This window comes from Populus trichocarpa, chromosome 8 (assembly GCF_000002775.5).
Source record: "Populus trichocarpa isolate Nisqually-1 chromosome 8, P.trichocarpa_v4.1, whole genome shotgun sequence".
NCBI lineage: Eukaryota > Viridiplantae > Streptophyta > Magnoliopsida > Malpighiales > Salicaceae > Populus > Populus trichocarpa.
This window is the reverse complement of record NC_037292.2, coordinates 7,876,776-8,000,717: the sequence shown is the minus strand read 5'-3', so window position 1 is coordinate 8,000,717 and position 123,942 is coordinate 7,876,776. Positions and strand designations below refer to the sequence as shown.

Sequence of the window (123,942 nt, the reverse complement as noted above, 5' to 3'; positions counted from 1 at the left end):
GAAAGAATAAAGGTATGAACATATCCATGAAAAGGGATTTCCAACTTGAAAACCAAGTCACATTGGGTCTATCTTTTTATCCTTTATGGATGCTTCCAAAGTAATGGTTGCGAAAGGGAACAAGGATGATTAGAAAGTTAATGGAGTTCTAACATGATAGGATCATGTCTGAAATAATCCTTCGCTAATAATGTATTTTATATGGACTCATTGGTTATTTTTCTTTGATAAGCACTACTTTGGCGGGCCATCTACATGATTCGGGTGATCTTATATGATAATATCGGCATCCCTTCAATCAACCAACAAAGTAAGCATGATTAAGACCCCTAAAAGTGTTTTTTATATTGGAAGGTGTAAAACCATCAACGAAGACAGATGTTGATGAAGGAAGAGGTCTGGTTGGACACTTCTTTCACCACCCTAGCTACCTAAGGCCCAGGCCCTACTGCTGCTGCTTAAGACTCTCTCCTGTGGGCCCATTGGCACCCATGTGGTCCCCATCCTAGGCGTGTCCCACCAAAAGTTTGTTCAAAGAGGGCGAGAGAGACCAATTAGATTTACCCTCACATGCGTCACCCTCCATCAGTGGAGAAATCCTTGTGCCTATGCTAACCCACCCATCTTGACAATTCATATATATAATCCCTTCCTCAACCAAGGCGGCCTCCCTACTCCCTTCCACGCATCTTCTCTCTATTATTCATGCTTTTGGTACGCCTAAATAATATTTTTTTTAGGGTTTGTCCTTTATTCGTAGTTATTAACTTGATTAGAATGTTTTTTTAAAACTTTTTTTTCTATATTAATATCATTTCAGTTTTCTTAGTGTCCAAGACGGTATCATCTGATTTTTTTTTAATAAATTAAAATATCATTATTTTGAATAAACTAGATTCACCTGTTAGCTTGTGAGTTGGAACCCAAACCTAATTAGCTATGGTGCTATCAAGACCTTGAGGTTTCTGCTGCTCATGGTTTTGCTAGCCCTCAAATCACAACATGGAAATTGAAAATCCTTAAAAGTGTCATTTTTATCATTGTTTTTTGGAATCATTAACCTTTCAATGATGAAAGACTGTTCATTTATATATCAACAAGTAAAGTATAACCTAGCTAGTCCTGTTTATTAATGAAATTAATTAGATATGATTTTAAAGACTTATATATCTGATTTATGTATTTTTAAATTTATTTATAACTTGTCCCTTCATCAATTCCATGTTTTGGGTTTAAAAAGAAGGCATTTTTTGAGAAAAAAAAACTATTAGATTAATTTGGATAAACTCCATGAACGAATTCTAAGAAGTTAAATCATAGCATTACCAGCGGTTGAAATATTCACCGAGCACAGGTGCTGGTCCCAGCAATCATCCATACATAGGGAACTCTTTAACCTTAATTATGAGTATGACTACTCATATTTTAGTTGAGAAGCATGCTTTTGTACATTTTATTTTCAAAGTGACAAGAACTTACCGGGGGGGGGGGGGGTGGTTAATTAGGGTCCAACCTCTGGTTTTTTTCTAACCTTCCCGGGATTCAGAAAGACCCTGAAAGGATATTATTGGATCTCTTATCATGCTTATTGTATAGTTAGATGTTTTTAAAAAATATATTTTATTTATAAAATATAAAATGAATTATTAAGTGTTTTTTTAATGATTTTTATGTGATGATATTAAAAATAAAAAAAAATCATATTACTAAACACAAGCAAAGATGATCAGGTCTAGGGAACCATTATTATTCTAAGCTAATAGAGATTCCAATCTATCTATATTATAATTATATTTAAATCTTCTTACTGTCAAACGAACATTTAAGCCCCGTTTTAGGGATTTCATTAAGCATAGCGGGCCCCACGTAGAACTATTCACCAACGGGTCATCACAACTATCCCATCAGATCCTAAACCTTGTATATATCTCAGTAGTTAATTATAAACTAGATAAGATGAAAACGAATCCTTTTAGTTTCTCTTACAAGTAAAACACATGTACAGATTTATATAACTTATATTTTGTAGTGAAAAATAAGTTTTTCATGCCCACACGTAACTAAAGATCATTACAACAATATCTATTTTAAAGTCCGTAAAAAAAAAATTATTTATGCTCTCATTCAAGTGGGTTATTAGACAAATTAGATAAATCTCTCTCTCTCTCTCTTTTGTAGTTTTAATTATTATAGGGTAGATTTTTATATATAAAATAAAATAAAATAAAAACAGATGATTTTAGTTTCTATCAAATTAAATTAAGTTTAAAACACAAAATTATACATGAAATTCAATGTAAAAAATAAAAATTATTTAATTAACAAAACGATTTTTTTTCTAAATAGCTAGTTAGAAAAAAAAGTTAACCTCCATACAAACAGTGGGAGAGATCTCTCTGGAATAAATAAAACAATATAGCAATGAAGATTTCAACGTCAATCACGCAAACATCCTTAACATTATTCACCATCATCAGCAGCACGTAATGACAGGGCCACATGATATATAGTTGTAATTAAGCACCTGAACATTCATTTTCGTTCAATTCATATTTGATTTTTCACCCACCTAGCCAGTCCCGTGAAGTTAATTTCTTGTTTATTTGTTTTATATATATATATACGTATACAGTATGCTTGCCCTCTCAAATAAGTTAAAGCAACTAGCTAAACCTAAAGCTAAATCTCCAGCTTCTCATGTTGACTTCAATTCACTAAAAAAACTTCCACCGCCATCATAAGTGAGGGTAGAGAGATAGAGACAGATAGGGCTGAGGGCTGAGGGCTGAGAGCGGAGACACCACAGTGAGAGAAAAAGCTATATGTATATATCATGTGAAACATGCGTATGTAATACTATATATGCAGGACAAGTGAGATGGTGACACGTGGGCCATGGAGAAGTGATTAGTGTGGGACTTTGATATATGGTGTTACTTAGATCTTGAATGTATCTAGTTGTTTTACGACATGGATCCTATGATGCATGTATTTAATATGTTGCATGCAAGGGTCAGTGTTTTGACTTTTGAAAGTGAGGATGGTGGGCGGCGGGTGGTGGTGGTGGCTGGTTGGGTGTGCGTCTCGGCTCCTGAGATCGAGCCAAGGCATGCAGTAGCTTTGGACTTGAGAGAAAGAAAGATGGGCCAAAGGGCTAAAAATGGAAACAAAAGACATGTCAACGGTCGAAAGAGGGAGTTATGTTTTGCAAAATTTGGGAATTATTTTTAAATTCATATAGATGTCTAAATTAAGTTACGTGCATCTTAATTAATTCTTTTAAAATTAATAATTAAATAAATCCCCACTGAGTATCAATATTACTCGAATATTAACCATCAAGATAGCAAACTCCTTGGTCAAAATTTGGGCATTTTGATATTTAGCAGTTGTGATATGATCAGTACTCGGGAAGCAGAGACATGGTCTTCGCGATGTCTCGTTGGGGTTCGTTCCACTGAATTCATTTGATGGCAATAAATTAAGATTACAAAAGTGCCAGATCCTTAAAAGATGATTAACGATCTGGTTATAATTAAGTGCAAATTTGCTTTAAAGAATGTTTAATCAAAGTAATGGAGAAGACGGACGGCATCAACATTATATATATATATATATATATATATATATAGTAGAAATTATGGTACATGTGCCACGTACGAAGTGGTTACTTAGGACTTGTCCACTATGGGAGTTGAGTGTTAAGTATAGCCAATAAATTAAAAGTCTATGCATAGTTGATCAAACCAATTTGTTAACTTGTAATTGGTCTCCTTAACTATACTTTTCATCATCACTGAATTGAAAGCTAGTGGTCCAGATCATCTGTGCACAGTTTTCTAACCTAATAATCTTAAATACAGCAAAAATCACAGTTTTTCATCATCAATAATAAGTTTCCTCGTTGCAGAACTTCAATAGAGCAAAAAATACTCCGAGGAATCTCTATGTGCATGATAATCTTGGCTCGAGGGGGGTGCTACGGAGTCTTATTGTCTTGGAAGATAACTAGATAGCTTGTCTGCGAATCTATCTGAATTTTTTTAAGCATGAAAAACAAATAATTAAGTGCTGTAAATGTATTTTTTTTTTAAATAACAGCTCCACATCATGAAAAAAGAATGGAAAAAAATACCAAAGATAAAATCAGAAAAAAAATCAATAAAAAAAGTAAAAAAATATCAACAAACCCGAGTAATGAAATTAAAAATAAAGCAAATAATTAAAATTTAAAAACAAAACATTAAGGACCAAAACCTAAAATACCATCAAATATTGAATTGAATAATCAAATTGAAAATTTCTAAGTCCACAAATTTACAAAAGAATTCAAAATAAAAATAAAAATCAAGTAAGTGGAGACCAAATTAAAAAAATAAAATTATAATACAACATTTGATGCTCAAAATACTTGCCTGACAAGTTGACTCATGACTAAGGGAACTTGAGGCTTAAGCCGACCTAAATCTCAATAGTAATTGTAACAAATCATGAAAAACACTTGATGGTAACATGTTTTTTTTTAAAATGAAAAATCCCATAGGATTTGAAAAAAAAAAAGTAAGAAAACATCCAAGGATGAAACAAAAAAATAATAAGCTAAAAAAAGGCGATAAAAACCAGGTAAATCTGGACGAACCTTTTAAACCCAGGTTAATTTCTTAAAGTCACAAACTGTTAAATTTCAAATATAGGCTCAATTAAAAAGCTCAATATAAAAACAAATTCAATGTTAAGGGGTCAGAAAAATTAATTTAATTAAAAAATTTATTGTTAAAAGAGCAAGATATGACAAATAGCACCAAAAACCTGAGGCAATACCAGACCAATTTAATATTGAATGATAAATAAATTAATTTAATATAATTGAAAAAAATTATTTTAAAAGAGGTAGATACAACAAAGATGAAAAAAAAATACCCGAGGTAACCCATGTTACTCTTAAAAAGTAAAAAAAATCCCCTTAAAAGTGGAAAAAATATTGGAAGATCAAACAAAAAAAACCCGAGCCAACCCAACTTAACTTTAATAACCCACAACCTAGATATATCAAGAGCTGTAAATTCAAGTTTTGTCAGATTCAATATTATCTTTTAAAAAAAAAACTTATTAAATCAAATCATGAATATACAAGAAAAAAACCAGTCTTTTAAGACTACTATTCAGTTCTTTATAAATACTAATTCTTTAAAAACTGTATTTAGTTTATTTAATTCTTCATAAATTTATAATACTAGTTTTTCAGGAATTTTAAATTTTGACAAATAAAAAGAAAAAAAAATTGTCAAAATAAATTACAGAGCCAAATATATTTCATAAAGCATGAATAATAATGAAAAGATAAAAAAAAAATACTAAAATTGATACAAACCACATTATATGAGAGTTCATGTGTGCCAAGATTTCAGTATAAATTAAATAGAGTGATCATGCTGATAACATATTAGAAAAATAAAAAACAAGTAAGAATATACATATTCAGTTTTAAAAAAAAAATCATAATTTTTTTATATTTTTCTGAATGTTTAGAATACAAGACAAATAATTTATTTACAAGAGAAAAAAATAAAAACATTAAATAAGACTGAAAATTTCAAGAGTCATGAGAAACTAAAAGAGAATTCATGAAATCTAAGAGATTTCAATGTGTATTTAATATATATAATTATAGATTTTATAAAATATGCTATTTAATTAGCATTATCATGTTTAATTAATCATGAAGTAATAGGGCTAATATTGTTTTGCATTGCCGCCACAAAGGGCATTCTTGCAATTTAGCCCTAAAAGTTAACAAAACCTTGGTGTTACGTAATAGAAAGAGAAAATTTTGGTCGAGACAAGTGCATTCCTTTTGGGTCCCGGGTGCTCTTGGTTCGTGTTCCCAAAATACCATCACACAATTTCTTCTCCTTGGGATGTCCGCAACCATCTCTCTATATTTCTCTACTGTATACTACAGTACTTTTTTTCTCAAGGTTTTTTTTTTTTTTTTTTTTTTAAATCTTGTATATATATACCCCACTCATGCAACAGCTTGCCTTATGCTTCACACCCTCATTCCCCACACCTCTCTCTGATCCGTCTCTCTACAAAGTAAAGAAATCTCTCTGACTTTGTTTGCCTAGCTAAAAATGGCAGAGCTGGACTACGAAACAAAACACAACTCAACCACTACGTCTACACGATTAAAACTATTCGGCTTCAACGTCTCAGAAGATGAAGAACTAATAGCTACAACATACTCGAGTTCTCTCAAGTCATCTTCTTGTAATACTCCGGACTCGTCCTCTTTCGGTACAGCGACAGCTACAGGAGACAGTAGGAAATACGAGTGTCAGTACTGCTCTAGGGAATTTGCAAACTCACAAGCCCTTGGTGGCCACCAAAACGCACACAAAAAAGAAAGACAGCAACTCAAACGAGCTCAAATGCAAGCCACAAGAAACGCAGCTGCAGCTGCCGTTTCCTTTGGTAGAAACCCTATGATCTCTGCCTTCGCTCCTCCTCCGCACCTCCTGGCCCAGGCAGCAGGCCAGGTTGTGGTCCCGGAGGCTTCTCAGTCGTGGGTTTACTTGCCTCGGGCGGCGCCACCGTTTCATGTTTCACATGGGAGTGTGTTTCCTAGGGGGGTGGGTGGGAGGGGTGTAGGGAGCTTAACGTATGGTGGTAGTGTAGGAGATTTTGGATTGGCCTCTAGTGCTAGTGGGCCATACCAGCAAGTGCAAAGTAGGGCCCATATTAGCAGGGTCATTGGTGATCTGAATGGGCCTACATCATTGAGCAGGTTCTCTAAAAGTGATGGTGGACCTAGCTTTGATGATAAATTGAGCCTGGACTTGCATCTTAGTCTTTCTCCAGCTGGGCCATGATTTGTTTTCTAGGAGTGACCTGGGATATATTTTTCAGGACGGATATTTGTACATTTTCAAGTTTTATTTATTTATTTTTCTGATGATTTATCTCACTAGATCAGACATTTCTTCCTCACCATTCTTCTCGTTGCTAACTGGTTTAATTTATAATTGATTCGCTAGCTTTTGCAAAAACAATTCAAGAAGTATTTTATTTTTATCCCTCCAAGTATGTCCGATAGATAAATGGGGTATTGGATAATCTGTATTTAATTGGTAAATATATTTTATTTTTTCTTAAACTTTTATTAAATATTTATTATTGGAGTGAAAGTTTTGAGCCATTCCAAGTAATTTTAGGTTAAGCGGGCTCTGATTGACATTGATAAATCTAGCATGCTTGCTCAATTATTACTTATTAGGGTACAAAATACTTGGAATCAAGAGGCATGAGCGAAGTTTTTCAAACTTGTTAAAGTCAAACTTTTTCCCAACACCGGCGCATTCATTCCATCGAGCCCTTCCCTATTTTCCTTTCCATGTATGTAAGCTTTGCTGAATTATATATGTGCGAGAGAGAGAGAGAGGGAGAGAGAGAGAGAGGGTCATTATTAATGAATAAATTAGGCATCCATTTCAATTAGCAAATAAATGGAATTGACTGCACCACTCCCCAATTGTCTCTTTTTGGAGCAATAGAAACCCTTATTTTATTTTTTCCCTTATGATTTATTGATATTTAATGATATGAGAGAAGCAGATTCTCGCATCTCCTTGCTTACTTTATCCACTGGCACTTAAAAACAAGTTCAATAAATGGCCCTTTGGCATACAATGTGAAAGGAGAAGCATCAAAATTCTTAGTAGAAAGAATCAAAGAAACATTATTGCATGGAGACAGTCTAGTCTCCGAAGAGCTAGTTTTGATCATGCACAGGTTTTTAGTTAGGGCCTCATGTCAAGTAACCTCTGTTCTTAGACTTGTGAGTGATGCAATGTGGGACCAATCACTCTCGTAGCCCCAAGATTTTCTACACAGCTGGTAGTCATATTCACCTTTGATTTGGAGTGTGGGGAGATCTGAACCTCTAACCAAGATTAAATAATAAAAAAAAGGAAATAATATTCCTTGGTGCCGAATGCCGACAATATTAGCTTCGAATTATTGCCTTGAGATCTTGTTTTATCCCCCATTTCTTTTAACAACAAGCATGGCCTCTTATTAATGACATATCAACAGTTTGAAGCGAAGCTTGTGGACAAAACAAAGCTTACATGGAACCACTGAGACAGACAGGATAATGCAAACCCCTCCCTAAAGCATCATTCTAGCTAGGGTTTCCACCAATTTTTCAAACAGTTTATGCAAACGGTCGGTAAAGGACGTCATGCAGGTGCTCATCTTCACAATGCACCCATTCTATTTCGGTGCAAAAGTGATTAATGCAGAATTTTGAAGTTTGAAGTATATAGATGTTGGGTTTTTTTAAAAAATATATTTTATTTAAAAATATATCAAAATAATTTTTATTTATATTTTTTTTAATATTAGCTCATCAAAATTATTAAAAAAACACTAAAATTATTAATTTAGTATTTTTTTAAATTGGAATGTACTTTCAATAGGCATATAAAAACAGAAATCAAACACTCACGGATGCATGAATGAGGCTAACTTTGGCTAGTAATTAAAATTTATAGTAGCAGCAGCAGCACCCATTAATTTGGCCGCGAATATAACTAATAAAAATCGTGATAGGTCACGTAGGACATGGGGGATGGTGAATTGGACCGGAATATTCCAAGGAGGAGACTGAATTTGGTTGCTTGAAACGTCAGTGCTTTGGGGTATTATATTGAAAAGAAGAGCAAGCAGACGTAATAATGCATTTGAAAACTTGTGCACTAACAAAAAGTTTATTCTTTAGACCCTTTTGACATACATGACTACATTTCCAAAAGGAACAACTCCTAGTGGCTATTGAGTGCAAGAGCAAAGAAAATTAAACCCATTCCCACAAGATCATGACTTTGCATTTAAAACATAATACGAGCTGGGGATTGGACCCCGATCGAGCTCCTGCTTCATTAATTGATGCCCTTAAAGACTGATGTCGACTTGCATTTCCTCGGTAACCAATCAAGATCCCTTCCTCCAAGACTTGTCACAAGAGGGAAAACTATTTGAATATATGAACTTGGACATATTAAAACCCAAAATAAGCTTAAAACTATCATTTCATTCCTCTATCACCATGCTCTAATCAAGCTGCTGCAATATATATATGTAGCTTCTCAATACATATCCCAGTCACCAGGATCGGATTTTTGGAGATATTTAGCTTAAGTGGTTTGAATATTGAAACGTGATTGACCGCTCTAAAACGATCCGATGCATAAATAGTTCACCAATAAAAAAAGACTGTAGGACCATGGAACAATATTGTATTTAATCATACAAGCCATTTCATAAAAAAAAATGAAATAAATAAAACGAGAGGAAAGTGGGATATTTAAACTTTCAACATTTTATCATTTGATTCGTTTTAATGCCTTAATTATTCCTTCAAGATTTCAATTAATGTTATTGGATAGATTTAAGTGAACTCATCATCTTGTATTGATACTTATCGTTCTAAGAGGTTCAATAATTAGGACTCAAATCTCATTTTTGTCAATATTGTTAATTATACTCGATAGTTCTTAAGGAAAATAACTCCTTTGAAATCACAATATCATAACGTGATCCTGGTTAATATGACAGGTTAAGCATCTATATATTTTTGCTTTTTCTAGAAAATGACTTCAAATACTATGGTGGATTAATACCGCACGTAATCAAATTTTTTTAATTTTTTTTTTTATTAAATTAACAACCATATAGCTTTGTCTAGCCTTTAAAACTGTGCTTGCTGGGGTGGCAATAATTCAAACCTAATTACCCGATTTCATGTCACTTCTCATTGTCAGTATGTTTGCTACCTTAAACATACAATGTAAAACATCATTGATGGATGATTGGGAAGCGACCTCAGTCCACATCTCAAAGAGAATTTTAATTTCATGAGAATATTTTAATGGATTTTATTTACATGGGATTCAGGTGTGTTCGATCAAACTCAAGTTGTGTGAATGAGTGCTTTTATTCTAGGGTTAATCGATTAATTGATCCTTCTATGTTGGAGGATTTATTGGACAGGTCCCCGAAGTCCTACTATCAAGCCCATATATACAAATCATAATCCTTTTACTCTAGTAAATTTTTTTCAATACCCCCGTTGTAACCTTTTTATGATGAAAACGCCATTCAATATATAAAATCAAGTTAAATTCGAGAAAAAAAAACTGTTTCTATTAAATAAAAGCCTGAATGAATGTCATTTGTAAAACAAAACAAAAACAATTACTTGGTGCCAAGATCTATTTTAAAGATTATTTGTTCAGAAAAGCCAAATGTATGTAAAATAAAAGGATAAAAATATTCAAAAGAAAAAACTCTGAAAATAACAAAAAATGAATTTTGCAAAGGGATATTCAATGATTTTGTTAAAAGAATAAAAATTAAAACAAGTGCTGACTTGGCAGCTAATTGATTTTTCGATTGAGCATGGATATTCATGTGATCACCGTGCATTTTCTTCACTTGTGAGGACCATCAAATACTAATTAAGAAGCTAGTTTTGTTGCTACAAAAAAACTACACATGTTCAGGTTACCGGGGCAGAACCACGTTATCCCAAAACGACACAGTTTTTATGTTGGTTCCGAAACTTCCAAAACTCTTAAATCTACCCTTGAATTTAAGTCTTGTTTCAGAGAATATCTACATTTTACACCCCCAAAATTAGAATTCATTACTATTATATTGCCATTATTGGTTTAATTTATTTTTAAATGTATATATTCATGATAAATTTCATCATGGCACCCTCTGTTCTAAAATTAATAGTCCTATTCAAAACAGGCTAATCAGTCTGGACCAGAAATGTTGATAAAAAGATTAATTATCGAAGACTAAGTCCTTAATTTAGGTCTAAGCTGGTACAATTAAAAGGAAAGAGATTAGCTGGTGAAAAGAAATCCGAATACATATAAATGGACAGATGGAGCCACCATCCTTGATTGTTAATAACATAGGAGATGAAACACTATGATTCCCCATTGCTACTCTCCCAAGCCACAGCATACTGTAATATTTAAGGTATTATTAAACATTATTACATGTCATGAATGAGAGACAGCTTTTGGTGTTGCTATGAAGTTTGAACTATGCCACTAGCTAGCTCCTCAAATTTCCAAGGACCTCCGAAAATTTCCTGGGATCCCGACCAATTAATTGACAGGCGCATGGACCCTACGATAGGTTTGGTAAGTAGCTTGACTATTAGTTTTTTCCTAGGAATTGATTTATCAGGAGCAGCACTGTACGCATTCAAGGAGAAAAATCATACCACCAAGCATACAACTTTTAATTTAAAGGTCCAATCTCACCACCTTTTCAAACAAAGTCTTCCAACACACATGACCTACCTTACTCTTTCAACTACCATTCATTTCTAATTATCATTCACGTCTGTTCATGCTTCTTTCTCTCGGAAATCTTGCGAACCAGCTAGGAGCCGGCCCTGTAGTTCGAACTAATCCTTTTTACCTTTTGTGCTTCCGTCTGAATGAGATAGATGCTGTCAGGATTACATATGGATGGAGGTGAAACCACAAAAGTCCAAGCTAACGTATATATAGATGTGTCAAGAAGATGCAACTCATAAGCGAGGGGCTTCAGTTTCTACTTTCTACAAGGGAAAGTGGGGGCCTGAGGATTGTGATGGATCTTAACTCTTTCTATGATAATTCCGGCACCTTACTTCTATCTAAATTCAAAAGGACATGATGCAAGGTGGGCCTTACAGCTACAACTTAGGGGTTCCATTCCAAGATTTCCCGTCTCTCAATAGTAGGTAGCTATGATTAATTTAAATCAAGCCAGAACCGAATTCATTGGAAAACCAAATTGAACTGATGTGGTATGGTTCGGTGCTAGCTGGATTTATTTGATTTACTCCTCACTCTCTCTCTCTCTTATTGAGCCCTTTTCACCTGTTTTTTCTTTGTAATATTTTTCATTAGAGGGTGGTTATAATTGTTATTTAAATATTTTTTATTTTTAAAAATATTAATTTTTATTTTATTTTTAAAAATTATTTTTGATGTTAACACATTAAAATGATATAAAAATATTAATTTAAACCAAAAAAATTTTAATTTTTTAGAAGCGCTTCTAAAACGCAAAAATAAATTAAAAGAAATTAATCATTACTTATGTTTCTTTTTATTAGGTAGACATAGGTTTAACAGATAAAACAAACGTAACTTATACACAAAACTAGACAACTACTTCAATGACAATAATAGAAAAAACCCTAACCTATTGATTTATGAATCCATTCCTATACATAAGCATCTTCTTCTTCTTCTTCTTCTTCGTTTCTAATTCACAAATAGATCTGTTAGGGGAGTTCGTCCTCCTTATTGACACAAATCCCTTCACTACAAGATCGCATTGATGGCTTTTTTTCTTTGTACAGCAACTAAATAATCGTAGTTTACGTGGAAACATTGTAAGATGTTTGTTAGAAGTTCAGTCGTAATAAAATAAACCATAATTATTTTTCATTATGCAGCTCAAGGTCCACTGGAACTTTCAATAATAATAATAAAAGAATATATTAGGAAAAATTATGTAGCATGGCTCTTCCATCAGTTCCGTGTATGAGAAGATGCGAGGCCCTCATTAAGTAACACTCAGGGCGATGGTCCAGCTGAAGAAAAGTCGAGATATTACAGCTTTGGGCAATTTGCTCAGCCTCGTAATTAATCACAGAATTTTCTAATACAAAAACTTTCAAGAATTTTAAATTCCATATGATAACATAAGCAAGCATAATGCCCAAAAGGAGAACAATCAATATCAAAACTCCTTTGAGTTGCATGTGTTGCAAACAGATATTCCTGTATTGCCTCATCACATCATTTTCCTATAGTTCACTTGCAGGCTCATTTCATTTTTGTGCTACATAATAGGAGGGTTTTTTCTTCTTGTTTTTGGTACAGGGATACATAACAGGAGGCAAACATAGGGTTCTCAACCTTCCTACATTGTATCTTCATCTAGCAAGCTGGAAAGTACAATTTCTGGGCGCCCTGCAGCACGCTGTCTACTCCCCAGGGCGATAATGTGTGAAAGCCCCTCGATGCTACAACATAAACCAGTGCATAAATTGAAACTATAAATATTTCTTGATTCCAAATTGAAGTGATCTAAAACTGTAGCAGTCATCGCAGCCAGAAAAAGGCTGCCCACTGTCAACTTGATGCAGATTGTGGCAGCAGCATTAGCTCTTCCACCACTGTCGTTGCCTGCTCTTCTTCCTCAACCGGAATACAAGGTCTCCAAACCGTTTCCTTCCCCACATCCATTAGTGCAATGCCCTTTGCAGACAAATCAGTCCTGATCCGATCACTTTTCTTGAAATCACGACTTTTCCTTGCCACTGCTCTGTTCTCAATCTGACATATCACATCATCTTCTGTTAAATGTAGAAGACAGCGTCTGATGCACCTTCCAGCTGCAAAACAAAGTAATTGAGGGGAGAGCGGTAGTGTGCACTTATCAAGAAGTGTCTCAAAGCCAGAGGATAGTACCGTTCAGTAATCTACAAAAACATTGTAATCGGAATCTTAAGCAAATAAAATCAATAAGGCTGAAACTCATTATTTGAAAGAAAATGCAAAAGAAAAGGAGCATCAATGATAAAAACTGATTGTCGATTACCTGGTGGATTGTGAAAAAATTACCCAATGATTTTGACATTTTCTCATTGTTATTTGTGACATGACCATTATGCAACCAGTAACTCACGCTGCTCTCTTCACATGCAGCACAACTCTGGGCAATCTCATTCTCATGATGCGGAAAAATCAAATCAATCCCACCACCATGAATGTCAAATTTGAAAGTCAGATAATGAGCACTCATTGCACTGCATTCTATGTGCCATCCTGGCCTTCCAGGACCCCATGGACTCTCCCAACTTGGATCACCTGGCTTTGCGGCCTGCAAAAACAAGTAGACATCGGATATGGTGCAGTGCAAACGAATTATAAATTTCAGGTACTTGTGAGATTTATACCTTCCACAATGCAAAGTCAGCAGGATTATGTTTTCTCGAGTCAACAGCAACACGTTCCCCCACTCTATTATTTTCCAGCCTCTGCCCAGATAACTAACCATAATTTGGGGATTTATCAACCGCAAAGAAGACATCTCCCTCCACCACATATGCAGAGTCATTTTTTATAATCTGCATAAATTATTGGTGTCCACTTAAATACAAATGGAAATAGAACTTCGTTACAACAACTGAACCACAGCTATAATAACTGAAGAAAAACTTGAGGTCTATCATCCAATAACCTCAAAACAATCAATTTAAGAAAAACTATATCAATGCATGGCACACTCAAAGGGGCTAAAAAAGTGCATCAGATGTGAGCGGTAAATAAAAGGCATGAGTAAAGTGAGTCACGCACCTTTGAAAAAAAATAAAATTTCCAACACATACACAAGGGAAGAAAACAAAAGGTCACAAGTTATCACAATTAATTATTTTATTAAAAAGGATTGTTCTATATGGTTTTATGCAAGTCAAAGTTCTACATAAGCTATTTAACTAATTTCATTTGGGCATAACAAGTTACCAAACTTCAAAAGTATCAAACTGTTTAACTATTCAAAGGCTAAACAAGTTAGAGAAATTCCCATTTATCACAAATTGATTATGAGGACCATAATAGATGACTCACAATGCAGCATCATGCACAATTTAATCGCTGCACCTTGACACTCTGATTCCCTGTTCGTAGATATGCTATTACCATTAGTCAGTAGAAAGAATATAAAGATCAGTGGCTTACACAAAAGTCAACCACTCAGAATTGCAGTTTAAAGTTTAAACCTGATTAATTCTCTCTTTAATTATTGAATGTATGCTGGGTTCACTGGACATTTGGCAGTTAAATCTTTCTTGTTCTCTCCAATGTGGAGAGAACAGACCAATTTAGAAATTTGGAAAAGAAAATAGATTGAACTTTCTTACCAACCACTCGGTAACAAGATCAAAACACCGAGCTGTCTAATTTCTACAAATATCAAAATATGCCCTGCATGGAGCACACACAAGCTCACTACCACACACAGAGAGCGCAATAATCTAAGCTTGATAAACAATTAAGTAAAAATGGTAGGGGAAACAACCTGAGTGATCATGTCCTTAATCTGTTCCACAAAACCGGCTACTTAAAGTTAAAGGATCTTCACCAAGCTTATTTGCCCGACGAATTATCTGCAAAGACATAGATACTGGTGAATTTTATACAGGAAACTAGCCAAAAGGAGATAACATTGATGGATGTATGTATGTTTATATACAACTATATGGCTGCGTCGTACAACAAATACACACATACATAATAGTACAAGGAGTGACCTGAACATCATCATTATTGTAACAAAGCCTGTAGTAAAATAAATCATTGGGAAAAATTATAAGAAAACGGGAGAACAAGGCAAATCTTGATGTTGAGGCAGTAAACTTCATGCCAATTTAATCATGTGGAACATTAACATAGAACCATGGACTAGGGGCAAAAACTTATCTTGAATTCTTGTGGCAGAGATCATACATTTGTACAATGAAAAAATGTACACATCATTGACTAATTTAACCAAAAAAAAAAAGTGGTTCACTCTTTGAATGTGTTGCAAGCCTATTTGAGGTTTTGGCGATTAGGAGAGATTTATCTAATACTCCACAAGAAGACTTCATTCACAAAAACCATAAAAAGTTATATATACAAAGAAAGGCTTCTTTTGGGGAGGATAAAAAAAAAATGGCTCAAATTTAAACAAATGCCGAAAATAAAATGATCTGGAGTTCTTAATATATTTCACACACCTTTTGTTCTTTCAAATCACAGAATCATGGAAGCTTTTTACTATATTAGCATATTTAACTTGCCATAGAATGCATTTTCCTTCTATTTCAGCAAGAATCAAGAAATATTCCAAGACCAAAAGAATGTGAAATTCCACAAATCTTTACCAAATTGATGCCCAGCAATGTACAATGAACAAATGCAATAACGTGATGGCTGCGACTGTAAATTTTCCAGTCATAGCAGCAGTCAAGTTGATATTGCTGGGTTGAAATTCTCACTTTGTCATCAATATCAGTGAAATTTCGAACATTCAAATAAAACAATAGCATCACAAGATTCAATGATCAATGATTTATGCATACATAATAGTCAAATACAGAATATAGAAGTGAATGCATAAAAAGCAAACGGAATGCCCAAGCTCCACGCACATAATGCAGTTTTGAACTTGTAAAACAAAAAATAAAAATAAAATAGAAGGAGTGCATGACCAACCCAGAAAGGCTAATGCCACATATTAGTTAGAGGCATCGAGCAACAATTTTAACATGGTATGAGGTAGCCTAAGTCAAAGCTTTGAAGTGCAAATTTGACATGGAGTTGAAGTACTGAACTGAAACATCTTTTCTGCTCAAATCTAGAAAGTATCAAGAATTTGTCCAATAGCAGCCGGAGTGGAAAGGCTACTAGAACAAAGAGATCACTTAGAAAAAAAGCTGCTTCCAAGGACCATCAACCACTGCTGCATTGCCAAATAGCAAAGTCTCTTTCTAACGCACCTTTAGGTTCTGACTATAACAACTAAATTTCTACACAGGAGTTAAAAACTGTCCATATACTTTCTATCCAATGATTCTTTAGAATTATATGGAAAGCCAACATTGACTAATACAGGTCAATACTTCAAACGGCAAGTTTGGCATTGAATTTGGGTTTAGTTCACGATGGAAACCAAAGACCCAAGACCATGGTTCTGGAAAAGCAAGGCCAAACACGCCTATAGTGGCATAATACCACTCAACTTACTCAGATTAACACATCATGATTCTCTTGGACAAAATCATATTTTCTTTCACGAATTATCCATCACTAAACTAACTAAATACCATAAATGCTCAAAACATCAAATCAATAAATGAATAAACATCAGGTTAATTTCCCTATATCAGCGATTCTGAGTTTTTCCCCAGTTAGCCATCAGACATCATCATAATCAAATCAATCAATGTCCCAAATAACAAAAATTAACGTCATATTCATAAAATGCAGGTACAAAAGCAGGTACTGGTGTGTGTTTATAGTTTACAGATGTAAGACCTGAATAAAACATCAAATGAAATAGCAGCGCAAGCATGACCAAGGTGGCTGAAATAATAGGTGGTAACACCAAAAACATACATAGAAATCTTTCCAGGGAATTTGGGCTTGAGTACCTCCTTTTGTTGGGCTATTGAATCATACAGTTTGAGACCATCATTTTCCATTTTGATCTACGGGCACCTCTCTCGACAAGGACGGTGAGGTTCTGTGGTCAATGTCTGCTCCTAACTTTGACACCTCAATGGCAGACAATGAGAAGATGTGGCAAGAACTGGAAAGGAATGGCTATCTGCTTGACTATTGAGGGTAGCAATGTTTGGTCTAAATGGAAAGAAACGACTCAAATAGAAAGCCCGCCAGGACGGGCCTTAAATTATTCTCGAGTGAGAATTGAACTCGGAACAGGCAAAGCATAGCTAGGAAAAGAAACAAATAGAAATGGAATGTGAATTTTATTTATTTATTTTAATTCCTTATTTAATAGGCTCACTTCATGCGACTTGATGATCAAGTATTGGGAGACAAATTTGTATGACCTGGTAATGAAGTATTATATCCTGCTCGTTGACCAAAATTTTATGTGAGTTGTTGGGCAAGGATTTCGGTTCAGAGTATTTTCCTTTTTCTGTAGTAGACTTGTCTACTATAAATTGCATAGAATAGTTTAATGGAGGAATTGTGTGAGAGAAACAGAGTGACGATATATACATTTATAGACGCATGTATGTATAACCAATTTTATCATTTTCGGTGGACACGAAATAGACATTATTTATGGCACAAGTTGCAATCATGTTGGTCATTTAATTTTGAAGCCTGTTCGTGCGTTCGTTAATTACATATCATTTCTCATAGAAACGAAACACACACGCTGAGTATCCTAATTTGAAAGAAGGAAACGGAATTGGATGCAAGAATACAGAATTTATAAATCCAAGGAACGCCCAAACTCCCTACAGTTGTTTTAGACTTTGTACATTAAGGAAAAAAAAACAAAAATCCTCTGTTAGCTGCCCTAAATCAAATAATCAAATAATCAAAAATAAATCAATCAATCAATCTCCAAAATTCAAAATTGCATATATAACGAGTGCTAATGCGTTTATATAGATAGACAGGTAGAAATGGACGGACCTCAATAAAATGTCAAAGGCAACAGTGGCGCGAGCGTGACCGAGGTGACTGAAATCATAGGAGGTGACACCGCAAACGTACATGGAAACCTTGCCAGGGATTTGGGGCTTGAATACCTCTTTTTGTTGGGTCATTGAATAGTACAGTTTGTGCTCTTCGTTGTTTGCCATCTCGGTCTGCGCACGCCTGAACAAGGACGGATGAGGTTGCGTCGTCTTGTCGATGCTCTCTCCGTGACTTTTCTAAAACCCTCCACGCCTGACGAGGATATCATATGTGACTGATTCTTTATGATATGATCCGGTGAGAAGGAAGTGAAAAGTGAGGTTAAGGAGTTTCTTCTGCTTTTTCGGTGTTAACGGAATGGGACTGGCCCAGATAAAAAGCCCATCAAATTGGACCTTATGGAAATGGAATGTGAGGTTTCTTTTCATTCTCTGCGTCTTTTACTTTCTGTTTTGTTCCTTATTTTAACATAAAGTTTGTTTAGCTGAAAGGGGGTTAATTTTTGTATTTAAAAAATGTTTTTAAAAGTATTTTTTTTTTTTTTTAAATTAATTTTTTTATAATTTTGAATTATGTTTGATATGATGATGTTAAAAATAAATTTTAAAAAATAAACAATATTATTTTAATATATTTTTAAATAAAATTTAAAAAAAAAATAACCAATATTACATTCTCAAATCTTCTGTATGGATTTTTAATTGGAATGAAATCTCCTTGGTTCTCGCTAGTTTGGCCAATGAGCTCATTCCATGTTCATATAAATAGCTTGAAATCCAAATATTTAACCCACCTCGTGAAAAAAGCTTTTTCTTTTTCTTTTTAACAAGAAAGAGACGCAGGCCAGGATTGTTTTTGGAAGAAAAGCTACAAGCTCGCCTGCAACAACAAAAGATTGTTTCCTCCTGCATTCCATTTATAAATGCATGGTTAAAAGCTATTGAGAAAGCTGCATACCAAGTTCCTAATTGGAATTATTGCATCTCTGTAGTTATTGATCATGGGTTCTAGTATTTTACTTTTGTTTAATGGATTAAACAAAAAACAGAATTATAATTTTATATCAGTGAAGTTTCCTTGACGCCAACCAGTTAGGCAAAATCTTTCTATGCCCAGGACCACTGGGATCCTCTATACCCACTGAATCTGAAGTCTCCACTGCTAGCAAAATCCTTCTCCAGACACTCCTTCATAAGGCTAGGCGGTTCTGAAAAGAATTCTATATCGTGGTAAAGACTATTTCTCCTACTGGATAACTTGTCTGCACAACGGGTATTTCTGTCAAAGAACCATCTCGATCCAATAGCTTAAATTATTAGATAAGGTTTCAAGATATGATTTATATTATTTTTTAACACACCCCTTCAAGTAAAAGTCCTTTAAACTTAAAACTTGCATAGATTCATATTACTTTGTGCTTAAATTTTTATCAAATAAATGAGGATGGTGAGATTTGAACTTGTAACTACTTGATCATCAAGGCTCTGATACCAAGTTAAATAACCATTTCTTTTCAATAATTTAAACTATTAAATAAAATTTTAAGATATAATTTATATTATTTTCTTATCCTTTTTTCTTTCCAATACATAACGTGGTGTTAACAAACAGTGCACTCCCTTTCCACCAGACATCTGATTCTCTTGAGAATATCTGCGTGCTGTCTCTGCCACTCTCCTTGCTGCTGATCAGATTCCGAGCTGCTTTGGACATGTCTAATCCCCTCGGACCACGCCATTTCTAGCCCAAACAAAAAGCCCATAACTCTGCACGCACCGCTGCAGTAGATTCGTTTGATACGGGTGTAAATGGCTTAAAATCTTATTTCGCCTATCTAATTATAAAACAAACGTTGCTTTTTAGCTATTATCTGTCATTTGATTGGATAGGTTGGAAATGAGAATGCAGAAATGGAAATGGAAAAGGAAAAATCAAAATCATATTTTAATTGCAATATCTTGTTTTAAATAATAACAAAAAATCAGAATAATTTTTTTAATTTTTAATGTCTTGTTTTTTTTTAAAAAAGAAGTAATATTTAAAAATAATAGTATTAGCGGTAAAGATAATAAAAGTAATTATAACGGTACTTCTATAAAATTTTTAAGCAAAACTTTTACTTTATTTCTTCCATGTTCATGTAGTATTGGAAGATTGATCAGAAAATAGAAACTTGAAAAGGAAAGGAAAAATAAATAAAAAAATAACGAATTAAGATGTAAATCGTGCTTTGAGTAAAATTTCCAATCCTTCTTCTGTTTTAGAGTTAGTAATAACACGTAAATGAATAAAAATTCATAAAAAAAATTGATATTACACGTTCTCTATCAAATAACTATCTCAACTCAATAATTTAAGCTGATAGATAAAATTCCAGGATATAATTTATATTATTCTCTAACACTCTTTTATTTTTTTTCATTATTTTTTATACTGGAATTTTATGTTTTCTAAATAAGCCTCAAGTACAAAGCATTTTTATAAGCATAAGTAAAAACGAGAAGGTTTATCTTCTTTCTTGTTTTATTTTCAAACTTTGATTTTTACTTTTTCCATTTTTATAGACAGTGGAACCCCCAGTAAAAATGGCACGTGTTCATTCATGGAATATGTCATCCAATACTTAATAAATCTCAACAGAAACACTTAACTGAAGGTTGAAAGTACATAAATGCAAGTAAATAAAAATAAAGACGCTATGATAAATAAAAAAAATTACATGAACACAAACACTAAAATTCTCCCACTCTCGTAGTTTGCTGAATTTTTTATTCAATATCCAATAAAAAATTATGCATGGTTATAAGATTTATGTTAAGGTAGAGTTGTGAGTTACACCAAGTTAATTCATGGGTTGACAAATTGATTCGAGTATATTAATTTTTTAATTAAATAAAATTATTAATCATGAATAATTTTCTCAAAACAATTAAAATTATATTATTTAAAAAAATATATCAACAGAGAATCCCACTCTTATTTTGATCGGATCACCTAAACTTAAGCGCATCAATTCTCTAGATAATTTAAAAGTGAATTCAGGCCATATACTGATTTACTAAGTTAACTAGTCGAGCTAAACTGAGGAACTAATTTTATGATAACAATGAGAAATATATTCAGACTCCTAACAATTAATTTTATGATATTATTGAATAACTACTTACATTATATCTTATCAGTTACTCTTTATAGTTTATTTTTAAAAAAATAAAGATAATTGTATTTATTGTTCAGTTTTACATTATGAAATATAAACAATGATATGATATTTTATTTGATACAATTAAAAAAATTAAATTCAGATATTCTTATAATTTTTAATAAGATATAAATTTTATATTATCTTCTTTTTGTGTAGGTTTTTTTTTAAATAAATTCTAAAAAATAATTAATACGAATTACTCTTTCAAGTACCATAAAGTTTTACACCCACGAAGGCATTGTCTGGTAAGCGCCCCTCACCTCGTTGGGACTTTACAAACATTGAACTGTGCACCAAATAATTTGTCATTCCGAAAACACAATTTGCGAAGTCAAGAAATATTATCTCTTTTCCTTGAGCAAGGAAATTCCGTTTTATATTTTTAACATATCAATGTACCTGCATCATATATATATATATATATATATATATATATATATATATATATATGAAATAGGAAAATTTAAGGATGGAGGTTGATGATGGTAAATAAATAAATAAATAAAAGATGAAATGATAATATTATTTGAACCAAATCCCTTAAGAAACACTCACAGATGCAAAAAATAAAAACCTTAGCTAGACACGGTAATCATCTAGGTGGTGGCTTAGTAGTAAGAGCTTGGGACTAAGAGATTTGCTCTCTCTGTGGTTTCAGGTTCGAGCCATGTGATTGCTCATATGATAGCCACTAGAGGTTTACATGGTCGTTAACTTCAGGATCCGTGGGATTAGTCAAGATACGCGCAAACTGGCCCGAACACCAACGTTAAACTAAAAAAAATAAATAAGAACAAAAGAATGCACATCTCCAGTCTCAAAAATTCACGTGGAGAACAATAACATTAAACGATACCATCAAATCAAATTAAGAGATTAAGATAAAAATCTCTACACAAATTCACGTGATTGCTAAATTAATTCCTGCCTCTGCAATCTGATTTCTTGATAGAACCTTTCAATGAACCTCTCGGCCCTCTGATCAACCGAATCTTCCTCGTCTACCAAATCCGACGGCTCCAGACATTCCCCATTAGCAACTGTAGCAGGTAGAGTATCCATTGACAATCTATACTCTAGTACTTCTCCTACTCCAGCTTTCAGGCTACCCAAACATCTACAGTGGAAGAACATGGAATATAAGTTATCCCTGTAGCTTCTACTTTTGTACTGTTTCCCGTGGTAATGAATGAGAGGAGTGCTTGAAGGAGAGAACTCATATTCCTCAAGAAATCCGTAGTTGTGATGCTTGAGCGGCTTGAACCTTTTAAGCTTTCTTGATTTCTTGAGGAAAATGAGCTTTGAAATGATGGGTTTCCTCATTTTGGCAACAACAACGGAGGTTCTAAAAAGATTTGAAACCTTGTGGAAAATGGACAGTCGCTTTCTGGGCATTTTTGGGATTGAAGTAAGAGAGAAACTTCAGTCTTTTTGAGCTGCAGAAAGGGTTCTGGTAAGGGTTCAAGGTTTCGATTCATGAGCCAGGGAGGGAGCCTTTAAGGATACCAAAAAGGTAATGAAGTGCAGAAAGATGATGTAGGTGGTGGAGAGCCAAGCTGTCTAAAGATGGCATGGTCGGTTGCATTTTGGATTTATTATCGAGGAATTAGCAAGTAGCCGTTAGACCCACCCTAACTCGGACTTATGTTTTCTAAATTTAAATTAGAGTTCAACCCTTGACCAAATATTCAATTTCTTATGTCTACAAACCAAACTTTCGAAGACATTAGCAAGCTTGTTTTAAACATCGTGGCAATAGCAAATCTGGGAATGCAAGAGGAGGTAAAGTTTTCCGTCCGTCCATTTAGATTTGAATCATTCTATACAAATATATTTAGCTTTAATGTTGTATATATATTTGATATATTTTTAATCGAATAACATTTGAAATATAGCTAGCAACTGTAGTTTTCTCAGATATTCTAACATAATACAAGAGGGTTATTAACATAAAAAAAATAAAAACCCGTTGGAAAAGGGGGGAAAATGAGCAGTTCCAATTGCCCATGTTGTATTCCAAGTGTGCTAGATCATGTGGTTTAAAGGGTGTGAAGTACTAGTGCAATATTCATAACTTACCCGAGGGATCCACCAATATTCTATATATTATTCTCTGCTCAGTTTTTTCCCTCCCTTCAATTGATTTTATTTCCCGTTTTTTCATTATTACAAAGTGGACCGCAGTGATTTGTGGAGTGGAAGTGCGCTGCCATGAAAATAGGAGGGTGTTTTAAAGTGTAGTAATAGTTAAAAAAATATTAAAAATTTTATTTTTTTAAAAAAGTTATTAAAATTTCAATACTATCTCCGCAAACAAGGTAAATGAGAGTTGGGAATATATGCACGTGCTAGAGACATCAGACATCAGACATCGTTTCTGATTAAATAAATAATAATAATAATAATAAAAAGATATCGCAAGGGTTTTACTTGTAAGATACCCTTTCTTTTCTCGGTGATGGATTTTCTTTTCTCAATTGTATGCATGTATATGTTGTTTTAATGTTATTAGTAATTGAGTCCCTATAATTTAACAAAATTGATTAATTAACCACCACAGCTCAAAAACTATCAAATATATTTCAAATTCCTTGTGTTGATTTTAATCTTAATCTGGTTTGTAATTAGTTCTTTCATACGTTTCATGTTTTTCTTTCAGTCTATTTTGTTTTTATTTTATGATAAATTGAATGAAGTAAATATAAGTTGATGAAATGGAAGATTTTTAATCAGCAAGGAAATCATCGTCAAAACAAAAAACCGAATTGATTGAAGATCATGGTTAATGCTCGCAAAAGATTATTTAATTATTTCTAATAGCAAATAGAATGTTTGGTCAAGATGCTCGCAAAAGTTATAATTACCTCTTTGTTTTTATTTTAGCTTTCACCTTCCATGAAAGGGCCAAATCAAGAGCTCATATCCACACAAATAGTCATGGTTTCTTCGTTATTTTTTTACAGGAACATAAATCTACAAGTCACTTCCGATTTGCCCATGCCATTGCAATGCATGGCTTAAAAGAAATGCAATTAATTTGTTATAGAAAAACAATCCATTGTTACTTCTTGTGCGAATGCCATCTTGATTTCACCTAATTAACTGGTAAAAGGGTCGTTCTTTCCTTCCCTTTCCCACAATCTTGCAGCCCATTTCTCATGCCACTGTAACATTAGAAATTAAGGTATTTCTAACGCTGTTTGTTATAACCTGTCTTCAGTCTAAGCACACGTTCGTGCCACCTGTATTTCGGCAGAAGGGGGATTTCTTTCTCTTTACACGTTGTCACTTTCAGTTCAGAGACATCTCAATTCTTAAGATGCTTTAACGGTTAGGTCAAGAAATCGCTTAATAATTCATGTGAAAATATACCGATCCAGGTTATTCTTGATCAGCTCCTGCCAACCGGAATTGCATTAGCCATGTACTTCCGGTCGCTTTGTCCGCATAAGTTCGATATCCGTGCCTAACATGCGTGTCCATGAGAATCTCCCTTCAATATTTCACGATCAATACCGTTTCATCTTGCAAAGTAAATTGGTTAGACCTCCAGTTTGAAATCCATCTTAATCGACCCATGCCATCTTTTATCTCAAAAAAAGAAAAAAACTTATAAAAATGCGTTAATTCTGGTTGCAAATTGAGGTGAAATCTTATCAGCTTAATATTAGAAATGGAATAATTAAGCTATTTATATAATACATAATATTAGGTAGAGTCGGTATAAGTTAAGGGTGATTTGGATAACGATCCAAGACTCATATTTATCAAAGACTTTATTCACTTTAAGTCGACTATAAATATAAGTTTAGCATGTTGAAAAAAAATTATAAATACATTGAGATATGTATTTATCTGTTTATAAGCTAGCTAGCTAGTTAAAAATAAATTTAATTGTGATATAGAATAAACTAATTTGATGATATTCTTACGATCGATTAAGATGGGATACGAGAACTCTCGCTTACATAATGATTGAAATTCCAAGTTATAGCATTCTAGCTAGGACCTCATTTTGTTTTCCGGAGGTATTGAAATGAAATGAAAATATTTCCGAAGAGGCGGTGATCAATGTAATATGGTCTGATTTGATCCGATGAGGCGATGATGACAGTAATTAACTTTACCTCTTCTCTGGTGATTTTGATTATTAATTCTCTCTTAAAGACTTTAATGAGGGTTTACATCTCAAAACTGACAGAGAAACCCTACGTAACGCCTAATGAAAACAGGCTGAATTAGAGTAAAAAAGGATCGCATGCAAAACTGATCGAACACATTTTACGTACGCTGTTGTCCCAAAACATGAGTGATAAGCGAGGGCGAGAAACACCGAGAGAATCCTTGCTGCCTGAAAACCCTAGAGTACTAAAAATGCCGAGACCACCGGATAAATCCCCAGATCATACTCGGTTTTTTAAACGTCCTATTGGGAACCTGCCGCACCAGTGGGAAAGAATGCTGTCCATGCATGTTCCTTCACACCAATGATTGAGAAGATGAGAAATAAGCAAAAACCTGACCCAGTTGATTTATTAGCATCCAAGGTTATGCACGTCGTATCGTGACAATGATACTCCGCGTCCAGAATCTACGATAGGTCCGGGTTTTAGAGACTATCTTATGGCCCCATGGAAGAATGCTCTAATTGTGAAAGTCTTGGGACTTACGGTGGGGTACTCGAGTCCATCAGCTATGGAAGAAGACAAAAGGAGATTTGGATATATATTCTTGACTAGAGATGGATTTCTTCCTGATTAATTTTGATAATTATGAAGATCGATCGTGAAACTGCTTTGAGTGGAGGCAGCCTTTAGTTAATTAATTCAACGGGCTTATTTAACTGCTAGAGAATGGTCCCCAGAACTTCGTCCCTCTGAAGCATCTATTGATAACGCTAGCTCGGGTCTGCTCTTCTGAAATATCCGCGATGCATGATGATGATGATGATATTCTTCGCACTTTATATAGCCTTGGGAATTGGCAAGCCTGTTAGGGTTGATCTGAATATACCTCTCTAGCCACTCGTGGTCAGTTTGTTAGAGTTTGTATGGATATTGATCTTTCTAAGAAGCTTGCTGGGAGACTTTGATTTTACTTTCAACAAAAAAAATGACATCTTTAGGTTTTCAGTTCATTGCAAAATGTCCCAAAAAGAGTTCCAATAATTCAGCAGAAGAGCCAACCGATTTAGGAGGTAAATTAGTAAACCACGTACGTCAATGCTCATCCCCGAAGAGTAGACGGAAAGGACTTACATAGAATTGAATTAGGCATTCTATATAAGCTCATCGCTGATCTATAGTTATTCAAGTGATATAATAGGTCAGATAAACCATTGTTTGTCTCTAAATGAGGAAGCCAGTCGGATGGAGGCTATACTTCAAGAAATTTATTTTGTTAAAAGTGTTTATAATAAAATTTAAATTTTTTTTATTTTTTTTATTTTAAATTAATATTTTTTATGTTCTAGATTATTTTGATATGTGATATTAAAAATAATTTTTAAAATATAAAAAAATATTATTTTAATATATTTTTAAATAAAAAATATTTTTAAAAAAACCATAATTATAATCCCAAACAGAATATCTGGAGACTCGATCTACCATATCCCACCTTTCCTCTAACATTAATTCTAGCTCGTTCATCAACCATCCGCTGTCGAGCTAACTTAATTTGCAGCTCTCATCTCTCAGTTGTCTTCCTCAATAGTTATAGGCTGCTCCTTTCTTAACTCGTTTTGCTCACCCGCACACGTGAGCACCTCCGATCTGCGATCTCTCCTCTGTTGGCGACTGAGCAAACTTCCATTTATCCTTGATAGCTTCTGGAATAACTTACATTATGAAATTATACACATCATCCTTTTTTACAAATATCTAGCATTATTCTGGTCATGCACAATTCCCTGACCATTAGTTACTTGGTCAGGAACAACCTCTGGCCCATCAACTAATAGATGATCATGGACTATTGGATCACCTTGTTCCGTACCAAACTACGGTAGCATTCCTAGCTTCATCGTCATTTGCCACTAGATCCCCGTCACCTGGGACCACATTAATGCTAACTAATGCCATTGCTGTCGCTGCTGCTGCTTTGCTCGTATTAGCACTTAGCAGTATGCATAACTGGTGTTTTTCTCAAAACCCACAGACGATGCCAAATATTGTGTTATTTCCTTTATTATTTTTGTCTCGTCCTTTCATTTCCATCTTTTTATTTATATTTGAAAATATTCTATGATATGTCCTTGGATCAATAGTCACAGGTGTCCTCCATATTTTGTCCTTTTTTGATATTTAATTATTATTTAATATTTTTTACCCTATTAATTGGATTCTCCTATAATAAAGGCTATGTTTGTTTCTTGAAAAATGGTTTCTGGAAAATCACTTTCAAATTTTCCTGTGTTTGTTTGCCATTAGAAAAGTTGGTCAACGGAAAACACTTTCTAGTCAAAGAAAAATTTGACTTGGTTTACAGGAAAGTGTTTTCCTGGAAAATTTGGGCTGAAAACACTTTCTGAAAGTTGTGAAAAATTTAGAAATATCATATTATTTGCTGATTATATCAAATTTGGTCCTCAAACTTTTGATTGCTATATATATTTTGTTTTGAATATTTATTTTTAAATTTTATCTCTTAAAATTTAATTTTTATGTTAATTTTGGTTTTTATCATAAGTTATCCTCGTCTTATCTTTTATCCGTCGATTTAGATTCTATGTTATCGATTGAGTTTATTACATGATTGCATTAGGGGTTCGGTTTTTATTAAAAAAAAATAACTAAACCGAATTTTTTAAAAAAAAAACAAAACTGGTTCAAACCGACTGATTTCGATTCGGTTTTTTTAGAACAAAAACCGGTTCAACCCAGTTTGGCTCGGTTTTTCGGTTTGACTTGGTTTTTCGGTTTTAGCTCGGTTTTTTTCGATTTGGCTTGGTTTTTTTCGGTTTGGGTTCGGTTCGGTTTTTTCAGGCTTATAAAACCCAAACTAAACCGAACCGGTTGACTTTTTTAAAATTCTAATCGGTTTAATCGGGTTTTTTCATGGTTCGGTTTTTTTGGTTAATTTTTTTTCCAGTTTTTTTAGTTTAATTGATTTTTCGGTTTTGCAATTGAGCCATTGAATTATATTTTAAAGGTTGGATGCTGACATGTTGAAGAGCATATTGATCGGGGACTATTTATTGGATTATTAACTTGAACAAGAAATTAATCTGAAAAGAAAATCTCTTTTTGTTAATTGACAAATTAATAAGTAACTTTATCATGCCCACATTCATTACAACTTCTTTCATATTTAGTAACTTTTTTTTTTCATGTGCGAGCATGAACATGCGTGCTATATATAAATTTATCTTCGAATAAAATAAATATATGTGGAGATAAATTGATAGTAAAAACAACGTACAACCTTATTGGAAGAATAATATCGAAGCTAGTTTCGATGGAAATGGAAATTTTTATTTTTGTTGGATATTGTTTAACATTGTTTGACTTGCAAAGTCAACATCGTAGCTTAAAATTACCCTTTTACATGTTTTATTTTATCCAGGTATGAATATGCATGTATATGCACGTTGATTTAGTCATATGTCAAAGTTATATTCAGCATGTCAATAAACATGGTTAAATAAATAAAATGAAAGATGATCAAGTAGATAATTACCAATCCAATTGTTCATTAACCAATCTTTTTTTAATCTTAAAAAAAAAATTATTAACCAGACTGTAGGCTAATTATTTTTGTGTTTTAAAATTATTTTTTAAAAATTATTTTTGTTATATTTTTATATTGTTTTAATATGTTGGTATAAAAAATATTTTTTTAAAAATACTTTTTAATATATTTTTTTTAAAAATATATTTAAAAACTAATCATAGTCACGAGTAGGCTCTTGAGATTTATTTGTTTTTTTAAGTTTTAACCTACTTGAAAAGCGTGAGCATGTTTGGGGGTGTGGTAACAGTTATTTTTCAAAGTAATTTTCATTTTAAAACACATTAAAATAATATTTTTTTTATTTTAAAAAATTATTTTTGACATCAACACATCAAAATGATCTGAAAACACTAAAAAAATATTAATTTGAAGCAAATAAAATAATAAAAAATTTTAATTTTTTTAAAAAATACTTTTAAAATATAAAAATAAATAGGACTGCATCTGTATAATATAGTGCTATAATTAATCATAGGCTAAGTAGGCGTTTTGAGGATAACATGGAAATTTAACTTTAGGTCTAATAATGTTTATGATCTCATAACTCACTCATATGGAATAAAAGAAAACAAGCTACGAAACCTGACACAAACAAACCTACCTACAATTTGCACAATCCCTCTATCCTTCATGTCTTTTTTTTATCATTGGATCATAGTCCACTTCTATTTAAATCGAAGGCGATTTTCAATTCACCCACACCCGCTATTATTAGAGGCTAATTTCCATTTAAGGTCTGCATATTTTGTCCACATATAACATTTTTTATTAAATAAAGTATGTAGTTCATGAAATAAATAAATCCGTTACATTTATCCAAAACTACACAAATTACTTTAGGTATAAATTAAAAATATTTGTTATATATATATATATATATATATATATTTGGGTATATAAATCAGTCGGATTAGAGTATACCACCTGTCTCCATACCTAAATAAATCATGTACATAGATATAAGAATCTCTTCAAGTTTTTTTTTTATTATTAATATGGGTGTTCGAGCCAGTTTGTGTGTACCTCGACTAATCTCATGGGTCCTGAAGTTAACGACCATGTAAGCTTTTAGTGATCTTGTGATTTATAAAGCTGGAACTGGTGATTTCTAGAGAATAAATATAGAATCTAATGTCCAAGTATATTTTTATTCAAATAAATGGAAGTATGCCTCCATGGAAGGGGATACAATTATCTTCGAGAAAAAAGAAAAAGCAGATGTACCTTTTTATTTTTTAAACTTTCCGTTCTCGTAATTTTTTTTAATATAGATACATATAAAAATACATTAATTTCTTCCTGTATTTTTTTTCTTGACAAAGAAAAAAATTGTCCTCGATAAATAGTTCTCGCTAATCACAGCTAGCTGTTGTTATTGACATAATCGTAGAAATGATGTAATACTAATAAAAAATAACTAAATTTTAGATATTATATTTTCATCACAGCTGAATAATACAAAATAACACATTTCCCTTGAAAAATCTTAAAATATATAAATTATGTGATAAATAATATTTACAACAAATTAAACTAACTAGCATCCGAGGATAAGAGAGAGAAAAAAAAAAAAAAAAACAGCATTTGTTTAGAGAAGCATTTAATGATCCACCATGCGCTCATCGCTGACCAAACGGTGTAATAACTGATTAATAACTTGTCAAATTTTAACAAATCACACCGCAACATGTTCTCCAAAGCTTCGAACCAAATTGTATAATTAAATAGAAAAAAACATGGAAAAAAAAATCAACATGAATTTCATTCATAAGATTCACAATGCTAAGACTTTACACCGAACTGTTTATGGTCGTTCTCCGTCCAATTCCATGATTTAATTTTTTATTAGTTCTTTAATCCTTGTGGTGGGCTTAAATGTTTCCAAATCATAAGCAGAATCACGTTGGGTTTTGATATAGTTTATTGTTCTGCTGATGGAGAATATTTTATTAGATTTTTTTTTATCAACATCATTTTTTAGTCTTTATAATATTGTTGACACAATTTTTATTTAATCACGACATTTCATTTGTAAGCATTGTTTAAGACCTCAAAGTTGATTAATGAAATCGCGATGGATGAAAAAAATAAATAAATAAAGTGTTCGCTCTACATGCCACATTTTTATTGATGAATCATGCTAATAAACAGAAAGTTTTCATTAAACAACTTTATAATTATTAACATGTTTTCAAGAAAAAAAAATTAAAAAATATAGGGTTTGACTTGATATAACTCAATCTAGTTGGCTTAAGGCGTGCTTAGGAGTACGGTTGTGGTTGCTTTTCAAAGTGCTTTTCGTGCCGAAATGCATCAAAATGATGTTTTTTTATTTTTTAAAAATTATTTTTAAGATCAGCACATCAAAATGATTCAAAACATACAAAAAAAATTAAATTTTTTGGGAACGCGGTTTGCACTGCGTTCCCAAACGAGCACTTAATAAGTCCCAAAAAAAATTATACAATAGAAAAAAAAACATACGACTAAAAAAATTTCAAAACAACATATTTTTTTTTAAAAAAATATCGAGATGATGATATATTGAGTTGATTCAAGACAACCAAGATTAATATATAAAAATCATGTTATCCAGACCATGAAATTGTGATGACCTTGTAAAAAACAAATAAAAAAAATTGAGTCAATTTATCAAGTCTGAATCTTATGATCGAGATAACTCAATAAAAGGTAAATCTAAACAAATTGTGATGTTTAATTTTTAATAAATTCAATATTGGATGATGAAATTAAAAATAAAACAATTAAAAATTGAGACAACGAAAAACCTGAGTCAACCATCAAACCCGTGATTCGGGCCATAAGATTGAAATAACTGTTAGTTGTAGAAACTTCACTTAACAACTTAAACTTTTAGATTAAGATTATTCTTTGACAAGGTATTGAAGTTTTGATAGCTAAATAATCACGAGTTTGAGTTTCATTACCTTCATTTTAATTAATAAAAACAAGTTCATGATATTATGAGTGTATACTAATTTTAAATCCACAAAGTTTTTATTTGAAAGCGTATTAAAGAACAATACAAAATTATTTTTAAAATATCATCTGACAACTTAAGTTTTTATGTCTGAGATGATTATTTGATAATAATTTAATAAAAAAATTCGATTATCAATAAATTTAGTATTAAAAAATACTAAATTAAAATAAATTTAAATTTAAATTTAAAATTATATAAAAAATATTATTCCAACTATTGTACTACGTACGTGAGGCGAGGAAAATAGTGATTTATCTTCCTTAATTAGTTTGCAAGAATAACAATAATAATACACTATATTGAGATTAAAAAAAACCAAAAAAACATTTTATAACGATAGAGGAATTACTAACAGTATCTAAATCCCGTTTTACATTTCCTGGCTTCAGAGGGTGGCCAAAATGAAAAATATTTATTGATCAACGGCATAAATAAGATTCCTAATCATCCAACGGTGTTTACCCCAGCCATCAGCACTCAAAAACGACGTATTACCCGGGAAAACCCACATCGTCACCCTCTCTCACCCGTAGCGCATTTTAGCACTTACCAATTCCTATTGGAAATCCCCATAGTACTTTAAAAAACCACAAAAATCCCCGCACCCCGAACGTTAAAACCGCCCTCTCCACTCCCTCTCTCTCCCTCTCTCTCCCTCTCCCGTCTCTAATTCTCCATACCCTCCACTTCTTATATAAACTCCCTCTTCCCGGCGATTTCCAAACTTTTGTTTTCCGAGAAAATTCAAGATTCCTGAGAAGCAAACAGAAAGTTAGGAAGAGAGAGCTTGTAATCGGAGCTCGTGAGAGAGAGTTTTTTCGATCAATGGTGTATTCTGTTGAAAGAGAAGAAGTGTTATGGCAATGGGACAAGAGAGATCAAAACCGCCGCTTCATAATTTTGATCTTCCTTTCTTGAAGTGGGGGAATCAAAGACACCTCCGCTGCATGAAACTTCCCGACTCCAACACCGCCGCCGACGCCGCCGTTCGGGACAACAAGAACGAGAACAACGGAGGAAGAATCTCAGTTGAGCGAAACCGTAGCAGTAGCCGATCTCCACCAAGGAAATTCGGCAATTATGATATCCGGCGGTTCAAGCCGCCGAGGGAGAGATTCGGCGGAGTGGAGGAAGGGATTGATGAGGTGAGGGAGAAGATCATGCTTGATCTGAAAACAGCGGCGAATGAGATGAAAGACAAGATTTTGAGGAAAGAAGTGTCGGATGATGATAGTGAAATCGAAGAGGAACGATCTCTTCAATCTCAGTCCCAGTCGCCGCTCAGGGCTGTGGTTGCGGCGGTTGAGGAAGCACCGGCGGAGCCGGAGGTGAGGCCGTGGAATCTGAGGACGAGGAGAGCGGCAATTGGTGGAGGTGGGAATTCAGTTCTAGGGAAAGTGAGTAGTAATAATTGTTCACCTTTGAGAAGCGACAGTGCTAAATCGCCGAGATTAAGAGGAGATAAGAGAGATAGAAAGGAGAAGGAGAAGGAGAAGGAGAGAGCGAAGTTTTCAGTGCCGTTATCAAAGAAGGAGATTGAAGAGGATTTCATGGTGATGTTGTGCCAGAGACCTGCTCGGAGGCCCAAGAAACGGCCCAGGATTGTGCAGAAGCAGATGGATGTAAGTAAATTCAGAGATTTTATTGTGTAAAGTTTTTTTATTTTTGTTTTGGGGATTAAAAATTTGGTTTTTTTTTTTTTTTGGCTTGCAGGCTTTGTTTCCTGGTTTGTGGCTAGCGGAGGTTACCGTTGATACTTATAAGGTGCCGGAGTTGCCGGAAAACGGAAAGGTATAGTTGTCGTGTTTAATTAGCAGTTCTAGCGGTCGATTGGTTGATGAGAGAATGTAGGATGATGAAGAAAGACAATTAAGATTTTGAATTTTGCGTAATTTTTGTGTTAATTTGATTGTTGAAGACGAGGTTGCCGTTAAATCAGTCAATTTGTTGTATAAGTCTAGTGAAATTCACAAGTTTTGTTCTCTTGTCTTCCTTTTCCTGTTCGTTCTTGAATACCAAATAGGGCATTTTGAAACTTTTAAATTTATTTAGTTCCTGTGTTAATTAGTTGTTTAAAGCTCAGTTGGGTGGTGGGATTAGTCTTGTCTTCATTGTTATAGGTGAAGTTCCAGAGCTTCTATTCCTTTTCTCTTCCTTTCCCCATTCTTTCTCAACTACCAAGCAGGGAAATTAGGTTTTGCTACATTTAATGAGTGATTATTTGATTTTTGCTTCCGTGATTTCATTTTTTCTTGAAGTTCGTGAGCTTAAGTATCCTGGGCCTTTTATATTGCAGAGGTAGCAATGCTAGTGGCGGTCTTGGTGCGAGGTTCAAATCTCAAGCCTTCACTTTGCTGACTGCTCTGGTAACTTTATGAACCTAACAAGTGGTGTGCAAGAGCAGCCTTCATCCCTGTGACATTGGGGATTTCGTAGAAGAGTTTATATTCCTGGTGACTCATTGAAATGTTAGTTCAGTTGTTTTGAAATGCTAATTTTGTTTTCATTAATTATAATCTTTTCTATCAGAATAATCTCCTGTAAAGAAAGGGCAATAAGATGTTCCAAAACGAAAGGAATTCCTTGTTCTGTGAGCTCCTTTTTGTTGAGTGCGCTTACAGGTTGATGTTAATGAATGTGAATTTCAATTTTTAATACGGTGCTGCCGGTTTGTACTAAAGCTTACATTAAGCATCAATTCCTTGGACATGCTCAACTTTTCTGATATACTCCAAACAAAGTTGCCCTCGATGAAGCAAATTATGTGTGAAGAATGAGGGCATTGCTGCTTGAGAAGAATGAGCTTGTTGTAGAAATGATTTTAGGGTTGGGTAAAGCTCTCCTCACATGAACTGCAAGCCTTAGCAGTTGCTAGATATGAGAAACTGTATCTTGCCTTGCAAGCATGTTCATTCAGCTGATGCATGTTTGAAGGTAGTTTCACTGTGCCCTTTTTTGTTGCCTCGATCCTAAACTAACAGCTGCTTGTTACTTTCATCTACTAGTATGGCTGCAGCTCTCTTGTGTTCATTGATTTATTCATGTTCGAATAAGTCTGGATTACATCTTACTAGCAGTTGTCGACCAATTCAAGGTTTGACTTGCTCTCTCATTAGATGCCAATGGTTCTCCTCTCAACCTTGGATACTAAATTGTGGATCGTTCTCTAATTGGAAAGGAGGATTGCAGAAAATGTGATGTTGTACGATTGTATCTTAGATTATTGTTGCTTCATGTTTTCTGTTTCACTAGGCATGTGATGAAATTCATCGTTGTGTGACGTTGGGTGCTGGTTCTGGGACATTACCCGATTTTTCTACTCTTCCTCTCCGAGGATGGTTTGCAACTAAAGTGAAACTGTCCTCATTTCTTCGTTTTCCAGGACGTGTGATCTTGAGGGATTGGGATGGTGATGGTTTGCCCAGGTTCCTTCATCATCCTCTGGATCTAATGATTCAGAATAAGTGATTTGGGAATTTGGATCCTCTGTTTTATGGTAGGTGATGCTTCCAAGAATGTATTGTTCATGAAACAATTTTCTCTGAACGAAAAGAAATGCATCTACTATTGTCCAGGTTTATGGAGGGAGTAATTATGATTTAAAGTGTTTTTTTTTAAAAAAATAATATTAAAATAATATATTTTTGACATCAATACATAGAAAATATAAAAAAAATATTTTAAATAAAAAAATTAAATTTTTAAAAAATATTCCAAACATTATATTATCTTAATGTACTGAGTCTGACATTGGAACAAGGAGCACGGGTTCGTCTCTTGGCTAGGGTTACTTGTGTAGCCCTTCTTGACCGTTAGTAAAACGTGTGGAAATTGGACACGTTTGTCTTCTTTGTGTATTTTGCTCTCTGCTGTCAACTCTTGGCGAAGGGCCTAAAAGAAATGGCATAACTGGTAAAGGACGCATGGGTGGACCGAGTGCAAGGGCAGTTCATTGACTCTCCAATTGACCATGAACACGCGTCTGTTTTATACGGTTCGATTGAGGGCCCTGGTGGGTTAACCTTTGGTCCTTCAATTTCACCTTGCATCCAGGTATGGCCCACTATTCGGAGTAATTTAGAATCCAACTCGAGGCCTTAAATTCAGCCGTATCTCTCTTCAGGTATTTTATCCTCCTTTTGCTATATATCAATGCGGAGAGCATGCCTGTAACTTTCCTATCTACATTCTCCTTTTAAATCCCCCTGTCAGTTAGGTACCGTGGATTTTGAATATTTAAATCCATTGCTATCTTTGCCTTCAATGTCGGATTCATTCAAGTGGGAGGACTTTTTGAACCAGTAGATACCCACGAAGCACCCGTCCAGGCCTGTTTTTTTATTTCTCTTAAATTGACCTCTTTAAATATAATATAAACTTAAAAGTGAACTATATTTCCATACGTAATTCATAAAATAGACCCTGAACTTTAAATTTATAGATGATTTTATAAAAATCTTTCATGAATTATAAGATGAAAATCTTTACATTATGCTGAAAAATAAATTATAACTCGACAGAATAAAAGGAAGTCACGATTTAAAAAACGCATAGGATAGGGCTGTGTGCCGTGATGCGTTGGGTGAATCTCACCTGCTTCCGCGTCTGACTCCGGTCAAACAAGATCGGATTTTATCTGCTTTTAGATTAATCCCAGTTAAATAAATAAAAAATCCACTTCAGGGTTAAACCAGATAAAATTCAATCTAGTTGGATCGGGTTATATTGAATAACTAACGGATCAGGAAGAATTGACAACCTTGCAATTAGCATTCGACTGTGCTTCGCTCTCCTGTTTATTGTTTCATCTTGATCCCATAGATCGAATTATTATTAACAAGAAGTAAAGTAAGGATGTGGAGGTAAAATATTGTATTTTTTCTTCTAAAATATTTGGGATTGCTCCATTGTTTCTTTGCATTTAGTTCTACAGTTAACATTGACAAATGTTGCTTGAATACGTGATTTTCTTTTTTATATATAATTTTTTAAAAAATTATTTTTGTTCATACTATTTTTTAATATTAGAATGATGGATAATTTAGCTTTATAATTTATTTCTTTTTTTTTTGTCTTTCTATGAGGTTAACGTGTTTTGCGAGTTTGTCAATATAACCCAAGTTATCTCGGTTTATGAGTTTGGTGGAGTGTTTTTTTTTTTTCATATAGTTAAAAGAAATAGTTTTAGAGAAAAAACATGTAATTTAACTTTATAAAATAAAATAAAAAAACTAAAGGGAGTGGGGAAGCCATTGCTCACCCACATCTATTGTTAGTAATTCACAATGTTTTACTTGTTTTTTTTTTCAAATTTTGTTTGGATTTTTTTTCAAACTTATTTTTATCGATTTTATTTTTAAAATTGGGATGGTTGATATTTTGGCTTCGTAATTTGTTTCTTTTTATTTTGTTTTTGTATGGCGTTAGCGTGGTTTGCGAGATTGCCAAGATAATCCAGGTTGCCTTAGTTTACGGGTTTGGTGGGTTGTTTATTTTTTTTTTAATTGGATTTGATTTTTTTATAGTCTATTTTCTCTCTCATATAGTTAAGAAAAAAATAGTTTTAGAGAATAGTCTTGTTATTAAACTTTATAAAATAACAAAAATTAAAGGGTGTGGAAAACTATGGATTATAATAGTAACCTACAATGTCTTGTTTTTTTTATGATTTCTTTTTTAAAATTATTTTTGTCGATTTAATCTTTAAAATTAAGATGATTAAAAATTTGGATTTATAATTTATTTCTTTTTATTTTGCCTTTATATGAGGTTGGCGTGGTTTGTGGGTTTGCCAAGTTAATCTAGGTTGCTTTAGTTTACAAGTTTGGTGGGTTCTTTTTTTAGTTGAACGTAACTTCTTTATAGTCTATTTTTTCTCATATAGTTAAGAAAAAAATACTTTTAGAAAAAAATCATGTTATTAAACTTTATTAAATAACAAAAATTAAAGGGTGTGGTGGAACTATTGTTTACCCACACCCATTGTACCATGGATTACAATAGTAATCCACAATATTTTGTTTTTTTTTGTTATGATTTTTTAAAATTTTTTATTTTTGTTGATTTTATCTTTTGGTATTGAGATGGTTACGGAATTGGTTTCTTGATTTGTTTCTTTTTATTTTATCCTTTTATAAAGTTAGCGTGGTTTGTAGGTTTATCATGGTAACCTAAGTTGTCATGGTTTACGAGTTTAATGAAGTGTTTTTTTTTAATTGAACTTGAATTTTTAAGCTTTATAAAGTTCATGGATCTGTTCACAGATTTAGCTGGTTGACCTAGTTCGTGGGTCTGACAAGTTTAACTTTCTTTTAGTTAGCTTTTTTTTTTTCTTTCTATTTTATCCTTAAATATTGAGTTAGCTAGAAAATCAATTTCACATTTGGTTTCGTTTTGTCTTTTACGTGGTTATCGTGATTTAAAAAAATATCTCATTATTGAGTTGGTATTTGATTTTGCAATTATCTATTTTTGTTATCATATATTTAAATAAAAAATAGTTTTTTTTTCAAAAACAACAAATTATAATCCTAGCGGAGTTCGTGACTCGTTTCACAGGTTTGACATGCTATCCCGGTTACCTGATTCACCAGTTTGACAACCTATTGACCAGATATGCTTTTTTTTTTTTTGTCTTTTAACTATTTGTTTTTAATTTCATCATTTAATATTAGATTGATTAAAAAATAAATTGCATGATTGATTTTTGTTTGCTTTCTATATGGATAATTGTCTCAAATTAAGTGTCTATTTTTAGGTTGATGTTTATTTTTGTTAACTTCTATTTTACCATATAATTAAATAAAAAATTTTATAAAAAGAAGTTATTAAACCCAATAAAGTCCATAAACCGAGTTGCGAAGGGACTGAAGTCGATCCAGTCTGTCATTATCTCAATATTTTTAAAAAAGTTGTCATCTTAAAGTTGTTTCAAAAGATAAGTAATGTTTTAAATGATCATCAATGTTGCATTAGAACCCATAAAATTGATCGATTTAAGTTAAGTTATCTCTCACGCGGTTTAGGTCGTGTTTGGGAACGCGGTTGAAACCGCGTTCTCTCAAAATTCAAATTTTTTTTTGCTAATTTTTTTTTATATTTTCAGATCGTTTTGATATGTTGATCTCAAAAATAATTTTTTAAAAATAAAAAAAAATCATTTTGATGCATTTCTAAGCGAAAAACATTTTGAATCAAAACTACTGCCACAATCCCAAACATGCTCTTAATTAAAAACTCGACCGAGACAAAAAGTTAAGTTTGAAGGTTTTAAAATTAACACAATAAGGCTATAAAAAAATTCCATGTTCTTTTAATATTTTATATATATTTTTGAAAAATTAATTCGACCCTTAACAATATACTAGTCCTAGCTAGTTGTCGTTGGAAGCTAATTATTGTCTTCAACACATGAAATTTTATTTACAAAGAATAGTCCCAGATTTAAGGATCGTCGGAGATGACCTTGGAGGACTTATATCATTTTTATTTTTTATTTTTGAGATAACACTACTAATTTTAAATTAGTTACTAAACCTGGTCTGGGGTTTGACCCGGCCAAGGAACCGGGTCCCGGGTTTTATGAGTTAACTCGGGTCGACCCGGATCAACCCGGAAAAATAAAATAAAAATTAAATTTTAATATTTCATATGAAAAAATCCATGTAAATATAGGTTATACATATTGTAAACAATGAAGTTTAAAAAAATATTTTAAAAAGTTTTTTATCCCACATTAAAAAGATATTATGTTAAGCTTTTAAGTTGAAGTATTTAAACCAATTTTTTTTTTTATCCTACATTAAAAAACCATAACTTTTTTCTTGGAAACATAGAGTATATATACTAATAGATTTCAAATCCCACATTGAAAAACATAACTTCTTTCATTGGAGTATAGAGTATAAATACGAAAGGGCTTCAAATCTCACATTGAGAAGATACTATGTTATTCTTTTAAGTTGAAGTATTTAAACCAAATGGTTTTTTATCCCACATTGAAAAATCATGATTTTTTTCTTGGGAATATAGAATATATATACGAAAGGGTTTCAAATCCCACATTGAAAAGATATTATGTTATCTTTTTAAGTTAAAATATTTAAACCAAAATGTTTTTTTATCCCACATTGAAAAAATATGACTTTTTTCTTGGGAACATATAGTATATATAATAATGGGTTTCAAATTCCACATTTGAAAGAAAAAAAAACCGGGTCTCATCCGGGTTTGTCTGGGTCACCCGGGTCATGGGTCGACCTACCGGGTCGCCCGAGTTTGGCCGGGCTATTGCTACAGCCTGTCTTTTATTAAACCCGGACCGGTCCAGCTATCGGATCCTGAGTCGACTCGCCAGGCCAGGTTTAATAACACTGCTTATTTACTCTTCCGTAATGAATTATGATTTTAATATATTCATGGGCGTTATGTGAGCTGGACTTTCCCTATCCAAGTTGATCCAAATATCATGATGAAGTCTACGCTCTTACACACGCATCAAATTAATTAGTCCAAATGCTCTATCACAAGATTAACTACAAAGCTAAACCAGGAACCCTTACTCCGAGGAAGACGAGGATAATTTTTTTAATTAATTTTAATATTAACAAATCAAAACAATATAAAAATATCAAAAAATAAAAAAAATAAAAAAACTTAATTTTTTTTAAAAATATTTTTAAAATACAAAAATAAATAGGCTCAAATTAGAGAGGTTATTGCTTTACTTCTTTGATATTTTTTATTTTTTAAAAATTATTTTTGATATTATCACATTAAAATAATTTAAAAACATTAAAAAATAATTTAAAATAAAAAAAATTAAATTTTTTCAAAAATATTTAGATACTGGTCGACATTTACATCATTCTCCTGCTTTTATTTTAAAAATGCATAAATACATGAACTTGGATGCTTAACCTTTTGCGATAATTGTAAAAAAGCACACATGGATATTCTTTCAATTTCAAAATTCTAATAAGATTTGTGATTTTTTTTGTAACTACAGATTTGAGAACATAACAGAGAGAAAAAAATCACGACATGTATAGGAATAACAAAACCATTATTATTTGCGCTTGTTATTCTGGATCTGTGTTGTTAAACGGGACAAGTTAAACGAGTCATGGATGAAAGTTGCGTGTTTATACTGTAAACAACTAGTTAGTTGATGGCTTTCAAATGGTTAATTAAGAGTTTTTTCATGAAGAAAAAGAAAGGGGAAACAAAAAGGAAGGCAATAGAGATGGTGGCTGCATCCCTCGTCCGAGGAAATCACAGATACTAAATTCTCTGATGCTAGCTTGGATGTCACTGTGGGCCTAAATTCCCTGTGCATGCGAGAGATAAAGAGAGATTGGAAATGGTCAGCGATTGGAAACGGTCCTGGTTTCTTGGTAAGACTTGTGACTTGAGACCAGACCTGCTTGCATAACCGGGCCTAATCCTCGAAGAAGTCACCACATCCATTTCGCACACCCATGATTAACCTTGGTTTGGCTGTTTTTAGGCGGCAATTTTTTATGCGTGCATTCTGTTTCAGGAAGGAAGAGTGTGCATCTCTAGCAAAGAGTTATGGAGCAGATAGGTCGGACCAAAAATGGAAAAATGAAATACTGAAACGAATTCTTCTTTTGAAAAGTCCATTTAAAATATGGCTAGCTTCCATTGGCGTTGGGCTTTTCCAACTAGGTAGGGCTATAATGGGCCCTCGGCCCAAACTTCTGTAACATTGCTCTTGATTGCGAGGCCCATGGATTGTCCTCTCCTGTCTCCTCTCATAATCCCATCTGTTTTTAGCAGAATTTGGTCCTAAATTCTATTCACCATACCAAAAAAATATGTGTAAAGCTGTTTTTTTTTTTAATTATTATTATTATTATTATCGTTATCATTGATTGTTATGTTACAAGGACATGTGTTAGTTTTTCTTGTACGGGACTACTAGATTTCTTTCAAGTCGAATCTTAGCCAAAGCCACACACTGACATTATATGGCGATGCCCTCAAAAATACTAATGTTAAGCAATAAAAGAGTAGTTAAAAAAGAAAAACTATAACGACGTTCCTGTATAGCTTTGGATCTCCAAGTATTTTGGAGAGCACAATTGACGTTCGAGGCCAGGTGTGCTAGAGCTGGATAACATTTGCGGGAATGAGCAATATCCTACTACTATGACAGCTAGATTTTCATTTTCGAACTCTGGAAACGATAATGGAAGCCGAGTCCATGGGTGGAAGGACCAAAAGCTTGCAGAATTTCTGTATTAAAAGCGGAGAAAGTACACAAGTATAAGAGGAGAATGATTTAAAAACGAAAGCTGAAATGTTCACTAATGAAATATCATTTGTGTGGAAATACTCAGCAAATTAGGCGATTAGCATAGAAAATAAAAATAATAGGCGAAACAATACAACAATTTTTTTTTTAATCTAAATAGCACATTCTTAAAACGTTCAGAAAAATAATATTTTTAAACCGCAATAATTAATTGGTTTCGCGGTTTATAAAGTTTTGTTGTTGAGAAAAATGACCAATAATCTGCGATGGAAGCGCACTTGTTGAGGAAAATGATCAATAATCATCCTTTTCTTAGTCTCCTTTTACCTTTCCCATCCTCCCTTCTCTGGACTAGGGTACAATGATTGCAATTAATGGGATGATAATTTCAAAGGAGAGCTAGCTAACTAGCATCTACTAAGGACTTGTAGCAAATGAAACCAAAAATGGATAAAGAATCGTGAAGACAGGCCATGGCCAGCCTCGGCCAACTTAACCTTGTCAAATGTATCAGGATCACAACTGTAAACACCCACGGCGCCATCATTTTCACGTCCACCACGATGGTTTGATATATGCAGCTGGAAACTTGAACGAATCAATACTAAAAGTGCAGCGAGGTTGTTGGGTAACCAATCATATCATGCAACTCTGAGGCTCTCCCTTCAACTCACAAATCAACGAGGTTAATTAGGCGTGTCTTCATTCATAGAGATGGGAAAATTTAGATAAGAAAAAGACGTTTAATTTTGGGAATTTCCCTGTGCGAGAAACCAACAATAGAGGTTGAAAAATATGTGCAAAGATGCTGTGCTAGGCCACTAGCTTGCTTTAATCTATCTATCTATGTAATATTATTGTTGTTTTTGTTGAAAAAAACCCCACCTTCTGCTTAACAATAACCCAGATATGAACCAGGGTTTCTTGCAATTCACAGAGCTTGAATCTTCAAGTTCGCATTGAAAATAGAAGTAATGAGTGAAACGGGGAAGAATGTGCTGGTGTTGTGTCACTTCAGTTCCCACAATTACTTCACCAGCGAGTGAGCTTCTTTTGTTTCATCTGTTTTTTGCTTGTTGTCTTGAAAATTTTAGCTAAATTTCTTTGTTTTCGCAGAGATTGTTGGTGGGTTTTTCTCAAATGTCGTGTCTGCTCTCATGAAGTGGCTGTGGTCTCTGAAAGCCACTACCAAAACAGGTTTGAATCTCTGAATCTACTACCACATTTGCTCCTTTTGTTCTGTTCTGTTCTGTTTGTTTGCTGGTTTTGGGCTTATGAAATTTTCGAAGGTAGTGATCTCTGGTCGTCCAATGAAGAAGTTTGAGAGTGGGTCTCCTGTGGAGACGGTGTTTGATGGAAGCAAGCTTGGGATTGAGCCCTTATACTCTGTGCAGGTGTTGCCCAGCGGAGAGCTTTCTAATTTTAAAACGTTTAATTGTTGCTTTTATTATCCTTTCCTGCTTAGAAATAGAAACGTTTATTTAATCGCGCTTTAAAAGCTTGGTATCTTTTCAAAACTTTTGAGAATTGAGTTATTTTTGTCAAAACTTTTAGATTATTGTACTAATGTTTTCTTAAAAAATCAGAAATACTAACCAAATCCTTGGACATATCTAGATAATGGTACTTCTAAGTGGCTTTGAATAACGTTCCAGGGTGGTTGACAGAAAGGTATTATAAAAAAAATAAAAATATAAGATGCCCCATACTGATGAGGTAATGCAGATCGGACAATGTTAAAGGTGGTTAAGAAAGCTAAGGCAGAACCAACAGGAGAAACTATTAGTATTATTTGGGTCAGAAAAGCTCAAGGGGGCCCCTCTTAATCATTCATTTTTGATTCCTGAATGGAACCACTTCATACTGTTTTGTCTTGAATCAGCAAACACAGAACAAAAGGACCAGAAGAACTCATGGACCCTGTAATAGTATGGTCAAATTGAACCATCTTCTTTATTAAATTATGTACGAAAGAAAAGGACAAACGAGGCCTCAAATCAAGTTCAAAAGAACAAAAGAACAAAAGAGAGCCACAATTAATCGATTAAGCTACTAAAAACCAGAAAAAGAAAAGAAATCAAAAGATAAAAAGAAAGAAAAGCATGGATAGGGATAGCAATGAAAGAGAGGAATACCTTGTTCATCTGTCTCCCAAAGCGATTGCCATGTTGATAGGTAGGCATCGACAACAGTCACCATCATCCAAAAAATCACGACCCCTCCTCCCTGGTACTGTAGTTTTCACTTCCCAGAAGTGATCAACACTTGTAGTGGTCGAGTTTCTTCTTTGAGATCTAATCATTTCTTCGCTAGAATTTTCTTTCAATTTACAGACTATAATTAATCACATGCTCATCCACGAACCAAAATGATAGCAGCTGAATACACCTGTACTTGAGCCACCAACTACTAAAAATAACAAATAGTCATCTCTTCTTCTTTTTTACCTTACCGTTACAAAACAGCGAACCTAAACCAAAAAGATTGACTGTTCCTCTGGAAATGTAGGGTGGTGGTATATTCAAGACAGGACTAATTCTGACCCCGTTTCCATAAGAACCACATTTCCTTAACAGAGGGGGCTTCTGCTGTGAATTGTAAGAATAAAATGCAGCAGAACTGGGTACCGATGATTTTCTACTTGGAACAGAAGCTTGTTTCTGCAATTGAGGCTTTTGAGTCTCCTTGGATAACATTGCTTGTTTTGGAGGATTTGGAGCTGACCCAGTAGAGTTGCTTCTTGAAAGAAAGTGTAGCGATCGAATGAGGCCTTTGCTTCTAGTGCTATCACAATTCAGACTATTGCTTCTCTTGAACTGCCAAAAAGATTTCGATGCGGGCTTTTCATCTGCATCAAGACTCATTGACAAGAATTCTTTCAGTTGCTTCTTCTCTGTGGTCTCGGAGCTGTTTCGCTGAGGCTGAGAGATCAAAGACTTCAGCTGATCAGTATCTTTAGAGGAAATGATATGTTTCTTGATTTCGACAGGCAGGATCTTGCCATTAGAGAAGAGCTCATCAGCAGAAGACAATTCTTGAACAAAGCTGTTGCCAAAGCAGAAATCGAAATCAGAATCCAACAGAGATGAATCTAATCTACGATGGTAATGATCTTCAATGGAAACAGCATCTGTTGTTTGGTTGAGATCATGCGAAAAGGAGATTCTTGGACTGATTCCCGCGCTTGAAATCTCCGAGCAGACATCTATAGCCATATTAGGGATAATTCACCTCTTCTGAGGTAGAGCAAGAGCTTTTGTGAGTCTAGTTTCCCATTTCTTGAAAGCGGGCAAAAATTTCAAAAAAAAAAAAAGAGAGCAATAAATGCGATAGATTTGGAGTCAAGAAAGAGCAAAAGAGAGGAAGAGAGAGAAGAAATTAAGGGAATTAAAAGTCAGAAATAGCAGCTTTAGCTCTTGCTTTTTGTCTAGACTAAGAGCATCTTGTTCCAACAGCGGAGGATCGATCGATTATATATATAGTGGAGCAATCTTGAAGCAGTGTAAAACAATTGATGCCGAGGAAGAATAATGAGGACGAAAGTAGAATTTAAGCACCGAAAGGCTACAAAAGAACACCTCTCTAGGATGGTTTCCAAAGAGGCAACGACACTTTCACTTTTAAGAATTGCCTATAGCCCAAATGAGATTGAGTGAGACCTTCTCACTTTCATCTTCTATACAGTAGAAGCTTCTCTATGGGGTACAATACATGTATAAAAGCACGCTCACATGAACTTTTAGGCTACACCAAATCATGATCAAGGAAAAAAACAAAAAAACTTAGTGGCAGCCATCTCACTACCATAGATTTTTCGTTATTGTTTATTGGGAAACGGGATTGATCTACTTATTGCTGGATTGGTTAACAGTGAAACTGAAGTAGTTTAAGTAAAATAAACGTGTAATAGCATTGAACCTTGTAATCTATTAGTATCAGCTTTTCTTCTTATAAGAAGAGTTTACCACTTTTTTCCTACAATGAAAATGCCTCATCATATATATTTATTTCCTAATTATATCATTTCAATTTCCTTTTCTAAGCAAATAGTAAAATGCTGTTGTGAAGTAACTGTCTAATTGTCGGAGACATGAGGAGATGATAATTGAGAGGCTAACCAATTATGTGGCTATCGAGGTAGGGTTCGTCGGCAAATAATTGACTTAGGCAAGCATTATATCCTCCAATTTTTGGAATTGCTTGGTGTGATAGCAACCCAAGCTTCATTCTTGAAGGCACTGTCATGTTTTGCATTATATGTATGCTGGGCTTTGGCTCAACAACGTAATGACACGGATATGACTGCCTAATCTAATGCCAATAGATCCAAAGTAAGGTTCTTTTTTATTTTTTCGCAAAGGCAAAAACGTGACGTGTCACTAAAAACACCAAAAACCCACCCAGTCCTTCCAGGAAAACAGTGTGCAACACCGACAAGTTATTTCCCTTTGAAACTCATCCTCAGCAAAATAGCATGAGGTTAGCCATACATTGAGAGGAGGGGAAAACTGAGGACTGAATTATTCTTTGGTTACTGGGCTTCGAATGTAGCTATAACTTGGCTGTTCATGTTTGAAAACCTATGATATAGTTCTTGTTGACTGCTAACTTATTGAAACAACTTGTTTTTTCTCTATCATGTTTGGTTTTTCTTTGAGAATTTAAGTTTTCAAAGGAAACGTTTGAAATTTAGAGGGGAAAAAGAAAAGATCAACAAGAGAGAAGGGAATGAACTATAAGTTTTTGACATTTAAGGGGACTAATCTATAAGTTATAAATACATTCAAAACCTAGGGACTGAAGGTTAATTACTCAAAGTTAAGAGCTCAATTCTTGTCCTTGTATATAGGCATATAAGCCATTTGTTGAGTGGTATAAGATTTGGTTCGATGATTGATACTTTGATAGTGGAGAAAGTTGGAGTGTTTGGGTTTGAATCCCACCTTGCACTGTCAAAATGTTAATATTATTGGTTAGATGCATTTGCCAGGTGGCAATCTGGGTATACCAGAAACTAAGATCTAGAGGCAATGGACTGCCCTTGTCAGCTTTCTGAGTAATATTCATTCCTCTGCCACATGTTGCATGTCCGATCAGATCACGTTTTGTTTCTTGCACCCATTTTGGCATCTCCTAGGAAGTTTTGCACACTGCATGTGCAATTATGAGAGCTAGAACTGTCTGTCCATTACACGTATACATAGCATGAGCAACATGTACACCATCTGACTTCCACCACCAAGGCTACAAGCTAGTGAGTGCCCTTCTGCTCAGCAGAAATTAAGGCACGAGTCATTATCCAGAGAAACCTGGGAAATTTTATGCATTTCCCAGTTGTGAGAAGAAGGGAGTACAGGATAAATTGAGAATTAAAGTCCAAGATACATTGGCACGAATTTGAATGATGTGCAAGAAATTGGGACTAGAGCTATCATCTGAGTTGGTGAAAATGAATCTATAACTTAACTACGCATTCATTAAAGCCGCTCGCTTAGGTATCTCGCGCTCGAATAGTTTCGACTGTCTATAATAGCCGGAGATAGTATGAAATTATTGGCTTGCTGGTTTGGATTCGTTCCACTTTGATTTGCATGTCTATTAATTAAAGAGATATCGTCCATAAAGTAAGAGAGGAAAGAAATGACAACAATATAAATCTAGTCACATCCTTGCATAAACTCTTGTAGAAGGGAAAATTGCCTGGATTAAAAACCCTTCTAAAGATGTCAAGTGAGGAATCTTGGGCTGGATTTCCCTCCTCGACAATAATGGAGCAAAGGCTCACAAAAGAGAAGCGCCCTCGTAGGATACAACCCAACACAAAATGCTATTCATTGTCCCGTCTTCTGAACTTCATTCCAAGCCAATTCAATTAATTATCAGGCTTCAACTAGACTTTACAGGATTATGTCTTGGATGCCCCGCCCCATTTGTGGGCCCTAATGCTTCAGTCTCTATCTACACCCTCGTTTTCTTTCCAAAAAAAAATCTCAATCAAAATGAAGAAAGGTACCCTTTTCAAACAAGTATATAATTTTACTTTCGTGTATAGTTTTGAAAGGTCGATTTATACTCGAAGTTTGTTTTTAGAGTGCAGTTACCGTAAATGGGTCTTTGTCACTGTGATTCTATGTTGAATCGATCAACTCTGACTTAAAATCTTAAGCATTTGACAGTCACACTAGTCATGCACTATGAAAGATTTTGAAAGAATAATAAAAAAAACAAAAAAAAAAACTTCATCACCACAAAGATGTACTGAAAATGTTCTATTCATATGCTTGAAGTCGTTAACAGGCATTTTAGCTAGCACCCAAGTAGTGTATATACCTCCCTTTCTTCTTACTTTAAAAGATTTACAGTTAGAATCTGTCCTTTACAGCACATAAATAAATAAAGAGTAAATTCCAATAAAATGAAAACGTATCTCTTTATTTTCTACCGGATTCGAAATAAAACATTAGGTTCTTGCCAGCAGTTTGCTTCCAGTACTATTTGAGATATACTTGTTGTCTGTTCGATCTCTAATGCCATTTTTGTTTCTTCATCATTTAAGGTGTTGTATCCTGTGGCCATATCAATCTCTATGACTGGATTTTTACTCGTATTTTCATGGATTTCATTGAAGTTTGCTTGATCACAGTCAGAGTTATTCAAGCAGTAACCAGCAAAAACGGTTCTCTAGTATACTCAAGTGTGCTGATATATTCGAAACTCTTTTGAATGTATACAGGTAGTTTAGGCTAAATATAATTTAAATTCATATACAATACTGGATAGGCAATGCGCATGCTATCCATATAGAAGCGTACTATAAAATTCTACTCAAGATATACAGAAATTATCTCCTGCAGTTATCTTTTCTCTCATAGTTCTTGGATAATTGTAGCATGGTATCAGAGCTGTTTCTTCGATTATACTTGTTCCATCGATTTCACAACCTCAACTTTCTTCTCGGCCAAGCTTCTCTATCACTATCAAATTAAACCCAAAAACTTATGTTGACTGCAAGACTCAATTTGAGCCACTGCTCTGTCATAAATTATAAGAATTCATTAATGGAACCATCCCTTGCCCCCCTCCTCTTATTCCAAACTTCAGGATCTCAACACCCGAGTCCAATCCTGCTTATGACTACTGGTTCAGGAAGGATCTAACTCTGCTCTCTTGGATTCGTTCTTCTATTTCTGAGGAAGTATTTACTTATGTGGTTGGATTAAAGACTTCCTCTGAAGTATTTACTACCCCTGATGATCCTTCACGGTCTCATCCTGTTTCCTCTAGTGCACAAGATACATAAACAAAGTTGTCCTCCTCTTCGCATGCAATATCAGCTTCTAATCCTGAAGGTTTATAGTTGTGTGCTGATCTTCATCCAACTAGTACTGCTACTAGCCGAACCAGTATTGAGTCTTCACCATCTCAGGTTGTGAAATGGACCCACCCAACGATTCTAAGGCCTTCAACCCTCTAAAAGCATTCTTATGCTGTGGTGTCCAAGAAAGACCACTACTGTTTCAGAACCTCAGTCCTTCAATCAAGCTAACAAAAGTGTAGAATGGCGTGCTGCCATACAGGATGAATTCGACGCTCTTATCTCCAACCGCACCTTGTCTCTCGTTTCAAAACCACCAGAAGCAAATGTGGTGGGAAATAAATGGTCATACAGAATAAAGAGGTCAGCAGATGGCAGAGTTAAACGATTCAAAGGCTCGATTGGTTGCAAGGGGTTTCACACAACATTATTGTATATATTTCACTGGAAATTTTAGTCCAATCGAGAAATCTACCACAATTCGAATTGTACTAGCATCAGCAGTATCCAAATGGATTGATTTTAAGGCGTTGGACGTGTCCAATGCTTTTCTACATGGCACCATTACTGAGGAGGTCTGTATGACTTGACCCAAGGGTTTTTGAAGATTCTACAAACCTAAATTCGTCTGCAAATCTCAAGGTGCTATCATATTAGCAATCACAGAACTCGAACTTAAAATCACAGAAGGAGTAAACATCTTAATCCTAAACTCTTACCACTGAACTACCTACTAGATAATTAATAATATTGATATTATCGAGTTTGTTTTGGTGATTGAAGATTATCAGAATTTATTGAGTGTTGTTGAAAATTATCACGTATTAAAAGAATTGCAAATGTTATTGTTAGTTGCTTAGCTATAAATTTTAATTTTTTTTATAAATTTAAAAAGTTATAATTGTGATATGAGTTGGAGTTTTGTTCCGAATTTCTTTTCAAGGAAATGTTGATTAATAGTTAATGTATCTTACTTTTCCTTAAAAAAAAAAATAGCGCCTCACATTTTTTACACACACTTTATTTGATGACTAACGAGAGCAAGTATTGTATGGGTTAATAAATAGTTTAATTCTACATATACACACGCTAGTTTATTCAGGATAAAAAAAAGGAAAGATAGAAATTTAATGTAGAAGAGAGAGAGAGAGAGAGACAAAAGCACTACTACTCCAATAAATAAATAATGTATAAAAAATATAAATGAAGTCGTTAATTCAGTTTCTACGGAAAAACACATTGAATCCGCCACTAGTAACGTAATGACCCCATAGAAAACTGTTCGTTGAAGCGCGAACCTCCACACGAAATCAGTCGAGAGCTGACCCGTCCACTCCTTGTAGCCTACGGTTTTTGCTTACTGCCCAGAAATAAATAAATAATAAAAACTTCCCTTGGTTTACAAGTCAAAATAGGAACAGAAAAGGGACATAACAGTAGATCCAGTAACTATACTTTTATCATTTTTCTATTTCAGTGAACGATACTGGAAAAATCTGCCTATTGAATCTTCCATGTTTTCGAAAATCACTCAATTTATTACTTCTAATGAGGCGTGTCAATCAAGTTTATCTTGAAAAAGGGATCGTGTTTATCTTGAAAAAGAGTGTTTGAGAGTGTGGTAATAATTATTTTTCATACAAAAACATATTAAAATAATATATATTTTTTAAAATTATTTTTGATATCAACTCATCAAAATTATAAAAACAATAAAAATATATTAATTTTAAAAAAAAAATTCAAATTTTTTCATAAATACTTTCCAACCGTAACCAAACACTACTGAAATCTTGACCCAAGGGTTGAAATACTCATTGTAATATTTTCTTTCAAGCCATTTAATTGTGTTGAAATACTCACACGCACCTGTGAATATTGGAAACCTGAATTAAAAGGAAGCTTTCTGAATCATTGTGATAGCTTGGGAAACAATCAAGGACCGATAAAGAAAATGCAGCCGGTTCAAATTCCGCGGCTGGACGACGACAAGCAACGGATTTCCTTCCTTTTTTATTTTAGACGGTGAAGATGAGAGTTGTGAAAACTAACGGCTACTATTGGTGCACATGGATAACGGCATTTAAAAGAGAAGCGGTCGTAACCAGCGTGTCCAAACCTAAAGAATCTAAAAAAAAAATCTCCAAAAAGAATAACGCACACGACAGGTTCTTCTTCACTTCTCGACTCGATTCCAACCCCTTAAATTAGGGTTTTATCATTTTCTCTCTAGCTTAAACCACCCAGCCACTACCTCGCAAGGTTAATCCAAATCGTTCTCTCCTTCTCGCTCTATCTAAGAAACCAAGAATGGAGGTGAAAGAAGAAGAGAGCTCAGGGACTCCATTGGAGCTGTTTTTGAAGATCGGTCTCGATGAGAGAACTGCTCGTAATACCATTGCTAACAACAAGGTTACCAACAATCTAACTGCTGTTATCCATGAGGTATTCAATTTCTTCTCCTTCTTTTCTATTTTTAGGAAAGAAGAATTTCTATTATTGATTGCGAACTCTGCATGTACTGGATTTATGTTTGCTTGCATAGAAATTGAGTGATGCCATGGTGTGCGAGAGTGTGAATATTGTTTCTGAAATGACCGAGAGCTTTATTGAAAGAGAAGCAATGGCAAATCTCTGTTTAGTGTGTTTTTCTTTTTTGTTTTTTCAAGGTTCTAAATCGTGGAAAGGTTGAATTTCTTTCTGGTAAAATTGGTTATCGTTTCCTTTTTCTACAATCTCTGTTTTATAACATTCTTTCCTGTGCGTTTTTTCTTCGGTTTTTTCAGGCTGGTGTCACCGAGGGATGTAACCGAACGATCGGAAATCTCCTTTACATGGTAAGATTAGATAATTTGACGCATGCTAGTTGCACAGTGTAGTAAAAGTAGAAACTGCTGTACTCATTACAACTCGGTGAAATTTTTAGTTTCCTCGTGGTTGGTTAATGGTTATGCCTTCATTCATTCTTGTTTTCTCCTTTCCAAAATAAAATTTGGTTGTCTGAGCGCCATGGATTTGATTTCAATAAAAAATCCAAAACAACAAGGGTTTTATATTCTCTATATTGTACTAATGTGAAATACGGTTGCTTCCCATTTGCTTAATAGGTTGCTACAAAGCACCCAGCGAATGCCCTCATTCATCGCCCTACTTTGCTGGGATACATCGTCTCCGCGAAGGTTTGGACTGCAATATCCTTGATCCTTGATTTTGTATGCTGTCACTTTGGGTTATGCTGTTTCACCTTTTATGGAGACAATAGTTTTCCTTGGCATAACTAGTTAATTTCTGCTACGTTTTTCTTTTCTTTAGTGCCTGCAAATCTTGTTTCAAGGAATTGGGTCGATTCTTATTGCTTAGCTAAGCGTTTTTTTTTTTCAGATTAAAACCCCAGCCCAGCTAGAAGCTGCATTTTCATTTTTATCCAGTACTGCTTCAGAGAGTTTTGAGTTGAAGGAGTTTGAAGAAGCTTGTGGTGTTGGTAAGTTATCCTTGTCATCATATGCACTAGGATCATGCTATGTTGTTATCATTGCATTTCTATTTCTTGGCGTGTCTGTTTGTTTTACTTATATTTCATCCTTATTTCTTCATCTTTTAAAATGGTTGACTCACTCAGAGTGGTTTTGCACTATTAGTTGATTAATTTCCTCTTTGCAGTAGTGAACATTGATAGCTTTATTACTTGCAAGCAGGGGTTGAAGTCTCTGAAGAAGATATTGAACAAACAGTTAATGAAGTATTTAAACAGAACAAGGGATCAATATTGGAGCTCCGCTATCGAATAAATGGTCAGTGTTTATAATTTAAGTTACTTCTCTATGTTGTGTTTACTTAGTTATCTACTTTTCTTTGGGTTGGGATGCTGTTGGCATTTCCTTGGTTCTTGCTTCTCGTTCAACTTAGGGTTTTACCACAACCTTTCTTTACCTTTTCTGCTTTCTAGTTGGTGCACTCTCTTGATGGAGAATTATGTTTTCAGAGTTAAAGATTATATTTTGTTGTATATGATTTGTCAACGATGTTCATTGGATTTCATTTTTTGTAAGACTCTTTTGACATTTCATTGTCACTTGCTGATTTTATTATTTTAATCTGACTTGTATACTTCTGTTTATAGTAGGAGATCTATTTGGGCATGTCCGCAAGAGGCTTCCATGGGCTGATCCAAAGATTGTCAAAGTAAGTGCTTATTTGTTTTCAAATGAATTTATTGTGATGTCAGTTTCTCTGGTAGAGGTTTTGCTAATTTATAAAAAAGAGTTAATCACAGTTGTTGAAAGCTCGCTGTAGGCTGCCAGGAACAGGCACATGCATAGGTACAAGTCACTAGACCCCAGAACTAATGTACTTTTGAGTCCATAGGTTTTGGTGCTAATAGAGGTACTTAGGTTTTGGATGTGCCTCAAGAGCTGCCGGGATGTATCATATTTGTTCAATTCTTATAGGTTAATGGTACAGCAGACAACACCAGGGTTTTAGATTGTAATTGCGATCATGGTCATGGCATCGCAACAAGCAGGCTATTGTAGGCTTTGGTCATAGTATTCTGACATGTCATCTCTAATATGTGAACATCTTTAATATTTTTACTGGAAAAGTACTGCAAGAATACTCTCAATTGAGCAAATAACTTGTCATGAAAAATATGATGCTCCTCATAACAATTTAGCTTCAAATTTATGTGACCCACATCTTCTGCTTGCTCTTCTTTCAAGGATTAAGTCAAACTAAAACCCAAGCGAAAAAAAAAAAAAACTTTGAAACTAAGAAAACCAATTTGTTTCTTTTAATATCTACATAATGACAATTATGGCTGTGGTGTGAAATGAGGCACCATATTGCAAAATGGGATGGAATGTAATGGGTCCATGAAACATTTGAAACCATGAAGTGAACCTAATTATTTTCTTGTACTAAAAAATTATTACCGTATCATGCCTTTTGTTCCCTATTATGTGTTATAGCAACTCATATGAAATATGATGCTTTTAATTTCGGAGATTTTCCTTTGCTCAGGCACTTGGCTGCACTTTTCACCTTGAGCCAAGGGTCCAATATTTCTGGAACCTGGTGCCTAGAATTTTAACAACACTGATTTATCAATTGCTGGAGTGTGTTATGCCATATTGACACGTTTTTCTTTTCCTTGTCTGGGTTGTCAGAAACTCATAGATGCAAAATTATATGAATTGCTTGGAGAAAGGACTGCAGCAGATAATGAGAAGCCTTCGAAACAGAAAAAGGAAAAGCCTGCAAAAGTTGAGGTGAGTGAATTTCATGCATGTTATATTTACCCATGCATCTGCCTCATCAAAGAGTTCTGATTGCTTTCCATTTTTGGTCCTGTGTATACTGTAATTGTGCAGGATAAAAAAGTTGCTGATGAAAATCCAGTACAACCATCAGAAGATCTTAATCCATTCTTGATATTTCCCAATCCTGAGGAAAATTTCAAGGTATTTGATTATTGGAATTCATGATTATCTGATTTTGATGTTAAACACTACCGTGTTTCATTTTTTAACCTTTCACATTGTGCCTTTTATACCCTTTCTGGAGTTATCGACAGCATTCTACTTTTTTTTGTCAATGAAGTTTAAACTTTCTTATGTTTCATCAATTTCCAAAAGAAACAATGTTGTTTAGGAAATTTATATATATATCATCCCCACTCATAGTTTGCTTCCATGATGGTGACATGATGATTATATGTTAGATAGTGAAAAGAAAAGGATGAGGATACCATGATGATTATATGGTGTGTGAAAATGGGTTGCAGCAAATTCTATTAACCATCATGTATTTGGGAAGGAAGTGGTAAATAAGACCAAGATTATGATAGTAGCTTTTTTATAAATTGTTTGATTCATGCATCCTTCTGGGTTGAGTCAATAACTGCCACCATTACTTTGTATTTATCCATGCCGTACTTTAAAAGGAAGATGAAAACTCATATTCTTGTTCAGGATCACACTTTTTAAATCAAACATGTAGTGTGCATCATCTTTGCTGCAAATCTTCATCTCCCTATTTGACTTTATGCCATATGCAGCTATTTAGAAGGTTTTAAATTACACGACAACACCTGATGAATTGGTCTAATTTACCAGGTGCATACTGAAGTATTCTTCAGCGATCGACCGGTTCTGCGATGCTGCAACACAAAGGAAGTGCTTGATAAGCACCTCAAAAGAACCAGTGGCAAAGTTTACACTCGCTTCCCCCCTGAGCCAAATGGATATCTACACATTGGTCATGCCAAGGTATTCCATTTGTTATGCATGTTATCTTAGGGTTATTGATTAAGAAGAAACTATTACTAGGTTCGAGATTTGTAATTTGTCTTGCCTTTGGAGCTACTCATTTTATAAACATCTCTCAGGCAATGTTTGTTAGCTTTGGCCTGGCAAAGGAACGAGGGGGATGCTGCTACCTTAGGTGAGGAGCTCTGTCATTTCTTTCTTGATACATGGTTGCTATTGGCACATCTATATCCAATGTTTATTTTCTAATCTTTCTAGAAATTCTAAGTACAGCTTTATCATGTTACCTGCTCTGTCAAACATAATGGTCTTAACAAAATAGTCTCCATCCTTTTAAGCTGAACATTTATGATGCAGTATCAATTGTTTCCATAAACTTCCCAATTCATTTAATCAAGGATTTCATGTCATTTAAATCTCAATAATACATGTTCTCTAAAACCTTCATTCATCAAGAGCACACCTTCCTTTTCCTTTCAAATTACTACGTGCACATGCACACATATGTTTGCCTGCTTGCCAGATCCCTGATGGCTCACGTGTTTGCAGTCATGCATGCATGTGCATGTGGTAAAAGATGGGAACAAAGGAGCACTTGGTTTTAACCTCTGTCAGAAAGCAGCCATACTTGATTGACCTTCACTTGTAGTCATGATAAATAAGTGGCTGGTTTTCTTTATCATCTGCTATTGCTTCTAACTCTAATTTATCATCTTTATACTTTTAGGTATGATGATACAAACCCTGAAGCTGAAAAGAAAGAATACATCGATCATATTGAAGAGATTGTAGAATGGATGGGTTGGAAACCATTCAAGGTTATATCGTTAATTTGTTTCTCTTTTTACTGTCTTTCTATATCTGGTTGATGTACCTCTTTGACATCTGATATCTGTTGGAGTTTTACAGATCACTTACACTAGTGATTATTTCCAAGAGCTTTATGAATTAGCAGTTGAGCTGATACGGAGGGGCCATGCCTACGTTGATCACCAGGTTGCTCCATTTTTTTTTAACTTTTGAATCAATGTGAGATAGAGGAAGAGAGGGACCCACTAATGCTTTAATAGTACCAGAGTTATGCTATTTGCAAGTTTTTATAGTATGAGTGATTTACATGAAATGGCTACTTTCTCGAGCTCAGTAGTTTCACCTTTCGTTCATGGAATTTATATTTTTGAATTGATTGAATTCATATTAAACGAGGTAATTTGTGTAAATGCTGTTCCTAGACACCAGAAGAGATTAAAGAGTATAGAGAAAAGAAGATGGACAGTCCTTGGAGGGATAGACCTATAGCAGAATCTTTGAAACTTTTTGAAGAAATGAGACTGGGTATGATTGAAGAAGGCAAAGCGACACTCAGAATGAAACAAGACATGCAGAGTGATAATGGGAATATGTATGACCTCATTGCCTATCGAATCAAGGCAAGTATAATTGGATGAACATTATCAATTTCCAACTTGTTTGTTATCACATGTACTGGTCTGATTTTTCTATTGTTCAGTTTACTCCACATCCACATTCAGGAGACAAGTGGTGTATCTATCCTAGTTATGACTATGCTCACTGCATTGTGGATTCTCTCGAGGACATCACACATTCGGTATGTTATTGTTTGTTTTATAGGCACCTGTTTTCTTTTGTTTCACTTTGCTAGGTAAATTTGAAGATTTTGATAGCTTCATTTTTTAATCTGCTAGCTATCTGTCATGTTTTTGAATTCTTTATCTGAAACGTTAGAAAGGTTATGGTTTCACTAATTTCTATATTGATGTGTGGAAAAAGTATTTTTTGTTTGTTTCCAATTTGTTTGAGATAATTTTGAAGTTGAATTTCCAAGGCATGCCAAGATTGCAGTGCCTTCGAATAGGATGCCAATGGCTGGTGCATTACAAATGTTACTTTTACTTTTCTTTCTGGAATTCTGTTTGTAACCATCAGATGTATCTTGGTAATGGCTTTTTAAAAATCTTGGCGAGATTTTAATGCATTTGAAATAACTTGATAGTTTTGATATGTGAGCAATTGTTGGCAAGGAATTTCATGACTAACAGTAATCTGAACTTTCTATTCTCACGCCAAGGCTTTCAATTTCATATCAGGATAAGGGATTTCCTGACTGACTAAAAATAATCCAAAGTTGTCATTCTCACACTAAGGCCTTCAATTTCACATTTTAATTAGCTTGAATCTTTTCTATTCAAGCAATCTCTTTAAGTTTGAGTCCTGATAACCAGTCAACTTCTGTATACTTGTTTATGATTTTAGCAAGTTAGAGTGCTGTTTGGATCTTTTGTCATTCATCTTCATTTAATATCTTGGGCAGCTCTGCACTCTGGAATTTGAGACACGGCGTGCTTCATATTACTGGTTGTTACATGTATTGGATCTTTATCAGCCTTATGTATGGGAATACTCACGACTGAATGTTACCAACACCGTGATGTCGAAGCGTAAGGTGAGCAAACATATCGTTCAATTTTGTGGAATTCTTGTAATTTTATAATATGGTCTGTTTTATGATAAAACTAATCACCTTCAAGTTTTGCTGTTGTAGTTAAATTTCTTGGTTACAAACAAGCATGTTGATGGTTGGGATGACCCTCGACTGATGACACTAGCTGGTTTAAAACGGAGAGGTGTAACTTCAACTGCAATCAATGCTTTTGTCCGGGGAATTGGAATCACTAGAAGGTTGCAATCATTTATATTTAGACTAGTAGTCAGAGATACCCAAGCTATTATATTTGTTTTGCTAAAAAATTGCCATACATCTGCAGTGATTGTAGTACAATACGCTTGGAGCGGCTTGAGTATCACATAAGGGAAGAACTAAACAGAACAGCACCTCGTACATTGGTTGTGCTGCAGCCTCTGAAGGTGTGTATTTTGTATTTGCTCTTTCCTTGTGAACAATTTTCTACCAGCATCCACCTCAGCATTTTTATCTTTCCAGGTAGTCGTTACCAACCTGGAGTCTGGGTTGGTTATGGATCTTGATGCAAAAAAATGGCCCGATGCCTCAACAGAAGATTCTTCTGCTTTCTACAAGGTAGATATCTTTCTGGCTGAAACCTTTTATGTATTTGGTTAAGATGTAAGTAGGCCTCTTGGTTGGTGGGGTTGAGTTTAAGCTCGGCCTTTGTTTTGAAACTGTCATCCCCAAGCTATATGAGTTCAAGTTTCACCTGGTGCAACTTTTACCAAGTTTAATCTGCATGCACTGACAAGGACTAGCTTGCGAAGGATGAGCTGGATCGGTTCAGGTGGCTGCCAAGAAATTTGTAATCTAATCTTAAACAGTTCCTTAAGATTGCAATTCACCTTGAAATAAAATAGGCCACACCAATGCTTTTATAAGTGCAATGACATATATAACACATTCCAATTACGTAAACAAAATTTCTCTTGATATTACGAGTTTTTTATATCTTTCATTGTTATTTCCTTTTGGCCTTCCAAATGGAGAACTGTAGCAAACAGGAGAAGATGAAATTGACTTTTTAATAAGTCACTATTGATTTTTTTTAACTTTATATCATTCCAATTGTTTGATATTCCAGGTTTTTATTTTATGTCACTGTTCTCCAGGTTCCATTTTCCAGAGTAGTATACATTGAACAATCTGATTTTCGGATGAAAGACTCAAAGGACTACTATGGGCTTGCCCCTGGTAAATCTGTCCTGCTCAGGTATGCAAGAGTTTAGCACACTCCTTTCCCTTTCATAAAATTACCTCTCCAGATCTTGTGCTCGATATGCAATCCATTTTTAGAAAGTTGCCATAACATAAAAGGTGTTTTTTTATGGGCAGGTATGCATTCCCGATAAAGTGCACAGAAGTAGTCCTTGCTGATGATAACAAGTCTATTGTTGAGATCCGGGCTGAATATGATCCTTCCAAGAAGACAAAACCAAAGGTTTTTCTCTCTCTTTTCATGGTGTAATTTGCTAATTGTTGTGAATCAAAATGATGTGACTGAGCATGATTTCTTGAATTGCATTCTTTTGAGAGATGTTAATTTTATTGCTGCTTGTTGGTAACCTTTTGCTATACAACTTGTTTATACACAGGGAGTTATACACTGGGTTGCTGAACCTTCACGGGAAGTTGATCCACTAAGCATCGAAGTTAGATTGTTTGATAAACTGTTTAATTCTGAGGTTGGCAGCTATTTATTTTATGTGGATTTGTTCATATTCTTTCCCCAATCCCTGCCCCAGCAAGATAGAATGATATCTCACGACTTCTGTATTTATTGTCAGAATCCTGCAGAACATGAAGATTGGCTTTCAGATGTGAACCTGCAGTCCAAAGTGGTGATATCCGGTGCATATGCTGTACCATCACTTAGAGATGCTGCCATGGGGGATAGATTCCAGTTTGAACGCCTTGGTAAATTTTGGATCCCTCTTGGTTTTATATTGTTTGGATATCTTTCGATAGTGAAATATGTTGGCAGATGCTGCTGGTGGATTTTCTTTGGAGTCACTAATTTAGTTGAAACACTGCTTATTCACTGGTGTTAAAAAAATGCAATTACACAGCTCCATTTCATTTGATTTTTTCCAATCTAAATGGACAATGCCAACTGGTTTTTCTATGGTAGTTTTTTGTTTTTTACATGTAGGCGTTAATGTTGTTCCACTCAATCAATTTTTTTTTGTTTTTTCAATTCACAATCCAGGCTACTTTGTGGTTGATAAGGACTCTACTCCTGAGAGGCTTGTCTTCAATCGGACTGTTACACTTCGAGACAGCTATGGTAAGAGTGGGAAGTAGTTTTTTGCTAAAGGAACACGGTTCTTGAAAGTGACGAGCAATTGAAGCGACAAAACCTTTGTTATATGTAAATGGAACATTCAAGTTAGTTATTTACCTGAAGTCATAGGCGCCTTTTACTTTGTGTTTAGTGAGGTATACTCCAATTTATATGTGGAGAGCCATATTGGAAGTTTCAATGCTACCTTGTCTTTTTGTTAGAGGCTTCCTTTTCCATGCATGGTGTGTGCTTGGTTAATCAGATGAGCATTGAACCTGGTGTCCTGAAACCAGTTTGTCTAGAGATTGGGCCTCGAGAACATCCCACAAGTTTGTGCTTTATTTTGCGCCTTTTTTTTTTATTTGATAGTTAATGTGGCGTATGAAGTTTCACCCTTTTTGATTGGTATGGCAAAGCGTTGAATCATTATTTTTTATGAAACTTTTTGCCCGTTAATTAAATCCTTGTGCTCATGTTGCATGGTGGATGGGGAATGAATGTCCTAGGGAAATTCTGCAAAGCAGAGGTAACAGGAAGTCATGGTTTGAGTCCTTGCCTTGGGAGAGAGGCGGGAATTCATGGGGATAAAAGGCATTGTTTCTCCCCACAAAAAGTTAAAAAAGGAGTATCTAAATTAGTTTAATGTTTGGTCTTCTGCAGCACAGGAGCGGGTATGAAACTGGACTGTTCCCAACGAAGCTAATTTGTCTAATTTGCTGAACGAAGTTAATTTTTCTAATCATGTTTTTTATTTTTCCTTCTGAGAATAACGAGTAATGGCTTCGTTATTAGAAGAATGGTGTTTTACTAGTTTGGTCATTTGACTTTTAGTTATGAGGTTCCGAGGCAAGGGAGGTTTGCGTGTGCTTGTTTCACCGACTGAAGTTTGAAATTGTTGTATCAGTCATGTTTGATATAGATTTTTCTATGCTGAAATAAATCTCCTTTGCACTGCTTTTGAGAACCTGGCAGTAGGTGGTGCTGTGGTTGGTATGTATGGTCTGAAGAGACCTGTCTTGTCTTGTAGTTTAGGCGCTGGTTTTGGATTCATTGCTGCCTGTTTTCTGGTTCAATAATTGCCGTTATCCTAGTGCTATATGGGCTCCCCAGACCAGAAGCTTTTACTGCCAAAACTTCGATGGCAACCAAATGAAGACACTGCTAGCTGCATCTGAATCCGAGGCGGGGAATTTTATGACAAAACTATAATTATAAGCAAAATGCCTCCTTCAAGATACTATTAGAAATTGGTTTTCCCTAGCTTTGCAACGTGTTATGCAAAGGAATGAGAACCTTGTTTCCCTTCAGTAAATTTCCTTCTGTCATATTCCAAGTTCTTTCAGCATCCACTCGGAATTGTCTCAAATCCTTGGCATCTTATCAGCAGGCTTCATCTCGGGGTAGTTCGGTGGTTAGCATTTTTTATGGGCATCTTCAAATCCGTTCTCCAACAAGAAGCCACCATACTGGCTTTTAACAGATTTCAATCTCTTGTAGCTGGTGACAAGTTGCCTTTCAGTTCATTGGCCCTACCACCATTTGAAAAGCCCTTGGTTCATGCATCATAATATTGAAATTTGAGATTTCTGGCTGCGGGGGATAAGTAAAGTGCCCCAAAAATTTATTAAGGACAAGGACCGATAAGGTAGGTTGGAACACTTGCCAGTCGAGGAAACAAAAGGCCCCAATCATATGAGATTTTAGCGCTTGTGTTGAAAATGGAAGGATTGATATGATTGAGAAATGAAAGAATGAAATCTTACTAGGCCTTCAGGATTCCCCACTCCTCACATGAAACCCAAAGCATTTCTTCCGAGCCACATGAAGGCTGGCTTTTCCAAGGATAACGATCGGATCTGACTTTGAAGCTTTAGAAAGAATCATCAGAGCTACATCTTAGAATAAGATACTGGCATGGTGGGCCTTAGCAAGGGAGGAACATGATCTTGCAGCTTGATATACCAGCACGTGTAGAATAGTACTATAAAATCATATGGTTGCATCATCTTAACCGTTTATTCTCCACCCCCACCCCCCGCTAGATCCTTGGCTACATGCCCACCTTCACACGAGCAAAAGGCAACATCTTTTCAAAATTCTGTCACTGTTGTGAAACAAGCCACCATGACGATGGTGTGGTAACATGGTTGAAGATATTTTTTTCGAAATGATTTTTCGTTTGTGATTTCTGTATAAATAGATCTAAATATAGATGAATATGATGATTTTTTAAGATAAATAGCAATACCAACAGTATCTTAAATGTCTAGACATCCTTACCCTCTTAATTAAGACGAGAGGAAAACCGACAAGCATTCCTTAAAATAGCAGAACGGTGGTCTTTCATGAATTGATAGAACAGTTGATGGGCCCAATCCACCGTGGATTGAGATGTTGTAGCGTGTAAATCGTACAGTGGAATTGATGAGATATTTAATATTAAACTAGTAACAGCATAGATGATCTGAGATCAAATCATCAGCTCACAAATCGCAAGGAAATGTATTATCTAACCATATATTTAACATGTTATTTTGTCACTTGCTGCCCGTAATTTGGAGAGGACATGGTAGCGTTTGGTATTGCGTTTCTACCTGTGTTTTGTGAAAATTTGAATTTTTTTTTTTTTTTTTGCTAAAATTGAGTGCGGTTTGTACTTTTTGGATCGTTTTGATGTGCTGATGTCAAAAATGATTTTTAAAAAATAAAAAAACATCATTGGCATGCATTTCGGCACGAAAAGTTATTTGAAAAGCACCCGCAACCACACTGCCAAACACGCTAATAGTGTAGGAGTTCTCGTGATTGTCTACGCCAGGTTGTTGTTTCTCGTGGCTTCAGCCTCTTCATTTTGTCACTTGCCATAGCCTATCTAACCATGCATGCTATGATGCAAAGGAAAAGGCATTCAGTTCTAACAATTGTTAAATATTTTCACCTTAATTTACACATCAATCAATATCAGATAATACTTTTAAATAATTTTACATATACATATTATTAATACATTCAAGGAAACGTTATTTTACAGGTTCAAACTTCAAAATTAAAAAAAAAAAGTCAATTGTTTTTAATCGTACGTAGGCCTAACTTTCAGAACAAAAATGTGCATATATTCTTATTTAGTATGGAATAAGTTCTTCATCATTAGTTGTCTTCAGAGTAAGATTGTAAATTGCATCAAACTGTGCTTTAGCGGTAAACGGGAAACTACTACAAATTTTAGGTATTGCTTCCAGCGAAATCTACTATGTGTGGTTTAATTTCATCAGCAGCAGCCCTATCAATTCAAATCCAATGTAATGAAGTTTAATTAACAAGTAGATCAGCATTCAGAGCAGCCCATTGGCCCCTTTCAATTCAAATCCAATTTGATGAAGCTTAATTAACCAGTCTAATCTCAGATCAGCAGATTCAGCACTAGCCCTCTCATACCATGTAATTATATTGTCAGAATACGATCGCGGAAAGTGGAAAAAACTGTCTTTTCTCTCGGGTTTCATCGACCTCGAATTTGTCCTTAACTTCAAGCTTGAAATTCCTCTCTCTCTCTCTCTCTCTCTCAGTTAATGAAGCCTGGATTTATAGCTCTTGCAACAACCTATCATGTTCCGAATATGCCATATTACAGTAATTAGCCGTAAATCTATGTTTTTCTTTTTCAGTAATGATATACTCATACTAGTTTTCGCATATTAAAACTAAATTGATCATTATTTTTAATTTAATCAAATTCACATTAATATTAAGAGGTACATGAGAATTTTATTTTTACAATCAAGTCTAAAAACATTGAACCATTATATTGCGACTTGTGAGGTAATACACTGGATTAACACATTGTATTTACTTTTGTTTTACCTTCCCTACATGAACCAGTTGCCTAGCTAAGGGGGGCAAAATTGTTTTTTTACGAGATCCAATGTTCATCAGAAAATCAACTTGGGATAATTTTTTTATTTTTTTACACAATAAAATAACTTTATTGTCCTTAAAAGAAAAAATATATAAACCTTATCTTCAAGGGCTTTTATATCTTTTCCATTTTCTTAGCATGATAAAATGATATAAATACCGTTTAAAATTAAAGAATACTCAGCTTGAATAAAAAGGTTTTTTTTCTTTTCTTAATTTTAGCACCATGAAACAACGAATTTAACCTTGAAATAGTAATAAAAAAAACTTAAGGCTTTTTGAGAGGGCATTTTCGTCCTTGCAATATGGTTTTGTTTTTGTAATATTTAAGTGTTTTTGGGAGCTATTTAGTAATTTAACATATTAGAATATCAATAAAATAAAAAAGATTGCATATGCATGTGTGTCACATGTCTGCACGTGGTCGTCCCCATGAACTTCTAGTTGTGCGTGGGGATCCATGCAACGTCCAATAACTACCAACTACATTGTCATCCAACGTGTCCAGTGAAAATGCAGCTGATGGGTAGTACATGTTGTCAGATTCATGGCGGTTCGACAATGATGGAGTTGTTTTTTTTCTTCTTTTCTTTTCTCTCACATGGGCCTTAAGCCTTTTAAAAATCAATTGTATCCTTCAATTTGTATTTTTTTTTTCACACTTAGTTCTTATTCTTTTGATTACTATTTGTTTTAATTTTAATGCTTTTTGAAGTTTATTGTTTTTTTAATTTCATCTCTAAGCATTTTTTTTTAATTTGATTTTTGTATCCAATTTGATCATCATCATTTTTATTACTATTTTTGTTTATCCTTTACTTGATTTATTTATTTTTTTAATTTTTTCCTTTAGCATTTTATTTAACTTTATATCCAATTTTGGTACTCTTTCATTTATTTATTTTTATCTTTGTTTTCATTTATTTTATTCAATTTAATCCTTAATCATCTTATTTCATATATTTTTTTGTACAAGGTTTGGTCCTCATTGTTTTAATTTTTTATAATTGAGAATTTTACTTTGTTATTTTTTAATGTCTGACTTCTATAGGATAATTTCAATCCCATTATCTAGGGCATCATTTATGAAGATTAGCCTAGTTTAAGTTTTAGGTTTTTTAAGTCTTTTTTAAAAAAATTAGTTTCATCATTCAACATTGAATTATTGGACCTTGATCTTTGTGATTTATTTCAATTTTTTTTTGTGAGTTTATCCTTATCTCATATCCTTGGTCTAGGGTTAGTCGAATTAACCCGTTGACCTAGTTTTTTTTTCAAATGTTTTTTATGAAATTGATTTTTTTTTTAATTTTATTCTTTGACATTAAATTATTAGTCCTTAAGCTTTGTGATCCTTTTCACTTTATTTTATGTGGGGTTATCCCAGGTGCAATTTAGTCAAGTTAACATGTGTTGCTCATGTTTTTTTTCACTGTTTTTCTTATTGATTTGCATCTGGTCTTTTTTTCTATGTTCTTTTTTAAAAAACTTACTTTCCTAATCTTGATCTCGTACCGAGTTTGGCTGGTTAGTAGAGTTAACTCGGGTTGACTCGAGTTTTTTTTTTGATGTTTTTTTTTATGTTTTTTTTCATCATTTAACATATTAAGTTATTGAGCCTTGGGCTTTGAGATTTTTTTTTGTTCTTTTTTATGGGTTATCCTAATCTCATATATCGGATCGTGTATTGGTCAAGTTAAACTGAATTTGCTCTATCATCATCCATACAACCTTTTTTTATGCTAGAAAAAATTTAACCTAGACTGTAGCAAAGCACGAGTCTCTAGTCTAGTTAAGAAATACTTTAAAAGGTGTGAGAAAAATATTATTTCCCACGTCACTATTCACCAATGAACAAATCACTATTGATTATCAGAGTGATTTATCTTTTTTTTAATTCTTTTTTTATCACACTCTTGTAGGTCCAATTAATGGCCAATTAAAGCATATTTATTAAGGAATGGGAAGATTCAAAGGTAAGGGACTAAGATGAAAAAAATGGCAAAAAAGATGGTTTTTCTAAACTTGAGGCTAAACATACACTTTAGTCCTCTAACTTTTCAAATTATAAACTTTCAGTTCCTAGCTATTTATGAAATTAAATGTTGGTCCCAAACTTCATTTTATTTATTTTTTGGTCCTTTGTTTAAGAGAGGAGAGAAAATAATTGGATTCTAGTGGTAGAGAGAGAAAGTCTTGGCTGAGACCGATTCTGACCATAAAAATAATTGATTTTGGTGTCAATAAATGTTTTTTTATGGGTAAAGTTTATATAAGGTGTTTTTTCCTCTTAAACTTGCTTAAAATGATAAATTTGAACCTGGAAAATATTTTTATTTGGGGTTGATTGTGGGTTTTGGAGTTAATTTTTGGGTTGTTTAAGGTTATGAATGTGTTTACAAGGTGTTTGAGGTGTTTTTTGGGTTGAAATATAGTTGAAAATGGACTTTTCTTGGTCTGAAATAGACTAGCCTCTAGTTTTCAAAATCTAGGCAGTGCAACGACGCGTCGCCTATTATCTTTTTTTTAAAGCATTAAGGATGGATGACAACCTTAAGAAAATTAAAAATAAATATATAAGACCCGGACACACCCATGGGTTGCTCAGGGTCCGCGTGCTTAGCCTTTTTTTTTTAGGCTCAGAAACTTTAAGTCTTTTTCTAGAGGTCCATGAATTTTAGGTCTTCTTAGCTTGATAGACAAGGTTTTTTTATTTATTATAATTTTTTTTAATTTTATTATTTAATATTTGATTGATTATTAATTAAGAATATAATTTTTTTTAGTTTAATTATTAATATTCAGATAAGTACACGGCATAAAAATTATATCAAAAACAAGATACGCATACAGGATCAAATATTAGAAACAAAAAGAACATCTACAAAGGTATGTTCTCACCAAAAGAAAAAAAAAAAGAGTAAGAAAAGAAACAGTGGAAATCTATTATTAATTTAAGATTAGACTTAATTAAAAGATACTTTTGTCTCTGTCTTTGGATAAAATTTATTTATTATAACTCAATGTAGTACTGGGAAACTTTCATCTCATGCTAGTGCTCCTGCCAATAACTTTTCATGTTGAAATGATGTGGAAGAACACGCCCTACTCTCTTTCAGTTACTTTCGTTAGAGATGCCACCACCTCTTTGGATAACGACCAATAATTTCTAGGAGAGCAGCACTTCCTTCGTGAAGGAAAATTGATGTTCTGAGATTTTGACATCCCCACCACCCCTGCTACCCTTTTCTGTTCTAAGCCATCCCTAGCAACCGTGAGTGTCCTGTACTGTATATGTTGAGATGTGACTCCACCTCTGATCTAATCCCCGTGTGGTCAGTTCCATCCATCATTTCATCAAATCCATGACTACCACACTACCACCTTTTCAGGCTTCTCTTCTTTCCGTTAGCATTGGAGGTCAAGAGCAATTGATTTGATATGTAAGTGCAGAGAATTCAGTCGAATAAGGGAAGTGAAAACATACAAGGAAGTCCTTTGAGAATGGAGGTATCAAGAAAATGACCCATATAACAGTTCAGACGTGAATGTCGACGGTATATGAAATCCTACCGGAGGATATCATTATCATTAAAACTAAACAATTACATAAAAAAACCAAGGATGATACACATAATCTTCATCAAAACCAAGCATCTGAGGTCTAAAATCAACATTAACTGCTATATTTACTGATCTTTCTAGACGTATATAGATAGGGGGCAAGATTATTACATCCTTCTACAGCTACGACAATGCTGGAGTTACTTATTAACTATTCTATATCCAATGCGGATAAGTATTCAAGGCTGGGTCAGCATGATTAATAGAAAGGACCCTAAACTTGATAGCAGGGGCCGCCACCCCACCCTAGAATTAGATGCCTGTTTCTCTCAAGTCCCTAAAAACCCACATGTCATCCATATTCCATAAAGTATCTTCCACGCTGTCAAACACCCAATTGCCTTCAGCCACCTGACATTCCAGTGGTGAATTGTCATGAGTGCCCATACCAGCAGAAGCCACATTGAATACATCCATGTCATAGCTACTGCCCTCCTTATTGTAAGTGTCACTCAGAATCAAGTTGTTGCAGACAGTATCACCAAGTAGAGGTGAACAAGATGGGTTTTCAAGAATTTCATCAGGCTGCTGTGATATCGTGTTGGAATTTGTAGAAAGAAGATAGGGGCTTGTGAATGAGAATGAATTTTCACTGCCAGGATTTGAGCAGTGTGTAAATCTGCTTTCTGGAGGGCATAGCAACGTTGGCGAGGAATTATGAACTGGGGGATTGGATGATGTAGACCTGACTTCACGATCAGCTGGTGAATCAAGTGTTGTCAAGGAAGAAGAATAAGAAGCCTGCTCTATTTTCTGAATCAATCTTGGCATCCAGTAACTCCTAACAGCATCAAGAAACCTCTTACTATTAGCTTCAATGTTAAGTTGGCGTGCCTCCTTCTGCACCTTTGTCCTCCAATAATTCTTGATTTCGTTGTCTGTTCTTCCAGGCAGATGTTGTGCAATCTTTGACCACCTAAGATTTTCAAAAGAAGAAAAAATTAGGATTTAGGAGTATAAGACAATAAGTCCTGAACAACACAGGCGTGTGTTGCTGCATAAGATTTAACAGCAACTCTAGGCTTGAATTTGATGATCATGAGATTGTATATATACCTGTTACCCCATTTGGAGTGCAGTTCAAGAATCAAAAGCTGTTCTTGTGGAGTAAGATTACCACGCTTGATGTCAGGTTTTAGGTAATTCAGCCATCTTAATCTGCAACTCTTTCCAGTTCTCTTCAGTCCTGTAAAGTTAGAGCATGATTAATTGAACAACTAAAACAGAAGAAATTACTCAATTTAACCTTTTGGAGCTGACGCACGGCTCATCACGAGGTCTTTAATTTACCTGCACCTCTTGCTAACATGTTCCAACGACCTTCACCATGACGAGTAATGTAATGAGTGAGCAACGTGTCTTCTTCAAGAGTCCATGGACCTCTTCTCAGCTCACTTTCTTCTTCTCTAGGATTGCAAATCCTCTTTCGAACACCAAGCATTGATGCTCTCGTATTTTGTAGATAATATCGGCACGTATTGTGTGACAAAAAGAGAGAGACAGGGACGTTTTGTTCAAGGTCTAATTAGTGCGTTTGAGAAGTAGCACTAAAACAGAGAAGCGCCAGAAATTTAAAGACCACTATAACAAGGTTCAAGCTATCTGCTTGTGCCTTAGAGAGCATTAAACATTGAACTTCAATTGCACTTTTTCCCCCCGCACTCTCTTGCCTTTATATACAAGTGAAGGGGTTGGAGTTTTTGGTGATGGGGTTGGTCATTTGTGATGAGTGACGTGCGATGGGTTATGAATAAAAACTGAACTTAGGGTTTCATAAAAATAAAAATAATAAAAAATGACTAAAAGCATTTAGTCCCACTTTTAAAGGGCACCATCTAGCAGTACGTACAGCAAAATACCACTTTTGAAATGCACTGATGAATATAAAATGCATGTTCTTGAAAGAAGAGAAAATATTTTTTTTTATTGTTGTACAACAAAAAAATTAAATTATATAAAAAAGATATCTCAATAAAATCTCAATATATTATTTATATTATTTCTAAAATAATTTTTTTTTAAGTTTAAAACTTACACAAACTCACATTATCTTGTACTTAATTTTTATTAAATTAATAGGAATAATAAGATTCAAACTAGTGGTTATTTAATTATTAAGACTCTGATATCATGTTAAGAGAACATTTCAATCTAATAACTTAAATTGTTAGGTAAAGTTTTAATAAATAATTTATATTATCTTATTAAAAAAAACTATTAGAGTCGCATCACATCTGCAGAAAAATAAAAATAGGATCAAATATTTTAATTTTCTTTCGATCATTAGAAAATAAAGAGGACACGTTATGTTAGTCTCCCAATAAACCAAAAAACGTGAAGAAGCCACATTAACACGTACAGAGTGGGATCTTCTTTTCCATCCGACGACTGTGCAAGGGTAGACTTGTGTTTAAAGACATGTGACATACAGAGCTGATAGAGGCGTAAGGAAGAGCAAGAAAGGTAACTCGAAAATGAACCTTGCTTGTTTCTCGATCCTGCGGAATGATTCCGACCATTTGCTTATGTTAATTTCTTCTAGATTCTCTTTACAAGAAACGTGATTGACTGGACAAAATATATTATTTGATAATACACACAATAATTGTTAGAGCTTGCGAGCTGCCAATAATGGAATATGATGGAAGATTCCTGATGGTGAGTGCAAAGCAATGCATTATTCATCATATATACAGTAGTCTATTAAGCCGCAAAGATGGCCAGAACATATCATTTGTCAATTTATAAGTTAATTCATATTAATCTAGGGTATTTAGAAGATTATTTAATAAAAAAAAAACCTTAAAAATTGAATTAAGAGAATTAATCAAACCTCTTTAACATCAAGCCTGTTCTTGCGATTTCTTAAATTTCTTGTTTTGCCAAAATGATCAGAGTTAATTCTAAGACTTTGACAGCAAAGGCTACCAGGATTCAGCGATCTTATTACCTCTTTTGTTATGAACCCTGTATCCCTTTCTCGTCTAATCTTTAATTAAGTTTGATGAATTTGGCTAAACAAGGAATTCATGGAGAGGGAGAGGGAGAGAGTATTACCACCGTAGAATAAACAATGCATTTTACTGCTAGAATTAACTGGAGTATCATTTTAATTAATGATAATTAATGTACACCAATGCATAACAAATTGATTAAACACGTGATCTATAAGTGAATGCATGATGTACAAATTTATTATTATCTTCTTCCTTCTTTTTTTTTTTTATATCAATTCCATTGGATTTAGCTGTAAGAAAACGGTGATTTGTGAATTTCCAAGTATCACGTCGATTATATCCATACATCTCTGGCCGGAGTAGGAAAATAAAAAACGATACACGTCTCTAGACTAGACGTCTCTAGTCTACCGATAGGGGGGGGGGGGGGTTTGATCGATGTACCCTTGAATAAACTTAATCTATCCATCTGTAGCTATAGCTGCCTATTTGACCGATGACTTCTTACGGGTCAAATATTTTTTTTAAATGTATATACAGATTTTTACAATATATTTCTATAAAAAAAAAACTAAAGTAAAATTTAAAAAGTTCATGTATATATTTAATTAAATAAATTAAAAATTATTTATGCAAAAAATAATAATTATCAAGCCTAATCCCTACTCAGCTGAAATAAACCAGTTAAATCCATGAGTTATGTCATAAACTTAATTGGGTTTAACAATTTTGTTTAACAATTTTTTTTATCTAATACTTATAAAATTAAAAACTAACAAAATATCAAAATGATTGAAAAAAATCAAATCAAAACAAATTATATTGCCCAATTAATAATTAATCAAATATTAAATAATCATAAAATTAGAAAAAACAATAAGGAAAAAAAATAAATGCAATTGTAATGGATAAAAAAAAACAAAAAAGCCTAGTCTTTACTCGAAAAATTAGGCTAGTCTGTTTAAAAAAAAAACTCATTTTTAACCATATTTTGACTTGAAAAAACCATAAAAACACCCTAAACATCTTGTAAATCATATTTATAATCTCTAACAATCCAAAAATTATCTTCAAAACCTACAATCAACTAAAAACCAAGATTTTTTTTTCTAATTTAGATCCACAATTTCAGACAAGTTTAAGGGAAAAACAACACGTTATCTAAACTTTACTCGTCGAAAGAAACCCATTACCAAAATCACCCGTTTTCATGACTGAAATCTGTCTTAATCGAGATTTTTTTTTTCTTTCATCTCTCAAACCAGAAACCAAAAAATAAAAAAAATTAAAATTTAAGATTAAAATTAAATTTCATAAATTGTTAGGGGCTGAAGCCTATAATCTAAAAAGTTGAATGGCTAAAGTGTATGTTTAGCTCTGATTTTAGTAAAACCATCTCATTTTTTTTTTTTGTGTTTTTTTAATATTAACATATTAAATAATTTAAAAATACTAAAGAAAATAATTTAGAATAAAAAAATAAATTTTAGATAAATAGTATTTTTACTGAATACCAAACATCCTCTTACTAGATAACAGTAAAAGGCGCGGTGGGTGGGGCTTGAGATCAACGAGTTTAGGACGAATGTGAATCAATAATTGAAGCAAAAGTCCAGGAGATGGTCTGTTGATTTTTTGGGTAATCAAGATAGAGTTGACTCAGCATCGGAGATGTCCATAGGGAGGTACTCTGCAAACTCTCTAATCAGTGATGGGACGACTTCAGGATTTACGAAAGTTGCTAATCAAAGGCTGCTGTCGTCGACTGTCTGTGTCGAAATTCACAAATTCCATGCCTGTAATAAATGTGAGGCTTTGGACTTGACAAATATCGGTCTTATGATCTACCACGCGTGTTTGAGCTGTGGGGGCCTTTATAAATCTTGATATTTATCCATCTGATAAGAGCATGGAAGGCATAGAAATTTATGGCAGTGTTAGTAATTACTTTATAAATAATTATATATGTACTTAATATGTATAATTTTATTTAAAAATTCTCATGAATATAATAAAATATTTACTCTACTTTTTATGATGCAGCTTTTATATGTTTTTTAAATTGATTATTTCTTTTTGTATAAATTCATATAATAATTATATATATTAAAAACCTGCCTTTTCAAATCATGATATTTTTTATCAAAAATATATGAAAAAAAATATATATGTTTTATATATAAAAAATACATGAAAAAACTTTATATGAAAAAAATACATAAAAAGATAAATGAGTTTTAATTGAAAAGATTCTTTACTAGAAAATCATAAGTATAGAACTGTTTGTTCGACACTATTAGGTCTTCTTTGAAAAAAAAATGAATTCTCATGTCAAAGACATTTTCTTTTTTGTTTTATTGTGAAAACAATTTTGTATTTATATATTATGATGATCATCCCACATAAATCAAGTAAAATAGCTTATCTACACACACCAATTTTTTTAATAAAAAGTTTTAAAATTAAATAAAATCTGTTTGTTAACTAAAATAAAAACCGTCGTGGATAATTAAACTAGTTTTGTCCTAAAATGATAGGACTGTAACGTCCATTAGAAAGGTAGAATCTAAAAATAAAAGTAAGTAATTTTTTAAATAATCTATGATTTTCGTTGATTTTTTCCATTTTAAATAAAAATTACAGAATAATCAAGTCGACGGTTTAGTGCAGCTGATCAATACAATTATTAGTTTAAAAAAGTTATAGATATTTTTTATGTAATATTATAAATTCGAGAGATTAAAAAAGTTGGTGGACAAATAAATGTATAAATAATTACAACCCCAACTTAAAAAAAAGAAGAGTGAAATAAAAAAATGGGAGCAAAGTACTAGCAAACTACAGGTAGTCACTGAGACTTTACAGTTTGCAATTGAATTGCGTAAATTCTAACGCCCGACGAGAAGAAAAAGAAAAGGAAAAAAAAAAGACCCGCAGAGAAAATAATGACGGAAAATTTCGGTATTTCCCACCCGAACATAGATAGATTGTAGATAGCACCAACCATAGTTTTTAAACCCGGCCCGGTCCAAAGCCCGGGTTCCGGGTTTTGACCTAGTCACCGGGTCGGCCGGGTCAATCTCTATTTTTTAAAAAATTCAAAACGACATCGTTTTAGTTAAAAAAATAATAAAAGTCAACAGGTTACAATCGGGTTTTGCCGGGTCAACCCGCCGGGTCGGCCGGGTTACACCGGGTCATGGCTTTTTCTATTTTTTCATCAACCCAGTCCGGTTCTAGCCCCGGGTTAGCCACGTCCCAGGCGACCCGCCGGGTTGAGCCAGGTTTCAAAACTATGGCACAAACAGTGTCCGATGATTATGATTTTGCCAATAATTCCCCCACCGCACGTGACTCTTCCTTCTACCTCACAGCGATGCCATTTCTCGATCTCATAGTTGGCAAAGGGTAACATTTTTTTCTTTCTTTCTTTCTTGTGAAGTAATTAGTTTGATCTTGATTTTGCGATATGAAAATTGATGTATCAACGTACTTTATTTTAAAAAACCTTTCTTCATAAAAACTCATGACTAAAAGCGGATAAGATAAAAAAAAATCTAAAAAATATCAAAATTTATGATAAAAAGATCAGGTAAAAATATCATCTCTCTTTTGGTTACATACCTAAAGGATTTGTGGGTCTGACACCTTACCAGTTCCAACCCTCTTGAACTCGGTTATGCTCCAGGCTTAAGTGCTTATGGGTTTGTCACCCCGCCAAACCCAACCTCCTTGAACTCAGCTAAGCGAGAGGCCCAAGTGTCCGTGAGTTTAACACTCTGCCAGACCCAATTTTTTTGGGCTCGGTTATGCGTCAGGTCCAAGCGCTTATGGGTCTGACACCTTATCAGACCCAACCCCCTATGAGTCAGGTCTTTCTTCAAGAACAAGTGCTCGAAATGAGAATCTAGGGTCATCATCTCTTTACTCTCTAGTAGATCAAAACATCTTTTAAAATACCTTCTTTGCGTCAAATTGATATTAATATTAATAATAAGAGATGATCCCATTGATATTAATATTGTGTACAGATTGACATAAAATAATATTCTATAAGTACGTGATATCCTCAACATTAAATGTCAGGTAAAAAGATATTGATAATCAATATTAATGTTGATTGTAGAGATCTTCCTCCTATTTGAATGAAGAAAACAACTTACAACCACTTGAATAAAAAAAGAAAAATGTTATAAAAACACTTTGAATAATCCAAATTAGGGTTTACAATCTTCACTCTAAAAATCATTTACCGCAAATCTTCATCATAAAATGATTGATTTAATAATCAGAGGATTCTTAAAATTCCTAGAAAAAGACTGTTTTTATTAAAAAAAAATCCAGTTTCTGATACCGATATCTGAAATCCTCATATAAAAAGAATAAAAGATTGATATGAACTTATATTCATCCATCATACGTGCCATCATACAAGCGTGACAAAAAGAAGCACCATGAAAAATGATGAAAATGGGTTTTGTGGGATGAGTGGATTAGGCGAAGTGGAGCAAAAGTGCATGATTGCGAGCTGGATCGATACGGAGCTGTCAACAATGCTGTTTATGCCTGTAATTATCAACGTGGCAGATACTTATAAATCATCATCTTTTCTTGAACCCAGATGGATGAGAGAGGAAAATTGGAATGAAAAATTGTAAATTCATTATGCATGATAACCAATTTTATTTATTTATTTGTAATAAATTGGAATTAATCTTAATCAGGTCGTCATGGTCTTCTGGAGAGGATTGGTATCGGGGCTGAGGCTCGCACTGGATATGCATTGGCACTGTCAAATTCTCAGCCTGCTAAGAGTATGTCATTGCTTTTTTATCTCTATCAACTACGTCAATCTTATTGTGTGTTTTGCTCTGTTTAATTATTTGGCAACCCTCCGAATCCAAATGCCAAGCTTTATCTTTTTTCTAACATACTAGAGGAGGGACCAAGCTAGGAACACAGGTGAATGTAGTTAGTTTAGCTGTTCCTGAAAAGAAGAATGATTTGTTAGTGGAAAAAGGGTTTTAAACTTGAAACTTCTTCGTGTTTTTTAGTTCCTTACTCGCATGTCACTTTAAATGCTATCGAAGTTAAGGCCTAAGAAGGTAATGGCTGCTTCTTCGCGGAAGGGTGAGAGGGGTTTAACATAAACATTCGTCCAAACTCCATTCCCACTAGGATATTACTGGGTACTTGCACATTCTTTATGTGCACCTGTTACAATGCAACTATGATAAAAACACTTGCCCTGTGGTTGATAGGAAATTTCAGTCAGCGGTTTTGTAATATGTGTGCCGCAGCTAGTAAAAGCAACATCTAAAAAGTGTTTCAGGAAAATTTTAGTGATATTCTCTTGTTGTTGGTGCTTCTGTGCACCTAGAGTGGAGACAGGTTTGTTGTAAAGATAGGGATCTCTGGTTCCTCTTCTGCTTGCCTATACTTTGAAATACTTCGTCGTCAGACTGCCAAAGGCAGAGGTAATTTATTATCACACTTAGGGTACATATTTTCAGGATTTGTCCTGTTTATTCTTAGAATCTCAGAAGCTCTAATAGCACTCTCTGCAGCCTACCCTGGAAGCAAAAGCAATGGCTGTCTGGCTTGACAAAAATTATCGTCCGGTGTGTTCCACCTGAATTGGGATTTAAATTTGTTCAGTTCCTTCGGCATGAGGGGTCTAAGTAAATTTATCGTGACAGAAAGCAGACAAATTTGCGATTCATTACCAATTGTAAATGGTAACATACTTCTCAGTCGCACTTACTATTGACTCGAGAATAAGTAGACGGGCTTCGCCAAAAAAATAAAAAAGATGATGAGGGTAAAAGGATTATTACTCATAGAATTACATCTAGTAGACCCAGGAAACCTCTTGACCACAAATGGGAACTCGTGTTGCTTGTAATTTATCAAATTTGTGCACCTATTTTAAGTTTCTTATTATCTTAGTTCACCTTGAAGAGAATGCAAGCAATTCCTAGTCTTTCATTTATGATTGTGTTAGCTCACATTTTTAGGCTCCCCCGCCCAGCCCCCAGGGCCGTTAGCATTTAAAGGGCTCTAAGCATGCAAAGTCCAGTCCATTCATGAGCTGATAAATCATAAATGTTTGTCATCTCAATCGTTCTTGATTCTGGCTCTTCCATGCTTGGAGTCTTCTGTATCAGTATATTACACAGTTTTATAGGAAGAAACGATATCAAAGGAACTCTTATTTTTGTAGTCAATTCTACTGCTAGAACACACCAACATTCCTCTGGAGCTCGACAGTAAGGACAATTTGAGATTTGACTCCCATATTGTTAATTTTTTTTTTGTGGGGTATTAAACTGGCCCTTATTTTGTTCCTGGAAATGGGAAAGTGGTATCATGAATCTCAGCTGTCCATCCAAGCACGCATGTGGTGAGGATAAATGGCGTGAGATGTTCCGAAGGAGTACAAATTTAGAATGGTTGGGCCTTCATTCTTATTCTAAACCCATTACTGGAGTGGAGGATAAATTTGGATTAGATCTCGAAAGAGCTGTCTAGCTCTATCTGCTACTATTCCCAAGTTACATGCCAAAATCCCTGTGTTTTCTTTCCTTTTGGATAGAAATGGTGACGATGCAGAAAGATCTAGGCTTCATATGTAACTAATGTCTCCGTCAAGCCTCGACAAGTATCACAGTCGTGCACGCCTTCCAATCTCTCTAGAGCCTTCCGCTTTTATTACATCATAATCCGAACTCAAATAATTTTTTTACATCATAATCTGAACTCAATTTTAGATTGTTTATTTTTGTTCTTGAAATTATTTCGATGCAGAAAGATCTAGGCTTCATATGTAACTAATGTCTCCGTCAAGAACATGTTTAATATAGAAAAATATCAGATTAGTATTTTAAATAATTTTAATGGGATAATATTAAAAAAATTAAAAATATTTATTTTAATATATTTTTTAATAAAAAATACTTTTAAAAATAATTCCAATACAAAATACACGCATTTCAATGGGACAAATATCTCTGCAAACACGTGTTTGGTTTGACTGTCTGGTAACAAAACTACATTCAACAACATTTCTCCAAATTGAATTCAAATAATTCAGCGTTTATTTCTTTTAAATAAGGAGTTGAGTTCAAGCTTTATATATAAAGTCGATCTTTACTGGAAGAGTTTTATTTTTTAATGGGTTGATTTTGCTCGACCAAATTAATTAAGATTTAATAGTCTTTTAGATACCAAGATCTAAAAAAAAAACCCCTACAATTCTACGCGATATTGCAGTACTGTTCTTTAATTTACCATAATCGCACTGGTCCAAAAAATCAAAAGAATTAGAGGAAAACATATTATAGCACTCGATCGTGATCAACATATTCATCTATATTAATCAGAGGACCTTAGCTAGAGAGACTTCGTAGCAGTTAATAAAGCGAAAGCTAGAGCGGTTTATTGATATTATAGAAAAATGGAAGAGGGAAAGAGTGGTGAAAAGAAGAAGGTGATGGTGGCTATAGATGAGAGTGAGAATAGCCACTACGCTCTTGAATGGGCGCTTGATAAGCTACGAGAGACCATCGCTGATTCTGATGTTATCATCTTCACTGCACAGCCTAATTCTGATCTGGGTTATGTCTATGCTTCCACTTTAGGCGTTGCTTGTAAGTTCTTGTCAATTCCTTAGTTAGCGTTCATTTATTTTAGTAATAATTTTATAAATAAAAAAAAGTCGATTTTTTCTTTCAAGAAAAGTTTAAACTGTACGATACTTCAGAGTAGCTTTTTTTTTTTTTTTTTTTTTCTCTCTTTATGTATTTTGTTTGCAGCTATGGATTTGATCACATCTATACAAGAAAATCACAAGAAGGTTGCATCATTTCTATTGGATAAAGCTAAAGATATTTGTGCCAAATATGGGGTAATGGTTTCCATCATTGTGTCGAACTGCTCCTTCTTAAATTATTCAGTTTGTGCATGCAGTTATTCAGTTCTGTGATTGTAGAATGAAAATTTTGATGGTTATTGCATGTAATCCACATAACATGTCGAGTGATTTCCTCTGTTGGCTTTCCCCTTCCTTAAAAGGCATAGGTGCTATAAATGAGATTTTCCATTTTATTTGATCATGTTGTTTTTGACTTGTATATAAGCATAATGCATATGTGAAAATACTTTCTTACAAAATCTGACTGGAAAAGGAATAAAAAACGAAGTGGGTAAATTGAAGCCCTAGTCGTTGAGAAATAAATTGCAGTTCCTTCACAAAAACTACATGCATTGAAGTACAAGCAGGTTCCACATCAAATAGTTTTGCATGTTGTTATAAGCAAAAATAGTAATGCTCTTTTATCTTCCTAAAGATTGTTGCAGAGACAGTAACGGAGATTGGGGATCCTAAATACGCAATATGCGAAGCTGTAGAAAAGCTCAACATCGAACTACTTGTTTTAGGTAGCCATAATCGGGGACCTGTGCAGAGGTTAGTCTTTACATGAAATGTTATATGCAATCCTCCTTATTCATCAGTCTAAAGTTATAAGAAAAGAGAGAAAAAAGACAGAGAAAATAGCATGCCATGCTGGCATTTCAGAATGTAATTGGATGGAGAACGAGTCGCCTGTTTTTAACCTGGAGATAAATCAACTATTGTGTATAGTTGTGCTGTTGTATGCAAACATGGGTGCCTCTGAACTGTGCTTCTAGATAGACTAAAACTTACAAATTACTGAGTTTAACTCGAGTTTTCCTGGACAGGGCTTTTCTGGGAAGTGTCAGCAACTACTGTGTGAACAACGCCAAGTGCCCTGTTCTTGTTGTGAAGAAACCTGCAGTTTGAGGACTTCGCCGTCGTATTGCTGCTATCATGTGAAGCAGAAAGCTGAGTTCTGGATATAAGGAGACCAGCAAGTCAGAGTTTTCTGTCAAAACAAACTTACAGCATGTCAAGTTAAAATGTCTAGATGTTTGGAAATTTTGAGATTTAGGTCTCTTTTCAAAAGGCATTGTGTTTGTAAATTAGTAGACAAAATAAATACTCCCCAAGCTAGCTTGACTCTGTTAACATGGGTTATCTTCAGCTCTATTATTTCAGATCATTCTCAGATATGATTTGAGCCACGCAACAGTACATTTCCATAACTAGCACATAAAAAAGAAAAGGAAAAGGAAGAGAGAAGAAACTTTCGGTAAATTGTGCTTTGCTTACTCGTGTTAGCTTGCCATCTCTCTCAATGGGCGTTCCAATGACATTTGCCAAATTGTCCTCCAGTGACCATTAGTAGCCTCAACTTAGTGTTGCTCAGAATTTAAAAATCATCCATTGCTGGCTAAATGCTTTTAAGATGCTTTGCTCATTAGTTTGCAAGCAATTAGTAAAAACAATTTCTATTATTTTATACCTTTTTCATTCCTTGCTCCACTTGACCATGTTTTCTTCTCATACTGCATGTGAAGTCCAATCCTCTTATCTTTCGAATATATCCGATCAAATGTTTAGAATATTACTAACGCTAAAGTTTTATAGCACATCAATCAACCTATCATCGAAAGAGGAAGAAATTACCAACAAATTCTGTTCGGGCAACGGAAAACCTTGTACTGTCAAGCACATACTGGTAGATACAAAAGGTAAATTATCCTTACATAGATGAGCTATATCTTGATCCTAATCCACACGGATAGAATTTTCATGCTGGGATTCTGCTGATGGAGGTTTTTGATAACCATGACTCTTTGCTGTCAAGTCGACCTTTTTATCAAGGAGAAACAAGAAGAACAAACAAAAAATGAGGAGAAGAAAAAGAATTTGCTACAAGTACATGAGGCAAAGAAAAAGCTGTAATTTGCTGTGTGACTAATCCACCAGCAAAATTAATGGCTGGGGCCACAATAATCACTTTTTTGTTCATTCATTTCTGTTATGGTTATACAACTAACTGGGAAATTTCTGCTAAGTAACTCTACAAAAGAGCAATTAAATTTCTTGCTGTCAACTCTACCAGTTGAGAGAAGTAGATGTTAGGAAAAGGAGACTTCATAGGCCAATGCATCAGGTCTCTATCATTCTATACCGGGTAAAATTATCACATCTCACCAAAAATAAACACAGTGCGTATCAAGTTACCCCTTTCCTTTTCATGAATGAAAGGTTTTCATTAATCAAAAGCAACCAAAGAAGGAGCTTACCTTCCTGCGTACAATTACAAACGATTTTGTAAAGAAAACTAAAATTTACAATGAGGAAAAGTTCCAATTCCTACGTCAAGTTACCTTCCCAGAGCAGAAGTAATCTTTTCATACGTCGCAAAATAGATCAGACAGCAAGAAAAGCTTTTGCAATCTTCGTGACCAATTTGGGACGACACTAAGTGGAAATACAGTAAAAGCAAATTCCCTTTTCAAGTAGGAACGTCCTAGAAAAGGCTCCCAATTCTAATCTGAGCATCATTATTGACACTGTTGGCTTCTCTTGCCTAGGCTCGAGTTTTCACTCCACACTGAAAAGAGCAAACCACCCTGAAGCAACAAAAAATTGACTATTGTTACTCTAAAGCACATTACTTTGGAAAAGAAAGAACTCTTGGTTACTTATAGAGGAAAGCTTACTGTAGAGGTATAACATATGGCTCAACTAACACACTCTTGAATTCAAAACAATGGCCAGTACATTTGAAGACTTTCAATGATATAAATAGGTGAAGTTTCATATCACATGACATTTATGTACCAACTACATTTTATTGAAGTTAAAGACTTTGGTTTTGCATCATCTGCGTGACAATGAATAAAGAAAATGGAAGGGCTAATATGAAGGTGATGGTGGTCATAGATGAAAGTGAGTGCAGTTATCGTGCTCTTATGTGGGTGCTCGACAATCTCAAAGAATCGATCAAGAACTTACCGCTTGTCATATTCGCAGCGCAGCCACCTCCAAAATGTAATTATGTAGTCTCTTCAGCATTTGGTCCCGCTTGCATATGTCCACTCTCAGCCAGTTGAGTATTCCTGCTATCCATTTCACTAGAACATAAGTGTTCGTGCTGTACATGTTACTGCATTTTACTCAGGATTTCTTGGTTTCTAGTCCTGCTCAGTTAATCTTGGATTTCGTATGATACATCATTCTTAACTAGATTCTGCAGGTTGGCAGGTGGGAATTGTGTTCCTTTGTCTATATTTAAGGACTTGAGTTTACGCCTTTATTGCTTTTTTTCCCCAAGAAAAGCTAATGGAAATTGTTAAACCATGCACGTAATCTCAAAAACAAATTGTGTTTACAAATGCCTTCCCTTTTCTTTTGGGAACGGGAAGTCTGTTACACTCATATCTTTTGATTCATTATTCTCTTGTGAACTTCTCCTATTGAGAGTCATATTGGAAACATTAAACTAATAGAATGTATACGCGAAATTGATTATCATTAGTTTATACTTTTGAATGACAGCCATGGATCTATTTAACTCTGTTCAACAACAAAATAAGAAGGTGGCATTGGGTATTCTGGAGAAGGCTAAGAGAATATGTGCAAGTAAAGGGGTATGTCCATAATAATTAGTGAAGCACTTTGCTGAAACCTCTGATCACTCTGTAGTCATTTACCAGTCTACTTTTCCATCTGCGACACATGAAGCCCCACGGAATTATCCATATGAAAAGGAAAGATGTTAAAGAAAATTGAATTTCTTAACTTTATCCTTGAGATCTCCAGGACAAAGCCATCAAATATGGAAAAACTAGAAAGTAATTTTAAGCTAGTTTTGAAAAAAGCAAGCTGTACTGGACCTTTCAGAAAAATCTTAGGTGATTCATGTTACTGGGAATTTGATGCTTCACATCTTCTGCTAAGGTTAAACAATCCCTGTATCTCAAGATAGAAGTATTCTATAGACTCATTCGTATCTTCGTAATGTACTACTTAAACTGTTGCTTTGACTCTGGTGTTGACAGAGTCTAGTTTGTTGTGACAAACTATATGGTGGGTGGGTCCTAAAATTTCTTCAAGTCCACCACCTTTATTTGGAAAGCATTTTATTTATGAAAATGAGGCCAATAGTTAGCAAGGTTTTGCCCAAAAATTCAGTACAACTGCTTGCACTTTTCCTCCCCCACCCCGCACTCTTCGGGTGTCTCAATTATGTGTTTCTTTTTTACAATATTAGCTTAAATGATATGATGTCGCAGCTAGGAACTTGGTAAAAATAAAAGTGGGCTGGTAAATTTTATGGTCATTCATATTCTACATACCGCTTTCTCCATGGACTTGATGATGGATGGCACTGATTTTTACCAATTTTCTCTGACTATATATACATACAGGGATCGTCACTGTCTTTTGTCTTCTCAGGTAACTGTGGAGGCAATTACTGAGGCGGGTTATCCTAAAGAGGTCATATGCGATGCAGTTCAGAAGTGTGGTGTCAGTTTACTTGTCATTGGCGACGAGGCAAATGGAAATATCAAGAGGTTGGTTTCCTATCTTTCTTATTTTGGCTAGCGATCTGATGGTGACAGAAGATAATCTTGATATGCCACAAAAAGAGAAAGCAGGCATGGAACAGCTATTCTACTGCAAGCATTTAGCAGTGAACACCTCATAAAAATAAATCACGTAGGGGTCAATAAGTTATAGGGTTTTTTTGACAGAATTTCTATATGCTCATGTAGAGTGGTTTCATTGCATTATCTGACATTGATGCAAATTATTTCCTATAGGGCTTTGCTGGGAAGTGTCAGCAGTTACTGCGTTCAGAATGCCAAGTGCCAGGTTCTTCTTGTGAGAAACAAGGCCTGAGGGGATTTAACTGTTTAATAGATGTACGGCTGATTTAGCTTCTGTTCTATGATTTGTATTCTACTAGCCACGAAGTTGTATACATCGCGCGTTATCGTTGCTGTGGAACTGTTGCCCAAAAATAAGGTTGATATTATTAGTCGATCGACTGCTGTAGCATTATTCATCGTGTTTATGCAGGCAGGTGCGTGCTTGGAAAGGCAAGGAGCCCAAAATGGACATCGTTATTGTTGAATTACTAAATCTATTAAATTAAGCTATTGGAAACAGCGTAATCTAAGATGTTCCCAACATCGTAACTCATCAGATGTGTTATTTTCTTTTAAAAAAAAGACTAATTCAAAAGTTTTTTTTTTTATTATTTCTCTGGAAAATCACATGGCATGCCATGATATATAGGTGTGTGACTTGCACGGACAAATCGACAATGACTTCTCCTTTTCCGTTAAGGTCGGGTTAATTTTATTTTCGAAGTTACAGGAAAATCTTGACACCAAGTGATGATGAGTAGGCTCAACGCCACTAAATCAATTATGAAAGCAAAATAATATTCTATTTTTTTGGCTGCTGAAATTAATTTCATCAAACACTTAATAAATTGCATCATAAAGTGAGATTTCATTTAGAATATTAATTTGAAAACTTGCACTCAATTATTATTAAATTATATTTATTTAATATTCACATGACAACCTTTTAACTTCCTAAATATCAAAATACATGGGAAAATCTACTTAAAAATTAAGATACTATATTTTTCAATTTAACTGGATAGAATACATGCCTTGTCATATTAACAAGGGAGAGTCTCTCAAAACTGATGGGTAAAAACAAAAAGAGATTATGGTTGTGTTTGTTTTTGGAAAGTTGTTTTCGGGAAATTATTTTTTAAATTTTCCTGTGTTTGTTTATCATTATGAAAGTTGGTCAACAGAAAACATTTTTCAATAAAAAAAAAATTGGCATGGTTTTTAGGAAAGTGTTTTCTTTTTATTTTGGACAGAAAACACTTTCCGGAAGTTGTAAAAAATTTAGAAATGTCATATTATTTGCTGATTATATTAAATTTGGTCCTCAAACTTTTGATTGCTATATATATTTTGTTTGAATATTTTTTTTCAATTTCATCCCTTAAATTTAATTTTTATATTAACTTTGGTCCTTGTTTTTATAATTGTTATTTGCTTTTCCCTTATCATTTTTTAATTAAAATTTTTTATCTATCAAATTTGATCTTCATTCTTTTGATTGTTATTTATTTTATTTGAAATAATTTATAAAATGATAATTATTATTATTATTTTAATTTCTTCATCTTTTAATTTTTTTATTTGTTAGATTTGATCTCTATTATTTTGATTATTATTTATTTTATTTGAGATAATTTATGAAATTATATTTTTTTTCAATTTCATTCTCATTTAACTTTTTAATTTGTAAGATTGGTTTCTCATTATTTTAATAAACTTGAAAAAAATAAAATATTAATACATTATTTTCCATCTCATTTTTCATGACATAACAAAACACTGAAAAATATTTTCCAACTTATTTTCTATTATATTATCAAATATCAGAAAATAATTCACTTTTCTGAAATTTATTTTCTCTGAATTTACTTTTCAAAATAAATTATTTTCTAGAAAACAAACATGTTTTATATTGATGAGATTCATTATTATTATTATTATTATTATTATTATTATTATTATTGTTTGAGATAACGAATTCTTGGTTCTGTGTGAAAATGGAAGAAGACGAACAGGGACCACAAAATGTCTAGATAAGCATACAGTATCGTATATCAAGTTATCAACACACAAGAAAAAGAGAATGAGAGGCTGCTGAGTGGCGGTGATTGATAAAGTGGGACCCGAACAGCCCATAAACAATCAAGTCGAGGCGGTCTCTAGAAAGTGAAACAAAAGAGCAAACAAATGACATATCACCGCGTGTCAAATTTGTAGTGGTAGAGCCGTCACTAACTTGACCACCACAGATTTGAAAAACTGTACCACTAGAGCCCTCTTTCCGTTTTGTTTGTGAGCCGGAGGATCAGATCATATCTCCCTCTGTCGCATGACTCATCACTAGAGCCCTCTTTCCATTTTATATTGCCTTGCCCACCTACCGCACCACAAAACGAAAATATTATTGCTTGTTACAAAAATTAATAATCTAGCATTTCTGCTTCTACTGGGTGTTTGGAGTCAGTCTTGACCTGTTTTTCATCTAATCTTAATTTTTTTATTTTAAATTATTTTTTTTAATATTTTTTGGTTTTTTAAAGTGTCAAAAATAAATTTTAAAAAATAAAAAAATATTTTTCTTAATAAAAAACATTTTAAAAAAGAAACAACTACACGACATTCAAATACTTCCAAGCACCTTCTCATCGTGACTCATCAGTCTCTATCCTTTTTCTCTTTCCAAAAAAGACTGCTACTTTTTTTATGACGTGGACAAGAATCTCTGCCAGGTAGCCAATGGTTATCTCCCAAGTAACTTGACCCAACTTGTTCCTAATACTTTATTATTATAATTTGTTAGATACAATCGGATCTATCTTCAACTCTGAATGTATCTAATCATTCTTGAGCATTACTTCACAATGCTAAAAAAAAACTTAGGAAATTTATCGAGCTTCACTTTCACATGAAAAATATAAACAATAAAACTCTCTTTTTTTTTAGTTTTCTTTTCGATTTCATAAGTAATTTTTTTTTAATAATTATAAAAATTATCTTTAGATATATTAAATCGACTGAATTATGTTAATTTAAATTTCATATAATTTAATTTTAAATCTAAATTAGATAATGAGTTAGGTTGAGATATGTTTCTTTATTAATTTTGTGTAAATTTTATTTTTAAATTTTTTATAACAATTAATTAGGTTGTTTTTGCATCGGTTTGGATTAAGACAATTACCATAATTTAATTTTAAATTTAAATTAAATAAAAATTTAACCAAAAGACCTTAAAATCAACTTATTAGACAATTTAATAACAATATTAAATAATTATTTATAACTAAAATATTTTATTATTATATTTATCCAACAACAACACAACATAGCACTCGTAACTGGAAAGTAGTTCATTTTCTAAAGTTACGTTTTAGGTAGAAATATTGAAACACTTTTGTCCAAATACATTCGAAACGTATATAGATACAGTTATACATTAATCGTTACCTGAACAAGTCATAGCAAGAATATGCCATTATAAGAAAAAAAAAAAAAAAAAGAATATGCCATTACAAGAATATGCTCATGTTTTTAAGTCCTCGGTCACCCCCCTCCTTTGCCTTTAAAAACCCAACCCTCTGGCCCTAGCAAACCTCCTCCGTTTCAAATCTCATCCCTCTCTGGTATTTTCAATACAAAGCTCCACTCAAAAGTCTCCTTGTTCTTCGTTCTTTTACCACACACAAATTTTCTCTTAGTAATCCTTAGTAGCAAACCTTAAAATCCCGTAATTTTTTTTCTTAGGATTGATCAGATACCAGACTCCTGTCTTTGCACATAATTGTTGCTAGCTAGCTAGCTAGACATGGAGATCCCAGTGATCAATAGAATAAGCGATTTCGAGACAGGCTTAGCCTCTCTGCAAAACCCAACATTTCTTTCCCAGATTCTTGCACTTTCTGGTGTCGAAAAAATTCACCAAGCTTATAGTTTTTGGAAATGGGGCGCTCTGATTCTTGCCCTGGCCGCCTCTTTCACAGCCATAATTAATAGAATCAAGATTCTCATCATCCGATTCAAAAACCACCCCTTCATCTCTTCACCATCTCTTATTAGCAATCAAGAAGATTGTGATTACGAAAGCGAAACAGACTTATCTTGCTCATCATCAATATCCTTATCAGATGACGAACAGGAAGAAGAGTCCACATCATCTTCAAGAAGTTGGTGGTCCATTAATGATCATGATCAAGACTTCCGGGTTAGAGGCTCTGGGAATCGTTACATTGACGATCAATGCCAGGGTGGTAATTTTAGGCTCCGGAGACGACGAAACAGCAGCATTGGAGACTTTTTTTCGTTGACTGATTTCACAAACGGGAAAAACGTTGTAAAGCTTTGGGATAATTTAGGATTAAGTCTAGGATTAAACCTTAACAACAGCTGCGATTCGAGAAACGCTGCCGTTTCTTTTTATGACATTAACAAGGAGCAGAAGATATGTTCCATATTTGGCAGCACATGTGATAGTATTTTCGCGGCTGTTTCCACATCTCCTTCGGTGGTTGTCTCGGCAGAGACAAATTTGTCGGGTCATTCATCGTTGAGTTTATGGGACACCCGAGTTGGGTTTCGGGTGCCGGAGGTTTTTGCGGAATTAAGGCCTACGTTGGGGAAGATTGTGGGTGTCGTCGTCGGCGGCGTAGAGAAGGTTTATGTCAGAGATGATGTCACTGGTGAGTTAACGGTGGGTGATATGAGAAAACCCAGTTCGCCGTTAGTCAATGTGACGGAATCTGATGTGGATACTTGGTGGGATGCTGACGCCGTTATTGTTGAGAATGAATGTGAGAAATCTGTTTGATAACGCGGCCAAGGATTCACTTGTATTTCTGGAAATGATAGAGCGGTCAATCAATGTAATTCAGCTATCTGTAAATAGTTTTTTTATTAGCCAATAAAATAGAAAACGAGCCGATCCTGGGTGCCTCATTATTTGCTTAATTGGTTCTTAGCATATTCTAGTCTGTTTGCTTAGCTTTGTGATTCGATAATGCAATCTTTCGTTGTTGACGCTTTCTTGTGATAATAATTGCACTGGTTGAAAATAAAAGAAAATGCAGAAAACATGGCACACGAGGTCAGATGTTTCAAATTCTTGGATGAATAAGATGACTGATTTTTCCAGCAAAGAAAGTAGACTGGTCTAACTTTCTGGATAGGCTCCCTTATCGTTCAAGTAATTAGGAACTGTTCCATTGTGTGTGAAAGACAGACTCCTCTTTCTAAGAATTAAACTGTGCTGGATTAGGTGACGAGACAAGTAACATCAAACAGTGAAAAGGATGCATCTTTTAAAAAGAGTGGCTTTCTCTGTAATGATATTTCAGATAGGTCCCTTGTCACTGTATTATATGCTTAATGGTTAGAGGTTAACCATCCATTAATGATTTCAATATAATTTTAATTTTTAGATCACAAAAATCGGTCTTGATTTTCAATTCTGAGATGATAATCAAGTTGGGTGTTTTATGCTTTGTTGGAAAGTGTTTTTTTTTAAGTGTTTTTCACATAAAAATATTTATTAAAATCATTCTAAAAATACAAAAAATTATTAATTTGATGTTTCATCAAAATAAATATATTTTTTGAAAAATATTTAAAAGCTGAAGCTAAGTTAATCTCAAATACGATTAAAAAAATAAAAAATTCAAGGTAGTTGTTGGGACGTGGAGGAATCTCTCCAAGTGAAAGCAAATCATGGACGCATCAATAAAGGATCAGATGCTTTCATTGCTTCCCTGCACTTAATGGGTCCTATCCATATCAGTAATGAACCCTATCTCATTATAATGGGCGTGGTTTGCGCTAGGCTGCTAGTTTAGTACCCCCAAGGGCCCAAACAAAGTCAAGGAAGGAAAACATCAGAAAGAAGCCCATAAAAGCTGGCCTGTCAAGACATTTTGGGCTGAAGAGGTTTTCTTATGAGCCATGGCCAGGAAGCATCTCCCAATAATCAACGAATGTTTGTCTGCCCAGCACCAGCTTAAACACAATTCACAAAACTTAAAATCCACGGATTGATTGTTAGACAATGGAAAACGTGGTGGAAAGTCCCTTTATCTGGAATAATTTGCTTTAATTAATTAACATCTAACTTTCTTAAAGGAAATGCTTCTAAGTTCTAACGTTTGAAGATTTTAAGCAAGAAAAAAACTTGGTGCCCAGATTTTTGTAGAAATCCAGCAAGTATAGAGGAGCCTTCTCTCAGCACTGGTTGTGTAATGTAGGAAATTATCTGGCACCGGGACTCAAAATCTCTGTGTTTTATATACATGCCAAAGCTTCCTGCCCCAAAATTCTACTTTCATTTTCTTTTTTCAGTTTGAGGCTGGAACAATTAAATATGTGGGCGAGGAAAGAGCTAACTGAAGGTGTATTGGCCTTTGATGTATAGAGATATTCTTTGATGTGTGCTCAAATCCGGATTTTAATCCACAAATCTTTATCTGAACAAGTACGAACAACCTCACTCTAGACTTTCTATCAACAGGCTAGACAAGCTTAAAGGCTAACCATATCTGCATTTATATTATATACAACACCGATGATTGGCCAGTAAATTCATGTAGAACCTATATATTTGTTATCCCTTTTGCTTGTATGATTTTATTCTGGACATTACAGTTTTATGTAATTTCAAACAATACTTAATCTATGAAATCAGAAGTTCAAAGAAAGATGAAACAGATACCGAACGAGTGTCAAAAGAATTCACTATGAATTTGTAGTAAAATGGCTAAATCCATATCCACCAGAGGAGATATCAAACTTTCCCTTGGGGCTTGGATGGCCAAAGAATGAATTAGATTAAATATTCAACATGATAATCATATTTGATAATCTCTTGCTGATCAATCTTCCTAATTCTGCAAATACGAAATTACTGAATACATGCATACAGACATCGCAACAAGAAAAGAAAGAAAGAATAATCCCTCTTTATCAACAAAGAAACCATTTATCATTTGCATAGAGCCCGATAAACCTCAATCATCTAATTCCCATGTCACTTTATTCTGTTAATATTCAGGTAGACCTTTCATGAACTCCAAAACAGATGGAGATATCGGATTTCCCATCTGAGACGATATAAAAACTGAAACTGGACATCTAAATACAGGTGTGGGTGAGAAAAATAAATCGGCTGAAGTTGGGGTAAAAAGAGGAACATCTGCAAAGCAAGGAGTATTTAGTGCTTTAAGAATTGGTGTCATGACAGTTTCAACTTTCAACGCCGCCAGCAGCAGCCCAATGACAATTCTCTTCTGTTGAAATTGAAGATGACTCAATATCATCACGACCAACACGCTTCCTTTCATGATTGTTACCTTCTACCGATTTCAATCCCTTACTATCAAGACCTTGATTAATAGACCGCGAAAATCCCGTGAGTTTTTGCACCAAAGCCATAAAAACCTTGGCTTGCGTATGAATTTTGACCTCAGATCGGTCGTTTCACTGTTTGTAACCCGGTAATTATTTATCTTGGGCTTGCCGCTCTGTGATATCGGGGTCAAAAAGAAATTGGCCCCACAAGCATACGTCAAGTTCAAAACCTTTATACTTTGGGCTCCAATACAAGATTCCTCTTTTTTGTATACAACTCTTAGTCCAAACCATATGTTAGCTAGCTCTAGGCCTCGAGTTCATATCTTTCCTTAACTCACCAATTCCTGATTAGGCCTCATGTTCAAGGGGCCTGGACTTGCAACTAAATTCGGAGGCTCAAAGAATTAGAGTAAAGTTGCAGCATCACAGTTTTGATCCTCCAATTTTATTTGCAAATCCGTAACTTTCTCTCTTAAACTCTCCGAGTTGATCTTAATCCTCAATTTTTTTCTCTTTATTATTATAAGGAAACTCTGACCCAAATCTTGTATGAGAGGCGGACATGACATAGGCCTCCGTTTCTGGGTAATCAAATTGCTTGGGCAATGCATTGGACAGATTAATTTTAAGCAAGTTCCATAATTTGCCGTTCAGACAGCTAGATTAAGGAGGAGTCTCTGGAAATATAATACTACTGTGTTTTAAAGTATTTTTTATTTAAAAATATATTAAAATAATATTTTTTTATTTTTAATATCAGTATATCAAAATAATTTAAAAACATTAAAAAATTAATTATAAATTAAAAAAAATTAATTTTTAAAAAATACTATTTCAACAGCATTTCCACACACGGTGTAAATACAAAAGACTCAGTTATCCACAAAAAGATTTAATCATGCCAAGACACTTTAATATTCGCACGGTGTGTTTAACAGCTTGCTACACACACAAACTTAAAAACAAAGTCTGATTTTTCAGTTTCAGTTATTTCTCACTTTAATTTTATATACATCGAATTGAACAGTAAATTGCATCATCAGCTTAATCATCTAGTAGGTGATTCAGTGGTAAGAGTTTAGAACTAAGAGGTTTGCTCCCCTGTGGTATCAGGTTCGAGCCCTGTGATTACTAATATAATGGCAACTAAGAGACTTACATAGTTGTTAATTTCAGGGCTCATAGGATTAATCGAGGTGCGCGTAAGCTGGCCCGAACACCCATGTTAATAAAAAAAAATTTGATTTCTCAGTTTCATTCTAATGTTATTTTAATTTCTTCAATGTAGTTTTAAGTTGTTTTCTTATAAACACATCCATGTGGAAGGATAAGTGGCCGTGGGAACCCAAATTTTTTAAAAGTTGACATTTTAGTCCATATACAATCTTTAAAATGTTTTCAATTACACCCTTGTATTATAGGAAATACATGTATATCATCTTCAAATCACGTATCACCTATGTGGCTTTCCCTTTGTTATTTACTTTCAAGTTCACCTAATTTCTTTCATGCTGACCGTCCTAATACTAAATTTATGGTTTCAGCCCTAGCTACCTATTTCAGCCCTTGTTTCAACTCTAGCCCGAACATGTTAGAAAAGACAACAATATTTAATCTTTTTTGTATTGTTACCCTGTCCGTTGTCCGGTCAAACAAAGTCAATGCAGGTGCATTCTAGGTGATTTATTAATTAGTCGTGATTAATAGAAAACGTGGCTTGCAAAAAACCCATGCACATTGTCATCATTGTGCTTCTGAATTACTCACAACAGTCCATGAAACTTTGGGCAGTGACCTCCACCTTCAACTCGGAACATGGAGTGATCAAATTGTCTGCTAGTGCTATAAAAATACAAGCTCGTATTAATTTATAGGGCATATGCCTCTGTGAAGATGAGTTTCATGGTATCGTGCGCAAGGAACAGCACGCGCACTGCCATATCTCAGTCCTAGAAGGGGCTGGGCTGCTCTTCTCGAGTTTCTGCTACAAACCCGTCATGTTATATGCAATTGTTTACTATCAATTAATTATTATGAATATTAAACTATGGTGCTTCTGCTACTTACTTTTCTATATATGTTTTTGTCTTTGAATCTTATAGCCCCTTATTGGATCTCCCGTTTCACTACTTTCGATCATTCCCTTTCTGTCATTGATTTATTATTTGTTAAATCCATATGTTTTTTTTGTTTTTTTGTGCTAACTTTCTCAGAGCAAACATTCTCAGGACAGTTTCATGAAAACCAGCATGTTCACATGTAAGCATGGAGTCATGCTTTTGATTTTTCTAAGTTACACGATCATCTAGTATTTAAGATTAAAAACATGCCTCTGCTGAGTGGTGCCCTTCGTTCGTCCACATCTATTGTTTTTTTTTTTATTATTATTTTCTTACCTTAATCAAGTCATGCTATATATTAAATTTATATAAATATCAACAGATGGTTAGACATATAAGCTAGCATATTCATGTTGATAGATTTATCGATCTAGCAATTAATAAGTCAATAATATTTTTCATGTCATCGTTGTCTTTGTGTGTGTGTCTATGGCATATTGGCATATTCACATATAAACTGTCAAATAATGTCTGGGTATAAATACCTCGTTAAACAAACATGACCAATCCAATATTAATGTTCAATGAACTAAATAAGCGCAATTTGTCCAATATTCTTTTCTCGCGTACCAAACATCATCTGCAAATGCGTGCTTGCTTTCATAGGATTCATAATAATTGATCATTGAGGAGGAGTTTACTACTAATTAGTGCTTAAATTAAATGTAATAAAATTGTTTATTGCAACTTGCAGTTACATGCATGTACTACAATCATGCTAGAGTGAGTATGTACCTGCAGATAAAATTGTTTATTTTTTTCTCCATTTTGTTTGACCGACCTCTTTTCCTTCGTTACTATGTTACTCATTACCTAGGTTTCAACATCTGTACCTGCACATAAATACCTTCGAGGATAATTATAGCTGGTTCGTTTCTTGTTAGCTATAATTATTCGTTGTATATAACATGCCACTCCATTTCTTTCTTCGTGCCAATTCCTTGTTTTCTTCTCTACAATCATGCGACTATTTGAGGATTTGTTAATTATCCATATGTTTTGGGCTTCTCGCGAATTGTTTTGTTAATCGTAGTCCAATTACTTTTCCCAATTCCAAGAAGCTAGTTGAACTCTTTGATGAAATTAAGTTTGTTAGTTTTTATAACCTAGTAAAATATACATTTGTTAATGAATCAAACTTTACAGTGAGTTTGTATCCTTGGACTAGCTGGTTATAAATTATACATTATTAGAGCAATTGTCTTTTTCTTAGCTTAAGGAAAAAGTCTCCACATGCATGTAGCTTTGCCTGTTGGCAGAAGAACAGCCATCAGAATTTCTTTTGCATCTTATAAAAACAAGAACAGACATGTTCTTGATCACCACATTATACTCCATCGCAGGACAGCTAATAATTTCCTCCGAGTATCATGTTACAAATGAAAAACATAAAATAATGCAATGGTTTCAGATCCCTCTATATGTTTCATCTAAAACTTGTCCCTCTTATTATAATTTGGCTCAAACAAATTAGTTAATAATGGAAAATAACAATGAGAAGAAATAAAATCAGATTCGCGGGGAAATAACATGTGCATGATCTTTTTCCATCCTAGATTTTAGCTATATTTTTAAGTATTTGGATGGAATATGACTTCAATTATTGAATTCTTTACGGACCAACAGATATTATGAAGCATAAACCACTTAATTAATAATCTAAAAATAAACAGTAGATGAAAGAGCGCTAGAAAAACTGTTTTACATCTAATAAATATAAAGTAATATAAAAAATACAAAATTATCCATCCATTTATAAGATTCAAGCCTTTTAAATGCAATTGGAACTTAAATATTCAATTCAATACTATTTATCCAAAAACATCTATTTATAGTGAGGTGTTTCTATATATATATATATATATAAACCATTGGCAGGGTGTGCTTGACTCGAAGGTCTCGTACCACGTCAACCATAAATATTTTTGGTAGAATAGCATTAATTACTCAACTTCTATTCATCTAAAACAAAAGAAATTTAACATCTTTGAGCTAAGCCTCTCAGTACACATGATCTGGCCGGATTACCTAATGGTCTTATACTATATACGTGACATGTATGTCAATCTTACGTATGAAGGAGACGCGATGGATGATACGAACTTCTACGCTATATATATCCACTTTTAGCTTCCCTAGTTGAAAAAAAGAAGATAATCAAGAACGAGCAATGGTCAGAGGCTGAAATATGCCTTTGAATATGATGGAATAGAGCGCCTATTCGTATTATGGAACCTCGTAGCTTTGTCCCCGTCACAAATATGATTTAATCAAAACCAGAAACACGAATACGGGACTCCCAAAATATTTTTTTTGGGTTTTTCGGATAAAGATTACTAGCTGGTGGCTCATCCTGAAGCTGCGGCACCACAAAAACTTATATCATTGCTATGTGACAATTGTACAGCAGTGACAAAAATTTGACAGTGGTAGTGCTTCATAATTTGGATTCCCATTATTGTTAAATTATCGAACATTTGCTACTCTGATGTTCAGGATGAGTGTGGACATACTCACATTCATATAACTCAACATAAATAAGAGGCCAGTTCATGAGTTGCAAGGTTCAACGCATGGGACAAATTTGCTTGGTTGAATAATACATGGAAATAATAAATGCATACTTGAGTTTAGATAAATTTATCTAAGATAGTGATCGTCCATTAACTCAATTATTTGGTTTAGCCACTAAAAAAATGAAAAAAAAGCTGGATTTGGAAAAGTTGAATAGACCCCATATGTATATGTAAATTTTTAGGTTATGGCCTGCCATGTGTAGAGGATGGTTAATTTATTTAGAATTCATATCATCAGATTGATCGCCATACTAATTCCTTGTTCCTATTCCACAGATGCTTGTCATGGTAGCAGATTAGCCCTGATATTCCCTCACACCGCAGGGGTTAGAACGATTATTTTAGCTAAGATACGTATAATAAGCTGCTTTTGACTCACATTTTCAATCTGTGTTTTTTTTTTTTTTTTTGATAATCATCGAGAGACATTTTCAATCTGTGTGTTTATTTGTGTCTTGTTGTTAAGAAATAAAAGATAAGAACTTCAGTAATAAAGAAGGCTGGCAGCGAATTGACAATTCATGAATTACTGGGTACTCATCAATGTACAGTTCTTTATATACTGAGGGCATAGTTATATTGTCATGATAGACAGGAGAAGGGTTACCCTTTTATAGCACTAGAATGGTAAGGTAGGCATCCTAGTCCTCGACATCATTGTCCTTCGCAGAAAACAAACTATCACAGTTTTATAAATCTAAAATCGGAGGATTAGGGACTAATTCCCGCTGTTAATGCAGATAGCAGAATCAGTGTGTCATTAATGTAAATTTGATTGAGAGCGTCTAGGAGATCAATGCTTTGACCAAATAGTGCAGCGATTTCAGTGGATTTAATACTCGGAAACCAAACGATTCTCTTCAATCAGAAAAGAGGAGATTGGAAATCGAATGGGTTACAATCAAGAGGGACATGCTGGTTCAACTTAATTGGTTATAGATTGACTAAATCTATGTAGTATCTAAGCCAGGAAGAAGATCCTGTTCGAGATACACCTAGGTATGTCAATGTTTGTTTTCTTCGATGGACAGATGTACATATTGATGCTTTAAGATTTGAGGATTCTTTCCAATCTCCATATAGTTAATTTTACACGCGATACCTGCATCATTTTTTTTTTATTTTTTTAAGAAATAAACATATATCGTGACCTGATTACAATTAAATTAAAAAAAAAAAAGAGGAAAATTCTCAACTTACTATAAATCTGACACTATTACAAACTTGTCCCTTTCCTTACCTTTTGTTTAAAAGATTCGCCAGTTAAAAACAGATTGGTTTTTTTTTTTTAATTTGAATAAATTTGTATCGTTTTTTTCTTAACGAACTAATTTTTAACTTTGTCAATGTCCTAATTAGTTCCCGACCGGATGTTTGGAAGATTTGTTAGTGAAGAAATTTTTGAAAAAAAAAAAAAAAAACCCTGTATCGAAAGCGAGGCAAAACATATGAAACTAGGCAGGAAAAAAAAAAAGATCAATGTTACTTGTATTTGGGAACAAGAGTTTTGAGAAGCGTGCTGGGCTACCCATCAAAATAAAATTTTAAGCAAAAAGGTATATTTTGTTCCATTGTGTAAGCTTCTTGGCAACCAATTCTCCACAACGAATATGTGCAAGAAGACTCTCCACTTCAATTTGCTTACAATGCCCAGATGTGAATTAGGACTCTGCAACCACTAAAACAAGCTTCTATTATCAGTTAAGAATAATTGCTAAAAACAACATTCCAGAATAAGTTTTTATTTCTCCAAAATTCACGATTTTTTCCGTATGTTTATATTGACTTTAAAAGGACCCTTCCAAGGCAGGAAGGGAAAAAAAGGGGGAAAAAAAGAGTAAAGATGCCCTCAATACAGTACCCAAGCCAGGAAAATCCTGATGCTGCAAAACTGGTTGCTCATTGCAAATTCTGGAACCCCATTTGTGAACCCCCAATATGTAACCCAAAAACTCTCCATCATTTAAGACCCAAACCGAAAGAGAAGAAAATATGCGCAGCCGCGATGGATGTGATTACGCAATCTTCACCATGCTTGTCATCCGACATAAAACCGCGAAAGATTGCACTGGTGGATGTGATTATGCAAGCTTGACCATGCTTATCGAACATGACCACCACCCACGATTGCATGAACTAGCCAGGCAAGCGCCGATTCGAAATATCGAACCCAAGAATTGCACAATCGCAGCTTCATGTTAGCATTTCTCAAAATAATAATAATTATTTGGAAAACCAGAACGGTAGCGGGAAAAAAAAGCTGGATTGATTGATTGATGGATTGACTGGCTGACTGACTGTAAAACCTACTCCTACTCCTCCTCCAAGAAGCGTTTCACAATTTTCATGCTTGGCTCCATCACATCTCTCCCCCAAACCTCCATCCACCTCTTCTTCTTTCTTTTCTTGATATGATCATCTGACGTCACCGTCATCACCTCCCTAAAGCTCTCAGTCGCATCAACTCTTTTTAGGTCCCACCCTGCCCCTTTTAATCTCAAGATCTTGCCGATCTGCCTTTTCGCAAGCTGACACGTGTTCTCCTTTATCTCCCTCACACAGACCTCGTATACTCCCCTCCGTACCCGATCCCATTCCACACCAATACCTCTGCCACACCCAGACCCAGGTGGGTACTTTTTGAAATACCGATCAAACTCAGGCACCCCAATCGCTTTCCTCAACCCGATTTGACTCGCTGCATCAACTGAGCCATAATACTCTGACAGCTCATCGAGCATCCCGGAGTCGAGCATTTCGTCGACTCGCTTACACAAGTAATCGCACAAAACAGGTAATGACACATCCACCCACAAAAAACAACAGTTATATCTTAACTGGGTTGAAACTGGGTTACACCCATCAAAAACGTTTAACTCGGGATTAAACCGGTCAACAACCAAAGCGTGAATAAGGGAGTTGGACCCACCAACCACAATAGGAAGATTTTGCCTTGAAACAATACCTGAGATAGCCAATCCACCAGCTAACCGATACTCGGAGGGAGTCAACTCACCATCATCCGGGTCGAACTCACCGAGTAAATGGTGAGGAACACCTAGACGGTCTTGAATGGTGATTTTGTTGGTGGTGATGTCAAGACCTTCGTAGACTTGCATTTTGTCGGAGTTGATGATTTCGGATTGGAAGCGTGTAGCTAGATCAATAGATACCCTTGTTTTGCCACACCCAGTCGCTCCCATTATTACGAGAATCTTGTCTTTTTTATGGCGGTAGACGGCGGTGGAGGTGGTGGTAGAGGAGTCCGTGTCCATACGGACTGCTATTGGTGGTGGGCGTGGCTTATTGAAGGGTATAGAAATGTTAATGGGGTGAAGTGGTTGGGTTTTAAGGGCAGTGTAAAGAGGCTGATTGGTACTCTTTGGGAAGGGAATTTTCATAGGCAACGAAAAAAAAAAAAACAGAGTAAGAGTGTAAGACAGGGAGAGAAACAGAGACAGCTGGCTCCCTGTATATGTGTTTTGCTGAGGTGAGCTGTGGTAAGCTATGAGCTCCGCAGACAAATACGGAACATGAAGACGCTTTAGAGAGAGAGAGAGTTTGTTTATGTACACAGCAGGATATTTCGGACTGAGATTTTGTGTTGAAACAAGAAATTGTTAATTTGGTATATATTTAGCTAGTAGTTGTTGTAAAATATTACTAGTACTAAGCAAGAAGTTGTTTTGAGGTTGTGAAAATAGTTTGTCCAGTCGCTAGCATGTCTAAAAGCTGTGTGAGAAGGAGGGGTCTCTCACTTGCTCCTTTCTTCAGCTTCGGATCACTTGGGGAAATGCTTCAGCTATAACCAATATATACCGAATATAGTTACCTGTTACCTGTCCGCTTGCTGCTGCTGCTGCTTCTTCTTCTTCTTCCTCTGTTTCTTTTATATATATATATATATATATATATATATATATATATATATATATATATATATATATATATGAGTTTAGAGTTTAGAGTTGACGGAGAATACATTTTTTAAATTGTTCTGATTTTACTATCTTCTATGTGTATTCCATAAATAAAAGATTATATACTTAACATTATTTTTTAAAAAAAAAAACAGAGATTTTAAAAATAAACTCAAACAAAAACCCTTAGTTCCTCGACAATGAAGTCTCCAACTTATAGTCTTAGTCATTTTATTAAAAAAAAAAACTAAAAATACGTCTTTAAACTGCTTTGGCTTAGCAAATTTGCGATGCAGACCTTTAATTGTGTTAGATTTTAAACTGGAGTGGATCCTTAGCTATACTTTGTAGAGTCCATCCATAAAAATAGATTCTGGAGGTAAAAATCAACATATAACCTTCGAAAGAAATTATAATAAAAATTAAAATAATAAAATATATTTTTATTTAATATAAAAATAGATTCTGGATACAAAACGGACCGATATTGTTAGTAAAAGTTATATTTTAAAAGATTTATTTATTTTTACTTTTCAAAAACACTTTCAAAAAAATTTAAATTTTTTTTATTTTTTTTATTTACTTCAAATTAATATTTTTTAATGTTTTTAAATCATTTTGATGCACTGATATCAAAAATAATTTTAAAAAAATAAAAATACATTATTTTGATACATTTCGGAGTGAAAAACATTTTGAAAAGCAACCGCAACAACACTCTCAAACAAGCTTGTGTGTTTTGAAATGTAGTAATAGTTACTTTTTAAATTGTTTTTTATTTATAAATATATTAAAATAATATTTTTTATTTTTAAAAAATTATTTTTGATATCATCGCATAAAAAATAATCTGAAAACACTAAAAAAATATTAATTTAAAATAAAAATAATTTAATTTTTTTAAAAAACAAAAACAAACATAATCTAGAAATAACTAAGATAAACAAATATATTCGATTCAAAAAATAAAATGTATATTTGATAAGCATAAATAAAATCATAAACTTGATCCCCTCTCTTAATTCTCTCTCACTACCCTCTCTCTCATTGCAGCTCTCACTCTCTTTGTCATCATCGTTGCACAATCCCTGTATTACCGTCTCATTTCTCTCCGTGAAAGAGCACAAGTGCGCACTCTTTCTTGCCTCTCCTTCATCATCAATGATCGATTTCGACCCAATTTGTGATCGTCTCATAGAGAAATCACAAACCCAGTAAAGAAATCACAAGGCAATTTCTATGCTATGATGAGGATTGCAGGGGTTTAACGTTGATGGACGGTGGGATAGTAATGATGGTTTTTGTGGTTGTTCATGGCTGAGAATCGGATGGGGGGAATTGGTGAGGTGGTGGATATTGGAATGAGTAGTAGATACTGCTCCTTCGATTTAAATTTTAGTACATTTTGGATCATTTATTAAATGTTGCTTTGTATTTACATTTTTTTTAAAATGTTTTTTTTTTCTGAAATATTAAAAGTTATAAGTAAAGCTCCTTATAAGTAATAGGTGCAGCTCCTTATAAGCCATCAATTCTGCAGCATATATCCAAGGACACAAAATCGTTGCCACGAATTATCCTGTGATCAAGGACTTTCTTTGCCACTGAATAAATAGCCCAATCAGATGCGTGATTAATAACAAATTCACAATTAATAAGTTCCCTCACCAATCGCGCATTAATAAGAACAAATTATTCGTTTTTGCCATTATATATATATATATATATATAACAGCATTAATTTATACTCTCTTCTTTACGGTCAGAACTGACTCTCACATCCAAAATCTATTTTCCCATTTATGGAACTCTGCAAAAACTAGACAAGGACTCGATTGAGACAGAAGGAAATAGCGGCATCAATGATTAAGGGAAGTCGGAAAACTTTTTGCTAAAAAATAATCAATGCGGTTTATGTGATACATGAAGCAACATGTATATTTTTATGTTTTAAAAATATTTTTAAAAAATTAAATTTTTTTTAGTTTAAATTAATATTTTTTTAAACTATTGATATTTTTTAAAAAAAATTTTAGTTTAAAAAATATTTTTTTAATTTATTGATATTAAAAATAATTTTTAAAAAATAAAAAAATATAATATTATTTTAATATATTTTCAAGTAAAAAACACTTTAAAAAACAACCGCAATCACACTCCCAAACCATCTCACATTCAACCATCTTATCTATCATCATTCAAGAAACCATTTTCAGAATTACTTATTCAAATTAATATTAACAACAACAATGATCTTATCAGTAATAAAAAATATCTTTAGAAAAATCTAACGTGCAGCTACACATGCAAAGAGCGCCTTAGACGGAGAGAATTCAGTGGCCAATTTTGACGCCGGAAAAAATAAAATAAAAATCTTGGACGCTATTAATCTCTGCCATAATTCTATCCATTTAAAAACTTAATTTTTTTTATAAAAGATTAAATTATTAGGTGAGATTTTTAAAATAAATAAATTTTTTTAAACTTTAAATTTATATAGACTTATATTATCCTCTAATACAATTATAATATAATTTCAAAGAATTATTTTAATTTAAAAACTTAAATTATTAAATAATATCATAAAATATCATTTATATTATCCTCTACCCATTATAATATTTTTAACACATCTCTATCGCACAGGGATGTGCCTCTTTTATTACTTTTTTTTTTTTTTTTTTTTTGCAAGTCATAGTTGTTGAGATTCGTAAGTAAATAGATATTCACCAAAATCTTAATTAAATAGATAAATAGTCAACTACAAGAACTGGGGGTGAAAAATTCAGGTAATTACGTTACTTGGACTTCTTTGCAATTAAAAAAGAAAAAGGTGGTACGTGGTAGTAATATTCCAATTTGTTTTTAAAAAAAAAGTAAAAAAAAAATGAAATTTCTTGTTCAAATGCAAGATTCTTTTCTATCCACAATATTAGAAAAATAGATTTTCAAATTTGTATTGAGTTTTTAAGACATGTTTTTTATATTTTTTACAATTACTGTTAATATAATTTTTTCATATGAAAAAATATTAAAGTTATAGATATTATAATTTTTTATACACAAGAAATATTTTTAATTATATTAAAAGTTAAAATTATTTTATTTTATATTTTGATATTTAGGTAATTTCATAAATTTATTTATTTAGAGTTGATATCCTTTCGGTATTTTTTTAGAATGATATTTTATATTTTTTAAATTATCATAAATACAAACAATCAAGATGGATTACTTGAATTATGATTTCTTATGAAAATAGTCTTGACATATTTTTTTTTCTAAAAAAATATTTTCTGTTTTTGTTTTTTACAAATGAACCTATTTTCAATGATTTTATGTTATTAAACAGCCATTATATTTTTTTTCACATCTAAAAATCCAATAAGAAACTACTCTAATATGGCCAAGCCAAAACCCAAGGTAAACCCTCAAGAGAATTTATTGTTATCGCACCTCTAAATTAAAAAATTACATTCCCCCGGGAAAAAAAAAACTGTTGCACGACATCTGATTGCCCTTATTTTATTTTATTATTAAAGTTTTAAAACTTAATTCTGGGATCACAGATCAAGAAGATCGACTCGAGTTGATCCGAGTCAATACAATAATAAGAAATTACCACCCAAGAGATAGTACAAGAGATGTGTTTAGATAACTTCAAGACCCGTGAGATTAGTCGAGGTGCACATAAGTTGACTTGGACACCCATATTTAAAAAAAAAATGTGTTTAGATAATAATATTCAGGTTTTAGTTTTACTACCATATATATCAGCTAATATTTCTAGCATTACTTGTTCAAAAAAAAAAAAAAACACACACGAATTACTTTCATGAATACAAATTTCGTAACTTCGGTAGAAATGGTCGGCAACATTTATTTTTCACTGTTCTTGGAGAGGGGAACACGAATTTCGCAACTTCATTGTTGATAAAAACGAGAGCCCATCAGCCGATTTATTTTACTTCGAAGCATGTCAGATTATTATTCAATGAAAGAGGACGAGAGATGTAGAGAAATTTACCTCTCTATTAACTTGACCCCAAACCATCAGTTGCATTCGTTTCGTTAAATACAACGCACCAAACACATTTTGCTCACTCTTTCCGCAATCAAATCACAAGTAAAATATTCATGAAATTTGAGGATTCGTTCCTAAAAACAAGTTTTCCGAGGTTCGTTTCCAATATAGCTCTTGGTGTTGATCTTTCCATGTTCACTGAGAAAAACAGTTTATATATATATATATAAAAGATAAAAAAAAAATTAATATTTTAAAAAACTTTATTTGTAGTTTTTTTCAAGATTATTATTTATCTTAGGTCAGCTCTGATCATATTTTGATGGAAAATGTTTAAATTATTGGAACTGAAATTCAGCTTTATAATTATAAATGAAGACTTGGGATATATATAAACAGAAAAACAATACAAAACATGGGGCTTCTCATTCATGTTTAGTTCTTTTTTTATGTAATTTATAATTATAATGTTTCCTTCTACCCATAACACGCTAGCTTTGCTCCAAAAACATGTATTATTGATCGAATTGGGTCCACTGGAAAGCATAGGAGAGTGGACGTGTGGGTTTTGACCCAATTTCTATCTTCTTTATATTTTAGTGTTATGATAAATAGTATATTCAAATCAGTTTGTGCATTGATGGATACTATTGTTTTTCAAATAAATTTATTGGCACAATTTTTGAAAAAATAAATTATTTTAGATATTGACTATAAGAGTCAAAATTTATAACAAATCTCTAAAATCACGAAACCTCCCATTTTTGTTTACCCATCATCAAATTTATTGACCGGTGAAAACTGGTCACGGTGGTGGTCGGCACAGCAAGAGTGACTCACATGGGCGCCCATGAATTTTGTAGGGGCACTTAATGTAGACTACAATAAATCCGTTTAGTGGCGGCATGTTCCGACACTGCGTTCGTGGGTGCAGTGTTTAGCAAAGCATTAATGAACTTGTTTTGGTCGAGGGTACTAGCTAGAAGGCCCAGCAGCATATTGCAATCTAGGATTTTTCTTCTCTCTCATATGTATTTTATCCGGGTTATCCGGAGGTTTTTTGGCCAAGAGAGTGCGAACTTTGATTTGATAAGGTATATACCTGTTTGTTAACTTTGTTTGCTGTTTATATGCTTGTCAAGTACAATTGTTTATATATATAATTAAAAGATTGTTTGATTAAGTTCCTTTTTGTTTCGAAATTACAATATCTTACACTTTTTAAGCTATTTTATTCTTAAGACAAATCAGAATATTCCCCACTTTTAAACAAAAACAAAACATTTTTTTATGATATACATTACTTTAAAAAAAAATGTAACTTTTTAAAAAACACGATACTCAATTACTGAACCTGGTACTTTTAAACAAAAACAAAACATTTTTTTATGATATCCATTATTTTTTAAAAACAAATATAATTTTTAGAAAACATGATACTCAATTAATGACCAAACCTTGTTACTTTCATCGAACAACATAAAATAACATAGTTCAACGCAAAAGTTTGTTAGGATAGTTGGGGACTTATGTGAAAAAATTGGGATATAAATGTTTGATTTCATGAAAATAGAGTTGTAGACTATGATATTTCTTTTCTATTTTCAAAAACTTTCATGCTATTTGGAGCCATAAGGAACTCTTGAAAGGTGTCAACCTAATTATCATGAACTATCAAGGAAGAAAATAAACAAAGACTAAACGAAGTGTCGTTGGAGTTAAACCCTAGAAATTAGAGTTTTTAATTTGGAATTTAGCAAAATTTCAATTTAGTCTCTATTCTTCCAATCGTAACACATACACCCTTAATTTATACAAAAAACTTTGTTATTGCATGTAATTTAACCTCCCCAAACTCAAATATCAACCTCGAAGTTTAGTGTTATTTTTATTTTGGTTATTGGTTTCTGATTTGTTAAATTAGACCTCCAATTGACTATCAGTCTCGCGCGTCTTGAATGTTGGTCCTTGATTTTGGATTTTTTTTTCAATAAAGTCTCTAATTGCTCATCAAACTTTAATATTTATGCAATTAAGCCATTGATTTAACCAAATAAACTCTTAAAAAATCATTATTCGACCCCAGACTTTAATTTCTTCTAATTAAAGCCTAAATTGATTTCAAAAATCAATTTTTATTGCAATTAAGCCCCCAGTAAATTCAATTAAACCTTGAAAAATTTCAATTAAGTCCTTAAACATCTATTTTTGATTTTTTTTCTCCTCAAATTAAATTTTCTTTACCAGTAGGGTCTTTATTAGTTAAAAATATGCTGTTAAATTTTTAATTTTGTATATTTTAATCCTTCCCAACCATTCTTTGACAATTTATTGGGCATTCTAGTATATTTTTCGACTTTCTTCTAGCATTTTTCAATTTTTATATTTTTCTTTTCTTTTTTAAGTTTTTTCTGTTTATGTGGGGTTCCAAATATAGGTAACAACATATACACTCGAATAGTAAAGAAACAAAAGTACAAATACACAAATACAAATAAGATAAAATAGGAATTCTCGAATAGAAAATAATCAAAATGTTCAATGAATTACAAATATCTAATGATCTCGTTTTTCATTCTGTACCAAGTCTTGCCTATGATCTACTCGATTACATGTGAAAAGAAAAAAAAATGGTAACAATGATTATACACTTACAATTTGTTATTGTCTTTTCTTTATCAGTCAACTCCACAGGAGGTTCTTAGACTCAGAGAACGCCCACACTTTCTTTTTGACCATGCCCACCCAAAGAGTTCGTGCCGTGAGAAGAATATAATCAAGAAACAAAGCAGCACCAAAACTCAATAAGAAACCGCTGGGAAGTTCACACCCCTTTTCTCTTGATCACAAAATTCTCCAAAACTATTAACAAGCCGAGTTAGAGCCAGCTCGTATTTACGTACTATTAATTGATCATGCTACACCACAAATCACTTCATATCTCCACCGACCAGAGTCACATTTTCAATCATTTGTCAAAATATCTATCAGTCATCCGCATGATTTTCAATCGATGTCTATCATCATCCCATCAATAAATCATAAGTACGAGAATATACAAAAAAAAAAAAAAAGGAACTTCAAAAGTACATAGTGATTTGGCATGCCCAAGAGAGATTTACCCTGATCCAGTACCCTTCACATTGACAATTGTGCATATTGTTTAACTATAATCATGATGGTTGGTATGTTGACAAAAAAAAAAAGGCTTACTTTTTTTTAATTCAAAATTCAAGGTTAATATTCATAGGAATAGATTTTGTTTGAATGTAAAAACTGATATAGTCTTCTAATATCAATTAATGTAGACTAAAAAAATTCAACAAAAACAACAAGAATAAGAAACTTTATTGAATAGGGTCACATCATAAATTCTAATTAGGAATTTTTTTATTTAATATTTTAATATACAAATATTATAATCTAAACTTTTTATTACAACTCTTCTAGAATACTTATTTAATAATAAAAAGTTATAAATAAAACTGAAAAAAATAATAACAAATTAATTTCTAATTCAAATAAAAAAATAGATATCAACTAGGAAATAGATTGCATATCGAATAGTAATTTGAAAGCTTTTTTGAACACTAATGGGTATAAAATTTTAACCCTAAATAGAATAAGATTTTTAGAATTTTTTAGTAAAATTTAAGTTTAATTAATTCATGATAATCAAACTTTATGTTCATTAACATAAAACTACAACTACGTGTTAAAAAAAAATTCTTCTACATATAAAATTGAGATATATTTCTAAGATTATTTGGAGAATTTTTTTTTTTAATCTTGATTTAAAAATATCTTTTAAAGTTGAATCAAAAGAAAATATATATAGGTTAACTCATGTAATTCTCATCATTTAATTGACGATGGAGGCTCGACACAATTGTTTTCACGTGTATATATATATGGAATATCCATTAAAAAGCTCAAGTCAATAATGGCATTTGTACCGACTGCTATTTAGGATAGAGATCACTTTTAATCATATAGAAAAATTGAGAAAGGCAACGTGAAATGTCCCCGATTGTCAATTTGAAGTCAAAAGAAAGATGGTCATTGATGGAAAGGAGGGATTTAATTAAAGTTTGCGACAATCCCTTCCATCATTGCAAGTAAGTTTCCTCGATCGGCCTTCTTCAACTTTCCTCTCCTTTGTTCCTCTCCTTTTCTTTCTCTCTCGCTCTCAAAAAAGGGGATGTCAAATACTTTGATAGATAGCCACCATTACAGCTTTTATCCTTCCGATATTCACACCGTTGTTAAACAAAGCAAATAACACCTCAATCAACACATGAGCACGTATGATTAATACCTTATACCAACAAACTCCACTAAATTACTTATCTACTTGATACTACTTGTAAGAATATGATTTACTAAATAGAAAGGAATTCAGGTTTCCTCGTGTTTGAAACAAATATGGCTGTTTTTTTATATATATAAATTTAATGTATTATATTAGATTCAAGAAACCAATATTTAAGTTATATATTTTAATATGCAATCATGCTAATTCATTTTGAGTTTAATTGTTTAACCAACCACAACAAAAAAAAAAGTATATAAAAAAAAGATTCGTGATCTTAAAAGAACTTGTCCAAAAGTCTCGTCTCGTCTCTAATCAAGTAATTACGTTTTATATCCGAATTTGTGTTAAAAATAATTTTGGTGGGGTCATTTTTTTGATTTGATAGTTTGAAGTCGGGCTTCTACAGGGGAATTTGGAGTTACCGAATTATTTTTTCCAAAAAAGATACGATCGATCCTTAGGTAAAGCATTTATGCATGCTGCGCATGCTTGAGAAAAGGCAGACTGACGTCGTTGGTAATTTTAAACGAGTGATCATATATATACTGCCATATCTTAAGTCCAATCCGGGATTGATCCGATTAAGGGACCGGATTTCAGGTTTTATAGTTCAACTCGGGTCAATTTGGATCAATTTAGAAAAATTAAAAAAAAATTAAAATTTTAATATTTCATATGAAAAAATCCATGTAAATATAGGTTATACATATTGTATGTACACAATGAAGTTTAAAAGAATATTTTTAAAAACAATTTATTCCACATTGAAAAAACATAACTTTTTTCTTAGGAACATAGAGTATATATACTAATAGGTTTCAAATCCCACATTAAAAAAACATAACTTTTTTCATGGAAAAATAGAATATATATACGAAAGAGCTTCAAATCCTACATTAAAATGATACTATGTTATCCTTTTAAGTTAAAGTACTTAAACCAAAAAGTTTTTTTATCCCACATTGAAAAAACATGAATTTTTTTCTTGGAAACATAAAGTATATACACTAATGGGTTTCAAATCTCATATTACAAAAACATAACTTTTTTCATAGAAACATAGAGTATATATACGAAAGGGCTTCAAATCTCACATTGAAAAAATACTATGTTATTCTTTTAAGTTAAAATATTTAAATCAAAAGGTTTTTTTATCCCACATTGAAAAAACATAATTCTTTTTTGGGAACATAAAGTATATATACGAAAGAGTTTCAAATCTCACATTGAAAAGATATTATGTTATCATTTTAAGTTGAAGTATTTAAACCAAAAGGTTTTTTATTCCACATTGAAAAAACATGACTTTTTTCTTGGGAACATAGAGTATATATATTAATGGGTTTCAAATCCCACATTTGAAGAAGAAAAAAACATCGGGTCTCGTCCGGGTTCGCCCGGGTCGTCTGGGTTTGGCCGAGCTGTTGCCCCAGCTGGTCTTTTATTAAACTCGGACCGGTCTAGCCACCGGGTCCTGAGTCGACCCTCCAGGCCAGGCCGGGTTTAATAACAATGTCATATCTACGATGTTATTCCTGGCATAGGGACTTTCAGACTATATATTATTGTTTTCTCAATTTTATTCATGGTATAGAGATTTATTAATCTTGACGCGACCAATCATGCATGGTAGTATTATTTTTTCCAATGTATATATAGTGTATTAAAAAGAACATCTCATTTAAAGAGCTTAAACTTGACAGATAAGATTTCAAAAATAATCTCTAATATAAATTTTTAACAGACTTACTCCTCAAGTAATATCGCACTAAATTTTAATATACTTCGTGTTTAAAAGTAATTAATATGATAATCTTTAAACCCCTCAATTATTTATTTTTATCAAAAAAGACTTATATAACGTAAAATAACTATCTAAATCTAAGACTTCAATTTGTTAAGCAAAAGTTCAATAATAAATTTATATTATTATTCAACATTATACATTGTATTAACTTATCATACTTTTTTAAAACTATAGTTTAAGAAAATGAAAGATTTTAACACTAGGTTACACGTGATTATTTTTAAAATCCATACCTCTACATTTTAACTTATCATTTTTTTTTATTTTTTTTTTGCGTTGATGTCAAAAGATCTGATCTCTTCTAGATAAAGTCCTCCACCACTGTGCAAGGTTTAGACCTCCTTTAAACTCAAACAGAATGTGCCGTATGATTTGAATTCAAATGTGTACGTGCAACCTCTAGTGGACATAAATAGAGCAGCCATATATAGTTCTAAGCCTCAAAACTCTTGGTTATAGTTCCAAATTTTAAGACCTCCTTCCAGTACTATTCCAGGGATATTTATTGTCTACTTTCTTTATTTTTATATCCCAGTAAATTACGTACGATTAATACCAATCTGGGTACCAAGTTGCAGGGGATTGATTATTTGTGTTTTAACTAGCAAATTACTTACTACAATAGTACTAATGATGTTGCTTATGATTATTTCATGGGCATTACAATATTCTTGGATTGTAATTATAAAATAAGCATGTTCTTTGTATTTTGCGTGAACAAAACAAAGGTTGCAGGGGACTTGGTTTTATGTCAAATCCAAATGTTTTGAATCTTGCATGTTTACTAGACCCATGTTGTTTTGGACCTGAATATCAGGTTCAAGTTTCATGGATCTGACATATTTGCTAGACTTACATTACCTCATTCTCTGTGCCAAGAGAAAATGATCATTCCTAGGAGCATGTTCAAGGGAGGATGGTTATTTCTTTGGAAGTGCCAAGAGAATTGAAGATGATCGTTACCTTGAACATGATTGCTTGTCAAGTTCAAGTACCTTGGGTCTGGCATGTTTGCAAGACTCATGTTATCTTGGACCTCGCTAACTGTCAAGTCCAAGTGCAATGGACGTGCATGGTTGACGGCCAAATCCAAGTACCTTGGGCCTGACATGTTATTTGTCAAACACTCGTTACCTCAAACTTGGCTAACTGTTAAGCCCAAGTACTTTGAGTCTGTCATGTTTGTCAAATCTACGTTATCTTGGACTTCGCTAACCGCCAAGTCCAAGTATCTTGGATCTGACATCTCATTCTTAGGCATGTCAATAGAGGATAGTCATTCTCTTGGGTATTTCAGGGAAGGATGCGCATTCTCATGTGCGTGCTAAGGGCTTGACACACTGTCAGTCCAATAGCATTTGGGTGTAGCTAGCGCCAGACCCAACGTGTCAGGGCTTGACATACTTGCCAAGCTCAATCGTTGCTAGGTCTAGCTAACAGTACCAAACCTAGCATTTCACGGCTTGACACATTACCAAACCCCTACTTGGGACATGCTCGTTCTTTTGGGTATGCCTAAAAGAATAATGTCATAATAAATTTTTATACCCGTTAAAAATAGATTTATTAATATTATGATAGGTTGTGAAATGAATATTATAAATCCCAGAGAAGGCTGGGTCTTGCTAGACGGCTTCGGTACTGATCAAGGGAACTGAAATCCAATTAAATGGTTAGTAGAGCCTGATGGGTCTTATTCTTAATGTCTACTCCCCACCACCAGCAATGACAAGCATTAAATGGTGATTAGATAATGTTATCACAACTTGATTGAAGATGATTACGCTTTTGTAATTGAGCTAATGAAGTTGACGTGAGATTATTTATGGAATAGTGATCACTAATTAAGCGTGGAAGCTAAATGCTACCCCAGTTTAGTTCTAATCGGAGTGACGGAAATGACAGTGAGAGAGGGACTAAGATATGGTTCATGCATGACGCCGATACCTCGCAATCGGACTCGTGTGGGACTTCGCAAACTAGCAATAATGGATAAGCAGGTCGCTGCTCCAATTGGGTTAATAAGCTATATGTATCCAAACCATCAAGTTAAACTTTGATATGGATGCAATCAATCTTTTTCATGATTTATATTAACTAATCTACTTGTGGGATCATAATGAATCTTGCAACTTTTTTATACCGTGGAGTTTATATATGATTCCATTAAAAAATCAAGCTCTTTAAGTGCTTGAATTTACATTTGAGACCAGACATGGCATTTTTTATTATTATTTTTTCACAGTTAGTGATAATTACCAAGCCAACTTTCACCTGCTTAGACCCATTTTTTCGCTTTGGCTAAATACAAGCCATCAACTATAGTAAGCATTAGAAAGTTTATGAGGATTTTATTCAATGAATTCCATCATTTATTATATTATTGTGATAAAAAGATGTTGAGTGAACCATGCAGCAGTTTATTCTTCAGGAGAGAGTGACAGAACTGGGAAGAATGAAAGTTTTGTAATTTTGCAGTGAAAGCTCGAAGTGAAAATTCTTTTATGGATTATAAGGTAGAACGATTATAATCAATGGAGAGAGATGGCGGTGCATTCCCATGGTAGAGATGGATACAACCTTATATGATTCGTTTCTCAACTCTAATTAAATCTAATTTGATATCAAAATTTAGCTCGCGGTTTTAATATTTATTTATTTATTTATTGCATGTGAGGGGTAAGACTTCCAGTTTTAATGTGATAGAGGGTTATTTCCAGCTTCTTTTAGTCTACGGGGGAAAGTCTTCATTCTCAGCCCCGAGCCATAAAGTTTTTAATTCAACTTATGCGATGATTAGAATGTGTTTCCTTTTGACAATGTCATTGAATAAAATCCGAACATTAGAAAAAGAGAACCATCTGCAGAAACTTATCTGTCAAAGACTACTGCACTAACCAAGCACAGCAATTTCTCTGACTGTTGCAAAGCAATTATACCGCGGAAGTTGAAACACGAGGTTGTCCTAATCAATCCTTATTACTGCATCAAATGCATTACATATTTGTTTTCGCTTAATTGTCAATCGTTTCTTACTTGTCAAATCCCCCAACTCCCCACCTTCGGAAGAACAAAAATTCTTTTTGTATAACATGTTAATTGGTTCAAAGCTTATCTGTGCTGTTGAAGTTCTTTTCAAAAATATTTTTTAATTAAAAATCTATTAAAATAATGATTTTTTTTTATATATTTTTTATATTAACACATTAAAATTATTTAAAAAATAAAATATAATAAAACAAACACTCACTCACTCACTAAATGGTTAAGCAAGTCCGTCAATATCATCATTGTGCTAGGGCTGCGTTTGTTTTGCACCTGCTTTTGTGTTTGCGGTGCAAGAAACACAACAAGGTATTTGGTAACAAACCAAACTGTGTTTTGTATTGCAAGGCCCACTAAAAAATTGAGTTTGAAACACAGTTTTTATGAAGCAATTTTTATATATATTTTTAATTGAGTTTCGTAAAATCCCATTTGTTTTTGCGTTTCAAAAGCGCTTTTGAAAAACTTTGAAAATTTTTTATTTTTTTTCTTTACTTTAAATTAATATTTTTTGTATTTTCAGATCATTTTGATGCGCTGATATCAAAAATAATTTTTAAAAAATAAAAAAACTATTATTTCGATGTACTTTCAAGTAAAAAACACTTTAAAAAGCAACCGCAACCACACTTTGAAACACAACTGACCAAATATTTTATACATGTTTTTTGCTACACATAAATTTCAACTATAATTTTTATCAAACACGTATCTAAATTCAACTAATCACAGTTAATTATATTTTTTTAAAATTTATTTTTTTTAAATCATAACCATAAAAATTATCTTGAAAACGAATACTAGATAAAAAAAAAAAAAATTAGACCAGCCAATTTGACCAAAATATTAGTCGGCCAAGCAAATATCCTCCCTTGGAAAATTGCTTTTAAGGTTTTGATGGTTTCACGTGCAAATGCTTCAAGTCTTCATCAGCTGGAATCTCGGAAGCCGTACCCAAATGGACCCACTTCAAAGTTCAATCATGAAAAACTTTAGCAGCAAATGCCCTATAGCGTATTGGAAATATATTCATATCATCTCATCAAATTCAAAGATGGTTGGTGTTAAGTCATTTTAGCACATGAATTATGCAATATTTTGTATACGTTTATCTGTTTTCTGCCAGTAATTCCGTCGGCATGCCCATGTCAATCAGACCACTGGGTTTACTAGTTTCTTTGATTTTCTCTCTCTCTCGTTAATGGACCCCGAAGCTCCAGGCAACTACATTAAAAAGGTTCAAGACGGAGCAACCCCACTAAAATCACTCGAAAACCCATTGGTTAGTCGCCTTGGAGGGTTCTGAATTTAAAATACAGCAAAAGTCGACCTCTTAGGATTGCGTTTTGAAACCAGCCGCTTGGCAATCATTGTTTTGCAGAAAGTCAGAAACATTAACCACTCTTCTTTTTCAAAGCATTTTTGAATAAGAATAGTAATAACGAAATTGAATCAAAATTAAAATAATGCAGAAATTTGGGGAGAACAATTAAAAAGTGACACTAAATTAAAATAAAACAGTGTAAGATAAAAATACCACTACCACCGTCCACCCCCTGTATATGGCCAAGCCGCCACTACCAGCAGCACCGGCCGTAGCCAAACCACCTCCCTCGAAACCTTCTTTGCAACTTCTTAAACACAGATAAAACATTAAAAAGGGTTGAGAAAATAAAATATTGTTTGGTGAAGGATCATAACCACCAAATCATGATCTAGAGAAGAAGTGCTGGAGTAAGACCCACCATATGGAGGAGTAGAAATTCGGACACGAGGTGGTATTGAAAAGTAGAGTTGCTGGGAGTCATCACAAGATCAAGCTGAACGAGTTGTATTGGTTCAAAACTGATGATGGATTTATGTTTTGTATGATATAGGATGAAAAGCTTGATCGAAGAAAAGAAATCTTGGCAAGGTAAGATATAAGAATAAAATATTGAGGGTATAAAAGGTATTAAAGAGATAAAATCTTAAAAATGTCTGGGAGGAGTTGGAAGATTATTAATAGTCAAAACTGAATATGATTGCAGAAAAATTAAATAACTCAATTTTATATCTATCTCTTATTCTCTTGTCTTCTCTATCTTATTGTTTCTGTTTATTTTATCCCATGATAATAATTCAATGTTATCTAAAATGAAAAGTATAAATATTTAAGTTCAAAAAGGGAAGGCAATAAGACACAAAAATTCAACAGTTTTTTTCCCATTAACAAATTCTTCACTCCCACCTTTGAAGAGTAACACTTATCCTTACTTTTGAGGTGAAAAAAATGTAAGAATAAATTAATTTCCATCCCTTTTATACTCGTATCAATCACAAATATACAAAGCTACACGTGGGAGAACACAGAGACACGCCCATAAATATAAAGGAATTCATAAATAGATATATAATAAGTTATATGAAACATCATAGTATAGTGTTACTTTTTATTTATTGTGATTTCGAACCAATCAATTTGCGGATCTAATTATTTGTTTATATAGACATGTATATGTCGCATTTTAATCTATTGGATAATTATAAATTGTTCATCTATATTTTTTTGATGAGCCAAATATACAAACTCTTAAGAAATTAGTTTTTTTTATGTATTGTATGCAAGGAATTTTCATAATTTAAATGCATCATTTTTTTTAAATCTAATTAATTTGAAATTTAACATGCATATATAGTTTATGTGATAGATTATTAATTTAATAGTTGGTTTGATAAAAATCCAAATACGTATACAAGTTGTATGCATAATCGCTTATATATATATATATATATATATATATATATGACAATTCTTTGTAACTTGTGTTAATGCATTAGAGAGAGTGTGTGTGTGTGTGTGTGTGTTCTTCAATCTTAATTATGACTAAGTAATAAATGATGACTTCTAGACCAGAAAAAAATATTCGAAATACTAATCCTATATAGTTAAATTTAATATTTGTTGCTAGTAAACATTACAATCATGCATGGTAAACCTCATAAATGGTTGTGCCTGTGCATAATGTAAAATGTATCACAAAAGTATCAAAGCCAAAGGTTCAAAGATGAGCCTCATCATCTTTAATTAAGTGAAACTATTAACATGTAAACCCAACTCATTTAATCTCTAATCATAACCAACAAGAAGTTTACACACATATATATATATATATATATATATTAGCAGTGAGATTGATAGTTGTACAGCTATAATAGATTAATATAAAAGCAACTTCTCTCTCAAATTCGTATAAAATCAACTTTTAAGTAATTTTATAATTTGGTGGAATATATAAGAAGCTACGAAGTGATTAGTGGAGACAACTGCTGTACTGGTTGCACAGCGCATTAAGTTTGGAGGATTGGCTCAAGTGAAACATAAATGGGTTTGTTTTTCAGATCTAAAATGATTTGTCAAATTCCTTATGGGAAGGATCTTGGTTTTGTTGCATTAAAATTGATCCGAAAAATATCCGCTAACATCAAACAAAAAGCAAACCACATAATTAGAGATTTGATTCCAGTCTAAAGCATGTAGGTAGCAACTTTCTGAAGGAACAATAACAACGGTGGATTGTGCATGCTGAGAGATATCAAGTATATATTTTATTAACCTGAGAAATAGCTCAACTTTCATGTTTTGAATTTATTATTCAATGTTCACAAGATTACTAGAAACTTACATGATCGTTAACATTAGAGCACGTGAGATTAATCGAGATACACACAAGTTAGCATGAACACCCAGTTAATAAAATATATATATATATATATATATATATATATATTATTGAGAAATCCTAGTGTGATAAGTATAGCTGAAGTTGCTAGCTACAGCCACAACTTGACTACTAACAATTAATAATGCTTAGCCGCCACAGAGCGCGAGCATACTCAATTTTTTTATTATTACAATGAAGAGGTTGCAATTTGAAACTTTTGAAGGAGAACATTAATGTTAATTGAGCTATAACTTATTTTGTATGAATCTACTTAATTAAATAATATTGTTTTTTATATTTAAAGTTTTTAATAAATTTTTAGCATTTGACATTTGCATTATGAGCCCATTCCCATATGAAAGAGACGCACAGACCTGATTAATTTGGATGAGAAGAAAGACAAATCGAAACCAAATAAACAAACTTGCTTATTGTACTCCACTTGGCTTAACAACAACTCCACAAGGCATTAGGGTTCGTCTTTTATAGCCATCATACTCATCACGATGAAGTGTCATTAGCTTTAATTTATTTACAAGGAAAGGATCAGATAATTAAATTCAAAATTCTATGTAGAGACAAACTGAACTTAATACGTACAAAGCATGTAGCATTACTTTAGTGGGTTTGATGGCGGGGGATGGTTTTTTTTTAAATAAAAACAAGAGACTAGAAACAAGCTGTTTTTTTATATATATATATATATATATATATATATATATATATATATATATATATATAATTATTGTTCCTTTCTCCCATTCTTAATAAGGATTTACGAGTTTAGGTGAAAAATTTTGAGTTTAGGTGACTCAAAAAAGGACCTCATGACGTGACGATGATATAACCATTATAGTGTTATGAAACTCCCTAGGAGATGATGTCTGTTAAGAAAACCATGTGAAATACATCAAGTTTGTGCATGACAGTGAGAGGTGTCCATGGAGATAGTTATTCCTCATTATGGCAAGCCTTTTGAGCCTCAGACATTGTCCAAAGTCCACTAAGAGCCCAGCATTGATACCAACTGGGAAGTCTCCATAGATTTCACGCCATGTCAGTCATTTGCCTTGTTCTTCCTTCTTAACCAACCTTGCAGAATATTTTAAATCATGCCTTTGGATAATGTAGCTCACACCTTGGTCTCAAAATATCATGTCCAATCCATTTTGGAATCTATGGATGTTTGCTCGGCTCTTTCTTCTCTACACCAACTTAATTTGATTACAGGGGAAAGGCCATCACATGAACTAAAACCTTTGCTTTGTGCGTCTTCTCTCTCTTTCTTTTTCTTTATGTTTATTTGCGCGTGCCTGTGTGTGAGTGTGAGTGACATTCAACAAATGGAGGTTTCTGAGACTTTGATTCTATGCATAGAACTGCTACAGTGATAACAGTGGCAATTTTGTTATGGTGGTCGTGCAACAGTGCAGCAAGGATAATTGGCCTACTCCGTTTCCTCACTTCTTATCCCGACATCCATGTTAGAAAAGCAGCAGGTCAAGGGTCCAATTCCATACACTAACTCCTTGACATTTATATGCCTCAACATAACATAAATAAATCAAACCACATTCAGTAAAAAAGTTTGGATGTCATCGATAATTTTATAAGCTACATGAGATGATATGGTTTCAACAATAGCAATATGACGAAGCAAAGCCTCGTCTAGCTGAAGGAAGAAGCTTACGAAGCGTACCTGATAATAGGGATAAGCCTTTCCTGTGTTATTACTTACGGCTTACAAGCAAGAAATGGATGCGCTAATGTGCAATGCCTTCCACGAAGTTGCTCCATCCGTTTCTTGTTGCTTTAAAGCCCAACACTACTTTTGCTTAGTAAGCTTCAACTGCACCCAAAGTTGCTTTTATAAGCTTTCAAATGCCATGAAAATGCTACGAGATATTTGACAATGATTGAAGTAGTCGAGTAGAAGGATCACTGTGAATATAGCTTGCCAAATTTACCACAAAGGGCGATGATTTCAACAACAGCGGGAAGCATATTGACAAGACCCCCACACCTTAATGACCATCATCGCTTTCTGAAACCATAACAATCAATCGACTAGTCAATATGCTCTCCCAGCAAGAGAAATTAATGTAATGGCTTTGGCTGTAATCGGCATCTAATCAACAACCAGAGGGAGGGGGATCTTCACTGGATAAAAATATCTTGAGCATAAGCATCTCAGCTACAAAGATATTCTGACTGTACCAATCTACACAATTTTCCCGGCATGAAGCAGCTCCATAGGACTCTTGATTGCTTTTGAATTTTCAACACAAGTAGCAAAGAAAATTTTGATCAAGTTCAAGGAAGCCATTTTATAGGGAATAACTTCATGATGTTTCTATCATCCTCCACGAGATCTCATCTATCTTCAGTTTCTCTCGTCCAGCTCCATTAAACCTGGTACATAGCCTGATGATCTCAACAATTTTGTTAGTGTTCTCAAGGTGCCATATATTTGCTCCTTCTCAGGGTGTCTTTCATCCAATGAATAAAACTCAACCAAATAATCATTGACCTCAATCAAACTACATCCTGGTAATTTTTTGAACCCAGTATCCCTCATTGCAACTTTTAGTCGTGCTACATCTTTCCATCTTCCAAAGTCCCCGTATATGTTTGAAAGCATCACATAATTTGCAGGGTTCTTTGGCTCAAATTCAATGAGTTTTTCAAGAGCCAGCTCAGCCAATTCAACATTTTTATAAACCCTACATGCCCCCAGCAATGCAGCCCAGATAACAGCATCGGCTTCAATGGGCATCTTTCTAATGAAATCCACAGCATGGGCTAAGAGACCAGCTCGCCCTAGCAAATCAACAATACAACCATAGTGTTCGATTCGAGGCACAATCGAATAATCATCAGTCATTGATTTGAAATACGAGAAACCATCTTCAACCAAACCCATGTGCGTGCAAGCACACAAAATGCCTATAAAGGTGATTCCATCTGGGTTTTCTCCAGCTATCTTCATATGAGAAAACAAATTTAAGGCATCAGCTCCATGCCCGTGCACAGCCAATCCACCAATTATGGTATTCCAGCTAATCAGGTCTTTATTATCCATGCTTTTAAACACATCGAGAGCAGTTTCCACAACCCCACATTTTGCATACATATCCATCAAAGCATTCCTCACGTATACATTTCCTTTATATCCATGACTCTCTGCATACACATGTACCCACTTGCCCAAATCTAGAGCACCTAATCTCGCACAAGCAGACAACACATTCACAAGTGTAGCATCATTAGGAACTACAGTTCCATCAACTAACATCCTTTTAAAAGCACTCAATACCTCAGAGAAACAGCCATTCCTTGTATACCCTCCAATCAATGCATTCCACGAAAAAACATTCCTTTCTGGCATCTCTTCAAACAATCTCTCACAAGCCATGACATCCCCATTACTAGCATAACCATTCAAAACTGTATTCCACGACATGACATCCTTGTTTGGCATCTTATCAAAAAGCTCCCGTGCTCGTATTACATCCTTTGCCTCAATATAACCCGAAATCATAGTATTCCACAGCACAATATCCCGCTCAGGAGCCAGATCAAAAAGGCGACGCGCGGTTACTAGATCACAACAAGTAATGTAGCCATTGATCATTGCGGTCCAAGCAATCACATTCCTCTCTATCATCTCGCCAAAAACTCTATAAGCCGCATGTATTGCTCCACCACTAGCATACATATCAATCAACGTAGTAGCCACAAAAGGGTTCGCCCTAAATCCACTTTTAATCACAAAACAGTGCACCTCCTCACCTTCTTTCAATGCATTAATCTTGACACAAGATTTAAGAATAACTGGGAAAGTGAAGCAATTAGGCATTACATCCAATCCCTTCATTTGTCTAAACAAGACTATAACGTCCTTGTGAGATTCATTTTGTGAATAGCCTCTAAACATTGCGTTCCAGATAGAGGCATTTGGTTCGGGAATTTGATCGAACACTTTGTGGGCATTCTCCATTTTCTTGAGTGAACCATAACCTGAGATGATTTTTGGGGCGATGTAATCTTCGTGTTCAAAGCCATGAGTGATAATTTGGGAGTGAATTTGGTGGAGAACCTTGAGGGTCTTACATGATTGTAAGAGAGAGATAAACTTCTCTTCAAGAATTCTGTGAGGGGATTTTGTGGTGAAACTTGGAAGTATGTTCGCTATTTTTCGCAGACAGCGCTGTTGCTCGGTTGAGTTGTAAAGATTAATGACTTTGAAAACCCTGAAAGCTGACTTGCATCGTCTTTGTATCCAAGACCGTTAGCTTACCCGTCAAATTTATTCCGAGAGCGACGACGTTCTATGACATGTAAGTATGTAACATGCCTCTCGGACGGGAAACGTTAACGAATTGCGGTTGAGGGGCCCAGTTGATAAATGCGTGAAGCATTGGAGATTCATTGATGTTACAGCATGAGCTTCACAAAATTTATCTGATTGATGGACTGTTTTGTTATTGGACTCCATTCAGAATGGTAGTAGGAGGCATTCGTTGTGGGTTGTTTAAATATTATTTTTAATTTTAAAAATAATATTTAAGTGTTGTTAGTATGCTTTAAAAAAAAAAAAAATCACTCAACTAGAGTTATAGATTTTTCTAGCTTTAATAATAAGATAATTTAATTTAATTATATAAAAAAAAAAATGACAGTGAATGTATTTAATCAAAATAGAAAAGTGATAATAATGACAAGTGAAAAAAGAATGTTTGCGGAAAAAAAAAAGAATTTAAAGTTGAATTATAAGATAAATCAATATTAAAGAATGAAAAATAAAAAAAAATAAAGTCAATCCAAGTTAGCAAGGAAAACCGGTGACTTAAGTCATGAGGTCGGATCATCCTTGTAAAGAACAAATAAAAAAATAAAAAATCTCGATCTTTAATAAACTCGACGTTGAAAACTACAATCAAAATATAAAATCGATGTAAAAAAAAACATATGGCAATCTAGGTTAACATTTTATAGTCGTGACATAGATCATGAGACTTTGATCATATCATAAAAAAAAAATCACGAAACCTGGATCTCAACCAATCCAATTCTGAATGATAAAATTGAAAAAATAAAATCAATTAAAAAAATAATTCAGAGTAGGAAAAAAAACAATTAAACTAACGTGTCAAGTTTAACATAAAAAAATGATGTAAAAGCCCCAAGCCAACCGAGCTAGCAAGAAAAATTCACGACTTGGATCGTGAGGCTGAGTTATCCTTGTATTTGTTGGAAAGTGATTTTTTTGGAAAGTGATTTTTTAAAAAAGTGAATTCATGAAAAATAAATTATTTTTTGATGTTTGGTAGTGTCATGGAAAATAAGTTGGAAAACACTTTTCAATATTTGGTTATGTCATATAAAATGACTTAAAAAAATAAATTATTAATATTTTATTTTTTTCAAGTTTATTAAAATAACGAGGAATAAATCTTACAGGTTAAAAAGTTAAATGAAAATGAAATTGAAAAAAAATCTAATTTTATAAATTATCTCAAATAAAATAAATAACAATCAAAATAATTGAGATCAAATCTAATAGATAGAAAAATTGAAAGATGATGAAATTAAAATAATAATAATTATAATTTCATAAATTATTTCAAATAAAATAAGTAACAATAAAAAAAATGAGGACCGAATTTGATAGATAAAAAATTTCAATTAAAAAAATGATAAGAAAAAAGCAAATAACAATCATAAAATAAGAACCAAAGTTAATATAAAAATCAAATTAAATCAAATTATAAGGGATAAAATTGAAAAAAAAAACAGATTCAAGATAAAATATATAACAATTAAAAGTTTGAGGACCAAATTTGATATAATCAGTAAAGAATATGACATTTATAAATTTTTCACAACTCCTGAAAAGTATTTTCCGCCCAAAATAAAAGAAAAATACTTTCCTGAAAACCAAACCAAATTTTCCTTTAACTGAAAAGTGTTTTTCGTTGATCAGTTTTTCCAATGACAAATAAACACACGAAAATTTGGAAAGTAATTTATAAAAAACTATTTTCAATGAAACAAACGGGGCCTAAGTTTACCTTTTATTTTATTTTCAACTGCAATAATCTATAATGCTAAAACTTTAGCATTATTTTTTAATGCACTATTCATCTTTTTTTTTTTTCAAGTACATGGTATTATCTTTCTTTTTTATTTTATGTAAGATTTTCAAAATAGAAGCAGTTTAACGTGGTGTTTTGATTATAACACCTGAATTATTCATGGATCAATATACTTAAGTGCTAGCCAATAAAATATTAACATATATATATAAACACACACGGTCCATCTTGTCACATTTGCAAATAAAAAATATAAAAATCAAAATAAAAATAAATATATGATTTTTGTAAATAAGAAAAAAAAATCAAGAAACTCATTTCTTATATTGGATCAACCTATATCAATATTGTCCTTTAAATTGTTGAAAAGTTATTCAAAAGTTAAAGTTTATAAGTAGATTTTTATTCAATTTTTAACTGACAAGGTCACATGACTTTTACATTTTCAACGGATATTTGCTTGATTGTAATTGATATAAAGATCTAAATAAACCCTTGAGTTTATTCAAAACTAATTGTATAAAATAATCTGTCAAGGGACTTATTGTTAGCAATATCATGAAGTTTCAATTAATCAAAAGTGGGAGCCCAGGAACACATGTCTCTGGTCATAACAATAAGATTTCAACTGTAAAAAAGCAAAATTATCAAACTATAAAAAAAATATATATAAAATTTTGTCTAGCATATTCAAGACCCTAATTCATGCACTCGATGGAGAGATGATAAACTTTCTTGTTAGGCTAAATATCCTTTTTTTTACGTGAATAATTTAACTTGTTTATGCTTTCTGAATCTATTTTCTCCATAAAAAAATGTGTTATATATCTAATGAAAGTACACAACTTTTTCCCTTAAATACAAAAATATATTATTATATTAAATCTAGTATTTAATTTGCTATATATTTTGTTTTAATTTTGTTTTATTGTTTTTCAATTTCTCTCTTATAATTTAATTTAATTTGATTTTTATATTAATTTTGATTTTTATTATTTTGATTGTTATTTTTTTCTCTTATTATTCTTTTAATTGAATTTTTCTCTCTATCATATTTGATTATTATTTTTATTGCTATTTATTTTATTTGAAAT

At 33.6% G+C, this 123,942-nt stretch overlaps 11 protein-coding genes and 1 pseudogene across 15 annotated transcripts; 6 read left to right on the top strand and 6 right to left on the bottom strand.

The window, feature by feature from the left end:
- Window positions 1-6,022: 6,022 nt before the first annotated feature.
- Window positions 6,023-6,990, top strand: LOC7482848 (zinc finger protein GIS3). Its single transcript, XM_002312373.4, has one exon. It carries the CDS (start codon window positions 6,135-6,137, stop codon window positions 6,870-6,872), a length of 738 nt encoding a protein of 245 aa, XP_002312409.1. The 5' UTR covers window positions 6,023-6,134; the 3' UTR covers window positions 6,873-6,990.
- A 5,732-nt stretch (window positions 6,991-12,722) lies between these two features.
- On the bottom strand, window positions 12,723-18,637 carry LOC18101507 (cysteine--tRNA ligase 2, cytoplasmic-like; annotated as a pseudogene).
- A 3,698-nt stretch (window positions 18,638-22,335) lies between these two features.
- On the bottom strand, window positions 22,336-23,071 carry LOC7488368 (uncharacterized). Its single transcript, XM_002311430.4, has one exon. The coding sequence runs from the start codon at window positions 22,909-22,911 to the stop codon at window positions 22,429-22,431; it is 483 nt and encodes a 160-aa protein (XP_002311466.1). The 5' UTR covers window positions 22,912-23,071; the 3' UTR covers window positions 22,336-22,428.
- A 9,781-nt stretch (window positions 23,072-32,852) lies between these two features.
- On the top strand, window positions 32,853-34,909 carry LOC7482846 (uncharacterized). Its single transcript, XM_002312372.4, has 3 exons — window positions 32,853-33,876; window positions 33,968-34,045; window positions 34,551-34,909. Exons 1-3 carry the CDS (start codon window positions 33,112-33,114, stop codon window positions 34,554-34,556), a joined length of 849 nt encoding a protein of 282 aa, XP_002312408.3. The 5' UTR covers window positions 32,853-33,111; the 3' UTR covers window positions 34,557-34,909.
- A 9,555-nt stretch (window positions 34,910-44,464) lies between these two features.
- On the bottom strand, window positions 44,465-46,416 carry LOC7488367 (uncharacterized). Its single transcript, XM_002311429.4, has one exon. It carries the CDS (start codon window positions 45,746-45,748, stop codon window positions 44,960-44,962), a length of 789 nt encoding a protein of 262 aa, XP_002311465.3. The 5' UTR covers window positions 45,749-46,416; the 3' UTR covers window positions 44,465-44,959.
- A 5,541-nt stretch (window positions 46,417-51,957) lies between these two features.
- On the top strand, window positions 51,958-61,184 carry LOC7482845 (glutamine--tRNA ligase, cytoplasmic). 3 transcript variants are annotated; one of them, XM_024607322.2, is made up of 23 exons: window positions 51,958-52,293; window positions 52,635-52,685; window positions 52,956-53,027; window positions 53,230-53,329; window positions 53,544-53,639; window positions 53,972-54,030; window positions 55,014-55,115; window positions 55,218-55,307; window positions 55,962-56,114; window positions 56,234-56,289; window positions 56,842-56,932; window positions 57,024-57,110; window positions 57,347-57,544; window positions 57,625-57,723; window positions 58,447-58,578; window positions 58,678-58,814; window positions 58,901-59,000; window positions 59,077-59,172; window positions 59,712-59,812; window positions 59,935-60,040; window positions 60,195-60,284; window positions 60,387-60,516; window positions 60,809-61,184. In XM_024607322.2, exons 1-23 carry the CDS (start codon window positions 52,159-52,161, stop codon window positions 60,901-60,903), a joined length of 2,376 nt encoding a protein of 791 aa, XP_024463090.2. In that variant the 5' UTR covers window positions 51,958-52,158; the 3' UTR covers window positions 60,904-61,184. The 3 variants fall into 3 exon arrangements, with proteins under 3 accessions (XP_024463090.2, XP_024463089.2, XP_024463091.2); XM_024607321.2 differs by having other exon boundaries at window positions 53,969-54,030; XM_024607323.2 differs by lacking the exon at window positions 52,956-53,027 and having other exon boundaries at window positions 53,969-54,030.
- A 7,174-nt stretch (window positions 61,185-68,358) lies between these two features.
- On the bottom strand, window positions 68,359-70,088 carry LOC7488366 (transcription factor MYB62). 2 transcript variants are annotated; one of them, XM_024606629.2, is made up of 3 exons: window positions 69,713-70,088; window positions 69,479-69,608; window positions 68,359-69,338 (listed from the first exon to the last, which is right to left on the bottom strand). In XM_024606629.2, the coding sequence occupies exons 1-3, from the start codon at window positions 69,861-69,863 to the stop codon at window positions 68,675-68,677; spliced, it is 945 nt and encodes a 314-aa protein (XP_024462397.1). In that variant the 5' UTR covers window positions 69,864-70,088; the 3' UTR covers window positions 68,359-68,674. The 2 variants fall into 2 exon arrangements, with proteins under 2 accessions (XP_024462397.1, XP_052310833.1); XM_052454873.1 differs by having other exon boundaries at window positions 69,669-69,798.
- Window positions 70,089-78,495: 8,407 nt separating this feature from the next.
- LOC7488364 (universal stress protein A-like protein) lies at window positions 78,496-80,470 on the top strand. Of its 2 annotated transcripts, XM_002312369.4 has the most exons (4): window positions 78,516-79,028; window positions 79,194-79,285; window positions 79,728-79,846; window positions 80,122-80,470. In XM_002312369.4, exons 1-4 carry the CDS (start codon window positions 78,836-78,838, stop codon window positions 80,201-80,203), a joined length of 486 nt encoding a protein of 161 aa, XP_002312405.3. In that variant the 5' UTR covers window positions 78,516-78,835; the 3' UTR covers window positions 80,204-80,470. The 2 variants fall into 2 exon arrangements, with proteins under 2 accessions (XP_052310770.1, XP_002312405.3); XM_052454810.1 differs by lacking the exon at window positions 79,728-79,846 and having other exon boundaries at window positions 78,496-79,028; window positions 80,122-80,270.
- Window positions 80,471-81,910: 1,440 nt separating this feature from the next.
- Window positions 81,911-84,301, top strand: LOC7488363 (uncharacterized). Its single transcript, XM_024606345.2, has 4 exons — window positions 81,911-82,360; window positions 82,811-82,902; window positions 83,711-83,829; window positions 84,079-84,301. The coding sequence occupies exons 1-4, from the start codon at window positions 82,147-82,149 to the stop codon at window positions 84,155-84,157; spliced, it is 504 nt and encodes a 167-aa protein (XP_024462113.1). The 5' UTR covers window positions 81,911-82,146; the 3' UTR covers window positions 84,158-84,301.
- Window positions 84,302-87,465: 3,164 nt separating this feature from the next.
- On the top strand, window positions 87,466-88,920 carry LOC7482844 (uncharacterized). The gene has a single exon (XM_024606195.2). It carries the CDS (start codon window positions 87,713-87,715, stop codon window positions 88,709-88,711), a length of 999 nt encoding a protein of 332 aa, XP_024461963.2. The 5' UTR covers window positions 87,466-87,712; the 3' UTR covers window positions 88,712-88,920.
- Window positions 88,921-97,653: 8,733 nt separating this feature from the next.
- On the bottom strand, window positions 97,654-99,800 carry LOC7486764 (adenylate isopentenyltransferase). Its single transcript, XM_002311427.3, has one exon. The coding sequence runs from the start codon at window positions 99,334-99,336 to the stop codon at window positions 98,248-98,250; it is 1,089 nt and encodes a 362-aa protein (XP_002311463.1). The 5' UTR covers window positions 99,337-99,800; the 3' UTR covers window positions 97,654-98,247.
- Window positions 99,801-118,262: 18,462 nt separating this feature from the next.
- On the bottom strand, window positions 118,263-121,029 carry LOC7488362 (pentatricopeptide repeat-containing protein At3g29230; the record flags this gene model as incomplete). Its single annotated transcript, XM_002311426.3, has 1 exon — window positions 118,263-121,029. A coding segment is annotated over one exon (1,896 nt), but the record flags the coding sequence as incomplete, so codon positions are not given.
- Window positions 121,030-123,942: the final 2,913 nt, after the last annotated feature.

Excerpts from the sequence above, each read along its gene's own strand:
- LOC7482848 (XM_002312373.4), top strand. The coding sequence starts at position 6,135 with ATGGCAGAGCTGGACTACGAAACAAAACACAACTCAACCACTACGTCT.
- LOC7488368 (XM_002311430.4), bottom strand. The coding sequence starts at position 22,911 with ATGCCCAGAAAGCGACTGTCCATTTTCCACAAGGTTTCAAATCTTTTT.
- LOC7482846 (XM_002312372.4), top strand. The coding sequence starts at position 33,112 with ATGGCAATGGGACAAGAGAGATCAAAACCGCCGCTTCATAATTTTGAT. Across the intron at positions 33,877-33,967 it reads TTGTGCAGAAGCAGATGGAT|GCTTTGTTTCCTGGTTTGTG; the intron begins GTAAGTAAATTC and ends TTTGGCTTGCAG.
- LOC7488367 (XM_002311429.4), bottom strand. The coding sequence starts at position 45,748 with ATGGCTATAGATGTCTGCTCGGAGATTTCAAGCGCGGGAATCAGTCCA.
- LOC7482845 (XM_024607321.2), top strand. The coding sequence starts at position 52,159 with ATGGAGGTGAAAGAAGAAGAGAGCTCAGGGACTCCATTGGAGCTGTTT. Across the intron at positions 57,111-57,346 it reads ATGCCTACGTTGATCACCAG|ACACCAGAAGAGATTAAAGA; the intron begins GTTGCTCCATTT and ends TGCTGTTCCTAG. Across the intron at positions 59,173-59,711 it reads ATTCTTCTGCTTTCTACAAG|GTTCCATTTTCCAGAGTAGT; the intron begins GTAGATATCTTT and ends ACTGTTCTCCAG.
- LOC7488366 (XM_024606629.2), bottom strand. The coding sequence starts at position 69,863 with ATGCTTGGTGTTCGAAAGAGGATTTGCAATCCTAGAGAAGAAGAAAGT. Across the intron at positions 69,609-69,712 it reads CATGTTAGCAAGAGGTGCAG|GACTGAAGAGAACTGGAAAG; the intron begins GTAAATTAAAGA and ends CTAACTTTACAG. Across the intron at positions 69,339-69,478 it reads CACTCCAAATGGGGTAACAG|GTGGTCAAAGATTGCACAAC; the intron begins GTATATATACAA and ends TGAAAATCTTAG.
- LOC7488364 (XM_002312369.4), top strand. The coding sequence starts at position 78,836 with ATGGAAGAGGGAAAGAGTGGTGAAAAGAAGAAGGTGATGGTGGCTATA. Across the intron at positions 79,029-79,193 it reads TTCCACTTTAGGCGTTGCTT|CTATGGATTTGATCACATCT; the intron begins GTAAGTTCTTGT and ends TTTTGTTTGCAG. Across the intron at positions 79,847-80,121 it reads AATCGGGGACCTGTGCAGAG|GGCTTTTCTGGGAAGTGTCA; the intron begins GTTAGTCTTTAC and ends TTTCCTGGACAG.
- LOC7488363 (XM_024606345.2), top strand. The coding sequence starts at position 82,147 with ATGAATAAAGAAAATGGAAGGGCTAATATGAAGGTGATGGTGGTCATA. Across the intron at positions 82,903-83,710 it reads GAATATGTGCAAGTAAAGGG|GTAACTGTGGAGGCAATTAC; the intron begins GTATGTCCATAA and ends TTGTCTTCTCAG. Across the intron at positions 83,830-84,078 it reads GCAAATGGAAATATCAAGAG|GGCTTTGCTGGGAAGTGTCA; the intron begins GTTGGTTTCCTA and ends TATTTCCTATAG.
- LOC7482844 (XM_024606195.2), top strand. The coding sequence starts at position 87,713 with ATGGAGATCCCAGTGATCAATAGAATAAGCGATTTCGAGACAGGCTTA.
- LOC7486764 (XM_002311427.3), bottom strand. The coding sequence starts at position 99,336 with ATGAAAATTCCCTTCCCAAAGAGTACCAATCAGCCTCTTTACACTGCC.